The sequence below is a fragment of the Myotis myotis genome, unplaced genomic scaffold (genome assembly GCF_014108235.1).
Source record: "Myotis myotis isolate mMyoMyo1 unplaced genomic scaffold, mMyoMyo1.p scaffold_m19_p_9, whole genome shotgun sequence".
Taxonomy (NCBI): domain Eukaryota; kingdom Metazoa; phylum Chordata; class Mammalia; order Chiroptera; family Vespertilionidae; genus Myotis; species Myotis myotis.
In genome coordinates this window covers 65,329,353-65,473,531 of record NW_023416401.1, presented here as the reverse complement: position 1 = coordinate 65,473,531, position 144,179 = coordinate 65,329,353, and the positions used below count along the sequence as shown (strand labels likewise).

Below are 144,179 nucleotides of genomic sequence, written 5' to 3'. Positions count from 1 at the left end.
GCTCCCTGGGGGTCCTGGGAACCTTGAAATCTGGGCACAACAATTATCACCAGCATTTTTTAAGGTATATTTCTATTGATTTCAGAGAGGAAGGGAGAGAGGGATAGAAACATCAATGAGAGGAGAGAGAATCATTGATCGGCTGCCTCCTGCACGCCCCCTACTGGGGACTGAGCCCACAACCCAGGCATGTGCCCTTGACAGGAATTGAACCTGGGACCCTTCAGTCTGCAGACCAATGCTCTATCCACTGAGCCAAACTGGCTAGGGCCCCTGTTTCTTAAATAGCTTTTAAAACCACCTTTCTCTTTCCAGTCCCATCACCACTGCAATAATTTTCTAACTGGTTTCTCTGAAGTATCTTGCTCTGACCAGGAATCAAACCATGACCTGATTCATAGGTCGATGCTCAATCACCGAGCCACACTGGCCAGGCTCCCACCAGTATTTCTATCAACGGCTTAGATGTGACATTCCCAGGTCATTTGTCCAGTCGTTGTGTAGATAAGTCAGTGGAATAAAACTAATGAACCAGAAAAATGGTTCTCAAGGGCCACACTGCACCAGCATTCCCTGATGGCTTCTTAAAGTGCAGATCGCTGGATCCCACCCCCAGGATGTCTGATTCAGTAGATCTTGGGTGAACCCTGGGAATTATCGTTCCTAACACATTCCTGAGTGATGCTGAAACTGGTCCAGGGACCACACTTTGAGAACCACTAAACTAGAGATATTGGAAAGCTTTGCCTCTGCGGGACCAGTGCCAGATAAAGGGCACAGGCAGTCAGCAGCAATCCCTAACGCCCAGACACATCTTCAAAATCGCTCCAACTTTATACAGCTTTTATACAGAAAAGTATTTCTTCCTTTCATGGGGAAAAAGAGACCTTTCAGGTTATAAAAAACAGAGACCCACTCAGGTTCCCTCAGGTGACTCGGTTTTTATAAGGAGAAATAGGGAGTAAGGAAGCTCAAGAAATACTAACAGGAGCCACTCCGCTAGGCCTTATGTAGCTGTGCTTAACAACTTATGGAGCAAATGAATCACCTAGAGATCTTGTGAATAGGAGGTCAAGGATAAGGCCCAATATCCTGTGTTTCTAACGAGCTCCCAGAGGCTGCTGTTGTTTCTGGCCCACAGAGTGACAAGGTTGCGGAGAATGGAGCCGCTTTCATCCCCGTGCAGACACGGCAGCTGAGCTGGTTATCCCCTGGCAGCTCCGAGGACCCTCTAGCAACCCGGGAAGTCTTCCAAGCTCAGACTCAACACCTCCACTTCTACTTTCCTCTGTAGCTTCTCTCCTACTCCCCCATGTCCCTGCCAGTGGTTCCTCCTGCCTTGAGTGTGTGCTCACTACCTCCTCTCCAATTTGGTGCCTCTCAAGTACCTGCTGATACTGTTTCTATACCTTACATTCTAATTCCCCAAGAGAGAAGATCTGATTGGGTCAGAACACAGCCTTTTCTGCATAGAATGCTCCTGTTGGGCAGAGTTCTTCCACTTCAAAGGCCAGAGCGTACCTACCTGTGGGTCAGAGGTGCCAGTCACTGGCCTCATTAGTAGGGGCCTGGGGTACAAAGAATGATTACTGTGAAGCATAGTAATCCCTCCTTTGGAAAACTGCTGTTTGAACTACTCTGTTATTCTTAGTCTCTTATTCTGTAGGTCAACTCTGTTATTTTTAGATAGTCTCTTATTCTGTAAAATATAACTTTGTTTTTTAGCTTGTATAATAGAAAGGATAAACTTAATTGTCTGACCTTGCAAGCTAGCCATCTAACATAAGGGACTGATACGCCAATACTGATGCCAGATGTAGATATGTACCCAAAGTTACATATGTCTATATAGATATGATATGTACTCAAGGTTTCAGGTGTCTGTATAGATATGATACATACTCAAGGTTACAGCTGTCTACAAAAATAACTTACACAAAGAACTAGAAGGATATAAAAAGGAAATACTCTTTACTGTGTTTGTTCAGAATTTGACAGAGGTAATCTGCTCTGAACCTGTGCGCAATAAAGATGACTCCTAACTAATTGGCTCATTAAGGCATCTTGTCCAGCTCGCTGATTTGCGATACAACATCAGCCTTAACTGCACATTAGAATTACCTACCCAAAAGGAGGAGACATTTAAAGAAATATCCAGCCCAAAGCTAATACCATGGAAATTCTATTGGTCTAAGAAAGGGGGGCCAGGCATTGGTATTGTCTATGAACTCCCTGGGTATTTCTAAATACCTGCCAGTGTTGAGAGTCTCTGACTATATTATGTCCCTAAGCCTGCTGTAACCAAGTAACCACACTCTGGCTTAAAAGAGCAGAAATGTATTCTCTCACAGTTCTGGGAGCTAGAAGATTTAAATCAAGGTCTTGACAAGGCCAGGCTCCCTCTGAAGCCTCTAGGGAAGGATCCTTCCTTGCCTAATCCAGCTTCTGGTAGCCCCAGGCATTCCTTGGCTTGTGGCAGCACCACTCCAACCACTGCCTCTATCTTCACATGACTGTCTACAGTCCAGTGATGGCGAACCTTTTGAGCTCGGCGTGTCAGCATTTTGAAAAACCCTAACTTAACTCTGGTGCCGTGTCACATAAAGAAATTTTTTGATATTTGCAACCATAGTAAAACAAAGATGTATATTTTTTATATTTATTTTATATATTTAAATGCCATTTAACAAAGAAAAATCAACCAAAAAAATGAGTTCGCATGTCAAAGGTTCGCCATCACTGGTCTACACTCTGTGTGTGTCTATATCCAAATTTCTCTCTTCTTATAAGAACACCAGTTATGCCCTAGCTGATTTGGCTCAATGGATAAAGCCTCAGCCTGCAGACTGAAGGGTCCCAGGTTCGATTCCAGCCAAGGGCACATGCCTGGGTTGTGGGCTTGATCCCCATAGGGGGCATGCAGGAGGCAGCCAATCAATGATTCTCTCTCATCATTGATGTTTCTATCTCTCTCTCCCTCTACCTTCCTCTCTAAAATCAATAAAATATATATTTTTTTAAAAAGAGCACCAGTTATATTGGATGATGGGCCACTCTAATTACTTAATCTTAACTTGATTATGTCAGTAAAGATTCTATTTCCAAATGAGGTTACATTCCCAAGTATCAGAAGTTAGGACTTCAACATATCTTTTGGGGGACAATATAACACTGACTCCTGTATAGGAGCCTTTCAAAAGGGGGTTACAGCTTAGGCAGACAGGCTGAGAGTGTTGTTAGGGGGACAGTACAGGTGACTATCCCCTTGCATGGCCTGTCCTCCCCATACCCCTCCCACTCACCCAAAACAAAGCTACCTTGGAAATTAATAGTTTCTGTTTTTCCACCCAGTCTTGAGAGAGTCCACATTGACCTCAACACTCAAGGAAACAAAACCCATACCCTTGATGTCTGCATTTGGAAGGTGGTTACTCGCTAATTTATTCTCAGACCTGTTTACAAAATAGCAGAGAGAGGCATTTTACTATCATGTAATCAGCATCACAAACCTTGTAAAAAAAATCACAACTCTTCAAAATACCAAAGTGGATCAAGCTAACACAATATGTTCATGCCTAGCAAAATCCAGCTGTTTTATCAAGTCTTGCTCCATAAATGCTGGGTTTGACAATTTTGCAGGAATTATGAGCTCTCTCTATTAATATAAACATATAAAAAATGAGAGCTTCTTCAACTGTCACTGACTTTTTTTGCATATTGACATTTAAGAGATTTGTAAATTATCTGAGAAGTGTAAAACTGTTCCAATATTCCCTGAGAACTGCATGAATAATCCTTCAAATGTAAATACAATTGCTGCCTCCCACTCTTACTACTCATCAGATATGTAAGTACTGGCCCAGCGCTCATTCCAAAAGCCTTAGAGTGATTTGGGTTGAGAGTCGCCGGAGCCACAAGACGTCCCAGTTGCCACAGAAATCACAGTTTCAGGACAGAAGCAACTTTTAGCTGTGGCACTGGCCAAACGACACACTCCAAATGTTTAACGGTCACTAAGCAACCTGGTCTGGTGTACTCGGAAATCGCCTTTCCGGAGACCTGGGAACAGGGTGGTTAGCCGAGCACGCCCTGCAGTCAGCCAGACCTGGGCCCAGTCCCAGCTTAGCTTGTGCAGCCTTGGTGTCCTCACTGGAAAGTGAGAATCATACTACCTCCCTCATTGTATTCTTCTGAGGATGAACCAAAACAACACGCTAAAGTGCTTAGCACAGAGGCTGCCACACAACAGAGACTCAAAAGATATTGTGTGACCAGAGAACTGGGTGTATCCAGTTAGGGGTCAAAAGGAGTTTCATGAAAGAGGAATTATTTAAACTGAACCTTGAAGGAAATGGGTAGAGGGTTTGGTGGCAAGTGCATTCTGGAGAGAGGAAACAGCATAAGCAAAGGCCCAGATTACAGAAAGCAGAAACAACAACATGAACCCAAAGAAGGAAGATTTTAAAAAAACAAAACAGAGAAAAGGTGCAAAAATACTGCTGAAGAATTTCTCAGCATTGAGTAAATACTCTCAGCATATTAAAATATTCTGACAAGAGTGTTGGGGTTCAGCCCCAGCAGGTCCAGGGGTTCCCAAAGGTGTGAGCGGAGTCAGCGAAGGAGGAATGGCATGGAGACAGCGTTCAGTTTATCAGCAGCCTAGCCAGGTTTTCCAGCCAGGTTCTAGCCAGGTTCTCCAGCCAGGTTCTAGCTAGGTTCTCCAGCCAGGTTCTCTCTTTATTCTCCTGTTATATCTGTATTTATACCACTTGATTTTAATCCTATCCATTCTATTCCAAAGGTTAGGGTGTTTGTTATCTCCATTCCAAAGTCACTACTCTATTGTTCTGTTAAGCTACAAGGAAGTAACTGAAGGAGATTATCCTAAGTAAAGATTATGTAACTTAAGCGTGATTGTTCGTAGCTAAGGTGATTAACTACTTGCCTGGTACTTAGTTAAGGGGGTTTACTGATTTATTCCCTTCCTTAATCCTGTTAATCCCTAACTCCAGGGGAAAATCCCCACCTGGGGAAATAACCTTTCTCGGAGAGGTGACTTTGGTTTAAACACATAGCGCTAAGAAGGGGAGCAAGCATATTAAGAACAGTATGCCATATACGCCAGGTCCCTTGAAACATATGCTGTGCAGATGTTTCTTCCCTGCAGCGACTGTGTCAAGCAGCAAGGATGGACCAGTTTCCGGCATAAGAGTTCAGTCTAGTATTTTTTTAAATTCATACATGCACATATGGTGAAACTTCGAAACAAAAGGATACCTGAGTGGTGGATCGCTTGGCTTGTGTGTCAATGAAGGATGAAGAATGGGCTGGCTGTGAGCATGTCCACAGCAATCAGTCATCAACACTGGGAAGGTATTTGTAGCCCTGGGCTCCTTCTCGTGCTTATTAAAAAGAAAAAAAGGGGAGAAACCAAGATGGCGGCATAGGTAAACACCGGAGATTTCTGCCTCGCACAACCACTTCAAAAATATAACTAAAAGACGGAACGGACATCATCCAGAACCACAGGAAGGCTGGCTGAGTGGAAATTCCACAACTAGAAGGAAAGAGCAAAGCACACCAAGACTCAGAGGAGGCGCAGTGCGGAAGTGAAATACTCAGGTGCGGAGTGCGCGCGTGCGGAGCGGGCTGGCGGCGGAGGGCCCGGTTGTCTGTTTCAATCGGGAGGGAGTCTCAAGCCCTGAGCTCCAGATCTGGGCGAGTATCTAGGGACCCAGACTCAAACGGGAGAAGCGGGACTGTCTGGCATCGGTCGGAACTCGAGGGAAGCTTTCTCTCCGAGGTTTGCAGCAGTTGCTGGGACACTGAGAGGCAGAGCCTCTGGGGACGGGACTGAGAGCAGTCATAACTGCTCTCTCCGCCCCGCCCTGTAGATCCCCTGGGACCCGCCCCGCCCAAGACTTGCACAGAGGCATTTGCGGGATAGCCTCAGGCAAAGGCTATATTAGCACCTCCCTAGAGGACAGAAGTTCTCCCACTGCAGACACAGCTGATTCTCACAGCCAGTTGGCCTGGAGGTCAAATCCCTCCCAGTGTTACCTAGCTACAACAAGACTGCGCACAATGACCACAAGGGGGTGCACCAAGAGTGTCTACCTCAGGTAATTGGGACACTTAGCACAGAAAGCCACTCTATCAACACAGCGAAGCATAAAAAATGCCAAGACAAAGAAACAGGACACAAATGACAGAACTGGAGGAAAGCAGGCTGCTGGATATAGAATTCAAAACCACACATTTGAGGTCTTTCAAGAGTCTTCTAGAGACTGCCAATAAACTGAATGAGATGTACAAGAAATCTAATGAGACCCTCCATGTTGTGATAAAGAACCAACTAGAAATTAAGCATACACTGACTGAAATAAAGAATATTATACAGACTCCCAACAGCAGACCAGAGGAGCGCAAGAATCAAGTCAAAGATTTGAAATGCGAAGAAGCAAAAAACACCCAACAGGAAAAGCAAAATGAAAAAAGAATCCGAAAATACGAATATAGTGTAAGGAGCCTCTGGGACAGCTTCAAGCGTACCAACATCAGAATTATAGGGGTGCCAGAAGATGAGAGAGAGCAAGATATTGAAAACCTATTTGAAGAAATAATGACAGAAAACTTCCCCTACCTGGTGAAAGAAATAGACTTACAACTCCAGGAAGCGCAGAGAACCCCAAACAAACAGAATCCAAAGAGGACCACACCAAGACACATCATAATTAAAATGCCAAGAGCAAAAGACAAAAAAAGAATCTTAAAATCAGCAAGAGAAAGAAACTCAGTTACCTACAAGGGAATACCCATACGACTGTCAGCTGATTTCTCAACAGAAACTTTGCAGGCCAGGAGGGGGTGGCAAGAAATATTCAAAGTGATGAATGCCAAGAACCTACAACCAAGATTACTTTACCCAGCAAAACTATCACTCAGAATAGAAGGTCAGATAAAGAGCTTCACAGATAAGGAAAAGCTAAAGGAGTTCATCACCACCAAACCAGTATTATATGAAATGCTGAAAGGTATCCTTTAAGAAGAGGAAGAAGAAGAAAAAGGTAAAGATACAAATTATGAACAACAAATACGCATCTAACAACAAGTGAATCTAAGAATCAAGTGAATAAATAATCTGATGAACAGAATGAACTGGTGATTATAATAGAATCAGAGACATAGAAAGGGAATGGACTGACTATTCTTGGGGGGGGAAGGGGTGTGGGAGATGTGGGAAGAGACTGGACAAAAATCGTGCACCTATGGATGAGGACAGTGGGTGTGGAGTGAGGGTGGAGGGTGGGGTGGGAACTGGGAGGAGGGGAGTTATGGGGGGGAAAAAGAGGAACAAATGTAATAATCTGAACAATAAAGATTTAATTAAAAATTAATTAAATAAATAATTAAATAAATAAAAGAAAAAGAAAAAAAATTTTTTTTTAAAGATAGAGACAAAACCCAAAATCAGTCAGAGTGGAAAGCAGGTTTGCTACAAAGGACAGACGTTTGTCTTTAGCTACTTGGCTGCAGAAGTCACATGAGTAACACATATCTTCCGAGTGTTGAAGAAAAATAACTTTAAAACAAATTGTACAAATGGCTCGATCCTTGAGCATTTGATTCTTTGCCAATTCTTGATGTTTTTCCTTTCCTGTCAGAGAAAGAAATCGGTAGCATACTATCATTTTTATTTTAAAACCACATCCAAAGGCTACAATAGGCTGTGAAGAATGCTTTATAGCTAAATTCAACCAAAGAGTAGATACAAATCCATTCACAGCTCACTCCCAGGTGGAAACACTTGACTCTCCAGCCTCAGGGACCGCGTTCCTGTTGACTTCCAGCCAACAAAGTGCTGGATGTGGTCTTCAGGGAGAATCCTCCAGAATGCCTGTCTCCGTTCCATCCATGTCCAGTGGTTCTCAGCCTTCTGGCCCTTTAAATACAGCTCCTCATGTTGTGACCCAACCATAAAATTATTTTCGTTGCTACTTCATAACTGTAATGTTGCAACTGTTACGAATCGTAATGTAAATATCTGATATGCAGGATGGTCTTAGGCGACCCCTGTGAAAGGGTCGTTCGACTGCCAAAGGGGTCGGGACCCACAGGTTGAGAACCGCTGAATGCAGATCCGTCTGAAAGAGCCGCCAAACATTGGCTGCCATTCCCAGTAGGCACTGTGATTCGGGAATTTCTGAATTTAGAAAGCCTAGGAAAATAAATCCATGCGATACGGTGACACAACTTTTCTAACCTTGAGCTTTGACAAAAGTGCAGAAAATACCATCTCACTGATATGAAACAATGATTTCATTTCTTTTTTTAAAACATGCTTTCGTGTTTTTTAACATTGTGTTGAATTGTTTCTTCCTAATGTGCCTATAGTCAGTGATCCTTTTCAATGACAGCACCCAAGAAACAATTCAAAAATGGCAAAATGGAAAACTACAGACCTGAAGAATGAAGTCCACAGTCTTTAACGTACCAGGAAGTGAGACTGCCTGTGGTCTGTTCCTTGTCCACCTCTTCAGGGTTACCTTTCACCGTGACCCCCTGCCTCACCCTACTCTCCAGCCTCCGGATGGCCGGTGGTTTCCAGAATGCTCCATGCTCACACCTCCGTACCAATGGCCACCAGCCTGAACTGTCTTCTCCTCTCCTACCCATTGTCTGCCCTCCCCTGGGTTACCAGCTCATCATCCAAAACCAGCTCAGAGTCACCTCCCCTACCTGGTCTTGCTAACATGCAAAACCTGATGATTTTCTTTTCTTGTCAGAGGAAGAAAGAGCACACTGTTATCTGCATTTTAAACCCACATCCAAATGTTACAATAGAATATGAAGAATATTCTGGAACTGAATTCAGAACTGGAGCCCTAGCCGGTTTGGCTCAGTGGGTAGAGTGTCCGGCCCTTACACTAAAGGGTCCTGTCGAGGGCACATACCCTGGTTGCAGGCTCAATCCCCAGCCCTGGTTGGGGCATGTGCGGGAGGCAACCAATCAATGTGCCTCTCTCACATCGATGTTTTTCTCACACTCTCTGTCTCTCCCCCTCTCTTCCACTCTCTCTAAAAATCAATTAAAAAATATCCTCGGGTAGGAATGAACAAACAAAACAAAAAAAGTGAAAAAAACGGATTCTGTCAGTTCAAGGCCACTGCTGTTCAGACTAGGAGCTGTGGGCACCAATGGGTGGTAGCTGCCCAGTTTTGGAAAGTCTCCGTGAGACCCTACAATGTACAGGGAGAGGAAAAATTCTCCAATCAGGGCTCAGAGGCCCAACTGGCACTTCCCTTGGAAGGAACTGTGGGAGACAGGAACATTTTAAATTCTCAATTTCAGGTCTTTCTTTAAGAGTAATGTTTAAAAGTGGTACATGCCGAGTCAACAGGAATACATGAGCCTGGAGTCCATCCCACATGGAGACAGCCAGAATTTCATAGAACAGTATCCATTTCCTGTTTCCCAAGTGCATCTGGGATGAGTAATTTTGGAAGTGGAGTGGTGATGAGTGATAATGACAGTTCCCTGTTCCCTGTGGCTGCCTCAGGGAACACACAGTGAGCCAAGACGGTATGAAACCAGAACCCTCCAGCGAGGGCAGCAGAAGGAAGAGTAGGGCACTTTCTGTGGCTAAATTGATTTCAAAAGCCAAACTGAGCTCTTAGACCTGCTGGTGAGCAGGTGGCAGGGAAGTCCTGGCTTTCAGCAGAAAGATGCCCCTGGGCAGAACAGGCACGTGTCCTGGGCCCTCCCCACCCCAGCCTCCCCAGGGACTCGTGTCCAAGGATTTCCTGGCCCACAGTACAACATAACCTCAGAGGTTTTTGCTCTCGTTCTTGTTTGTTGGCCTAAAAGCAAACTCGAAAAATTCAGACCGTGATAGAGAATGAAAGTTTGTCATTTCAGTTTTTGTGCAAATGTCCAAAATGTTTTCTCCCATCTTTTTTATCTTGAAAGTTTAAACCTACTAGAATACAAACATCCATATACCATTTACCCAGAATCACCAGTCGTTAGCATCATGTCGCATATGCTTGTTTTCTACTGAAACTAATTGAAAACAAGTTGCAGATATTATGACAGTTAACCCTGAAATATTTGTTTGTCTCTTCTAAGAGTAGTCTCCTACACAACAACAATACCATTAGCACACCTTAGAAAGTTATTTTCAGTTTAATGACATCTAATACACAGTCCATATCTAAATTTTCCAAGACTGTCCCATCAATATCCTTATAGCTTTGAAACCGGACAATGAATGGGTCTAGGCTGCCTGTTAAGCAGAGACAAGGCTGAATCCTTTATGAGTGTTTTACTCTCCAATATTGTCAGCAGCATGGGGAGAGCAGCAGGACAGCCACAAAAATCTGCTCTAACCTCCTCCCCCATAAGCCAGCTGCTTATATTGAGTGGAAGTACAAAGATTACATAGGGAAGTAAGTAAAAGGCATGGGGAAGTAGACAAAAGGAGTAAGAATGGGTATAATGGTTACAGATTATAGGCAATGTGGGCTGGGAGTTGCAAAGGGCGGGGTGCCTCCAGGACTCCATTGTTTTAACAACAAGGCTGTTAATCTTTCCATGATGATAGGCAGTTCTCAGATAAGGAGAATGGGTCACATTTTGAGGTTAATTCCCAGGTTCTAGGACATCCAACTCCCAGCCAGGACAGAAGGTGCTTTCTTTAATCAGAACAAAACAATCACGGAGCATGATTAATATTTCTTATAACTATAGCTAGTCCCGCTATTCTTTTTTTCCCTCCTGCCCCTAACAGCTTCTTTTTCCATCTAGAATCAGCATCATGGATCTAGGATCACACACTGCATTTGATTTTCATGACTCTCATTTTCTTCCATCGAGGAGCATTCTCCTGCCACTTTTTGTCTTGCAGAATATTGACATTTTGAAGTGTCCAAAACATTTATTTGATACAATGCCCTTCACCTGCATGTGTGCAGCTTTTTCCTCATAACAAGATTCAGCTTATGCATTTTTGGCACAACCACAGAAATGAAGTTCTGCCCATCTCAGTGACATCAGAGGTCACCTGCTGTCATCTCATCCCAGAATGCTAACATTGACCCCTGGACCTCTGGGTAACTGTGTTGTAAAGCTACCTTTCCTCCTTTAAAATAACAAGTAGCCTGAGGGCTGATCCCAGGCCACACTCCAGACCAATGAAGTCAGAATCCCTAGGAGCAGACCCTAGGGATCAGTGTATTTTTTAACTCCTTTGGGTGATTTCAGTGTACAGCCACGCCTGAGAACCAGACCCACTGAACGTGCCTGTTTCTAAGTGTATCAGCAGATGTAAGTCATTCTTCAGTCTGGGTGACGGAGGAGAATACGCTCACTAGCACACGTTCTGTGACAGCCTTTACAGAACCATCAGAAGGCATGTTCATTCATCTCCAGTTTCTGCTCCTAACGATTTCATAGTCTCGGTAGGGTAGTGCAAAATGAGTTCTCTGACACCCACGCTACACAATTATCCAGTCACGCTTAATAAAGCTTTCTCTTCGTGAGCATCTCCCAAACTCTGGAAAGTTATCAAAATGCCCCAGAAGGTGTCCAGCTATTTAATTAGAGGATTAACTCTGTAATGGTTTTCTCAATGGCCTTCTTTGCTCTGAGGATCTCCTTTTCCGTCTCTGCCCACCTGGCAGAAAACACTTTTAAATCTCGTTAGAAGACTATTCTTGCTTCTCTGAGTTCCTTGGCCCCTACATCCTAACAATTTTATGGCTCGGCCACGGGATTGCTAAACCATGCACACAGAAAGCCATTGCATCTACACTGTGCCTTTCCCATAAGGGTCCTCTGTTGCTGAGAGATTTGTCGACGTTTTATAACCTGGCTCCTACAAATCCTCTTCAGCTTTTAAGCCAAGATCTCTAGAATGAGCCAAACTGTTATCTCCCTAGGCTTTTAAAACCTTAAGTCACGTCACACGTACAGCATAAGACATGTTGTATAACTCAATATTCTCCAAACAAGAAGATAACACACCAGAATGATGGGGTTAGAAGAGATACAGAAACTCCACAGACCTGCTGCCCGAGCCGGGGCTAATCAACCCAATTATACCCACATTGTAAATGTGACCATCCCTGTCTCCTGCCACGATTGGCCCATCCAGCCCAGAGTTGGTATCGATTGCCTTGAATTGAATCAAGTTGGGGTTATTTGGAGCAGAAAATAGGCAGCAAAATCTGAAACAGAAAATGTAGGAACAATCCCAATATTCTAAGGTCAATTATAAATATGTTGACCTCCAACTACAAGAGAAGAAAATGCCTTGTCATTTCACAAAGGCCAGTGGAATGACCTTTAGAAATGTGTGTCCAGCTATATTGGGTGTAAAGGGAGGGCGAGGAGCTGGGCAAGGACCATCAGTGGCAGCTGAGGTCAAAGGAAATTTCATGTCACCAGAAGGGCAGAGAGGTGAAGCTGAGTGAATGATGGCCCAGCAGGAGAGGCTGCTCTGCAGGGAGACAGGGGAACCCGGGGAGTCTTGTCAAACATGGGAGAGGGCGGGGAGTAGGGAGGAAAAACACATACAGAAGAAACGAGCCGCTTTCCTGAAATACATATGGGTTTTTATGTCTAACATGGGAACAAGATTAACAATTACAAACAGATTTCAGAAAACCATGAGCCAGTTTATGGGAGTGGGTTCAAAGAAAGTTCAAAAAGGAAAAATCGGGTCGCTTTCTCTGAGCCATATATCCTGGTTCAGTGGGGACCAGAAGACATACTGGAGGCTTCGTCTCATGCCTGCTCCCTCCCCAGACACAATCCCAAACCATTCCAGGTGTCTAGAATGAGAACCTGAAGAACATCTATTCCTTTCTGTAATAAACCATTTGTTTCTCGGTGGTTAAGTCTCAAAAAATTATCTCATACTTCACTGTCATTTAATGATACAAGTCGAGGCCAGATGATCTCTATTTTATTTTTCCTTAGCACATTTATCAACTTTAATCGTGTTCTCTATGCTTACAAGCTTAAGTTGCTTCATGGGACATGCCAGCACAAAACTGGTTAGCCCCCTGTAACCGGATCTGCCTGAAAGAAGTTGGGTAGAAAGTCCTAGAGCTGTTTTTGTTCCTGGTGTGGGGAGTCTCCCCACCCACATGCTTGGGGAGGCCATGTGGTTCTGCCTGCTCACATCCCAGCCACGGCTGAGTGACGGCTGAGTGGACCAGCAGTGGACAGGGCTGCCATGCACCGTTGTGTGGGTTGTGTCCTGTACAAGGAAAAGGGTGGGTGGGCTGCATCTGCTTTCTCCAAATTACACAAATGCACCCTGTGGGCTAGGGCCACCTGGGCAGATGCCCAATCCATGCTGAGTGGGTTAAGTCCTCTTTCTCTTCTAAGCATGTAGGATTCCTGGGCTTTGAAAGTGAGAACTGAGATGGTGCTGGATCTGAGACAGAGAGAGAGAGAGACAAACAGACACACAGAGAGAGGAGGATGCAGAAAACCAGGCAGAGCCCCCAAAGTGTGGAGACACAAGCCTGTGATGATCCTGCAGCTGAGATTCTGTTCCCTAAGAGCTCTGACTTGGGTTTCATGACATGTGTCTGGCTCTCTGCTCCTGGCTACCCTCTCAGCATGGGCTGGTTCAAGTTGCAACCAGTGATGCTTGACTGAGGCAAAGGCCTGTGAGAAGTTGCTCCTCAGATGTCTTTGAGTTGAATCATCTGAGTCCTATGTCCAGTCAGAATAACTTTCCCTAATATTTCTCTATAGATGGAGTGACTGTTGATTTACATGCACTATCATTTAAAAAATAAAAAGGGGGAATTTGCCGGAAGCTGCTCCATCCTTGCTGCTTGACACAGTCGCTGCAGGGAAGAAACATCTGCACAGCATATGTTTCAAGGGACCTGGCGTATATGACATACTGTTCTTAATATGTTTGCTCCCCTTCTTGGCCCTATGTGTTTAAACCAAAGTCACCTCTCTGAGAAAGGTTGTTTCCCCAGGTAGGGATTTTTCCCTGAAGTTAGGGAGGGAATAAAACCCCTTAACTAAGTGCCAGGAGGGTAGTTAATCACTTTAACTACGAACAATCATGCGTAAGCTACATAATCTTTACTCCCTGGAATGGAGATAAGAAACGCCCTAACCTTTGGAATAGAAATTGATAGAATTACAATCAACTGGTATAAATACAGATGTAACAAAACAATAATACACAGAACCTGGCTAGAGAACCTGACTAGGCTGCTGATCAACTGAATGCTGTCTTCGTGTCATTCCTTCTTCGCCGACTCCGTCCACACCTTTGGGAACCCTTGACCTGCTGGGGCTGGACCCCAACAGGGAAGCACATCAGAGCCACCAGCACTGACAGCCAAGCCACACAGCAGCTCAGCGTTGGACCAGGATCACCCAGCGTGAACGTCTGTGTCCCTGAGGAGGCTTTAATCTCATTGCTAACCCTGGGCCTATAAAAGGAGGAGCCTTGGGAAGCCCATCAGAGCTCATCGCTAACTGCCAAGCCCCACAGCAGCTCAGCGTTGGGCCAGGCTCATCCAGCGTGAACGTCTGTGTCCGTGAGGAGAATGGCATCTCAAGACGAACCAACCAGGAATGGTCGCTGGGCAGGAAACTTCAAGCTTAGATCTCGCCGAGGACCCATCAACCAGGAGGGAGAGGAGGCAGAGAAGGTCGGCTTCCCCAGCCCTGGGCTCATCTCATTGAACAAGGGCAGCCACGGGCTTGGGAAGGCGGAGCTGCAAGGCATCTTTCAGTCTTTCTGCTCATGGCTGCAGCCAGACACGCACAGTAAGCAGAAGATGATTTTCCAACTGTCAGTGGAGCAGTTCCTGCTCAACAGGCCCAGCAGCGAGAGGGCCGCATGGCAGGAGAAGTGGGAGTCGAGTGGCAGAGACATGGAGGCGTTCATGGAGGGCCTGGGAGATGAGGGCCTAAGGCCCCCCAGCATGGTCCATGGCAGCATGGGGGAGCAGGAAGCCCTGTTCTCAGAGAACAAGCCCGTAGGACAGATCCTGGCCCATCTCCAGGAGCAGCGCTCAGCAGCAGCCACCACGGCGCTCACCCCGGGGACACCCTCCCCGACTCCCCCAGAGACACCCCGACCAGCAGCACCAGGAGATGCAGATGCAGATGGCGACAACCTTTCCAGTCCAGACCACCAACCCCCCTTTAGGCTCATCCTGGAGGAAGAGAGCCCTCAGGGGCCCGCAGAGAGCGAGGTGTCCGGGGAGAGTCCACGCAGCTCCAGTTCGGCAAGTCCGGGCGCCCCCACTGCCCAGGAAGAGCCTCCCCGGGAGGCGGGGGGCGCCCGGAAGCTGTACCGGTGCGACCAGTGTCCCCGGGTCTTCGAGTACCTCTCTCGGTTCCAGCTGCACCAGAGGAGGCACAACAACGAGAGGCCCTTCGTTTGCGCCACGTGCGGCAAAGGCTTCGTCCAGGCCTCGGACCTGCGCGTGCACGAGCTGATCCACGCGGAGGAGAAGCCCTTCCGCTGCGGCCGCTGCGGCCGCGCCTTCAGCCACCGGACCAACCTGCGGGCGCACGAGCGCATCCACACGGGCGCCAGGCCCTACGCGTGCGCTCAGTGCGGGAGGACCTACCGCCAGGCCTCCACCTTCCACCGCCACCTGCGGATGCACCGGAGGAAGGCCTCCCAATCTGGGGCCTCCACGCCCGCGGACACCACGCGCGCCAGCTCGTCTCTGAAGTGAGTCTCCTGTTTGGAACGGCAAAAAAACCTTTTTCTCTTTTTGGTGTTGGTTAAAAGGGAACATAAGACATTTAAATAAAAATTTCAAAAAAAAAAAAAAAATAGCTTCCGAGGAAGGGAAACGGGCCCCTGAGACCGGTTCCGGGCTGGCCGAGAAGACAGCCTGAATCTAGACCCGAATGGTGCCTTCTCCCCACTGACCATGCTGAGACTGTGGCCAGTTCATAACCCCCGGGACTCAGTTCTGTCACCTGCAAGTCTGGGGACACGGGAGACTAAGGCGGAGTCGCGACCGGAAAGCCCTTTTGATCTTAGCGACGGAGACTCTGAACAGCTCAGGACCGGTGTGCCAGTTTCATTCATAATAGTTTTTAAAGTGAGGCTAAAAGGGCTTAGAGAAAAAATCATAACTGGAGTAACCTATTGAGCTACCATCAGGCACAATGAGGGTACTGCTTTGGCATTTGAGGTAGATGTAAAGATGATAGACTTGTAGACTTACATTTAATTCTTTTATTCATTTTTAGTTTATTCTTATGTATAGGTGTTAGTTGGTAGTCTAGTTCTTCTTTTTTTGCTTGCACGTGTCCAATTTTTCCAACACCATTTATTGAAGAGACTGTCTTTACTCCATTGTATGCTCTTGCCTCCTGTCAAATATTAATTGATCATAAGGGCATGGGTTGATTTCTGGGCTCTCTGTTCTGTTCCTCTGATCTTATGTTCTTATGCCAGTACCAGGCTGTTTTGATTACAATGGACTTGTAGTATAGTTTGATATCAGGTATTGTGATCCCTCCAGCTTTGTCCTTTCTCAAGATTGCTGCAGCCACTCAGGTTCCATATAAGTTTTTGAAGTATTTGTTCTAGATCTGTGAAATATGCCGTTGGTATTTTAGTAGGAATGGTATTTAATTTATATATTGCTCTGAGTAGTATGGACATTTTAATAATGTTAATTCCTCAATCCATGAACGCAGCATATGCTTTCCACTTTTTTGTATCTTCCTCAATTTCTTTCTTCAGCATTCTATAATTTTCCAAGTACAGGTTTTATACCACTTTGGTTAAATTTATTCCTAGGTGCCTTATTTTTTCATTGTAATAGCAAATGGAATTCTTTTCTTAATTTCTCATTCTGACAGTTCATTATTGGTGTATAAAAATCCCACCAATTTCTGATTATTAAATTTTATATCCTGCTACCTTGCCAAATTCATTTATTAGATCTAGGAGTTTTGGGAGGAATCTTTAGGATTTTCTATGTATAATATTATGTGAGCTGTGAATAATGAGTTTTACTTTCTCCTTTCCAATTTGGATGCCATAGGCAGAAAGTGTGACTGGCAGGCACCTATCTGATTCTTCATCTCCCTCTGGACTGTCATCTTCCTGGTGCTGCCCTGGAGGCACCAGGAAACCTGAAAGGAAAAAATACTTTGCCTGGATCAAGTGAGCCAACCAGCGTGTCTTACAGAGCCGCCCCTCCCAGAACCCTGAGGAAGCCGGCTGGAGTGAATGAAAGAGAGGAGCCAGTGTCAGTGCACCTAGAACCATTGAATTATGCTCCACCTTTTCCAACTATAATTTATAAAGCTTAATTACATTTACTTTTAAAGTAATTAAAGAGCTTACCTAACAATGTGTCTACAAGGGTACATTTTTTTAAAATATGTTTTTATTGCCCTAACTGATTTGGCTCAGTGGAAAGAGCGTCAGCCTGCAGACTGAAGGGTCCCAGGTTCGATTCCAGTCAAGGGCATGTGCCTTGGTTGCGGGCACAACCCCAATGGGGGGTGTGCAGGAGGCAGCTGATTGATGTTTCTAACTCTCTATCCCTCTCCTTTCCTCTCTGTAAAAAAATCAATAAAACATATTTTTTAAAAATATGTTTTTATTGATTTCAGAGAGGAAGAGAGAGGGGAAGAGGGATTGAAACATCAATGATGAAAGAGAATCATTGATTGGCTGCTTCCTGCACACCCCCTACTGGGGATCCAACCTGCAACCCAGGTATATGCCCTGAACTGGAATCCATGCTCAACCCTTGAGCCATGTCAGCTGGGCAACAAGGGTGAATTTTTAAATTTATAATTAATTACTACAAGATAGACACACAGACCACAAAAAAAGTAACTTGAGGTAATGTTCTCAGGAACAGTGTCCTTCCCCACCATACTTTAAATGACTGAGAAGACACCCTGCATTCAGAACTGAGGACAGGTTGAGAGAACTGCATTCCTGAGAAATCATGCTTTTCAACATTGCCTTCTTTGATCTCAACAGACATTTGATTAATGATTAAACACAGTCCCGACAGTTACCTCTACCAAAGACCGCTTACTGCGAAAGTGAAAAATGGGCACACTTCAGAGGAGAAACCAAGATGGTGGCATAGGTTAACGCCGGAGTTTGCTGCCTTGAACAACCACTTCAAAAATACAACTAAAAGACGGAACGGACATCATCCAGGAAGGCTGGCTGAGTGGAAGTTCTACAACTAGGAGGAAAGAGAATAGCATACCGCGACTCAGAGGAGGCACAGTGCTGAAGTCAAATACTAAGGTGCGGAGTGCATGTGGAGCGGGCTGGCGGCTGAGGGCACGGTGTCTGTTTAAATTGGGAGGGAGTCCCAGACTCTGAGCTCCAGATCCAGGCGAGTCTCTAGGGACCCAGACTCAAACAGGAGAAGCGGGACTGTCTGGCTTTGGTCGGAACTCAAAGGCAGCTTTCTCTCCGAGGTTTGCAGCAGTTGCTGGGACTCTGAGAGGCAGAGCACCTGGGGACAGGACTGAGAGCAGCCATAACTGCTCTCTCCGCCCCGCCCTGTTGATCCCCTGGGACCCGCCCCGCCCAAGCCCTGCAAAGAGGCACTTGCCAGATAGCCTCAGGCAAAGGCTAGATTAGCACCTCCCTAGAGGACAGAAGCTCTCTCACTGCAGACACAGCTAATTCTCACAGCCACTTGGCCTGGAGGTCAAATCCCCCCTAGTATTAGCTACAACAATCAAGGCTTAACTACAACAAGACTGCGCACAAAGACCACTAGGGGGTGCACCAAGAAAACATTAAAAAATGTGGAGACAAAGAAACAGGACGCAAATGTCAGAAATGGAAGATATAGAGTTCAAAACCACACTTTTAAGGTCTTTCAATAATTTTCTAGAAACTGCCGATAAATGTAGTGAGATCCTCAAGAAATCTAATGAGACCCTCGATGTTGTGATAAAGAACCAACTAGAAATTAAGCATACACTGAAATAAAGAATATTATACAGACTCCCAACAGCAGACCAGAGGAGCGCAAGAATCAAGTCAAAGATTTGAAATGCGAAGAAGCAAAAAACACCCAACCGGAAAAGCAAAATGAAAAAAGAATCCGAAAATACGAAGATAGTGTAAGGAGCCTCTGGGACAGCTTCAAGCGTACCAACATCAGAATTATAAGGGTGCCAGAAGATGAGAGAGACCAAGATATTGAAAACCTATTTGAAGAAATAATGACAGAAAACTTCCCCCACCTGGTGAAAGAAATAGACTTACAGGTCCAGGAAGCGCAGAGAACCCCAAACAAAAGGAATCCAAAGAGGACCACACCAAGACACATCATCATTAAAATGCCAAGAGCAAAAGACAAAGAGAGAATCTTAAAAGCAGCAAGAGAAAGAAACTCAGTTACCTACAAGGGAATACCCATACGACTGTCAGCTAATTTCTCAACAGAAACTCTGCAGGCCAGAAGGGAGTGGGAAGAAATATTCAAAGTGATGAATACCAAGAACCTACAACCAAGATTACTTTACCCAGCAAAGCTATCACTCAGAATAGAAGGTCAGATAAAGAGCTTCACAGATAAGGAAAAGCTAAAGGAGTTCATCACCACCAAACCAGTATTATATGAAATGCTGAAAGGTATCCTTTAAGAAGAGGAAGAAGAAGAGAGAGGTAAAGATACAAATTATGAACAACAAATATGCATCTATCAACAAGTGAATCTAAGAATCAAGTGAATAAATAATCTGATGAACAGAATGAACTGGTGATTATAATAGAATCAGGGACATAGAAAGGGAATGGACTGACTATTCTTGGGGGGGAAAGGGATGTGGGAGATGCGGGAAGAGACTGGACAAAAATCGTGCAGCTATGGATGAGGACAGTGGGTGGGGAGTGAGGGCAGAGGGTGGGGCGGGAACTGGGAGGAGGGGAGTTATGGGGGGGCGGGGGGAAAGAGGAACAAATGTAATAATCTGAACAATAAAGATTTAATTTTTAAAAAAAGTGAAAAATGGTTAGACCACTATGAAGTTCAATGTGGCAATCTCTACAAAATTTTAAAATGCTTTTATGTCTTGAGCAATGCCACTTCTAGAAAATTGTCATTCAAATACATTTGCATATATACAAAAAGATGTTATGTATAGTTATTCATTGAAGAACTATTAATTTTATATTATAGCACTATGTATAGCACTATGTTTGCTAAAATTTGGGATATAATCCAATTCGTAATTTAACAGGCATATTTTGAAAATATTAAACCAAAGTGTCTAGCAACAGAAACATTTTTTAAAACCTGCAGTATATCCACACAAGGGGCCATTTACAATTATAAAAGAAAGAATGAAGAAGTGCTCCATACGTTGATATGGAATACTTGAAAGTTGCTAAGAAGTCAGATTTTAAAAGTTCTCACCACACACATACACATAATTATGCTTGGTGATGGATGTGTTGACTAACCTTATTATGGTAATCATTTCACAATATATACGTATATCAAGTCATCAAATTGTATACCTTAAACTTATGCAATGTTATATGTAATTGTATCTCAATAAAGTTGGGAAAATATTTTTTGAAAGGGGAGGAGGGCAGGGTTAATTCCACATAAGGTGGGATCACAGAATGTCACCACTCAAAGGATATCAGGAATTTTAAGTTGGTGCTCAAAGGAACTGCATTCATTTTGAGATATGCTGTCTTTGGCCAGCATAGGTTTTGTTGTTTTGTTTTAGCCAACAGAGTATAAATCTCAGAGATTCCAGACGCTCTGAGAAAATGGGAAGATCTGACAAAGCAGAGTCCATATTCCAAGCGTGCAATATTGGGATATATCAGTGGAGGGTTCAGTCTCCTGACACAACTCCCAGTTCAGATTCTGAAAACCCAGAGCTTCCCTCTGCGCTTTCCGGGGGGTGGGAGGTGGGGAGTGTGGAAGGGGGGTCATTAGAAATAGCAGCTCTTTATAGAGTTTAATCCCCTCGCTCATTGTGTAAGGAAATCAAGGACCAGGGAGGTCATGAAAATTGCCTAAAACCACAAAGCCTGTTGGAAGCCAATGAAGGACTCCGGAGTCTCCCAACAGATAGGCAGAAGTCCAGCGGGGATAGCCTTTGAATGGCCCAGGAATCTGGCCGTGGTGGACATCGCGGGGTTTTGGTGAGGTCTTCAGAGTCAGAGCTTTGAGCATTCACTCGACCCCCAGCTTCCCCGGAAGGGGCCTCCTCCTCCACCACCAGCCCACAAAGCTCTCTCTGGAGTCTACCCAGCACCAGCTCTCGGGCACGATGGACTGCACCCCGGACTCCTCTTGAAGGAGTCCCTGTGTAGCGGGAGCGGACTCTGGCACTGGGATCCTGCTGGAGACCAGACGCTCAGCTCCTGCACGGCCACTTCCCGCGGGGCGCGCGTGTGGGGCGCAGAGAGCCTTGCAGGTTGCTCCAGATCGCATCGGCTAAACCCTATGACACTAGGGTGGCAAAGCGCAGAAACCTCTGCGAGGGGCCGACACCGCGGACTGGGAACGCCCGCCAGCGCGGCCAGAGCTCCGTGCGTCCGGCTCCCAGGAGCGCACCAGGTGAGGGGGAGCCCAGCGCCCCTAGTCTGCCTCGGCTAAGAAGCGGGCGGGGACACCCGGGGCGGAGTTGAGCGCGAGGCGGGGCGGGGCGCTTCGGGCTGGGTCCGCGGTTCCAAGCGCGGCAGAGGCGGGCGCCAAATCCCGCTGCAGGACCAAGACCGCTATGGTCCCGGGGAGCACGCTGGGGCAATTAAGAAAGAGAGACCCCCCCCACACACACACACACACACGCCACGCTGCGCCTTTGCAAGTGCAAGTCCGCGTCCCCAGAGCGGGAACCGATCGGACCCGGCCGCGGAGCGCGCGGGAAGGAGGCACGGGAGCAGGTAAGTGCCGAGGCGGCGGACCAAAGCTCCATTGGTAGCCGACGCCCACTTTTTCTCGGAGGGATTGGGGCTGCTTTGCCTCCGGAACTTCCTCGGGATGCACCCGGAATGGCTCAAAGTGGAGGAGTTGGCGTGAGAAGAGACCGGGCAGAGGATGGTAAATGAGAATTGGGGGGGGGGGGGGGGCGGGTTGGGGGCGGCGGGCGGGGGTGAAGGATGCTAGCGGGCGAGCGCCAATTTACAGGGAATGGCGTGGGGAGGGATGCGCCTTCTTGGGGGAAATTCCCTCTCACCGTACCTATCCGCATCCGCAGTTTTCTTCTCGCCCCGAGGCCCCGCACGCTTTGCTTTTTGGAGCCCGGATTTCTGACTTGATTCTCGCCTCTGCCGAGGCGGCTCCTCTGGGGACCGCGCGGCCACGCTGGATGGTTAATCGGGAAGGAGAGGAGAGGGTTCCTGGGCGAGTTGGTCAAGGATGCATCCCGTGGAATGGGACGCTGGTCTGCCCGGTCCGGGTGCACCCCCTTCCTCTGGGGTCCCCGGACTGGAGAGGCGCGGAGCGTAGTGGCCAAGAGAGCGTGGTTCCTGCTTCTCCATCTGGGGCTGTACTGTCGGGCACTGGGCCTCCCGTAAGTCCTAGAGGCGACCGGGAGGAAGGACACCCCGTCTGCGAAAGCCACTGGGACTTGGACTTCACCTCCGGAAGGTTTTAGCTCTGGTATGCAGCGGATGGGAGTGCTCCCGCCGCCGGCCTTCCTCCCTTCCCGGGGCAGACCCCTGGCTCTACCCCTCCTCTCAGAGGGCGGGGCCATACCGCCTGTCCAGTTGGGTCCACTTCTTGCTACCAGCATCCGCGGCCCCCACACTTGGAGTTTTTCCAGGTGTGCTGAGGGGAAGGGGTGCAGGCGATTCACAGCTGGGCGACTGGGGCCCCCTTTTCGGGGGTTGGTGGTCCGCGTTCTTTTTCCGACCCCTCCGATGTCTTGAACTCGGTGACACTATCTCCTGAAGGCTCAGTACCTCAGAGATTTTATTTCCTCTCCCGTGGGCATCTCGAGGCTATAAAGGACAGCGCAGTTCTCAGGCCCTCCTGGGTCCTCGCTGACACTTGCCCGCCCCTAGCAGGGCTGTTTTCAGTTAGGCCCAGTCTTGGAGCAGCTGCCACTTTCTGAGGACACACACCTTGGTGACAGGCCATGGTGCTTCCCAGTCAGCGCTGATTCTGGGAGGGGAACTGGGGACAAAGGAGGGAGGGAAAGCAGACAAAGGATGTCTTTCTAAAGCTGGTTCCCAGAATGTAGCGGTTGAAGAATGCCCTCCCGCCCACAGCCTCCTCCACCTGTGGATCCTGGTTAGGATCCTCATTCATTCATTCAACAGATTCCTATGGGTCCCCCACTATGTGCCAGGCCCTGGGCTGGGCAGCAGGAGTTTGGTTTACAAGATTGGCACGCAGCGAGCATAAATCACTACCCCAAGATGACTCAGTCTGTCTACATGAAGATAGATTTGGTCATTTCCAAGTCCGTGTCTTGGCCAGGAAAGAGGGAACAGTGCCCTGCTGTAGAGGAAAGACCCTGTTGTATCCCAGTCCTTCGGCTTCATGTCCCTGGCTAACGGACGGCACCACAATGTGACTGCCATAGATGCCTGGGCCAGCTGCCTGGAGCAGCCCTGGAGAACTTCCAGGACCCCTGGTGACTGGGCAGTCAAAGGGGTCCCTGCTCCTGGGGAGGGAGGGAGGCCAAGAGACACATTCTTCTTGCATGTCTCTGGAGAGTCCAGCCCATCCTATGCCCGGTCCCTCCTGACAGCCCAACACAGTGGAAGATTTCCCAGTTTCTAGATTTCATGTCTCCTCTCCCCTGTACCCTGGGTAGCTCTGTCTGTGGGTGGGCACCAGGTCTAGTTGGCATTACCTGGGTGGCTCTGTGGGGATGCTACCACATGTTCGCTGTATGTTGTGCACTGGTTGTGTCTCCTTCCAGGATCCAGGATGGCATGTTGACTCTCCCAAAGATGTGGGCAGGGTGCTAGGCTCACCAGCTTCGTGAGAGCAGAGATCTGGACCCTGAGCTCAGCGTACTCAGATCCTGAGACTTCCACCCACCACTCCACCTGCAAGCTTCATCATGGCCACACAGAATGTAAACACTAGTTTTGCACCCAACTTCAACCCATCCCAAGACCATGTCTCCTCCTTTCCCTTCAACTTCAGTTACGTTGATTATGACCTCCCTCTGGATGAAGATGAGGACATGACCAAGACTCGGACCTTCTTCGCAGCCAAGATAGTCATCGGTATCGCACTGGCTGGCATCATGCTGGTTTGCGGCATTGGCAACTTTGTCTTCATTGCTGCTCTCGCCCGCTATAAGAAGCTACGGAACCTCACCAATCTGCTCATTGCTAACCTGGCCATCTCTGACTTCCTGGTGGCCATAGTCTGCTGCCCCTTCGAGATGGACTACTATGTGGTGCGGCAGCTCTCCTGGAAGCACGGCCATGTGCTCTGTGCCTCTGTCAACTACCTGCGTACAGTATCACTCTACGTCTCCACGAATGCTCTGCTGGCCATCGCTATTGACAGGTGAGGATGTTGGGCAGGGGTAAAGATGGGGGCTGGACCAGGCTGCCCCTTTCCTCACTTCAGCTCTGACTGTTCACATTGCTTCATATGTGAATGCTCGCTGAGCTATCACGAGGCAAGAGGAGATCTGGTTTTTCCAGTTGTGGCTCACGTTCTCCCAAATGGGAGCCCCCCAGCTCTGGACTATGCCCCCGGATACCACAGCTGCTTCAGATGTATGCATGTTACATGACCATGAGTTGTATCAAACACAAAGCAAAAGCAAAAAGTTTAGGCAACTTAATACTTAGAAGCCACATGAGAGTTAACCAGGGCAGCTTCCAGTCAAAATAGATTGTACCCAGTTATTCTGTACCACTCCCCAGATCAAGATATAGAACATTTCCATCACCTAGAAAACTTCCTGATGCCCCTCACCTGGCAATCCTCCCACCACACACAATCCTGTTATTTAACTTCATAAAAATGGGATCATACAGGATGTACTCTTGTTTCTGGTGACTATAAAATCAACAACAGGGCTTGTTTGCAGAAAAGGAAGGAAAAGCTTCCTTTGCTTTTTTGTATACATTTACATGCTCATTTGCATATATTTGCATGAGATGTTCTGGAAGTCCTTGCTCTGTTATAGATTTGTAAAGTAAAATTTCTAATAGCAGCTTATGATAAATCAGACACATGTTTTATTTCTGCCAAGTGTTGTAGGCCAGCAGGGGCTGTTTGAGGGGAGTAGTTGGTGTCACATTCTCTTGGTCCACCATTGTGAGCTGTGCTGAGACTCGTCTTGATAATGTGTTTTTAATCATCTTTTTTCCCCTTTGTCTCCTTTCAGTCCTTTTATTTTTTCTCTAGTTCTCAGTGCTATTTAGGTTTGTTGTCCTTTTTATCAACTAGTTGATTATTGTTTATGATAATAAAATGCACATACATAAGAGGCATCTGTTTTTATAACAAAACTAGAGGCCTGATGCACAGATTCGTGCACTGATGGGGGGCGTGGCCTGCAGGGATCAGCCTGCTGTGGGAGCACCGCTCATCCTGGTCAGCCGAGCGGCTGTGGACCTGCCCTCTGAGCAGCTGCTCCTGCTGTGGGAGCGCTGCTCATCCCCCTCAGCCCAGCGGCTGTTCCCGCTGCGTGAGTGCACTGACCACCAGGGGGCAGCTCTTGCATTGAGCATCTGCCCCTTGGTGGTCAGTGCCTGTCATAGCGACTGGTTGACCAGTTGTTCTGGTGGTTCTGCTATTTGGTTGCTGGGCTTTTATATATAGATTCCTGCAGGAAAAACAATTTTGTTATTGCAATTCTGGGGTTCTCCAGCCCTAAAACCAATGTTTATGAAATGCACCCACCAACCAACTGCAAAATTCCCCCAGGCTATCATTTAATACAGTGAAACAAAGATTCCTGGGCCCTACCCCAACCCTGCTGAATGGGAATTCCTGGGCTAGGTCTACATTTCTATCTAATTCCCTGAGTGATTCTGATGTTTACTCAAGTGAAAATTATTACTTTCCTCATCCCCTTTGTCCCACTGAAATCTTTTTGTCTTCATAATCTAGGGTATGTTTTTAATGTAACAGGAGTTTCTTAAGAAGCAACCAGGTAAATGTGCCTGTTCTATTATGTATAAATATCAGAAGGACCACCTACTGCCAAAAAGAATGTGGTTCATGTGTAGAGGGCCTGGAAGAGATGCTATGTCAAGTCATAGAAATCCTAGAAGGAGTGTTGACCTCAAGAAACACATCCAAGCAAATAGATGGTAACAAACACCTTGCTTTAGGGTGTCAAGGTGACGTCACCCACCTTCTCATCTGAGCTTGAGAAAGCCCAAGGAGGTGGGTGTAGAAGTTTTGTATCAGAAACCTGGATTCTGGTCCCAGTACCAAGTGAGCATGGACAAGTCATTTACTTCTCATCAGATTCCATAGATTCCACCTCAGGCCCACCCTACTCTCCTGCTCAGTAATGCAGGATGATACCAGCAGGAGAGGAGAGAGAAAGCCCTAGTCCACTGCCTTGAAAGGGGTCCCACCTCTCTAAAGCATGAGATATTTGTAAAGAAGGGTTTTCAAAGTATTGTATTCTTGGGCAAAATGGCAAGGTTGAAAGCCAAGGTGGTATCAATAGGACATAATAATAATAGGCCATATGTACTTACTGAACACCTAGTACATGCCAAGCATTTTGCTAACATTATTGTATTTAATGCTCGCAGCAGCCCTGCAAGGTGGTTGTCATTTTTTTCCCATGTTGCAGTTGAGGAAATACATCTCAGAGAGACTGAATGATTCACTCCATTCCCCAAAGCCAATCAAAGGAAAAGCTGGGATTGATTCCATCTGTTTGACCCAAGTTCTATGTTGTTTCCTCTACACCACTCACTTCGCCAAATGCCAAATGATGTTGCTAATAAGACAAGCTGTTGAAGCTGGAGAAACAGGTGCATGGGCTCTCATGGAGACACTGTGCCCGCTTTTGTGTGTTTGGGGTTAGTAAGAAACTAATAAATGTTCTCAAGTACATATTATTATTGATGGCTTCCCTCCCCCACCAGATATCTCGCTATCGTTCACCCCTTGAAACCACGGATGAATTACCAAACGGCCTCCTTCCTCATCGCTTTGGTCTGGATGGTGTCCATTCTCATCGCCATCCCATCTGCCTACTTCGCAACCGAAAAGGTCCTCGTTATCGTCAAAAACCAGAAAAAGACCTTCTGCGGCCAGATCTGGCCAGTGGACCAGCAGCTCTACTACAAGTCCTACTTCCTCTTCATCTTCGGGGTCGAGTTTGTGGGCCCCGTGGTCACCATGACCCTGTGCTACGCCCGGATCTCGCAGGAACTCTGGTTCAAGGCCGTCCCCGGTTTCCAGACGGAGCAGATCCGGAAGCGGCTGCGCGGTCGCCGGAAGACGGTCCTGGTGCTCGTGTGTATCCTCACCGCCTACGTGCTGTGCTGGGCGCCCTTCTACGGCCTCGCCATCGTGCGTGACTTCTTCCCCGCCGTGTTTGTTAAGGAGAAGCACTTCCTCACGGTCTTCTACGTCGTGGAGTGCATCGCCATGAGCAACAGCATGATCAACACCGTGTGCTTCGTGACGGTCAAGAACAACACCATGAAGTACGTCAAGAGGATGATGCGGCTCCGCTGGCGCCCCTCCCACCACGGGAGCAAGTCCAGCGCAGAGCTCGACCTCAAAACCAGCGGCGTGCCGGCCACGGAGGAGGTGGACTGTATCAGGCTGAAGTGACCCCCTGGTTTCTCACAATTGAACATCCAAAAGCCAGTACTTCGAGGAAAACTTGTGGATAGCCAAGTTCATGGGCTGCGTGCGGAAAGGGCAGCTGTGTTCATGCCTCTCTGCCCTCAAGCAACCGGATGCTTCTCAGTCATAACATGGAAGGAGACCCTACATGAATCACAGCAGCTGACCTTGACTGACACCTGCTCAGCACCTACTGTATGCACAAGCACGCCAATAACTGACATTGAACATCTGTGTGCTAGCCACACCCACGAGATTAGACTGCAGTGATCGGCAAACTCATTAGTCAACAGAGCCAAATATCAACAGTACTTCTTCAAAATAGACCCGACTTCTGCGCATGGGCCACAAAGTTTCAATCGCACTGTACCTGCGCGCCCGCACGTGGTATTTTGTGGAAGAGCCACACTCAAGGGGCCAAAGATCCGCATGTGGCTCACGAGCCGCAGTTTGCCGACCACTGGACTAGAGCAGCAGGAGCTGACCTTTGTTGATCACCTACCCTGTGCAAAAACAATATTTAAATAACAAAACAAGCCCAGCCGACGTGGCTCAGTGGTTGAGCATCCACCTATGAATCAGGAGGTCACAGTTCAATTCCCTGTCGGGGCCTATGTCTGGGTTGCCGGCTCGTCCCTGTTGGGGGGGGGCGTGCAGGAGGCAGCCGATCAACGATTCTCTCTCATCATTGATGTTTCTATCTCTCCCTCTCCTTTCCTCTCCAGAATCGATAAAAGTCTATTTTAAAAAGAAATAAATAACAAAATGGCAGAAGCTATTGGAATCACCAAGTTATATCTGGATATATAGATGCTCAGACCACAAATGATTACCTGGACTCACTCTCCATCTCCCCGCATTCTGCATCTCATCAGTGCAGGAATGTCAACAAAATAAGGCACCTAGACTTGGTGGAAACGTAAAAATAAGTTTGTCAGAGAATGGGGCTTACAGCCTCTTCAGAAGAGAGTTCGTGCCATCACATTGAGCTTTTCCACTCAGCTCTTACTACCTCCGTAGGACATTCTCTAGGATCCTGGCTTCCAGAAAGAATTTTCCCTGTAGCCAGCCCATTGGTTATCTACTGGGGTGTAATTTCAAAGGAAAGAACCAAAACATATTTCCCACTGATACTTGAAAGCTCATCATCGTTTTGTGTGAAGACAATCCTGAAACAAGGACCACATCCAGTTCCAGTTCCTGATACTGTAAAGTATTTCAGAGCTCTAGTGTCAGGGAGGAAGGGGACAGAGAAAAGGGTAGAATTGGCCACTGGCAATGAACATAATCTGTGTGGCTGTTTTGCTAAAGCCTAGACCGCTTTTGTAAAATAAATCCTCTTTTACAAAATGAGCTATACTTGGAAAGTGCTTTTCAACCATATGAATAATATGAATAGATCGCCCGGCCAGCGTAGCTCAGTGGTTGAGCACCGACCTATGAACCAGAAGGTCATGGTTCAACTCCCAGTCAGGGCACATGGGACAAGTGACATTGAACGGTGTGTCTGGACAAAGGAAACCATTCACTGTGGCTTATTATGGAGGAACACTCCTACTTTTTCATTCCAATTTGGAACAAAGTACCCTGAACTCTTCACAATGCAGCCTGTCTACACTGGGACAAAAAAGAAACCCCTGTCCTGGGTTGCAATCTGGAAGATTCAACTTCAGCGTCTTAGTGATCACTAGGCTTTCAGCATCCCATGGTCCTAGGAGTGTTGAAACCCTTCCCTGCATGTTTCACACCCCAACACTGCATAATCGGTGGTATTATTACACATCTGTGGTGATTGTGTGTATTTGTCCTAATTTCTTCCTGATTCATTTTGAGGCAAAGACTATACAAATGGTACCTGGTTTGGGATTGGCCCATTCCCATTTGGAAAACTGGGGAAAGTGTTATTTATTTGCTTGTGTGGTTTTGTAAAATTATTTTTTTGTTTCCTTACTAATTGGTGAAGTCTCCATCAACATTTTCTTCCATCACTACCCAGCAGACACCTGCAAGTCCAATCACTATACCCTCAGAAAATGGAAACTCATTTTCATTTTAGCCAAAGCCAAATGACTTGTAAGTTTTAATTTTACAAAATTACACATTGCACTCTAAAGCCAAGCAAATAATTATTTGGGGTTATCTGCATTTTTAAAAATCCTATCTAATAAAGAGGGAATGTGCTAATTGACCCTCACACTGTCGCAAAGATGGCGGCACCCACAGCCAATAAGGAGGGAATATGCTAGTTGACTGCCCCGCACTCAAAGATGGCAGCGCCCACAACCACAAGATGGCAGTGCCCAGTCCCCTCAGCCCTGCCAGGGCAGCAGGCTTGGCAAGGCTGGGCCCACCCCCAGGCAGGCCCGGCCGCTCAGTGTGCCTGCCTCCAGAGACCCTGAGTCCCCTCAGCCCCCCAGCCACCCAGGGCTGGTCCAAGGTGCAGGAAAGCCTCAGATGGCAGCTGCCCAGCCGTCCAGGGTCACCTGAGGCTTAGGTAACCAGGGCCAGCCAAAGCTTGCGCTGCCGGCAGTGGCAGCAGCAGAGGTGTGATGGAGCATCACCTTCCCCTGATTGTCAAGTCGTCTCCCACCTCTGAGGGCTCCTAGACTGTGAGAGGGGGCAGGCCAGGCTGAGGGACGCCCCCCCTCCATTGCATGAATTTTCATGCACCAGGCCTCTAGTATAATAATAATTGTATTTGTATTTATTACCGCCTTCCTGACTCTTCTTCTAATAAGATTCTTTAAGAGTAGACTATGTACAAAAAAAAAGTAGACTGTGTATGAATTGTGTCTGTTAATAAGAATTCATCCCTTTTTCCTTTGATCCAAAATGTACCATCCTTTCTTCATTTAAATGTAACTGAAATAATTTTTGTAAACATCAGTGTTTAGTTGTGATTTTCCAGTGAATAAGAGTGCTGTTATTATTAAATGAAATAATTAACAAATGGAATCTTAGCTGCAGTGTTTGAGCATTTTCCCCATTAATCTTTAATATATGTTATATATTTAGATATAAATGAAGTAATAGCCATCTAAACAGTTCAACACTGAAACAGAAAGGGAATTCTTGAAGGTATCTTAGAACAGTGGCAGCTCATATCAGCACCAGCCTCATCTCGGTACATCCTTCCAGTTTACAGCCCAGAAGTGTATCATGCATGCAAATAAGCAGAGAACAGCTACTCTGTGCCCATTTTACCCTTTCATTTTAAAATTACCTCATTTGTCTAATGAAAATTGCTGTTTGCATGGAAACTGTTCATTCATCTAATTGGTGTTAAGGTAATAAATTAATTACACTTGTGTTTAACCTTTTCTTCTCAAAACTAATTAATGGTAAGCCTAAGATACTAGTAATATGCTAAAGTATATAAACATTTATACATATTATTATATTTTGAAAATTTAATCTCATTTTGCAAAAAGGGTCCATTTTCTCAGTCAGAATAAAAGAAAAGATGTCTTTATGATGAAGCTATTAGAGATTTTTCTTTCAGCATCCAACATCTAAAATAAGTTGATTCTCAAGTTGAAGAAATCAAAAGATGGCTTTAAGCCCTTCTGGCATAAAAGTCAATTTCAGACTTACAAGGGAGAATGTGACATATGGGAGGTGATTAGAAAACTTAAAGTGAGTTTTATTTCTAGGAGGAAATGATAGCTTTGAAACTGATTTCTTCAATTTAGCTATTATTTCTCCACTGGGCTCAAGAAGATACACACACACACACACACACACACACACACACACACACCAATAGGACACCAGAACAGGAAAAGACTTAAGGGCATATAACTCAACTCATTTCTTTCTTAGGCGAGAAGATATGAATTCCAAATGAGGGAATCACTTACTTAATGATGCACAGCTAATCCTTGCTGGAACCATAACATTGGCCCAAATTCTCACTCTGGTTCAGTAAACTGAAGTCGGTAACTGCCTCCCTTTGAGTCCAAAGGAGGGGTCCCTCTCTAAGAATGCTTAAAGGGCCATTTAAGCTGTTTTTGACCTCATGGGAGAATATTCAACTGCACAAAAGATAGCTTCCCTCCCTCTGGCAAGCAGAGTGCATTCCATCTGAGTTAAGAGACTTCATAACCCAGACTCCAGGATTCCAGAGAAACGAGCGAGAATTATACCAGGACCAATCCAGTGTTTCTGCCTTTTTCCTGAATGAGAGATATGTCCCATTGGTGGAGGTCTAAACACATTTTATGTTAATGTAGAGGGAGCTATTTGAAAGTGATTCTGGAGCCATGTGGGATAGCATATTGTGATGAGAGGCAACACTATCCCCAGGAAAAGCAGGTGGTGGGAGAGGGGTTTGCTCACATTTAAAGACAAAGCAAGCCTGGGACCACAAAAGATACAGAGTGCATTCTTCACACACATTACTACTGCTGACCCCGAGTACAGGTCATTCTTCATGCCTCCCAAGAGCCAAATGAATTCCAAATGAGGGAATGTCTCTGGTCACTTGGTCAGCCTCTCGTGAGGTCCACCAACTAGTTGCACATTACCTCCTAGGGTTGCTTGAACCACTTACTCCTTTACAGATATTTAAAGGGCTCCAAAAACAGTACAGTTTATCCCAGAGATAAACTAGTATGGGGGAAAATGTGACACTTTCTTCAGATATAACAAACTGGTGAGGGGTGAGGCATTCATTGGAACTTAGAAAGAATGAGTAATCACTGAACAGGAAGGTAGCAGAGGGTTGCCTCCAAGAAGCAGGGAGGTCAGCCCCTGGAACAGAAACGCCATGTAGGCACAAGGTCCTTGTATGCCTTTGTTCGTATCCCTTTATGACCTGTGTCACAAGCTGGCATGAAAGAGGTCGCCTCCAGGAATCTCATTTAATGCTGACCTTGGGTTCCCTGCTCTGGATCCAGCTCCTAGGCAAGATCCTGACATAATCCTTTGACCAAACTCTGCTGCAGGGATGGTCCAGTGTGTGCAGTAAAGGGCCTCCCACCCACTCACCTGGCCTCTGTGCTGGCTGCTGTGGAGGAACAAAGATTATGAAGATGCAAGCCTGAATTTCAAGGTGACTCTCAAAATAATATATTTGAAATTGAGGCACTGTATGCACAAAAATGGAAGGAATTTAGAAGACAGATTCCTTTCAGCCATGGGGATCAGAGGTTTAGGATGGGATAGTTAGGCAGACCCTGGGAGATAGTTAATGGTGGAGAGAAGGTATCAGGCCTATGGAATCCAATAAGTAAACTCATAGAAGAGGGGAAATGAGATGGAATATAAGTGGGACAGCAAATCATTTGATCTGATGGGTACATAGAATGCAGAGTTTTTAGGGGAGGAACAGATTCAGGCAGCAGACTAAAGATCAGGGTGAAGAAAGAGGCAGGATGTGGTGGTGGATTGGAAGAGCCTGGAATTCAATCACACAGAATTGAGTTCAAATAGTAAGTCTAACTTAGCCATGTGAATTGGGAAAGATAACTTACCCAGGTCTTAGTTCCTCATATGTAAAATGGGAATAATAATACTTACATCATAGGAATTATATGGATCAAATATATAATCTTAGAAAAATGCCTAGAACATCATAAGCAGTCAACAGATACAAATTGTTATTTTTAGCATAATTAATTCTAGGAACAGAATTTCTCCTAGATGAATCCAGAACATTGTGTCATGTATAATGGATATAATATTTTGGGATTATCAAATCATTTTTATTTTCTGTGATCCCAAGTCTCTGGTATCGTGTACTCCCTATTTTACCTGGCCATCTCAAATCATAAGATGTCTTTCATAGTGTAGAGATGATGCCCTTTCACCCTCAAGACTGAGCCAGGCCGGAACCGGTTTGGCTCAGTGGATAGAGCGTCGGCCTGAGGACTGAAGGGTCCCGGGTTCGATTCCGGTCAAGGGCATGTACCTGGGTTGCGGGCACATCCCCAGTGGGAGATGTGCAGGAGGCAGCTCATCGATGTTTCTCTCTCATCGATGTTTCTAGCTCTCTGTCTCTCTCCCTTCCTCTCTGTAAAAAAATCAATAAAATATATTAAAAAAAAAAAAGACTGAGCCAGGATGTTTAATGACCCTCAAGAAGAAAACTATGGTGTAAGGAAAGTCCCTTCCATAAAGGAAGGAGAAAATAGACCCCCATCCCTTCCAGTCCCAATGGTGCTGGGAAAGAAAGAAGCAAAAGTTACTTGAAGACCAGAGGCACTTGTCCTTGCATTCTTTTCAGGGGCTAAATCTAGCCATTGGAGGTGGGGATACACTAGAAACATCAAAGGTATAAGGAAACCTAAGATCATGGAGGAGGGAGTCACCAATAAAACCTTCCCTGGGCTCACTGGGGGAGGACCCAAACCTCTAAGAAGAGCCTGTATATGGTCCAGAGACATGGTAAGCAGCAGTGGAGGAGACAGCAAGATAGAGGAGTCCAAGGCATTGCCTTGACACCCCTCAGCAGGCAGGAATCCATAAATTTTTGTTTCCCATAAATGGGTGGACAGAAGCCTGAGGTTGGGTCAGAGAGGCCATTATATGTGGGGCCTTTGCAACCAAGAACAAGTATTCAGAACCATAGACCACAAAAGACCAAATGGCACCCCTTATTTCTCAGAAGCCCATCCGGCAGTAGAGCCAGCAAGAATCCAGAATCCACGTAACAGTATGTGATTCTCAGTCTTCCTTCTGCCCTCCTCCAACATGAGGTCATGGGAAGCTCCACCATAATAGAAAGGAATATTGGGAACGAGCTGAAATGCAAAAAGATTTCATTTGTCAGAAAGTGGATGATTTAATATGAAGAGATTCTATTTACATTCAAAAAGACTATTTTTCATTGATAGCTGAGTTTAAGTTTGCTTCTCCACTTCCCAATGAGACAAAGTTTCAGGAAGCTTTGACCAAAGACAGAAAAAGTCAAGAAGCTATGTTTTTCTTGTATATTCAAGTGCAGTGTCAGCCAGCATTGCACATATAACAATGTTGAAGAGGCAGCAGAAGATTAGGGATGGGTGGGGGAGAAGAGAAGAAAAGAAGCCGTCACACTGGAAACACATGATAGGAATGGAAATGGTCACACAGGATCTAGATCCAGATCTTCTGAAATAGCACTCAAAACAATAAGCCAGTACAGGAAAGTATAGTTGATATTGACAGCTTTGATATTTGTGACTTTGTTCATAAGCAATGGCAAATATCATAAATCAATCATTTGTTATTTTGAGAGCTGGAAGTTTCTGTCTTGCACACCTCTAGGCCTTGCCAACCACGTGGCAGCCCCATGTCAATAGAACTTTCTTGCTCTTTACTCAACATTGTATATCCAGTTGCTCTCATGAAATAATCTAAGACCATATCTCTAATGGAAAAAAAGAAGCCCTTGCCCTCCCTGGTTTGGCTCAGTGGATAGAGCATCGGCCTGCGGACTAAAGGGTCCCGGGTTTGATTCTGATCAAGGGCACATGCCCAGGTTGTGGGCTTAATCCCCAGTAGGGAGCATGCTGGAGGCAGCTGATCAATGATTCTCTCTCATCACTGATGTTTCTATCTCTCTCCCCCTCTCCCTTCCTCTCAGAAATCAATTTTAAAAATATTTTTTTTAAAAAAGAAGCCCTCTAAATGAAATCCAATGACTCCCTGGTGTTGAAAGTGAAGATATTATTATGTGAGAAGTTCAGAATCCTCTAAGAAAATGATAGTTCTGAACCAAAGAGTAGAAGTTCAGATAAATTTAAAGAATATAATGATGTCCTTGATTATTCCAACCTATGGCATGAATGAATAGAATATAAGCTTTATACAGAAACAAGAAGTGATTCATGACACTTTCAGCAAATATTCTAGTCTGTGAAAAAATTACATTTTAAGGAAAATATTATATGCCTTTGTGCTAATCATACTATTGAGGATTCCCAAAGATCTAAAATGGATCCTTCAGGAATGTCAAGGCTTTATCTTTTCCATGTTTTAGTTTAACTTCTGAAACCACCTCTCAAGAGTGCCTTGTGGGAAAATGGAGAATTATAGACCAGATTAAATTTTAATTAGGTATATTGATCCATGGCTGTATTATCAATGTCAATTTAAAGCGTAGCTGAGTTATCTTCCACCTAAACTCACTTATCAAACCTCTCAGGCCATGAAAAAGTCAGAAAACACGTTGGAAGCCAAGTACTTGCTTTCTCATCCTTCACCTTCACAGGATCTGCTTTTATATAATAAATCCAGGATGACTTCTCCTTGGAAATTTAGGAATTCCTAAACCAGAGTGGTTCACCTACACCTCCCCATTACCAACTATCCTCTTAATATCTTGGCACCTTTTTTTAAGAAAAGAAAGAAGAGGTAGAATCAAGTAAGAAGGCACCTATATCATCACCTTCTTGGGTGCCAGGTTCTGTGAGACCTGACATGTGGAAGCACGTTGAAACCACTATGTCATTCATTTCATCATTTAATGTGGTTAGTTCCCTGCACCCCTACTCCACCTGGAAGTCCTTGATGAGAAGTGAATAGCTGTTGGAAGCACAAGGTGCTTACCTCCATGTTCGAAGTTTGCAGGGTATTTGTTTAAATAAAATTTTTTAATATATTTTTATTGATTTTAGAAAGGAAGGGAGAGAGACAGAAATATCAATGATGATAGAGAAACATTGATCAGCTGCCTCCTGCACATCTGCTACTCATACTACAAACCAGTGTCCTTTTCATGTTTTATGCAGTGTCATGTGGTGGGGGCTTTGCATTTTTATGCTTTTTGTTGGTGGTTTTTCTCCTTAAATGATAACTGAAGAGTTGTCCAGTGCTCCTAAATGCAAGAAGAAGAAGAAAACATGTGTTAGATAGTTTCGTTGAGGCATGAGTTATAGTGATGTTGGCCATGAATTTAGTGTTAATGAATCAACAACATATATTAACAGTGTGTCTTTAAATAGAAACACACATCAAACAAGATTATGTATTGATTGGCTAACAAAAATGTTGTGCCAGAGGCTCACAGAAACCTAACCCTGTACTTCCTCTAGGAGGAATCAGTAACTAGGTTTCACGGTGACTTTATACACCCTGACTACTGCGAATAATGAGAATTTACTATAACCTCCCAAGTTGAAACCTCACAAGACATATCTTGAAGTGCTAGTTGAATGAAACCATGGCGTTCAGGACTTGACTTGATCAACTTGACCCTTGTGGCAGCATCCGTGCTGCCCAGCCTCCTACACAAGTCTGCCACTTTGCTACAAATTGAAACCCCTTGGAAAGAAAGACCTGCAATGGGTGCACACACTTAGTTAACCCACAGCCCACACTTTCTGGGGGTCACATGTCTAGGGGAGCAGTCTTTTTTTTTTTCCTTATTAAAGACAACTGAACTTGAAAGCTGCAGCTCATCTGTTCTATAACATTATTATGGGATGGAAAGAAGAAAACCACAGTCTCCCCATCTCAGAGAGGAAAGGAGGGTAGCCCGTGGCTAAGACTTTAATTGGCGCAATGTGGCACTTCCAGAGCTTTTCTAAGTTGGCTTTGCAGAGCTGAGGGACGAGGTATTTAGAGGTAGTGCTGTTCCTTACTCCCAGGCGACCCAGGTGCACAGTCTGAAGACTGAAGTTGAGACAAAAGAAAGGAGTCAGTGACATAAGTCCACATAAAGGAGTCAGTCCACATAAAAATGTGAAGTTTAACTCCACTGAGGAGAGGTGGCTTTTAAAATTATGAGGTGTGAAGGAAAATGCTATTCTGTCTCCTTTTGGGTTTTAAATGTCTCTGACAATTATCACCTGTCTTTAGAGAGAGAGGAAAGAGGAGAGAGGGAGGAAGTGAGAGAGGGGGGAGGGGAGGAGTGAGAGAGACAGAGACAGAGAGACACAGAGAGAGAACACATCGTCACATGCCTTTCCACCTGTTTCAACAGCCACTCACTGTGAAATCTGGAGGGTGAAGAGGTGCGCCCGCAAACTATGCAGATGGGGAGAAGATCTCTAAGGAAGTCTTCATCCTGGGCTTTCTCTGTGGGAACGAGAATGACAATAGCCACCCCTCACTGCAGGTCACTCGCATCGATGCCGTCCTCAACAGCAGGGAAAGGTCTGCCAGGGAGAAGGGGCAGATCTTGGATGAGGCAGATTCCTTGGGTAAACAATGGAGTTTCTGTGCAACAGACTGAAGTATCTCAGAGGGAAAGGGGAGGGGGGAGATTAACCAATGAACATACATGCATATATCATAGCCCCTAGACAGACAATAGTGAGGGGGAAGGTCTGGGGAGGGAAAAGGAGTGGGGAGGAGGGGATCACTGGGTGGGGGGTGGGGGGGAACATCTGTAATACTTTCAACAATAAAGATAAATTTTAAAAAACAACAATGAAGTTTCTAAAGAAATGAGTGGGAATCCCACTATGACAATTAAAGAGGAGTTGGTGCTTTGTCGTTTTAAAGCAAAAATAAGATAATAATGTCTGCTGTCATCCCTTCCATTCAACTTGTACTAGAAGTAACCATAATAAGAAAACGGGGGGGGGGGGGGCAGGGGAGGAGGAATAAGAATTAGAAAAGAAGAATGCCACCCAGCTGGTGTGGCTCAGTGGTTGAGCATCGACCTATGAACCAGGAGGTCACAGTTCAATTCCCAGTCAGGGCACATGCCCAGGTTATGGGCTCATCCCCAGTGTGGGGCATTTAGGAGGCAGCCGGTCAATGATTCTCTCTCATCATTGATATTTCTATCTCTCTCTCTCTCTCCCTTCTTCTCTGAAATCAGTAATAAAAATATATTAAGAAAAAGAAAGATGAATGTCATTGCCGTTATCTGCAAAGGATACGATTGTCTGCACAGAAAACCCAAAAGAATCTAGTAAAAAGTAGTAGCACTAGCACTGGCTGTGCGCTAAGTGGTAGAGCATAGGCCAGTACACCAAAGGGTTGAGGGTTTAATTGCTGGCCAAGGGCACATACCTGGGTTGCAGATTTGATCCCCCACCCCCAGTGTGGAAGGCAACTAATTGATGTGTCTCTTTCACATCAATGTTTTTCTCTCTCTCTCTCTCTCTCACCTCCCTTCGTCCCTTCCATTCTCTCTAAAAAATCAACAGAAAGAATATCCTCTGATGAGGATTAACAACAACAACAAAAGTAGTAGAACTAATAAGGGAGTGCAGAAAGGTAGTTGTTATAAGATTCAGAAACAAAAATTAATAGTGAACTTGACAAGTTTATCTCAAAATTCAAGCTAAGGCAATTTTTTGAAGAAATTACTTATTCTACCAGAAAACAATCTATATAAATAAAAGCCTAAGCAACCATTATGGCCAAAAGAATGGAACAACCAGAACGACCAGTCGACTAGTCATTATGATGCACACTGACCACCAAGGGGCATATGCTCAATGCAGGAGCTGCCCCCTGGTGGTCAGTGCACTCCCACAGCCAACTCCAGTGGCCCCTCCCCTTAGCCGGCCCCTCTGATTGGCCCTGATTGGGGGGCCAACTGGCCAACCTTCTGGGGTCCCTCCCCCTGACTAGCCACCCCTCCATCCCCATAGGCCTCGATCGCTAGCCAGGCCAAGGGACCCCACCTGTACACGAATTCGTGCACCAGGCCTCTAGTATTTATTATAAAGCTATAGAAATTAAAAGAGGGGAATATTCAAATAGGCCAATTAAACAGAATATAAAGCCCCAGCTATCAATGCATATATATGTGAAAATTGGCAAAACCCAGTTTTCTCCAAATGTGGAAATCAAGGATCAAGAGCTAATTTAATCTTAGTTATGGAGAAATAAAATAAGACTTTTACACACTTGACTTTCTTTTTTTTTTTTTTTTTACTTGACTTTCTTTTTACTAAAAATTTACACCCCCTACATCCCCTTACACTCTATTGTGGAAGTGTTGAAAGGAATAAGAGAACAGGACCAAAAAGGGAAATGTGCTCCCCCACCACCCCTTCAGCCTTGTGCTAATGCCTGAAGAGAGGCAGCAACATCAGGTCATGGGGAAAGTAAAGTGCCCAGGTATTCCTGAGTCACCAGCAGCCAAGGGAGCAGAGGTGGGCATGGGAACAATGATGCCCTGGCTACTGCCAGGTGGATACACAAGGAAGGACTGAAGATAAACTCTACTGACACTAGGCTGGGAGGCTGGCCGCTGAATGTCTCTACCCAAGTAATATAATATATATTATTACCCATGTAATATAACCCCCATATATTACAACAGAATTCCTCTGCTACAGATAACAAGCTACAACTCACTTCCTAAACATATTCTTCAATGGCCCTTCCTGTGCCAGAGACCTTGCTTTCAAGTGCCTTTATCTTAATAATTCTTCCCTTCCCTTCCCAGCACTAAAGGGCAAGCCAAAGCTGCATAACTCATGAGCTATGATTCTGCCATTATGAGTTTATCACCAGCTGATTTGTGTCCATTTCTGCCTGCAACTTGTCTCATCCTTTTTTAGGCTCCTCTAAGACCATGAGAGGAGCCTTGGACCTCCTTACCTTCATCCACATTACCTACTCCCATTTCTCTGGCAGAACTTGCTCTCTCTCATGACTCTTAGCCTATTGTCTGACTCTGGTCTTTATACCTAGTTCAATCCCCATTGGATTAAAGCCTGCTAGAGGCAGAAGGATTCCCCAGAGTAAAGATGCAACCTTGCCCCCAAGGTGAGTATCTCCACGCCCAAAGACCCCTGCCTCCTTCCTTCACCAGAAGGATGTTTCCCAGGTTTCAGCACCAGCACAGATCAGTAAAAAAATGACCTGTAATTTAGACCCATGTGACCCAGCTTTACTATTGGGCTCGATCCCTGGGTCCTGCCCCCTATATCTCCTTCCCCCTCTAACTTGAAGCCCTGCTGCCTCAGAAAAGCAATCCCCCCTAAACTAGTATCCTTGGTGCCTTTACTCTTTCTCCATGTGCCAGTCAAGGTCTTAGTAGGAAATAATTCAACTCAGCTGGTTCAAAAGAGAAGACTCACGAAGGGACTATTTATGGAGGTGTGGGTGGGGCTAACGGAACCAACAACAGGTAACTGGGCTCCCAGACACCAGCAGCAGAGGGCAGCTTTACCACCCTTAGGACTGGAGAGCAAGGGAAGGAAATGGTGACATGGGAGCCTGGTGAGAGCTAGAGCTACTGTGGAGGGGGCATTCCTGGACAGAGGGCGCCACTGTCAAAGCAGAGGCAGGGGTAGATACCCTGACCTCTCCCTCCTGCTGCCTTCTAGTCTCAGGTGCCTTCTGTTGGTCAAACCCAATCAGAATCCAACTGGCATGTGATCCCAAAAATGCCATCCATAGGATCAGCTGCCAGGCACAGAGCAGGGCAGAAAAGGACAGAGAATAAATCGGGTGTACACATAAGACAAACAGCCTACACCTCTCATCCACACCCTTCATGTCTCCTGCAACGGTGGTAGCTTCAGCTCTATCACAGCCAGACTTGGACTCTCTTAGCCTCCTGACAGGGGGGTTTCTCTTAAGTCCATCACAAGGTGTTCACTTGGCAGTGGACATGGCATCATGGCTCCCACAATACTATTCCAACCACCCAGCTACCAGTGAGACCACAGCTCTGACTTTCGCCCACTCCTGGTGTCAGGAATTACTGTGAACTTACAAAGAAAGGACAGGAAGGCATGTCTCCCACCCTCTCAGGGGAGGGCAGGCAGGTGGGATGGAAGCAAAAGGGAGAAAGACCACAGGATTAAAAAGTCCAAGCCAGCCCTCCGTGGAGGGAAATGGCTCCTCCTCTCCTTCCAGGAGGTGCCAACAAAGAACAGACTCGCTCAGGCAGCCTGGGTAAGGGCTACAGCCAGGACCAGGTAACAATGCCCATTCCAAGTTCACACCCTTCATTCTGTCCAGACCTGGGACAGATTCCACCCCTGACTTGGACACTTAGAATCACCCTGCCCTGACAGTATGTTTCCCTACCTGCTTCCTATTCTTAGTTCCTTCTTCTCCTTTCTTTCTAGGTTTATTTATGTCATCCCATCACTATTCATTGTCACTTAGTCCTAATTTCATTTCCTTTGCCAAGTGTCAGTGACATTTTAAAATATGGTTACCATAACAACTCTTGTAAAAATCACAGGCTGGCTGCATTAGTTAGCAGTTGGCATGTCCCACCTTGGAACAACATTCTAGTAAAACAGAGGGTGTGGGCTTCTATTTTGTGGTAACACTGAGATTTAGGGACCAGAATCAACACAGTCACCACGAGCAGGCAGGCACACACATGAACTACCCTCTGAGGTAGGAAGCATGACTAGTCCCATTTTATAGGCGAAGAAACTAAGGCTCAGAGAGCCTGAATAATTTGCTCCAGTTCATGCTGCTGTTGAGGGTCAGAGGTGGGACCGGAACCCAGATCTGTCTGAGTCTAAAACGCATGCTCTTAACTAGTAAACCAAGAGTCCCCATGTAAATCCCTTCAAAGGTCCCCAGGTGAAGACACAACCAGGGGAGGCTGTCATGCAGACCTCCAGGAGGCTACTGGCATCCACCCTTCTTTCTTCATGAGTAGTCTTCTCTGATGATAATCCTGCTTCTGGGCAATGGCTGGTGAAGCTGATGCTCCCCTGATTATCTTCCGTCCTGAGAACCCGGAGTGTTAACGAGAATGTCCTATTTAAAACACTGGTTCAAACACTGGCTTGTCCACCTTCTCAATCAGAACAGATTCTGACCCTGAGACCGAAGTTCAAGTGTAAGTGATTGATTAAGAAGTAAGTTCCTTAATGAATTAGATAATTAATTCATTAGGGAGAAACCAATAAGAGAGTGGGAGAAGCAGGATATGGAAAGGAAAGAAGCCAAGTAGGGGCATTTCAGGTAGGGCCCCAGGCTTAGCCTGATCCCCTGGAGAGCTCAGAGGTATATATCACACCTCAGATTTTGTCCACCTTGGGAAGCCGAGCCTCTGTACTCCCATGCCTGCCCTTGGGAAGGAGCAGCTTGGGGAAAGGGCATAGAACTCCCTGAGCACTCTAGCTCTTTTGGGGGCAAGGTGGCTCCACTGCCCAGGACAATTTTCCAGAAGGTACAGGTGCCAGCATTCGCAGCAAAGGGCACAGCAGCTGGGCATGCATATGGAGAGCTGGGCAGAGGGATCCCCATGGATCTGGGCAGCACAACTGTGCCCACAACACACACCAGCTCCTCTCTAAAGCCAGTAGTGTTCTACTTCAGGTGACAGATATCTCGACCCTCCTGATGCTGTCGCTGTCTTCCAGGCAACTCTGAGGATGCACATTTTTGTTTTCCTGCCCTGACACAAGCTTTGTCCACCCCTCTCAGTTAGTTGTCTCTTTGTCCTGCCAATGTCCATGATCCTAGAGTGAGGGACAAAAGGAGCCTTTAAGGGATGCACTGTTCTCTCCTCCTATTGCAGTCCTTGTTCTGTGTAGATCTGCCCCGCCTCTTTACCCAATGATTCAGAACAAGACTGAACGAATGAACAGCCAGGACTGTCAGGAACGGCCTCCTCAATGAGGCGACCTGAGACCCCGGCTGCTCGGGCAGGAACTGGGCCCTGTCAACTCAATAGCCATTGTGTCTTTTGTTCCCTTTGGTCAGCCTGCTGTATTCCAGGAACAAAACAAAAAACTTGTCTTTTCTAGGGAGTGAGAAGGCCTAGGGACAGGGTCATTCCAAGAGAGGCCAACTGAGAGAGAAATGGGGCAGGGCCTCTAACTGCTCCTCATCCGCCCCGTCATTGTCAGTACAGGAGTCATTTCTACAAAATCAAAACCCACAGCAGTTAGCGTTTACCAAGCCATTTCCTGCAATATCTAGGGCAGTTCTGGGTCTCTCATCCATCCCTCAGTGTGTGTGCTCACACACACACACACACACACACACACACACACACACACACACACATAGCCCTGACTAGGTCCAGATTGGGCAAGGGACCAAATGCTCCTGTCTCGGTCACACTCTGAAGCTACATCCATGTGTGAAATTTGAATGACCTATAGAACCAACCCCCAGCTCTCTCATTTCCTAAATAAGGAAATCAGGCCTAGAGAAGCACACTGTCCTGTGCAAGGTCACTGAACCTGTTGGTGGCAGAACCTGGTCTAGAACCCAGCTCTGCTGATCCCCAGTCTAAGACCCTCACATTGGGCCACCAGCACCCCTCCCCACCATGAGGACTAGCTGTGGAGAGTCAACAGCAGGGCCCAGCAGGGTGAGGAGAAGGTCTGTAGGAGAAGAAGCTCTTGAAAACTTGAGAGATTGACTCTCCTGGTCTTTCTCAGGCCAGAGCTGTGCCCAGGTGGGGCTGCCAGGCTTACAAATTAAAATAGAGGATGTTCAGTGAAATTTAAATATCAGATAAACCATGAACAATGTTTCGGAATAATATTGCAACTCTATCAGGCAACCCTATTCCTGAGGTTTGCATGGGGAGTGGGAACCCATACTGCCAAGGACTGCCAAGAACCCTTCCTCACTTCCCTGGGGGCTTTCAAGCCCTCGGTGCTCTGACTCCAGCAAATTAGATGTGGATTCAGTGTTGGTCTGAAGTCAACAGAGCACTAGAGAGCAACTGGGAAAGTCAGAGAGTTATCAGTTAGAAAAGACAGATTCCAAAGCACTGAACCTGCTCCACCGCTTTGCTGTCTGAATTCCTCAGAGAGTGAGAAATACACTTGTCATGCTGAAATGTCTACCCATCAGGGATACCCCTTTAAGAATGATGCCAAGAAAATTACTCTAATAATAAGTACTAGTAGATCCTCCACACATGTTTCCTGAGTGAATGAATGAGCAAGCTAGGGCCAGAGTGGAGTGTCAGGAAACCCAGTCTCTAAGAGACAGTGTTCCCATCTTGAACTGATACTCCCTCTTCTCTCCCAGGCCAGGGCCATCTTTCAGGGCTCAGTGGAATACCCTCCTCCTCTAAGAGCGAAGCAAGTTCTTGGATGTCAGGGATCTGGTTCACTCATTTAGGACCCCCGGGGCCTACGTCAAAACTAGACACACCAGGTCTTTCTCTTGACGGTTTTTATCTCTCTTCTGCAAGTAAGAATCTTAGGGGAGGGTTTCAGCAAAATATTCATTAGTTTTCCAGGTATGTTTTTAATATGTTATACTTCAAAATGAGGGTAATGCGGAGGGGGTGTGTGTAGGATTTTTCTTTAGTGTGCTTTACTTTTTTACTTTTATCTTGGGTGTATTTGGCTTTAATGGGGTTTTTGTCATTTGTTACCCTGACTTCATCTGTTATTGTGTTTGGCTGGCACAAATGGCAGGGTGATTTAAGCTATGTATTCTCTGGTTAGGGAGGAGAAGTATAAATCTTTTGCTCTCAAGTGTCCTTGGTCAGAAAAGGTCTTGAGATTCACTTACTGGCTGTACGTTATTCAAATTGTTTGGCCTTATTTCATTTTCTTGTCTCAGTTTCCCTAGTCTGCTTGCCCAGGAACTTTCCTAACTTCTTACCATCCTGCTGCACCTCCATCCTGCCCTATCCATCAGGAGTGGATGGAGAAAGCCCCAGGGAAAGAGGTGCTTTCAGAAGCCATAGGATTAGCCTGCACTGATACAAGGATGCCAAGGGGATGCGTGGAGCCATCAAGTGTCTGCTACGGAGACTCAAGATGACTCAGTTCATTTTTAGAAAACAAAGGAAATTTCAGTTTTTCACTCCTGAGTTCTGTGGCCTTGAAATATGGTTTCACGGTCACATAAAGTTGAGCAGAAAATACAATTTCCACATACCCCCTGCCTCTGCCATTATCAACACCCTCACCAGAGCAGTGCATTTGTTACAATTGACGAACCAATATTGACACATCATTATTATCCAAAGTCCAAAGGTCACATTAGGGTCACTCTTGGTGTTGTGTATGCTATGGGTTTGAACAAATGTTTAATGACACGTATCCATCATTGCAGTATCATGCAGAACAGGTTCACTCCCCTGAGACCTCTCTGTGCTCCGACTATTCACCTCTTCCTCCCTCCAACCTCTGGCAACCACTGATCTTTTTACTGTCTCCATAGTTTTGCCTTTTCCCGATTGTCATATAGTTGGAATTAAACAGTATGTAGCTTTCAGATTGACTTCTTTCACTTAGTTTTTTTAAGTTTAAGTTTCCTCCATGTCTTTTTGTGACTTGATAGCTCATCATCTTTTAGGGCTGAATAATAGACCATTGTCTGGATGTACCACAGTTTATTTATCCACTCACCTACTCAGGGATATCTTGGTTGCTTCCAAATTTTGGCAATTATGAACAAAGCTTTTAAATATCCATGTGCATATTTTTTTTGAGACATAACTTTTCATCTCCTTTGGGTAAATGCAAGGAGCACAACTGCTGGGTTGTATGCTAAGACTGTGTTTAGCTTTATAAGAAACTGCCAAGCCATCTTCCAAAATGGCTGTACCATTTCGCATTCCCATCAGCAATGAATGAAAGTTCCTGTTGCTCCACATCCTTTCCAGCATCTGGTGTTAGTGTTCTGGATTTTTGACCATTCTAATAGATGTGTAGTTGCATTTTAATTAATTTTATAATAATTTTTAAAATTACATTTTAACGCAGTTACAATTCTAAAAGAAATATTTTTTGACATTAAATGTCCTCCCTAAGAAAAAGAGAAAGTGGGCTTCACATAGGAATTAAATGTAAGAAAGGCACCTTAATCCCAGCCAGCGTGACTCAGTGGTTGAATGTCAACCTATGAACCAGAAGGTCACGGTTCAACTCCAAGTCAGGGCACATGCCCAGGTTGTAGGCTCGATCCCTGGTAGGGGGCCTGCAGGAGACAGCCAATCAATGGTTCTTTCTCATCATTGATGTGTCTAGCTCTTTCTTCCTCTCCCTTCATCTTTGAAATCAATAATATATATTGATTTCATATAGATAGATAGATAGATAGATAGATAGATAGATAGATAGATAGATGATAGAATATTTTTAAAGACACCTTCAGCCTGAGAGGTCAATGGAAAGGGGCAGGAAGCAGCCCCTCCTTCCACAGCAGCTGGCTCCATCTTTGGCCTCACTCCCCCTTCGTCCTCTCCTCTGTCCTTCCCTCCTCCCACTGCCGCTCAGAGGCTAGTGGTTGTAGAATGCATACCCTGTGCCCCACTCAACAGACTTTCGCTGTCATGATTACATTTTACCCCAGAACATCCCAAAATGTTTGAAAACACCTTTAAATAGAAACTGAATGTATTTTAAGTGGAACTGGGAAAGGGGGTGGCTCTATAAGGAGCCTGTGGAGACAGATGCCATGGGGATCGAGGGGGGGTAGACAATTTAGCAACTCCATCTCATTCCAGAAGCCTCTGCTGCTGGTGGGCAACATCAAGTCACCGAAACTGCTGAACCCGATCCACTAGGAAGTGAGCAGTGTTCACACAATCGTGTGCTGCCAAGGGAGTTTTCCTGGCTCATGAACCCCAAAAGCCCGTAAAATTCAGTGTGGGGTCAGTGGGGCTAATTCACCAGCTCCCCAAAGGGATTGGGTGTGAGTGTGCACAGTATGGGGAATGGGAGCAAGCTCAGATCAATCTTCAACTTGTTAACACTCTCAACTTTAAAAATGAGTGTAGCCCTAAGCAGTTTGGCTCAGTGGACAGAGCATCAGTCTGTGGGCTAGAGTGTCTTGGGTTGGATTCTGGTCAGGGTACATGCTGGGGTTGCAGGCTCAATCCTCAGTAGGGGGGCGTGCAGGAGGCAACCAATCAAGATTCTCTCTCATCATTGATGTTTCTCTCTCCCTCTCCCTTCCTCTCTGAAATCAATAAAAATATATTTTAAAACTAAATCTACACTAATAAAAGACAAAGATGCTAATTGACCATACCTTCACTATGTCCCCAAGCCACGCCACCAGCCAATCAGAGCGACTATAAGCAAATTAACCCAACCAAGATGGCGGCCGGCAGCCACAGAGCTGGAGCAAGCAGGAGGCTTGGTTGCCCAGGCAATGGAGGAAGCCAAGCTTCCTGCCTGCGCTGAGCTGGCTGAAGCCTCCGCTCATGACAACAAAGTTTCAATTATAGAAGCTAAATAAATCCCAGATACCTGCTTCCAGCCTGCCTCCACTGGGAGCTTGGGTGGCTGGGGGCCGTGGCCAGCCTGCAAACAGCCATCAGCCCCTCACCCAGGCTGGCTAGGCATCCCAGCGGGGACCCCCACCCTGAAAGGGCTGTGGCCAGCCTGCAAACAGCCATCAGTGACTCACCCAGGCTGACCACACCCTCATGAGGTGAGGGTCCCGGCTGGGGGGCTTGGCCAGCCTGAAAACAGCCATCAGCCCCTCACCCAGACTGGCCAGGCACTCCTATATAATAAAAGAGTAATATGCAAATTGACCCTAACAGCAGAATGACTGGGAATGACTGGTCACTATGACACACACTGACCACCAGGGGGCAGATGCTCAATGCAGGAGCTGCCCCCTGGTGGTCAGTGCGCTCCCACAGAGGGAGCTCTGCTCAGCCACAAGCCAGGCTGACGGCTGCCAGTACAGTGGTGGTGGTAGAAGCCACTCCCACCTCCTCAGCAGCGCTAAGGATGTCTGACTACAGCTTAGGCCTGCTCCCCGCTGGCAAGTGGACATCCCCTGAGGGCTGCCAGGCTGCCAGAGGAATGTCTGACTGCTAGCTTAGGCCCAATCCCCTGGGGAGCAGGCCTAAGCCAGCAGGTGGTCATCCCCCGAGGGGTCCCAGACTGCGAGAGGGCACAGGCCGGGCTGAGGGACCTCCCCGCACCGGGCCTCTAGTAAATAAATAAATAAATAAATAAATAAATAAATAAATAAATAATGACTGTAAAGAGACTCAAGGATAGCCCTAGTCAGTTTTGCTCAGTGGATAGAGCATCAGCCCATGGACTGAAGGGTCCAGGGTTCGATTCCAGTTAAGGTCATTTACCTTGATTGCAGGCTTGATCCCTGGGTCTGATTGGGTGCCTGCAGGAGGCAACCAATCAGTGAGTCTCTCTCAAATCGATGTTTCTCTCCCTCTCTGTCTCTCCCCCTTCCTTCCACTCTCTCTAAAAATTAATGAGAAAATATCCTCAGGTGAGGATTAACAAAAAAAAAGAGAGATTCAAGGATATATACATGGATGTGATTATACAAACAGACTCATATACAGTAGAGGGTTCCTCAGCAATTACTTTATGGAAATAGGATCACACTATACATGCATTTCTACATCTAGCTTTTCTCATTCACTGCTTAGGAAAATATCTCCAAGTTGTCTGTACAACTCTGACATGCTCCCTTTACTGAGTGCTTAGTGCTCCATAGTGTGACTATGCCACGTGCAAGCATGCCTCCACTTGTGGCATTTTTATCCCCGATTCTCTTTTGGCACAACAAACAAGGTTGTAATAAGCATCTCTACACTAATCCTTTTGTACAAACTGGTGGTTTTAGTTCACGGGATAGATTTCCAGAAAGGGGGTACTGGCGCAAAGGTAGATACATTTTAAAAAACTTTTGTATCATTTTATTCAAGCATAACGGTAAAGTACACAATTCTTAAGTGCAAGGCTCAATGAATTTTTAAAGAGTACATTCGTATGTTTTTAAATTGTGACAGCTATTGCCAGATTGCTGTTTATAATTTACAGTTCCACCACAATGAGTGTGAGAGATGCCCTCACATCTCTGCCAGGGAGTTTTCTTCCCAACTGGTTGGGTATAAAGTGATACTCACTTTAATGTTTATAAATGAAATTGCATAGTATATAAATTCTCAAGTTTGGGTATTTGCACTTGGCATACATTTCTGGGACTTTGTTCTGGTTGTTGCATGAGTGGTCATCTGTGCTGAGGAGTTAGTGCTCCACGGTATGGACACACCGCGGCTTGTTTAACATTTCACCCACTGAAGGCTTCCCAGGCTGTCTCCAGTGTGGGTCTGTTACAAATAGAGCTGCTGTGAACATTTGTGTCCAGGTCCTTGTGTGAACCTGTTTTCATTTCTCTGAGACAAATGCCCAGGGGTGCAATTGCTGGGTCATATCGTAGTTGCCTATTTACATTTCAAGAAACTGCCAAACTTTTTCAGAGTGGTTGTGACATTTTACATTCCCAGTAACAATGACGGCGTGGTCTAATTTTTCTGAATGCTCGCCAGTATTGGGTGTTATCACAGTTTATTGAAGCATTCTGATAGGTGTACAGTGATATCACATTGTGGCTTACGCATCATGTAGGAGTGGGAATCCCAGCTGACCTGGGTTCATGCAGCTCCGCCCCCAGCCAGCCTGCCCACTCAGCCCGGCACTCACACAGGCCCCAGCCAGGCCAGGGACACACTCTGCTCCCTACAGCACAGGGGCCAGGATTGCAGGTGCCTGTGTTGTCTCTCCTGGGGACTGGGGGCTGCTGTCCTTCCTTAACACCTTCTTTATCCTGCACATTAGAGATGAGGTGGATCAGCCTGGTTACGTTTCCAGCACCAGAGCTCCAAGAGTAAATGAAGTGGAAATCTCAAAGACGTGTTACATGTTACTCTTCAACATGTTATTGAGGACTCGAGATCACTGTTGAGCTTATTCATGCCACAAATATTTGTTGGGGTCTTTTATACAAAACGGAGGCACTGGTATTAAGAGTGGTGTAATATGATGGTTAAGATAACATTGGAATGCCAATGGAGGCCATATTGCTTAGGTGAAAGCCTCGATGCTCACCTTCTAGCATATGGCCTTGGACAAAGTACCTAGCCTCTCAGTGCCTCAGTTTCCTCATGGCTCATGGGATTGCTACAAGGACTAAACTGGGATAATTCTTATAAAGAGCTTAGTGCAGTGCCTGGCACAGAGTAGGACTCAATAAACTGTTACGATGACCACTTCGGGGTGCTCAATCTATGCAACACACAGTTCTAGCAGATTTACTTAAATTAAGTCTTTTCATTCTCACAGTGGCCCCATGGAGTAGATGCCAAATTTTTGTTCAAAACCGAACTGGATCCTGTAGAGGTTCTACTGTGTGCTGGATATTGTATTGGGTGATGCAAAGAGTGGGAATAAGACATCCTCAGTGTGACACGTTTGTGGAAGAAACAGAAAGAGCAAATCTGTGATCATCCTAAGTGAGGGTAAGTGGAAGTGACAGCATCGAGCACAATGTCTATGATGAGGCCAAGGAGCTATTTATCAACCATCCTATCACTTTCTTACGCTATGACCCCCAAACACATCTTCAGTTTCCGTGGCCCCTGCTTCTGTTTCTGGCCCTTCTATTATGTTCCGTCAGTCTAATTTTCTCTCCTGTGGCCACATCGCACTGCCTGCGGGACTCCAACCTTCTCATAGGTCTCGATGTCTAGCCGAGCAGGACCTCACCACCACCTTGTTCTTCTGTCAAGAGTGTTGTGGCTCTTCTTGGCTCTTTACTCTTCCATATAAATTTTCAAAACAGCTTGTTGGGTTCCAGAATAACTTTATTAGAACTTTTTCCAGAATTACATTGTTTTGATAGCTCAATTCTGGGCAAATTGACATCTTGATGACATTGCATCTCCCTAGTCATAAATATGGGATTTTTCTGCATTTATTTAGATATTCATTCAGATCTTTCAATAAAATATTATTTTTTTTCAAAATGTTTGGCTTTGACAAGTGAAAAGACTCCTTATGCTACTTTCCAATGTGCTCATATAGTTCACATTGGTTTTCATTAGTAATTGGCTTTTGCTATAGGACTTCAAGAAGAGCTGTTCAGTGAAGTTCTCATCAGCGAAGAGCAAAGGCTGCCCCGCACGCGCGGGGCCTCTTCTGGATGAGCCAGGTCGCAGCCACCAGAACCCCAGGAGCCGGTCCTAGGAGCCCGTCTGGGCTGGGAGAGAGAAGTGGGGCCGCCCGGCTTCCGTGCAGCACCACTGGGCGTCCCAGAGGCCCCCATCGATCAGCCTTGCTGACTGCATCTCCGCATGGGGACTTGGGCTCCGTGACTCATCCCCCCCATCACCCCTGCCCCCAGGTAGCCGGGGAGAGGTCACAGACACACACCCCGCCCCCGGCCTGGGCACCGCTGGAGGTTGGTCATTGCCACCCACCCCCAGTTCCCTCATTCCCAGGATGTTTTTAATGAGTTATTTTTCTCGTTCACTTGTTTAAAGGGAAAAGAAATGCTAACTGCTTAGGCAGTGCTCCGGATTTAAATAGGTTTTCAAAACTGATATTCTTTCACTTTTCCAACAGGCACTTCAACTCCATGTGTGTGGCACTATGCTGGAGGCTACCAGGGAGCAGGTGGGAAATATACTGTAGTTGGTCCGTGTTCTAGAATTTTCAATGTCTCCATAGAGACAAGTCATTACTGAGTCATTCTGAAGTCCACAGCCCAGGGCTTCAAGCATACCCACCATTGATTTCAATTTGTTCTTCCCATTTGGCCCAAGGCAAAGAGATGACAGTGCCTGACAAGATGGGTCCTCTTTATCCCCACAATGTACTTTCAAAAAATGTTGCCACCTGCAACCCTCGTTATGGGACCAATGGTTTCCCTTCTTCAGTCATCCTCACCTTCATGGGAAAGGATCTGAGGGCTTCCTCAATTCAATTCACTCGGCTGAGTTTCTTGTATTATAAAGTATTCCTAGCATAAGCCTTTATCCCTAATTGGAGAACAAAAGATTTTGCTTGCTGCTAAAGGGATTTTGTGTCAGTATTTGAGGAAATAGTTTTTGGAGGAGGGGGCTTAACAAAGGGGAAGAGAGAACTTAAAATCTAGTGGCCATGTACAGCCCTGAGGAGATAAGTTGCCCCATTTTTACTCTGATCTCTCTCTCTCTGTCTCTCTCTCTCTCTCTCTCTCTCTCTCTCTCTCTCTATATATATATATATATATATATATATATATATATATATATGCCTAAGCGACCGTCGCAAGCGAAACAACCAAATGGACGACCGAACGAGCTGTGTGGGGCGACCAGGCCAGCAGGGGAATTAGTGAGGGGCGACCAAACAACTGAGCACCAGGCTGTGTGGGGCGACCAGGCCAGCAGGGGAATTAGTGAGGGACGACCAAATGACTGAGCAGCAGGCTGTGTGGGGCGACCAGGCCAGCAGGGGAATTAGTGAGGGACGACCAAATGACTGAGCAGCAGGCTGTGTGGGGCGACCAGGCCAGCAGGGGAATTAGTGAGGGACGACCAAATGACTGAGCAGCAGGTTGCGTGGAGCAACCAGGACAGCAGGGGGGCGGGCAGTTAGGGGTGACCAGGATGGCAGTGGGGGGCAGTGAGGGGCAACCAGGCTGTGGGGGGGAGGGCAGTTGAGGGTGACCAGACCAGCATGGGGGGCAGTAAGGGGCAACCAGGCCATTACGGGGGGTAGTTAGGGGTGATCAGGCAGGCAGGCAGGTGAGCAGTTAGGAGCCAGTGGTCCCAGATTGTGAGAGGAATGTCCGATCCTCGGGCCTAAACCGTCAATTGGACATCCCCTGAGGCGTCCTGGATTGGAGAGGGTGTAGCCTGGGCTGAGGAGACCCCCCCCCCTCCCCCGCATGAATTTTGTGCACCTGGCCTCTAGTCTATAATAATAAAAGCATAATATGCTAATTAGACCGGACTGCCAAACAGCGGAATGACTGTCCGGACGAAGCCAGGCCTGCGAGGGCTGGAGCCCCTTGCATGAATTTTGTGCATCGGGCCTCTAGTAAATAAGCCTAGAGCATGGGATAAGGAAAGAGGGGTGTATATACTCTGCCTGCAACTTCCCAGAGGAAAAATAATTTGAAACTATGATATATGATTAAACTGACAAAAACTGTGTTGCATATGCCTTTTGTAGGCAGCTACCTGCATCATTCAGATTATGCCATCTCTGCATCCCTCACCAACTTCTTCATGTTGACACATGTGCAGTTCTTTCTCTGTGATGAGGTTCACACACCTCATATTTCCCTTCAGTCACTAGACATTTTATCCATGTTTGGTTGTGGTTTCTTTTCGTTTTCTTTCTTTTTTTTCAGAGAGGAAGAGAGAGGGAAAGAAAGATAGAAACATCAATGGTGAGAGAGAATCATTGCTCTGCTGCCTCCTGCATGCCCCCTACTGGAGACCAAGCCGCAACCCAGGCATGTGCCATGACAGAGAATCAAACTGTGACCTCCTGGTTCATAGGTCAATGCTCAACTACTGAGCCACGCTGGCCAGGCTGGCTGTGGTTTTTTTATAAGTGGCTGTCCAATAGAGTAACCATTAGCACATTAATTAATTTAAATTAAACACAATTTAAAATTTAGCCAGACTTCAAGTGCTCAGTAGCTACATGTGACTAGCAGCTGCTGTAGAAACTATACTCCAGCACAGATATAGAACATTTCCTTCATACAGAAAGCTCTGCTGTGCAATGTTCTTCATAATTGAAAATTTTTAAAAATCTAATTAGAAAAAATCTCTTTTTTTTCCCTCCCTGACTTTTCCCTCCTTTCTTCCTCCTCCCTCCTTCCCTTTTTATCACAGCCTTTTCTTACATCTGGTTCAGAATTCCTGGAAGAGACTGGACCGGATTCTCCAGAGACTATGAGTGTGAAGAAACTCCTGACCATGACAGCAATGGCCACAAACTTGATACACAAGTACCTCACCAGTGAAAAGATTTGCACTGCAATCAAAAGAAATGTCAAGAAAATGAATTAAATAAGTAATATTTAATATTTTATGAATGTATTCATTAATAGGACAATCATTTATTATAATGAACTAGAGGCCTGGTGCACGAATTCATGCCCGGGTGGGGTCCCTCATCCTGGCCTCTGCCCTCTCTCAATCTGGGACCCTCAGGGGATGTTAGACTGCTGGTTTTGGCCTGATCCCCGCAGACCAGGTGAAACTGGCAGGACAACATCCTCCAAGGAATGCAGCAGTGCGTTAAGTGGCAGGCGGCCGGGAAGAAGCCTGAGCTAGGGCCGGGCACCCCTCTTGTGCATCCTAGTCCTGCTTCACTTGCAGCGCTGCTGTTGGAAGCGCTGCCGTGGAGGCAAGAGAGGCTCCCACCGCCACAGCAGCGCTCTCCAGACATGAGCCTCGCTTCTAGCTGAGCAGCACTCCCACTGTGCTCACTGACCACCAGGGAGCAGCTCCTGCATTGAGCATCTGCCCCCTGATGTTCAGTGCGCGTCATAGCAACCAGTTGACCGGTCATCACGGCCACTTAGGCTTTTGTATATATACAGTAGGGGCCCAGTGCACGAAATTTGTGCATGGGTGCAGTCCCTAGGCTTGGCCAGCAATCAAAGTGTGGGTGTCTGGCGTGGAAGAGCAGGTCCCAGCTCACTCCCGGGCCCTGGGCAGCACCTAGATCCCCGGGCCCCCACGCGCCCCCTCTGCCTGAGTCACGGCGCCCAAGTCTCCATGCGGAGATGCAGTGAGCGCAGCTGGATGCCGCAGGCCGGGGCACAGCGTGGGCTTCTGGGCCACCCAGAGGTGCCACACAGAAGCCGGGTGGGCAGCGTGCTCTCTACCAGCCAGCCTCACAGACCGGCTCCTGTGTGAACCCACAGAGAGCCCGACCGGCCCCTGAGATCCTGGTGGCTGCAGCCCAGCTCACCCAGAGGCCGCATGGGTGTGGGGTAGGCTCCTTGTAGGTGCCTGGATCCTGAGTGTGGGGGCTTCCCTGGCACGTGAGCCCTGGAGTCCCAGGGGAGGATGGCAGGGGGAATGAGAGCAAGCTCAGCAGATACCCCCACATTCTCACTGCACCTCCGTCCCCATCACCCCCACCCCCAGGTAGCTGGCAAGAAGTCGCAACCCCCGGCCCGGGTACCACTGGATGTTGGTTGCTGCCACCCACCCCTAGTTCCCCGTCCTAGCCGGGGGCCCTGCCCCAATCGGGCGATCAGAACCTGCCAGCTGCTGGTCACTGTCTGTGGGGTGATAGGTCAGGGCCGGGGGGGTTGGGAGACCCACCCAGCTCCCTCAGCGCCCGGGAGCCAGGCAGCAGCCCCACCCCCAACACCGCCGCTGGTCACTGTCTGCGAGGCAATCTGCGGGGTGATTGGGCTCGCTCACACCAACATTGGCCTGGCACTGCCTGCTCACCTGCTCCACCATCCCGCCATTGTCCTGCTCTCATTGGGGCCCATCAGGGCCGGCAGCGCCTCCACTGCCGCCCACTGCCAGCATCAAGTCACCGACACCCACCATGTTCCGCACCACCCTCTGGTGGTCAGCAAACGTCATAGCGAGTGGTCGAACTCTCAGTCGAGGGGACAATTTGCATATTAGGCTATTATTATATAGGCTAGTTCTGTTCTCATTCTTAACATTTTGTCAGATTTGCTTCATGTAACTTTTTGCCAAAGTATTTATAACACGTTACAGAAAATGACATTTTACCTCATATACTTTCTTATGCATCTCTAATAATGAGGACTTTTCCTCCATAACCATTATAACATTATGATACCTAACAAAATAAACAGTGATTCCTTTATATCACCTAGTACCCACTCCATATTCAGATTTCCCCCACTGTCACCAAAATGTCTTTTGCAGTTGGTCCATCTGAGCTAAGATCACAGAGGACCACACATTGACTGCATTTGTTATTCGGTCTCTCCTAATCTGAAGGCAGCTGGATAGCTCTGAGTTCAGGAATGTGTCTGGACAAACTCGTGCTAGTCTGGGGAGGCAGAGAAGAGGGACATAGAAGTCTGTGTTCGTGGCTGAGAGTGCAGGGACCTGTAATAGTCCTGCATGTCATGAACTCCCAGACTGATGAGGTGTTCCTGGCTCTAGTGCAGAACTATGTCTGTATGTCTGGAGCCAGAGACACAGGCTTCCAGAAGGTCTAGGAACCCTCACTCTGTCAGTCGTTGTCATCTGACGCTGTAGCTCTAGTAGGAGAAGATTTAGGAATCCTCGATCAGATATCATCTGATGTTGTAGCTCTGGGCGAAGACAATGCACAAGTTTCACCTCTTTGTGGCTTGGTTAATGCTCCTAATCTCATTGCAGTGAGTTCTGACCATGCCAACTTCCCTCCCCATCCATGAGATAAGTGAACCTTGTTGAATTACCCATCCGTGCTTGTTTCTTGGCTTTCTGCCGATCTGAGCCCTCTCATGTCATATTTCAATTCTTTTCATTGTCACAGTCTTTCCAGAGCAGGCTCCCAAATTTGAAACATTTGTCTTGTTTTTAAAAAAAACAACTGTGTAATTTATCTTTAAGTTAGAAGCTCTTTTACAAACTTTGCCACCAAACAACCAATAAACTCTTGTGTAGTCTATTTTCCTGCTCATCCTTTTAAAAATGCCCTTAGGCAGCCCTGACCAGTGTGGCTAAGTTGGTTGAGCGTCATCTCATATACCAAAGGGTTACAGGTTCATATAGGCCTAACCAATGGACACAGACAACAAGGGGGTGAGGACATGAGTGGGGGGAATGGGAGGTAATGTGGGGATAAGGACACATATATAATAACTTAATCAATAAAAAATTAAAAACAAAAAAACAACAACAAAAACAAAGGGTTACAGGTTCAATTCCTGGACAGATCACATACTAAGTTGCAGTTGATCCCTGGTTGGAGTGCATATAGGAGGCAACGGATCGATGTTTCTCTCTCTCTCTTCCTCTCTCTCTAAAATCAATAAAAACATATCCTCAGGAGAATTAAAAGGGGGGGGGGGTCAGACATCCTTTTTAAAATGTCCTTATGCACTGAGCATACATCAATGAAGCATTCTGGCTTTCCCCTCTCTGCTGCAGCACCTAGCTTCGGAAACAATGGTGGGTGCATTTTCAATGGGATGCTCAATACCCTCACCCCAAAACCCTTTCTTTCCCCTCTCAAGTCAAAGCGGATGATTCTTGGTGGCTACAGATTTTTTATTTTTATTTTCATTAAACACTGGTTTTATTCAAATCATCAGTTCAACTTCTTTCATGGCTCATTATAAATAGCTCTTGTGCCTGGCTGGCGTGGCTCAGTGATTGAGTATTGACCTATGAACCACGGTTCGATTCCCGGTCAGGGCACATGCCCGGGTTGCAGCTCAACCCTCCATGGGCATCATCAATGATGTTTCTATCTCTCCTTCTACCTCTCTGAAACCAATAAAAAAAATTTTTAAGTAGCTCTTGCATTTTATTTCTGACAGAGTCTAACAAGAACTGTAAGGGGAACATAATAGGAACATCCATCTGTACTTTTGTCAAACTATTGCAAATTTCCCAACTGTGTAACTTGCTTTAATATTTTCGACCTTTAGAAATGTTTTCTAGGTATCTTCCACATATTTTCTGGCCAACGACTGCATTTTAATTTTGCTACCATATTTTTCCATATATTCTTTCAATGGTCTTTACCCCAATAGGATGAGACAATGGCATGCAGTGTTTTATCTTTTACCCTTAAATAGGAAATACCAAAGAAGACATCCTAAGTATTTGTCACTAAGTTTAATGAGATTTTGTCAAGTTTTGGATCAGGTTTCCCATGACTTCAAAAGCAAAACAATGAAGCTCTAGCCCAAGCATGTCAAACTCAAAGGCTAACACGGGCCAAATAAACAAGGTTTAAGTTGATGTGGGCCACAAAAAAACAAAAGCTTCAATTTTCATAGAAACATGGGTTTATTTTGATAGAGACATGCTGAATACAAAGGGCTGAAATGAATGAGTAATCGTTAACATAAAATAATAGAACATTTTAATAAAAATTAATGTTTTTTCTTGAACATTAACTTACCAGACACTGAATAACTGCACAAATTAATAAGTATAAAGCAAAAAAACCTATTTTTCTTGTTCTCCAAAAGCGAAATATTTCCTGTTTCACACACCAAACAAGTCAATACAAGACTAATGATGTGGCAATTGGCTGCTAAAATATTCACTGCCAGTATTAGTGGAGAAAAATGGTGCACCTGCATGCGTGAGGCGTGTAAGGGAAATGAATGCAACACGATTATAGTAATCAGTCATTAGAGAATGTCGTAGTTTGTTATTAATAATTATGTATAACAGGATATTGTAAAAATTAAGTTATGAAAATTTTATTAAAATGTTTCTTACATACAGTTGTATTGGCTGGGCCACAAAAATATTCGTTATGGGCCACATGCAGCCTGCGGGCCATGAGAATGACATGCTTGCCCTAGCCGGTTTGGCTCAGTGGATAGAGTGTCAGCCCATAGACTGAAAAGGCCCAGGTTCGATTCCGGTTAAGGGCACATACCTTAGTTGCAGGTTCCCCGGCCCTAGTTGAGGTGCATGCAGGAGGCAACCAATCGATGTGTCTCTCTCACATTGATGGTTCTCTCTGTCTCTCCCTCTCCCTTACACTCTCTCTTAAAAATCAATGGAAAAATATCCTCGGGTGAGGATTAACAGCAGCAGCAGCAACAACAACAACAACAAACAATGAAAAAGTGCAGGGTTTCGGATTAGGGCCCACCTACTTCAGTAGGACCTCATCATAATCATATCTACAACAAGCCTGTTTCAAAGTACACTCATCTCCTAGGTTCCAGGGGTGAGAACTTCAACATATCTTTTGGGGGACACAGTTCAACCTATCACAGAGCTCTAAATAATTGTTGGAGGAATGACTACAGGCCCTCCCAGCAGCAACATCCTATGTGTCTATACATGAGATGGACGATGTAAAATGCTACCAAAGCAAGAAGCTTACAACATACGAGCACAGTGGTTATACTCTGTGGCCATCGGTGTGGACAGTGTTGGCTGGAGATGTTCTGACCTCTGGCTCTCCCTTCACATTTGCCTTCATTTGGACCCAACAGACTGGGTTTTGGCTACTGTTAAATCAAAATGTGTAATTTCGGCCTCTAGCCATAGAGTGCTCTGTTCCAGGGTATTCTTGCCACCTGCAGAAATAATTAATGTTTATAATAAGAGCCCACTGCACAGTCAGGGGATATCTTCTGAATCATCAGGAAACAACTAGATTATCTTCTGAAGAATGTTCCGGTTAAGTGCACGTGAGTGATTTCTTTGAAATTCACAATCTCAGGGTAAGTCCCTTAAAAGCAGAGGCTGAGCCCTAGCGGGTTTGGCTCAGTGGATAGAGTGTCAGCCTGCGGACTGAAGGGTCCCGGGTTCAATTCTGGTCAAGGGCACGTACCACAGTTGCAGGCTCGAGGGGCACGTACAGGAGGCAACCAGTCAATGTGTCTTTCTCACATCGATGTTTCTCTCTGAATGTCTCTCCCCCTCCCTTCCACTCTCTCTAAAAATCAATGGAAAAAATATCCTCAGGTGAGGACTAACAACAACAACAAAAGCAGAGGCTGAGACAGGATTTGGGTGCACATTTTTTGTGGGTGTGTGACTACCAGGAGGAGGGAAGTGAGAGAAGCAGAAGAGGGTAGAGGAAGAAGCTGAACAAAGATGTGGGCACAGCTGGAGTCTAGCATCAGCCTGGTTGACAGGAAGCTCTGAAGCGTGAACTGCACCACCTGGTTGGTCCTACCTTAGGCAAGGGGCTGGCCCTCTTTACCCTCATAGCAGTCAGTCATTAGCCGTGGGCTGCCCGAGGAGAGAGGGCATAAGTTCCCCAGCAAGGAAGCTCCTGGACAAGGAAAATTCTGCACAGAAGGGGGCAACTCTGAGCCATTAGCCACTAATACTCAGAGGCGTAGGATGGATACATGGCTGATAAAGGGGAGCTGGCATCTGCAGTGGGTGAAGTGTGATGGAAGAGAAAGGAGGTATGCCTGCTGAAGTCACTGCTATGGGCTGAACTGTGTCTCCCCAACCATCACCAAATTCACATGTTGAAGTCTGAAACCCGCATACCTCAGAATATGACTATTTGACAGAGTCATTAAAGAAGTAATTAAGGTTAAATGAGATCACTGGGTGAGGTTTAATCCAATACAACCGGGGTCCTTATGAGAGGAGATTAGGACACAGATCCAGAGGGAAGGCCATGTGAAGACACGGGGAGAAGATGGCCACCTACAAGCCAAGGAGAGAGGCCTTGCAATAAATCAACCCTGCTGACACTTTGGTCTTGAACTTCTAGCCTCCAGAACAGAGAGAAAATACACTTCTGCTGTTCAAGCCACCCAGTCTGTTGTACTTTATGGCAATCTGATAGTCTAATATGACACACTTAATGGTCACCTATATTCGTTAGCTCTCCAAGGCCAGGATGTTTGGTTAGCCTGGAAACTTCATCTTGTAATCCTGCTAGAAAACTTTGACTATAGTGTTTTGTTATCCCCACTGTCCAGAGACCACTAATAAAAACAAATCCAGCTGCCGAAACCGGTTTGGCTCAGTGGATAGAGCGTCGGCCTGCGGACTGAAGGGTCCCAGGTTCGATTCCGGTCAAGGGCATGTACCTGGGTTGCGGGCACATCCCCGGTGGGAGATGTGCAGGAGGCAGCTGATCGATGTTTCTCTCTCGTCGATGTTTCTGACTCTCTATCTCTCTCCCTTCCTCTCTGTAAAAAATCAATAAAATATATTTTAAAAAAAACAAAAAAAACAAATCCAACTAATGCTCTACATCTGTGGAAACATGCTTACATTCGGGCATCTCATTAGTGTATTTCACATGCCCCTATGGGGTGGTTTATACAGTCGGGAAGCAGACTTTGTTTTGCTAAGAATTATAAATGTGAGAGTTCCTGCATTAGGGGGTTAGAATAACAGTAGGAGAGAAAAGCTATTAGACGAGGCGGGCTTATTATCTTTTGTTTATAGAACATCTTCACTCTGTAATGGTGTCCGGGGATATTAAAGTGTCTGATGAAAAAAAGACTTTATAACAACACAGTGTTTCTCAGAGTTTCATAGGTGGTTGGATTACAATAAAGTACTCAAATAGTTATTGATTTCTGCTATGCTGTGTGCGGAAAAACATATGTTGCTCTAATTTTACCATCTTCTTCTAAACAATTGGCAATGAGTTGCCGTTTGGTAAGGAACTGCTGCAGGTTTGGGTACAGGTTACTGTTCATGGAAATAAAGCTAATTCTTAATTACCCTTTTCATAATGGGAACAAAGGAGTGAGAAGACTGAAATTCCCATAGGTATCATTTCAATTTCCTTCCTCTGCCTTCCCCAGACCCTTAAATCAAATAGCACTGTTGGCTCCCGGAGTTCCTTCCGTATTTGTGTCCTCTGTCGTTGACTAGTGGAAATACCTATGAAGAGGTGAGGTGGCAGGCTCCAGAGGAGACAGGAGAGAAAGGGGAAATGCATATCACAAACTAGATAATTCGGTGCTCATCCCAGCCTAAGTCTGAGCTTCCAGCTTGATTAGGGCCAGTGGCTCAATGACTCTGGCATTCAGCCCTCAGAAGCGTCTCCCTACTCTTCAGTCCCGTCCATGGGCTCTTTCTGAAGCTCTCCATCTGAGCAGCTGCTCACCATTACCCAGACGTAACCCCTGCAACTGCCCAGAACCGTCTCCCTTCACTCAGGGGGTATTTGGGAGACCATTTTGCTCCCCAGGGAACATCTGACAGTGTGTGGAGCCATTATCGGCCGTCACTACTGTGGTGTGGTGTGATTTACTACTAGTAACCAGTGTACAGAGGGCAGGGGTGCTGCTAAGTACAAGGCACAGGACAGGCCCCCTACACACAAAACAAAGAATTATCTGGACCAAAATGTCAATAGAGCTGAAGATGAAAAACCCTGTTCCAACTGTTCTTCTTGAAAAACTCCCTGCACCAGCATTTTATCCCACCTCGACCTACATTCGCCTGTGCATCTACCCATCCAGTCTATAAATACTCGCCAAGCACCTTATCTGTGCTTGAAACTATACCATTTGCTGTTACACATCAGATAAAATGGTAAGGTTTTAAACTATAGATTGGTCACTAATGAAAGCACTAATTCGGAGAGTAGATTCGCTTGTAGATATGGAGGCAGTGCTGTGTGTGATGGATGGGCCGGGCTAGTGGGATGGCTGCTCAATGGTGTTGGCTGGGCTCCCTCCTGCACTGCAGGGAGCGCACGTCTGCCAGATGGCTGGCTGTCGCCTGGGACAATAACGGCCCCGTTTTCAGAGCGGGTGTTGCTCATCCTTGAGGGAGCTCATTCGCTTAGTGGTGGTGTAGGGTTCCCAAGAGCACCGTGAAAGGGAGAGCTTCGTTGTGCAAGCACTTTCCGAGGCTGTTTGCAATGCCAGGCAAGTCATATGGCCACGCCCAATTTCAGGAGTTGAGAAATAAACTCCGCCTCTTAATGGGAGGAGCTACAGAGTCACATTGCTAAGGGGCAGGCTCCAGGGAGAAGAAAAATTGGAGCTATTTTTTTTTATATATATCTTATTGACATTTTACAGAGAGGAAGGGAGAGGAATAGAGAGTTAGAAACATCGATGAGAGAGAAACATCAATCAGCTGCCTCCTGCACACCCTCCTACTGGGGATGTGCCCGCAACCAAGGTACATGCCCTTGACTGGAATTGAACCTGGGACCTTTCAGTCTGCAGGCCAACGCTCTATTCACTGAACCAAACCAGTCAGGGCTGGAGCTATTTTTTTTTTTTTTTTTTTTTTCCAGAGAGGAGAGAGACCGAAATAGAATCATCAATGATGAGAGAGAATCACTGATTGGCTGCCTGATGCAGTCCCCACACTGGGGATTAAGCCAGCAATCTGGGCATGTGCCCTGACAGGGAATCAAACTGTGACTTCCTGGTTCACAGGTTGATGCTCAACCACTGAGCCACACTGGCCAGGCTGGAGCTATTTTTGCAATCAATCCACAGAAAGTCACTCATTAATCTTTCTGGTTCCTCTTCAAGACCAAATACTGGATTATCCCCATTGGTTTGGTTAAAAACCATTTCTCACTTTCACCATACTTACACCTTACCCCAATCCCATGTTGGTCAACCAAGAAAGTTTGGGTTTTTGTTACTGTTGTTGTTTTACTTTATAAATGTAAAACTTGAGGCTCAGTAAGATAGGTATAGCCCAAGGCCAAAAGCTAGTAAGTGACAGAAGTAGTCCTTAATAATGACCATCATGTGTGAGTGATGACCATCATGTGTGAGCTGTCAGGTACTGGGCTATGAACTTTCTTAATTCTCAAAACAACCCTCTCATGGAAACTATTTTACAGATGGGTAAGGTGAATCTCAGAGAGGTTAACTAACTTTCTCAAAGTCACACAGCACATAGGGCTGAGACTCTAACCTAGGACTCAAATCCAGATTTTCCCAATTTCAAGAAGCCTCTCAATGTAACAGGGTTGTTGTAAAAGCAGGCTGAGCTCTTGCTGGAGCAGTAGGTGGCCCCATCTTTGTAATTAGGTAGGACAATGCTGTAGTTAGCGGAAGCCCTCTCTGAACTGAAAGCAATTTTCTCCACCATCTAAGCTGATACACAGGATTATGAAGAGCAATGTCCACCACACCATGGCCAGTGATGTGGTCTGACAGGACTTCCTGAGCAACACTGCTGTTTCTTCATGGGGATGGAGGCTCAGGGCGAGGAGCCCGGGTCTCAGGGTGAGGAGTCCGGGTCTAAGGTCTGCTGACCTTTTTATCTTTTTAAATATATTTTTATTGATTTCAGAGAGGAGGGGAGAAGAGAGATAGAAACATCAATGACAAGAGAGAGAATCATTGATCAGCTGCCTCCTACACACCCCCTCCTGGGAATCGAGCCCGCAATCTGGGCATGTGGAGTCAAACCATGACCTCCTGGTTCATAGGTCAATGCTCAAACACTGAGCCACACTGTTCAGACTCTGCTGACCTTTTAAGAACAGCTCAGCCTTTGACCGGTATGGATCTTAGGTGAAATATGCAGTATGATCAGCTGCATCTGGGGTTAAGGGAGAAGCAGCTGGGAAAAGGAGTTGTTTTGCTATCCATGTCAACACTCATAGAAAGAGTAGGAAAGAGAATATTCTTTTTTCTCAATATAGCTTTCTATTTACAAAAAGATTATGATCACCCTGGCTGGTTTGGCTCAGTGGATATAGCATCAGCCTGGGATTGAAGGATCCCAGGTTCGATTCCAGTCAAGGGCATGTACCTTGGTTACGGGCACATCCCCAGTGGGGTGTGTGCAGGAGGCAGCTGATCGATGTTTCTCTCTCATCGATGTTTCTGCCTCTCTATCCCTCTCCCTTCCTCTCTGTAAAAAATCAATAAAATATATTTTTTAAAAAAGAATATGATCGATGTAAAACACTGTGAAATAGTATCTTTCCAAAAATTCCAATCACCCCTACTTCCAACGTGCCTGTTATGAATATGCTCATGTCTGCACTCCCTGTGTTTTTGTACATGATTTATGTGTGTATGTAATTTATATGTATGTATAATACAAGCATGTGTCATGTGTATGGGAGTAATTTACAAAGGAATTTATATCTGCCTATATAATTTATCAAAATAAGGACTTCCTTTCTCTTTGCAGTCTGCAATCTATTGTCAGCGTTTACCCCTCCCATCAGAGTCAATATTCTCTAGAGCATGACTGTAAGAGCTGTGACATAATCCATCATGCTGTCGTACCTTGGTCATCTAGCTGGATCCCAGGGTTGGTTGGGTGTTTAGGTGGACAGACTTGCAGGGTGAGGGTGGTGGGGGTGGAGGGTGCGTTCCCCTTATCATTGAGGCAAAAAGTTGTTCTGGGGTGGCCAAATGGAGATGAGGACTAAGGAGGAAGGCAAAGCCTCTCTGGTTTCTTCCCCCTCCCCACACCTTCTCCTCCAACGGGCACAGGGTCTCACTGTCCTTGAGTTAACTAGAGTTGCTTGGGGAAACAGAGTAATGGCCACACATTACAGCTCCCAAGGCCCCCTGGAGTGTGATTTTGTGTGGGATTGTGGAGTGCATTATTTATTATTTTTATTTTGTTAATCCTCACCCGAGGGTATTTTTTCCATTGATTTTCAGATAGAGAGTAGAGGGAAAGGAAGGAGGGGGGGGAGGGAGAGAGAGAGAGAGAGAGAGAGAGAGAGAGAGAAGAGAAACATCAATGTGAGAGAGACACATCTATTGGTTGCCTCTTGCGTGCACCCCAACCAGGGCTTATGTAAACTGCAACCCAGGTACATGCCCTTGACCTGGAATTGAACCCTCAACCCTTGGGGGAGGGGGGGGGGGCGGGACCAATGCTCTAACCACTGAATATAACCAGCCAGGGCTGCATAATTTATTTTCCAATCTACCTGACCTCCAAGCAGGCAGTTCAGCGTTTCCACTGTCTGTCCATGCTGCTAATCTAGTTAAGGACAGGAAGACTCATATTTGTATGCTAGTCAAGAAAAAGTATAGCTTCAAGTGTACACTTGAGGCTGATTGGCAATCTGAGGCTAAATGCCCATTTTTAAAATAATAAGATCTAGAGTTCTTGTCCTTTCTCTTTTAGGGAAGGGACACTATTTTCTTGTACAATCTGTCTGTATCTCTGCTTGTCATTCATGTGGTCAACAGAGTGTGTCTCACCCCGAACGCTCTGTGAATAAACCACGCTTTCCAGCTGTGGCTGTAAGCCTTCTTAATATACTGTGAACTCACTTTATCCCATAGTATCAGATGGAATGAGGAAAACACATTTTAACTGCTTGCACTTTGAGCAGCAGCTCAAACTCAGAGAAGCAAGCACAAGGTGCAGGGTGAGACCGGCTGTTTTGTTTAGCCAAGCGTCTTGGTAGGTGGGGTTGGTAGAGAAGGTAAAGACTATAGTGGGCATAGCGTAGGTGAGAGAGCTGAGGATAAAGACCAGTTAACTCACTCTGCAGAATAATTTGACAGTTGCCCGCTGGCGCCTGGAAAAAAAAGCAGTGGAGATTGTGGAAGAGGAAGTGAGACAAAAGGGGTCCTAGCAAAATGGTGGAAGAAAGGGCTCATAGATGGGACCTAACAACACACTGCAGATATAAGTCAGTTTTTTCTAAACTCACTTTCCTACTTAGTGCGTCCATTTACTCATATGGCAACTTTGTGCAAATGAGGAAAAGATGCATTCTCTATACCCAGTCTAGATGTATCCACACTGGGTACAACTCCTTGCTGGATGTAGGACCAGGTGAGCAGAGCTGTTCTGCATGTCGGCCCCATCACACAGCTTCCTTGTGTAACAGATAATCTGTGCCAGACTATCTGGCAGGCTGAGCCACATGAGCCAGGTGTTAATAAATGAAAGCTGGCCAATTATCTCCATGCCATCTGCATGAATGAATTCCTGGAAGAGATCTGCCACCCCCAGCACAGATTTTCTGCAGGAGTCGCATAGGCTAGTACCAGCTGGCTGTTTAAGAGAAGCCAACACTCTAACCACTGAGTCACACCAGCCAGGGCTGCATTATTTTTTTTCAAATCTACCTCACCTCCAAGCTGGCTGTTTACTAGCCTGGCCAACATGGCTTAGTGGTTGAGCGTCAACCTATAAACCAGGAGATCACAATTCGATTCCTGGTGAGGGCACATGCCCAGGTTGTGGGCTCAATCCCCAGTATGGGGCATGCAGGAGGCAGCAAATCAATGATTCTCTCTCATCATTGATGTTTCTATCTCTCTCCCCCTTCCTCTCCGAAATCAATAAAAATATATACTTGAATGAAATATTAGTGAAATATTTTGGAGATGGGACTATCATGAAAATTCTTTTACTATTGTTCGTAAGTTGTGAGAATTAGGCAACAATGGCATCCTCTGAGTCATGCTTAGAGACAGCCTGCGTGCCTAATCCGTCACCGCCTCAGATCCAGGGGCCCCTGTCTTTCCCAAAAGCTATTGTAGCAGATTATGTCAGTGCCCCACCCATATCCCCTCGGCCCCTACCATTCTGCAGGCTGTGTCTTTCTATAGCTTGCCACTCATTGCTTAAGAGCTACCTCTGGCTACAAAACTGTCCTCTGGCCCAATGGGCAGGGTGCGCTGGAGGATTTGATGCCTCCAGCTGCTTTCCTCAACCGCTGGCAAAGCAGGTGGGAGGAACTTCGTCACCTCTTGGTGATGACAACTCTGAGAAATGTGCCCTTCCTAGTCTCCCAAGTTTCTGCAAGGGATTAAGCCCCAGTTGCCCCCAGAAACAACCTGGTCATTAATACACACTTCTCTGTCCCACCTCTTCACAGCATTGCAGGTCTGTCCTGAACTCACTTCCAAATAAACTTCTTTTCCTCAGGGTCTGCTTCTAGAGAAGCCCAACCAAACCGAAGCAGCGGTTTAAAGGACTTAATGAAGTTGATTTTTTCTTCAAGTCTAGTTCTTCAGACTCCAGTGTAGACAGGAAGTAGTTTTCACAGAGGAATTTAACGTATGCAAATGACATTCAAATCAATCCCACTCAGTGGGCAGACTAAGAACTATTGTTATTTCTGCAAACCTAATTAAGCTAACGCCCACTGAAGCCAGAAAAAGAGAGACTGTCAAAACAAAGATAACAGAAACAAACGCAGCAAGGCCAGCAGCACAGCCCTGGCCAGTGCTGTCGGCTCCCAGGTGAATAAGACTTTGCTGAGAAGTTCTGATTTCCAAAACGGGGAGAGGGAAATGGGGAGATGTTTCCCCTCTGAAGCACCCAGTTATGTTCCCACTCCCTGGAATCTCGCCACATCTCCTAACAACCTCTGTCCTATACCAAGTAATGAGATTCCTACAAGGAAGCAATGGCATCCTATCCACCTGTTGGGCAAGGCTCACATCTAAGGCTTGTTCTTGATTCCTCTTTTCCTCATCACCCCATATCCAGTTCATCAGCAAACTCCACTGCTCCTACTTCTAAAATATATCGCATGCCTCTCCCGCGCAGCCCACCCAGCTCGTCCAAGCTGCCATCAGCACCCACACATGGATGCTGCAGTAGCCTCTTACCTGGGGTCAGTTTTGGTAATTTGTGTCTTTCTAGAAATTCATTCATTTCATTCATCCACCTGGAATTGATTTTCTTGTTACGATGTGAGGCAGGTTTTTCACACTGATATTCAATTTATGCGGCACATTTATTGAAAGACCAACCTTTCCCCACTGTAATATCACCTTTATCATAAATCAAGTGACCAGACACGGTAGGTCTGTTTCCCCACTCTTAATTCTTTCACTTTATTTACCAGTTTCAAGATTACTTCCTGTGTTGCTAGTTGGTTCATCTTTCTGCAGCTGGTGTTTAATACCAATGGTACAGTTTACTTAGAAAAAGCAGTATAAATGCTTGATTCTTCCTCTTTGTTTACTAGTTTTAGAAATAGACATGGCTTACTAACTTCCTCCAATGGTGATCAGTTGAGTTTTTAAGTATCATCATGAATTCCTGTATTTAAATGTAAATGATACATTGCAATCAACTGCAGTTATTATCTTTATTGATGTTCAAAATATCCCATCTTGGGGAGCTTCTTTTTGGCTCTGAGGCATTTCAATATGACCCTACTGTATTTTGTAACTCTCTTGCTCTCTCATGTGTTTGCAACAATAGATAACAAACAGGTAGAAAGCCCTTGGTCAGATGAAAATCCCACAGGTTGACTGTTGACTACGAGAATTCAGTGTGGGCAGCCGCTTATGGACAACTGATATGTCAAGGGCAGGGAAGGCCAAAGTCGAGAGGAACTCCACACCCCCAATGGGACCATCTCGGGGGTGATGAAAAGGCCAAGCACACAGACCGGGAAGAAAAGGGGGCAGGAGACACCGGAAGTAATAATAGCTAGTACTTATGAAATTTTACTTTGTTCCAGAAGCCCATCTAAGCTCTTTATAAGTACCCACTCATTCAGTCCTCCCAACAATATCACAGGGTGGGCACTGCTGTCATCCTCACTTTACAGATAAGGAAACAAACTCAGAGAGGCTAAACCACTTGCCAAAGCCACAAGGCTACACAGCCAGTAATGAGAGTAGGAGTTGAAGTCAGCTGCTCTCCCAGTCAAAATGGAAAGAGGACAAACCATTCCTCCTTCCTGAATGTGTTAAGGATAGCTGTGGAGGACAATTCCAGCATCAGGTGGGGATCTGGACGATGCCATGAAATAAATGCTCAGCAGCATCTCCGTATGACTTTTAGTTCCAACTTCAGTGCACAAGGGAGATAAACACAGTCGCAGTTATAACTTCCCTTTCCCTCTCTTCCTTCAGTGTCCAGCCCTGCCTTGGTGCCAGCACCTTTTCCTGCATCCCCCAGAAATTCACCTCTCTGACCAAGGTGATAATATGACAAATAAAAGTCTCAAGTGCAGTGGTTCTCAACCTTCCTAATGCTGCGACCCTTTAATACAGTTCTTCATGTTGTGGTGACCCCCAACCATAAAATTATTTTCATTGCTACTTCATAACTGTAATTTTGCTACTGTTATGAATCGTAATGTAAATATCTGTATGCAGGATGTATTTTCATTGTTACAAATTGAACATAATTAAAGCATAGTGATTAATCACAAAAACAATATGTAATTATATATGTGTTTTCCGATGGTCTTAGGCGACCCCTGTGAAAGGGTCGTTCTGCCCCCAAAGGGGTTGCGACCCACAGGTTGTGAACCGCTGCTCCAGTGAGTGATTAGTAGGTGCTAGGTGCTGGACAAGTATTTTGCATATGTTTTCAATTATCTCCATTTTGTAGAAAAGGAGGCTGAGCGGCTGTTTTGTTCAGTCACAAAACCAATGAGTGTTGAGTCAGGCTTCCGCCCAGAAGCATCACCAAAGTCCTGCACTTGTGACCCACTGCTGCCCTCTGCTGGGCATGTGGCAGCACTGCCAGATTGCGCTAAGCACCGTGTTTGTTACCTAGGCCTCCAAGCTCTTGCTGGTTGAGCAAATCCATTGGGCGGGGCGGGGATGGGTGGAAGCAGGTGGAGGGAGTTCTGGTCTAAAACCCACTGCAGAGCCTCTCAGATTGCACTAGTCAAAATCATATCGATACGGAATTTTTGGACTGGAACCCAGATTCTTTGTCCGCCAGAATCGAAGAATGAATCCGCGGACAGAAAGTGGCATAGCAAAGGTGGAGATTTATTGAAGAATAAGTACAGACTCCCACATGGGGAGGGGGAAAGGGTCCCACTGAGTTCCCTTTCCCTATGGCTTATAAAGGCTGCAGTTCCTGATGCCTTGATATCCCCTCTGATTGGTCACTATTTCCTTAGACTGGTTACTATAGTAACTCCTGGGCTCAAAGGTTGAACCTCACAGGGGACATGTGAGGTTCTCCCCCCTCCTTCCTTATTGTTTTCTATTCCCTTCTGGCTTTCTTCCTCTCCTTCTGGATGAAGGGCTTCCTTCTCTTTATTCTGTAAATATAGACCTTTGGCTGTTCCCAGCTCCCCCATTCAATGGAAATATACCTTCTGCTGCTCTGCAGCCCTGTGCTTCCTCCATGGTCCCCCTAATTCCCAAAATTTCTAATATTTCCTAAACCTGTCCTATTTCACCCCTAAAATTCCTGTTTCAATATGTATTATTTTTCTACAAAAAAAAACACTATTAGTATAATTGGTGAAACTTGAGTAAAGTTACTTAACAGTAAAGGGGCATCAAGTCTACAACTTTCAAACCATTCAGAAAAAAATGTGTGTGTGCAGAAACAGATAATAATTAAACAAATGTAGTAAAATGTTAACATTTGAGGATTTCAGTGACGTATGTAGGGAATTCTTTATACGTTCTTACTTCTTACAACTTTCTGTAAGGCTGAAACCATTTCAAACAAAAGGTAAGTGATCGTGCCTTCAGGAAGCCGCCCACTATGGTGCACCTGGGATTTTCTCTGGTGGCCAGTGGAGTCCATAGGAGGCTGCAAATCATTCTCCCCCGCTCCTCTCCTTGGCTCCTCTTCATGATGAAAACCACAACAGAAAGGGGAGGTAGGGAGCATAGGGACCCTTGAGACACGGGAGGAAGGCGCTACCTCTTGGGCAGTAGCTATGAGGGGTCTTCAGTTCCCTGAAGGGCCTGTGGATGTCCCCTCCAAGGCACACACATATTCATAACTACAAGCAATGACAGGGCACCCCAAAAGGATAAGCCTGGTGTGTCCAGACACTGATCAGCATAGTGAAGGGGCTGGAAGGCATTTCCTGTGAGGAAAAGAGAGTAAGGTGGGGAGCTTGGGAGAAGGCGAGGTGGCCAGGGGAGGAGCTAGTTGGGGTCACATGAGAAACATCACATTTGTCCGTCTGTGAGATGGAAGAAGGCAGGCGAGCACTGCACGGAGGTGCGGGAGGCACACGTCATTCTACACCGGGGCTCCTGGTGTGGAACATCGTTCCTGCAGGTGTGTCCATTTGCCCAAACATCACCTCGGCAGCAAGCCCATCCCTGATCACCATTTATAAAAAGGCAACCTCTCCCAGCAGCATTCCGTTCCCCTCTCCTGGCTACATGTTCTCCATCTAACATGCTTTTCACATGTTTGCCCCCATCTCCTAAAATGAGCTCCATGAGGGTAGGGGCTGTTGCTGCATTTCCAGTGTCCAGTTGGGGACAAGCCCAAAGCAAGAACTCCACAGTGTTTGTTAAACGCGTGAAGACAGCCAAGGATCTGCGGTGGAAGGTCGCCAGATGCAGATGGCCCACGGGTGCCTAGGGAAGGTGGGTCCTGACGCCACCGACAGGGGCCTCCTCAGAGCAAGCGTATGGACCTCATCTCCTGCCAAGTCAGCACTCCCCCTTAGGAAGCACATGGGATCTAGAATGTAATAGATGTTTATTTGTGTAACTGGAACATTCAGGAGGAGAACCTTCAGCAGGTGAACTGGAGACCGGGGGCCCCACCAAGTCCCCGGCACCGCACAGGCCCTGGGCTCCTGGTGCAAGAGAACACGGCAGCCTGGAAAATGACTAATGTTGGGTTCCTCATCAACCTTGGAAACTCATGGCTTTGAGTCCAATTTTGTTGGATTTAGAAAAGTAAACACCTGGAGATTCTGTGGACCAGAAAGGCCAAAACCCTTGTCCCAAAGGCAAACAATCTGGAGGTCCAAGCATTAGCCTGGGCGGGGCTGGCCGATGGCTCGCAGGACTTCAGACTCAGGGCTCCTCCAGCCACACCAGGACCCACAGTCTCGCCAGGAAAGCCAAGTCCTGGGGTGGGGAGCACATGGGCCTCCCAGAGCAGGTGCTGCTGTGGTGTGACTGAAGGTGAGCAGGAGTTAGGCAGCCAAGGGGAGCCGGGGAAGGCGGGGGAGGAAACCAGGAAGAGGAAGCAGCACATGTGATGGCCAGACCAGAGCACCTGGAACAAGGAAGGAACGCACACCAACGTGTCTGTGAGGGCACCCCGAGCCCGGGGGTCGGATGGGCCGGCCCGGGGAACCTCGTGCACAAGGCTGAACTGTGACGAGGCCATGGGAAGGCTCTAGTGGAGAAAGCTTGCCCAGCGGTACAGTACGGAGAGGAGTAGCAGAGGTGGCCAGGCTGGCGGTCAGAATAAAGGTGGGAGGGCAGGCCTGGCTACGGATGAGCTCACTCCTGGTGATGGGCTTACAGACTTGGGGTGGGGTAAAGTACACTGAGTGGGGCAGGTGTAGGTAAAGGGCCAGGTTTGGATTTGTTTATGCAAAGCCCATGAAGAGGCCTTGTAGGTACGTGGGAACTGGGAACTTGGACCTGAAATCGTGGGTGTGGAAATCGGAGCCCTGAGCGTGGGTGAGAACAGCCAGGAGAGTTCCAGGGCCAGGCTGGAGAAGAGACGCTCAGAAAGGTGGCTGCGGAGGAGCAGCCACGGAGCAGGAGGAAAGCCAGGAGAGCAGGAGGCCAAGGCCCAGGGCAGAGCGCATCTCCAATGGCTGGCAGCACCCTGGGAAGGGACGCTGGTTCCACACAACCAACCCCCCATCTCCCGCCAAGTCAGCACTCCCCCTTAGAAAGCACACGGAATCTAGAATTTAATAGATGTTTATTTGTGTAACTGGAACATTCAGGTGTATAAATAAGGTACTTGCCAATGTACAGTCCATCATGTCTGACACTGCAGTGGGGAAGAGTCTACATGTATGGTCCAACACTGGTCAGAGGGTGCAGAGACGACGGCTGTGTCACAAGCACACGGATCTGGTAAAGTGCCACTTCAGGTAAAGGGCAGAGCAGCTAGAAAATGCTCTGAGCTCCCTTTCTGGCCTGGTGTTCCTTGGCACGGAGCAAGTAGACCCAGGACAGGAACCTAACAGAGGTGAGATGTAAGCGTCCCAGTAGTCAAGGTCGGAGACAGCAATGCGGATGGTATCAGCAAACACCATTTCACTTGGGACAGAATCAGCAGAAGGCTCAACCCAGCGGGCCCTCTGAGCTCTACGTCCAGGGAAAGCTGCAAAGGCTCGGCCCTGCCCAATGCGGGGAGGCTCCTGCAGGGGCCCTGTCAAGGGGCCTTTGTCCCAGTTGGGAGCCTTTTTCTCTACAGATAAAAAACCACCTGGGTCTATTAGCTGTAACGATGAGGGAGCAAGCGCCAGCCCAGAAGGACGAGAGGGCAAGCCCACTGTCAGTCCCTCCCAGCAGCTGCTATGAACCACCACAACACGTTCTCCTGATTCCTTCATGACCACGGCTTCATGGATTAACTGAAGGGGAGAGGCCATGAACACAGTGGCCTTTGGATCTGATCTTCATTCCCCACTAACACCCAGGAAACAGTTCACAGTCCAGCTGGTCGTTCCGAGCTCTTACTATTCCAGTGGCTTGAGAATTTCATAGGTCCTCTTTGTCAACACCATTTCTTCAAAGTGAAGAATCCTCCACCTCACACACACACACTCCCCAACTCCCCATCTCCTTCCAGAAAATGAAATTAAATATTTCCCACTCAGTCGACTGCCTGTTCTCCCTTCATTCATGAATCACCCACGTGGTCCTTTGCTAACCTACAATCCCACAGGAGTACCCCACATCATCTGCCCTCAGTGGTCACCTGCTTCTCCCCTGTTAATACTTTTAAGAAAGCATGAAACACAAGGCCCCGACTTGTTAGGCTGTCAGGGTGTGGGCAGAGCTTCTAGGCTTCCTGTCTGTACTCTAATCCGCTACAGAGGTGGCTTCTTTCTCCACTCTCTTTGGTTGGAGCTGTCCACTCGTACAGGGCGCTGCTGCAGGCTCCCGGCTGTGTGTGCAGAGCAAGGCCCTTGGCCAGAGGGGGAAATGGGTCCTGAGCGAGTCACAGAGAGGCCCTCACCGCCCCTGGAGTTGAGGCACCACCGGCAAGAGGAAAGTCCAGACCAGGGGCAGCAGGAAGTGGGCAAGACCGCAGGCACACCATTCCCGCTAAGTACGAATTTCAAAGCACCCTCACTCCTCATTCCTTTCGTCAGGCTGGCCTTCTAAAGGAAGCACAGCACCCAGCTACCGTGGGTGGGTGTTAAAGTCGGGCTGCTTCTCCCAGGACAGTGCGGCCACTTTCCTGCATGCAGGGAAGGTGGCAGCGTAGTGGCCGAGGACTCAGTCTCTGGCATTACAGCAACTTGGGTTCAAATTACCAGCTGAGCGCAACAAAAATAACTACCACTGATTGAGCACTTCCTATGTGCCAGGCACGGTGCTAAAAGCTTACGTGCATTAGTTCATAAAATCCTCACACTAATCCCACAAGGGAGGCGCTGTTATCAGACCCAACTGGGCCAGAGGTGCACTTAGCAACCTCCCAGACCCAGGTCGGTTTGAACCCAACACCTGTCTTCCTAACCGCTGCGCTCAGCCTGCCCCGCGGCCTCAGTGATGGTTCGTTCCAGCTGCTCCCTGAGCCCCTGCTGCAGACAGCACAGTGAGAGTCTGCCAGGGCTTACTGTCTTGTGAGGTGTCCACGACAGTCACCTGGACACCCCGACTTCGGAAGAACAGGAACCCTGGGTACAAGTGACATCGCCACTCCCTCACCCCACCCTTTTCTCTGCACATAATCACAAGGTGGACACAGATGTGTTACCCCAAAAAAACAAAAGGCAGTGGTGACACAGGAAGAAGTTCCAGCAATGACTATATATTGGCAGCGAAAATCACTCCCTTACAAAACTGACCTTAAGCAGGCTTCTTAGGGAGCAAGGCCACTGTGCAGTTTTCTGAGCAGTGGTGCTCTTTGCCCTGAGTCATTCACATCCTCCCCCACCCACCCGTCCACACCAGGGATGTTCCTGGGCCTGCCAGGACTCACTGACAGTCTGAAGATCTGAACTCAAGGATCCACTCAAACTGGCCTCCAGCCAACTCAGCAACGAGCTGAAACTCAAATCACAGGTTTGCTTAATCTCCCTTAAAACATACCTTTGGAATCTTCTTGCATAATGTAAGTCAATTTACAGGATAAGAGGCCCGGTGGGAAAAGATACATACCATTGAAGTGGTTTCAAAGTCTACTTGTGTAAAGTTAAAAGTTGCATTTCACCCCTTCTGAAAGAGACACTAGTTTCAAACATACATTACAGAACTGTACAACTCTAAATGTTTTAAATATAGTTACACTGTAGATACTAAAATGTTCAGGATGTAAAACTGGCCCCCCAAAAAATCAAAAAACATAAATAAGGCCCAGGCTGCCTTAAAAGGTTTTACTTGCAGGAGTGAAATGTGTGTATGTCTGTGATGCTGAGGTGACACGCGCACACAAAGGGAAAGACTTGGGTGTCCTGTGAGCAGTGACAAGGAGAACTCACCAGGTTCCTCAAAAAAAGTAAAAATGGAACTGCCATTGGACCCAGCGATCCCACTTCTGAGAATATATCCTAAGAATCCTGAAACACCAATGCACCCCTATGTTCCTAGCAGCATTGCTTAAAATAGCTAAGATCTGGAAACAGCCCGAGTGCCCATCAGTAGATGAGTGGATACAAAACTGTGGTACATTTACACCGTGGAATACTTTGTAGCAGTAAAAAAGAAGTAACTCTACCCTTTGCAACAGCATGGACAGAACTGAAGAGCATTATGCTAAGTTAAATAAGCCAGAAAGAGAAAGACAAGTATCACATCAAGTATCACATGATCTCACTCATATGTGGAATCTAATGAACAAAATAAACTGAAGAACAAAATAGGACCAGAGACATGGAAGCATGGAACAGACTGACAGATCTCAGAGGGAAGGGGGAGTGGGGGGACGGCAAGAGATTAACCAAAGAACTTACTAATATATGCATATATGCATAACCCATAGACATAGACAATAGTGTGGGGAAGGGCGGGGGCAGGGGGGAGGGGAGAAATGGGAGGGGGGAGGGCACATCTGTAATACTCTCAACAATTAAAACCTCAGCAGGGAGGGTGCCCAGGCTCAGCCCGCTGCAGAAGAGCTCTGGTTGCTGCTGTAACGCCCTTGTTCACCAGCTCCTTTATATCACTTTTTATGAACTAACAGCAACTTAAGCTCCCACCTGTCACAGGTCAGGCGTCCTAAGCTAACTCCTAAAATTTCAGATGCACTAATGCCACTTTCACAAAGGCAAGTGGGGCTGGGACAATCTACTCCTTGTCCTGGTGGGCAGATGCTACGATGGAGACTGGAGTCTACCAGGTGACCCTCTCTCCCCTCTGGCCCTCAACTTCCTCACCAGCAAGGTGCTCACGGCTCTCATCGAGGTACCTCGGAAGGTCGTTATGAGAATGTATAGGATTCAAACTGGAAAACAAAACAAAAATCTCTAAACCAGGCACAGCATTTGGCACAGCATTTATGAATACAAAGCAAGTGGGGAACATAAAGCCATGCATGGGAGTAAGAAACTGAATTTGCAACGAGGGAGGGCACAGTTTCAGTTGCATTTTATTTCTCACACACACACAAAATGGATCTGAAGTTGTTCCATTAAGATCTGCACAGATATGTGTTAAAATAGTCTCTTGAATCTTATCTTTTTTTTTTTTTTTTTTTTAAATATATTTTATTGATTTTTTACAGAGAGGAAGGGAGAGAGATAGAGAGCCAGAAACATCGATGGGAGAGAAACATCGATCAGCCGCCTCCTGCACATCTCCTGCTGGGGATGTGCCCGCAACCCAGGTACATGCCCCCGACCGGAATCGAACCTGGGACCCCCCAGTCCGCAGGCCGACGCTCTATCCACTGAGCCAAACCGGTTCCGGCTTGAATCTTATCTTAATGATGAAATATCACCAATACATGGGAGGGGAAAAATGTTGTGCTACATAGACACTGCTTTCCAGACTGCCCCCCGGTCCCCGGAAACTCCTCCTGTCTCACCAGAGAGAATGTGGAGAACTCCAGAAACAAAAACCCCAGCTGACCCCGTGACATTCTTGCTGGCAGCTCTGGTGAGTAACCACCTTCAGCTTTCCAGGACCCGCAGGACCTCCAACGCCCTACCAGCAACCACTTCCACAAAGAAACGTGCCAGGAACTCTGATCCCAAGGCAGCCCTGCTCACGAGTGACTCGACTGCTGCTGGGCTCCCACTGAGATGCCTGCTCCCAAGGACCCCACCGTGCCCACAGGGGGCAGCACGAAACAGTGAGGTGCCTTTCTGTCCCAGTTCAGGAGACCAAGTTCGTTCTTCAATAAGAAAACCAGGCTCATTCCTAATCACCGCCTTAATTCATTGCTGAGACACTGCCTCATCTGAAGGATAAATATTTAGAAAAGACTAGCAAACAATTGCTTTGAGGGGCCCAGACATCACTCATTACCCACAGCTGCCTCTGCTGACATGATCTTACTCAGCCAGGATCATGGAAGACTGGAGTTAGAAGAGCTCAGAAAACAAGAACCCAGAGAGGGATTCGTCATGAACCACCCACGGTCCACAGCCAGGACGAAAGTCCAGGCAAGACAAAAACACATGTTGTTTTTAAGGAGGACTCGGACCTGAAGAAGAGGAGCCACGTGCTGAAATGGAAGTGAAGGTTCAGAGAGAGGCCACGCCAATGCTGCATGCGTGTGGACGGTCGTGCAGTGACTGTGAGCTGAAACATCGAGCGGTCTGCCCCAGGATCTGGGCCGTGTGTAAGCTCGGGGAGGCAGGAAGGCCGATTTAAACAGAAACAAAACAGACTAGCACCACGCCAGGTGCTACAGCGAGCCGCCATGCTCATTTGGCAACGAGAACAACCGTGGCACAGAACAACTGAACACACTGGGGCACCGAGTTCTCTCTCCTGTACCCCCTTCCCAAAGTCAACCTCGTCCCTATAATAAGAAGGGAAACAAAGTAAATCACAGTCGTTGTTTTTTAAAAAATAAGGTTCCCCAGTAAAATACAAACTACATTTAACTGGTCACATTATATAAAAAGTGTGCATTTAATCTTCAGAATAGTCAAACCTCTAATTGGGTTGGGTTTTCCAGAGTTTTAAGCAGGACTTTGTGATTTCAGTGAAGAAGTCTTGGCAATTGAAATCACTCTAAGAAATAAGTGATTTTTAAAACACATACACAATACACATTTGCCTCTGGAGCAATATATATACAATACAGCAGCTACGTGGGTGGTCAGTCAGGCAAAGGGGCACAAACGAGAAACCTTCTGCTCCCTGCCTAACGGGCAAGCCCCAGAGAGGACTCAGCAGCAGCCAGTCCACAGCACAAATATGAACACCATCGTCCCTGAAAAGACAGTGAGTGGACTGCCCCCTAGGAGCCATGTGAGCCTAAACATGGGGGAAGGGGCTCGGCTACAGTACATGCTACTGTATACACTTGAAATATTACAGTGTGGTGTTTTCTACCAGACTGTTATAAATAATGTTTCGTGCTCTCTCTCGAGAAAACTTCAGTCTGTGATGAAGTAAGGTGAACGCATATCATAAAGCAGAGCTCAGGTTCCACAGGATTTCATGTGGACAGAATGGATCTGAGAATAAGCCTTTGTCCCTCCAGCCCATGGCAGGCAGACCCCTGGAGCTCCAGGCAGGATTACAGAGTAGCTCGGGTGAAAGCTCTCCTGGCAAAGACATCCAAGCCGTGCACCTCCCCTCTGCTGGGGAGAAGGGGTAGTACAGGTATGGGGGACGCTGACGGGGTCAGAACACATGAACAGCCACTCCCTGATCGAGCCCAATTCAACTGATGAGACCAGAAGTACCTGGGCAAAACTGTCTTCCAGGTTTTTAAAACTTCTGTTTAAAAAACCCAAATAGTTTCACCCCCATGACTTCTTTCCAACTCAAAGCTACAGTTTACTCACAACCCAAATCATAAGCACATAGACTGTATATACAGAATTTTTTTTAAAAACCCACAGATAAAAAAACACTCTTTCAAAAAAGTTAAAAAAAAAAAAAAAAGACAGTGAGTTGAAGCCTTGTCATCATTTCAGTCACACCAGCTGGGCTGGCCTTGGTGTCCGCTCCCTCGCTCAGTCCTGCTCTCTCAGCCCTGCGTGGCCCCTACTAGTCCTCCGTGGCATCTGTCAGCATCCCCTTGTCGATCAGGTGAGACTTGAGTGTGCTGAAGATGTGGAGCTGCTGTTCTGGCCGCAAGGTCATGAACTGCTGAATCAGCTTGCTTGGGTTCGGGCCCCTGGAAGAGAATGTGATGAAATGCACTGATGGGGGCCCAGCAACTTCTAGAGCTGATTATCCAAGAGGCTGCTTCAACCTCTGGATTCTCTACTAAAGGGGCAGAGGGGCTCGAGAATCCATAAGTAAATAGTAGCAATGGAAAACTGCATTTATATTTGGAATGCTTTTCACTAAAACTGAGATATAGCTAAAATTCTAGACTTTCGCCGTATTTAAAAATCCACCAACTTGGTGCAGAGGGAAAGGCATGTACCTGATAAAACTGGCGATGTACACATTGACAAAGGTGGCCATCAGATACTGGCAGTCAAAGCGATCCATGATGCCTCCGTGGCCAGGAATAGTATTGGCAAAGTCCTGTTAGAGGCAGAAGAACTGGTGAGTCTCGCTCAGCCAAGATCAAACCCTGGCCTATGGTCCCACCTCAATGTCCAGCTACTGCCCTGAGTAGCTGAGAGAAACAAAGTGAGAAGTAAGCATTGACTCAAATGCTGAGGCTATCATAGGACACAATCTTATGTTATAAAATGTTGTTTTTAAGAAAGAGGTAAGATATTAACAAATAAATGGAAAATCCAACTATTGAATTTTCCCGGAAACAATGTCTTTTTATGTAAGCTACCTAAATTCTGTGCATGGGTGAAAGCACACATTAATAGCCTAGTAGTCTGAAGAGGTTGTAGTTGATGGGGTGGGGCAGGGGGAGGAAGGCAGAAGACAGGTTAAGAGGGCCTGGCTGGTAGACAATGAGAGGAACAGAGGGTTTTCCTACTTTGATTTTGAAGGCTCGTTTGAATCCACTTGCAAAGAATCCTCCAAAGGGGCCGATGAGTGAGGCAAAGGTGGAGAGGGCAATACTGTGAATCTGGAAAGGGTACATCCGGACGATTTTCTGAGAAGAATAAATGAAGTAAAAGTCAAGATGCCTACAGGCCAGCCTTATTAGATGTTAACATAAGTAACTCTTTATGCAATTAACTATATCCCCCCCATCCTTCCAATAAACATTAGTAAGAAGACTGATTTTTTAAAAATCTCTAATGTCTGCTTAATAGAAGACATTAAGATATTCTGCATTTAATTTTTTGATATATTGTTTTGGTTGAAGTATATGAAGAAAATCCAGCCTTACACAGATATGTAGTTGAAAAGAGGAAGAGTATTTTGGCACTATCTTTTCAGATAATTATGGGTATTCTTTGATACTACACCAGAATTTGTTAAGTGGTAGTTCCTTACAAATTTGGTGCAATGTGAAACCTGAAATTCTATCAATGACCTTTTATACTCTTAAATTAAAATCCACTGGTCTATCTGGTACTCTGAATGGGTCTTTTACCCATGCCTGACTGTGTGATTCCATGCACTGGCCATTTAGAAAATACCCTTTACTGGGTTATGTCAACGTTCCAAATGCAGGCACATTTAGCTATACAGTGTCAAAACATTACATATTAAAGCTACCACAGATCTTATCAGAAAACCCTTTAAGTATTAGGATGCTGTCAAACTCATAGAAGGCACACACTTTCTAAAATTCTACACTCACATGAAAGCCACATTTTTATCAGCGTTAATAATTACTGTCAGCTGTTTTCCTCGAAGTGACAGGCTCATTTCATTCATTTTCAAGAAAAATGTCTGTCAACTATCCAGTCTAAAACACTATAGTTTGTCAGTTCTTTTCAAGTAAAAATTGTTTCTATGAAAAAGCAGCTAGGTTCCTAGCTGGTTTGGCTCAGTGGGTAGAGCATCGGCCTGGGGACTTAAGGGTCCCAGGTTCGATTCTGGTCAAGGCCACATGCCTGGGTTGTGGGCTTGATCCCCAGTAGGGGGCATGCAGGAAGCAGCCAGCCAATGATTCTCTCTCATCATTTATGCTTCTATCTCTCTTTCCCTCTCCCTCTCCCTTCCTCTCTGAAATCAATAAAAATATATTGACTCTCCAGGGAACCCAGTTGGGCCAGGCCCAGGGATAATAGCACTGAGAGGCGGCAGAGTAGTCCTCAGTCCCACAGTAGCCACGAACCCGCCCCCCAGGCTGCAGCCTGCAGGCGGCTGGAGGAAGCAGCAGGGAGTGAGGAGAAGGAACCTGGGGCGAGAAGGCGACAATAGCAGCCTGGGTTCTTGCCCGTCGGCCCAGAGTTCGCAGCAGAAGCAGCTGCTCATCCTGGTCAGTCAAGCGGCACTCCTACTGTGGTAACTCCTGCATTGAGTGTCTGGCCCCTAGTGGCCAGTGTACGTCATAGCGACTGGCCGACTGGTCATTCTGTTCATTCGCCATTCGGTTGCTGGGCTTTTATTATATAGGATAGTTGTGACCTCAGAGACCCCCTGAAGGGATCTTAGGGTCCTCTAGAAATCCCCAAAGCAAACTTTGAGAATCACTGGTCCTAATGATTTGAAGTAGGAAGAAAAGTCTCCTCCTGTCCTCACCGTAAACAGACTTAACAATTCTCCTTCATCCTGGGGTCACAGCTTTGGGGAAGGGAAGGTGGCTTTTCTGAGCGGTGGAGAGAGGGCTCTCTCTTGCAGTCACTACCCACTGAGGTTAGTTCCCTCCACGGAAGTGGCACATACCCAGCCAATGACCGACTGGATCACCTCAGGAATGTTGTACTCATGTAAGCGAAACAGGTCCGAGGGCTCACAGTCCACAGTGAAGCTGTTGGTGTCATTGTTGTACTCCACAGGGCAGACAAAGCATCTGTACCCAGACATCACATAGGACAGCTGAGGATGAAGAACAGAGAGACAGGCAAAGGAGACAAGTTCGGCCACCCTGCCTGGGCAGCAGACACCTGGTTTGGCCATGTCCCTTACAGTCAGTGCCTAGCACCCTCTAACTGCAAGCCACGCGCTGAATAAGAGGTTTCGGTTTCACCACATGTGTATTTTACCTGAACTGTTGAGGATGCACACATGCATACTTGCTCAAACATTCCTATGCTGACTGGATCCAGGAAAGACCTGAGGAATGTGGACGAAGGAACGCAACGAAGGAACTATAAGAAATTTCTACCCACGTGGGGAGCTACAGTCCATTTTCTCAGAATCTCTTAACTTGGGAGAACCAAGATGGCGGCATAGGTTAACGCCGGAGTTTGCTGCTTTGAACAACTACTTCAAAAGTGAAACCAAAAAACGGAAGGGACAGCACCCAGAACCACAGGAACGCCGGCTGAGTGGAAGTCCTACAACTAGGAGGAAAGAGAAATGCATACGGACACCCAGAGGAGGCGCAGTGCTGAAGTCAAATTCTGAGGTGCGGAGTGCGCGGAGCCGGCTGGCGGCGGAGGGCGCGGTTGGCGTTTTCAATCGGGAGGGAGTCGCAGACTCTGAGCTCCAGATCCGGGCGAGTCTTTAGGGACCCAGACTCAAACGGGAGAAACGGGACTGTCTGGCTTCGGTCAGAGCGAGTGCAGCTTTCTCTCTGAGCTTTGCAGCGGGTGCTAGGACTCAGAGAGGCAGAGCCCCTGGGGACAGGACTGAGAGCCGCCATAACTGCTCTCTCCGGCCCACCCTGTTGATCCTGTGCGACCCGCCCCGCCCAAGCCCTGCACAGAGGCATTTGCCGGATAGCCTCAGGCAAAGGCTAGATTAGCACCTCCCTAGAGGACAGAAGTTCTCTCACTGCTGACACAGCTGATTCTCATAGCCACTTGGCCTGGAGGTCAAACCCTCCCTGGAATTAGCTACAACAATCAAGATTTAACTATAAGACTGCGAACAAAGACCACTAGGGGGTGCACCAAGGAAGCATAACAAAATGCGGAGACAAAGAAACAGGACAAAATTGTCAATGGAAGATATAGAGTTCAGAACCACACTTTTAAGGTCTCTCAAGAACTGTTTAGAAGCCGCCGATAAACTTAATGAGATCTACAAGAAAACTAATGAGACCCTCGATCGTATATTGGGGAACCAACTAGAAATTAAGCATACACGGACTGAAATAACGAATATTATACAGACTCCCGACAGCAGACCAGAGGAGCGCAAGAATCAAGTCAATGATTTGAAATGCGAGGAAGAAAAAAACACCCAACCGGAAAAGCAAAATGAAAAAAGAATCCAAAAATGCGAGGATAGTGTAAGGAGCCTCTGGGACAGCTTCAAGCATACCAACATCAGAATTATAGGGGTGCCAGAAGATGAGAGAGAGCAAGATATTGAAAACCTATTTGAAGAAATAATGACAGAAAACTTCCCCCACCTGGTGAAAGAAATGGACTTACAGGTCCAAGAAGCGCGGAGAACCCCAAACAAAAGGAATCCAAAGAGGACCACACCAAGACACATCATAATTAAAATGCCAAGAGCAAAAGATAAAGAGAGAATCTTAAAAACAGCAAGAGAAAGAAACTCAGTTACCTACAAGGGAATACCCATACGACTGTCAGCTGATTTCTCAACAGAAACTTTGCAGGCCAGAAGGGAGTGGCAAGAAATATTCAAAGTGATGAATACCAAGAACCTACAACCAAGATTACTTTATCCAGCAAAGCTATCATTCAGAATTGAAGGTCAGATAAAGAGCTTCACAGATAAGGAAAAGCTAAAGGAGTTCATCACCACCAAACCAGGATTATATGAAATGCTGAAAGGTATCCTTTAAGAAGAGGAAGAGGAAGAAAAAGGTAAAGATACAAATTATGAACAACAAATATGCATCTATCAACAAGTGAATCTAAGAATCAAGTGAATAAATAATCTGATGAACAGAATGAACTGTTGATTATAATAGAATCAGGGACATAGAAAGGGAATGGACTGACTATTCCTGGGGGGGAAAGGGGTGTGGGAGATTCGGGAAGAGACTGGACAAAAATTGTGCACCTATGGATGAGGACAGTGGGTGGGGAGTGAGGGCGGAGGGTGGGGCGGGAACTGGGAGGAGGGGAGTTATGGGGGGGAAAAAAAAGAGGAACAAATGTAATAATCTGAACAATAAAGATTTAATTAAAAAAAAAAAAATTAAAAAAAAAAAGAATCTCTTAACTTGGTGCTCACTAGAGGCAGGAGGTGGGGGAACTGTATAGGGAGAGGCAGGCAGCCAGGAGGAAGAAAACTGAAGAGCAATAAGGTAAGGAAGCTGACACTGAAGGACAGATGGACAACACACAAAGGGGAGAATGGTCTGGGTCAGAGCAGGGAATGGTGCTCTTAAAAGGGCTGGGAGATCACCCACTATGAGCAGGGCACACAAAGGAGAAAATCTGAGCTGGAGTGGCATATTTCACCCCACCCCTACTCTCCGGTGCCAATCACCCAGACCTTGACATATCAAATGCCTGGACAAGAGCGCCACCTGCTGAGTGTTGCATGCATGGGCAAGAGAGAAGTACAGGTGCACATGGCCCCTGCTCCTAGACTACCAAGTCCCTGCTTGAAAACTGGCAGATGAAGATTAGCTGGTGCCACCTGTGCCAGTTACAGAGTGTGCCATCTGGTGCCCCTCTTCAGAGCAAGGTCCCCATCGAGTAGGACAGAGTCGTTGGCCTTGGGAGACATGCTCTCTAGCCCTGGATAAGCTTCAAAGACGGGTATGAGGCTTCTGTCACTGCCCCACCTAACAGGAAGCCACCACCTACCAGAAGGCCAAACAGCACAGTAGCAAAAAAGCCCCCAATGAAGCCTTCCCAGGTCTTCTTCGGTGACAGCTGTGGACAGAGAACAAGTTCTTAGCAAAGGGCATTTTGATATATTTGGCTTTGGGACAATGAATACTTGTTAAAACTCTGTTAACCACCTCACCTTCTAAAATACCTCCATGCTTGGTTTCCTTGTTCCCTGCCTGATTCCCCTCAGTTTTCTTTCTTCAATTGGTCATTCAAATCATTTAATTATATTATAGAACAGTATACTAATTAAATAGCAATACTCAAGTTCATATCAAACCCCAAAAATATGCTTATATAGTTTATAAAATATTTTATTTTTTGCTGGAATAAACAAATATTTATGTGCAAAAATATGAACTTGGACCCTAATTTCACATCACATATAAAAATTAACTCAATCAGCCCTGGCTGGCTTGGATAGGGCATCAGCCTGCAGACTGAAGGGTCCCGGGTTCGGTTCAGGCTGAGGGCACATGCCTGGGTTGAGGGCTTGATCCCTGTGGGGCATGCAGGAGGCAGCCAATCAATGATTCTCTCTCATCATTGATGTTTCTATCTCTCTCTCCTTCTCCCTTCCTCTCTGAAATCAATAAAGAAATATTTTTTAAAAATTAACTCAATCAGAGGGAAGACAGGGGAGGGGGGGAGAGGGAGATAAGAGGTCAACCAAAGGACTTATATGCATGCATATAAGGATAACCAATGGACACAGACAATAGAGGGGTGAGGGCCTGTGCTGGGGGGCAGGAGCAAGCTGGGAGAAGTCAATGGGGGGAAAAAGGAGACATATGTAATACTTCCAACAATAAAGAATTTTAAAATAATAAAAAAATAAAAGTAATTAAGAAAAATATTAACTCAAAATAGATCATTACTCATAAAACAGTATAACTTTTAAAATTTATATTTGACTCTATTCCTCCTTAGGCACCAAGTATTTTAGTCTTTATTCATTTTTTTTCTTTCTATAATCTTTTTTTTTTTTTTTAATATATTTTATTGATTTTTTACAGAGAGAAAGGGCGAGAGATAGAGAGTCAGAAACATCGATGAGAGAGAAACATCGATCAGCTGCCTCATGCACATCTCCCACTGGGGATGTGCCTGCAACCCAGGTACATGCCCTTGACCGGAATCGAACCTGGGACCCTTCAGTCTGCAGGCCGACGCTCTATCCACTGAGCCAAACCGGTTTTGGCATCTTTCTATAATCTTTTCCTGAGTTTAAGCAACTCTCATTCTCTCTTTTCTGTCCATTTCTCTTAGTTCTTGAATTTTTGATATTTGAATTTTCTTTTTAGCTTTTTTTTTTTTTTTTTTTCTTGTGGGTAACTGTTGGTGTTTCCCTTTGTTTTTTTCTTTAAAAAAAAATGTAGTACCACTTTTCTCCAGGATGACATGAAGACATACACACCAGCTAGATCTCTGTTTCCCAAGCTGAGAGCATCACCCTTCCCTTATGGTGATATTTCATGTTAGGGTGATCCATTTACCTTGATGAGTGGGGTCCGACCAAAGAAGAATCCAAACATATAGGCCATGATGTCATTACAGATCACGCAAGAAATGGGGACAATAAACCTAGGAAATAAACCAAAGGATCAGCACTACCAAGATAATAATACCTCAAAAGTCCACAAAATAATACCATTCATAAACTCCAGTACCAAACAAAATAACTCAGAGTACTTGTTACCCATTAAGACATAACTTTTTTAAAGAGATTTTTAAATTATTATTGGAGAGAGAGAGAGAGAGAGAGAGAGAGAGAGATGTGTGTGTGAGAGAGAAACATCGATCCGCTGCCTCCTGCACGCACCCAACAGGATGGAACCCACCACCTGGGTATGTGCCCTGACTGGGAATCAAACCCACCACCTTTTGATGTACAGGAGATGCCCCAACCAACTGAGCCACCCGGCCAGGACAGAAATAACTTTAAAAAAAAATAAAATACCAAACAAGCCCTTCCTACTACCTGGCACATAGCAGACATTCAAATGTTTACTGAATGACTACTGAATAAATAAAAGTGGCATTCTATAAAATGTCATTTATTCTTTTGTCATTATAAAGTAATTATCTACACAATAAAACAAATTTAAACTGTAAAGGAAAGAAAAAAAATAAAAGTTTTCCTTGTTTCTCCCATCCTATCTCCATTCCCCAAAGTAGCCGCTTATAAACATTTCTGGTTTTTCTTCTCTAGTAGTTGCCTCCATAATTCTAATAAGTAATATATTTTATGTCATAATTTACTTTTTTTTTTTTTTACTGTGTATTACTAGGAGCTCTATCTAGTAAGCCCGACCTTTCCCTAGGACAGTGATGGCGAACCTTTTGAGCTCGGCGTGTCAGCATTTTGAAAAACCCTAACTTAACTCTGGTGCCGTGTCACATATAGAAATTTTTTGATATTTGCAACCATAGTAAAACAAAGATTTATATTTTTGATATTTATTTTATATATTTAAATGCCATTTAACAAAGAAAAATCAACCAAAAAAATGAGTTTGTGTGTCACCTCTGACACGCGTGTCATAGGTTCGCCATCACTGCCCTGGGACTACCCTGAGGGTAAAACCACATCCACACACACCTAGGTTTCTTCTCTGCCTCCCCCTGCTGGTCTGGTCTTCCCCATCATGAAACCAGTTGTGGGGGAGAGTAGGGCACAATTTCCACATTTGTGCCATCACCCTCCTCTCCTCACTCTCCCCTCTCTAACAGTCACTTTTTTTAAATTTTCTCTATTACAGACTTATGCATAAATCTCAATTTCCTGGCCCATCAACTATAAGCAACATTTTTGGACTTCCTGCTTGTTAAGGAGAGAATTAGAGCATCTGTATCCCCCCAAACCCCCACAACATTGACTTTGTGGAGGCTTCTAGCACATACTCTCTGCTCTGCAGCTATAATTAAGTCTTATAGGTTGAGTCTGAAAACCAATAACTAGAGATTTTAATAACTGTATTACTCACTATAGAAACAAATGGTATATCTGGCCTTAAAGATAGGACTTAGCATGTGCCACTGTTAAGAAACACCTAACAGAAACTGAAAGAAAGGGAAGGAGCTGTATGCCCTAACCATAATACCTATAACAGTGATGGCGAACCTATGACACGCGTGTCAGAGGTGACACACAAACTCATTTTTTTGGTTGATTTTTCTTTGTTAAATGGCATTTAAATATATAAAATAAATATCAAAAATATAAATCTTTGTTTTACTATGGTTGCAAATATCAAAAAATTTCTATATGTGACACGGCACCAGAGTTAAGTTAGGGTTTTTCAAAATGCTGACACGCCGAGCTCAAAAGGTTCGCAATCACTGTCCTATAACATTTATATAAGCTAGTTTCTGTTCTAAGCACTTTACGTGTATTTAGTAATTTATTCCTCAGGAGGTAGGGAATACTATACCCTCATTCTGAAATTTAGAAACAAAAGCGCAAGCTGGGGGTCTTACCCACAATACCTTAGTACCTCTCTTATATACCCTAGGCTAGGCCACCCACACCTCTTCACTAAGACCATCCAGCTTCTTCCACCAGCCTGCTAATTTGTATCAATGCTGACAGATTTCCTGTTGAAACTGTGGAAGGCTGTTGGACAGGCATGAGCAGAGCAAGGACAGTGGGCCAGAGACAGATGGTCATCAGGGCAGAAAGCCCTGGGTGCCCAGCAACAGACAAAACTGGGAAAACAAGATCCTCGCCCCCAGGGTAACCTTTCCTCCCCTAGTATCACTGGTCACGTGGTCACTTCAGACCTCCTAACCTTTCTTATAGCTGGTAGGTAATGTGGTTCGGACCTTTCCTCCCCTGGCCTGTTGCTAGTCCTGTGGTAGCCCTTAAGCATTAAGACTCCAGAACAATGAAGTTTTGACCCAAACCAAATACATCTAGGTTTCAGTTGTGTTTCAACTCCAGGCACAGAAAAGCAACAAAACCAAACAAATGATGCCACGATGACCTCAGGACCAGCTGCACTGAATAATGACCCCCCTGGCCTGGCACTGATCAATCGGTAGGGACCCTTACCCTGAAGGACACACCTGGAAAGCTGATGAATGAATATTCTACTGAGATCTTCCCCTGAGATCTCCCCTCAAATCCCCACCTCAAAAGCCTTTAGGACAGAGGACCCAGCATGCTCTTCCTCCCCTTTCTCCCCAGGCTTGTTGCCTTTTCCCTTCTTTCTCCTCAGCTCCAAGGGCCCTTCTTTTGCCTCTGTAACTTGTTTCCAGAGCCCATTTCTTCTACCACTCACTTCTACTTCAGTGACTTTCTAAATAAACTTTCTCTCATAGTTGAGGTCTTGGCTCTGAATTATTTCTTGGCCAGAACTCAAGGATCAAGGTCACTGAATCTGACTCCACCAGTCTAACACCTGGTGCCGTTCTCACCACCACCAAAAAACTACTGCATTTCTGGAATAAAATCTATTAAGTAACAGTACAGTCATGTGCAGTTTAACTATGGAGATACCACTCTGAGAAATACAGTGTTAGATGATTGCATCCTTATACCAACGTCATAGAGTGCACTTACACAAACCTAGACGGTGTAGCCTGCCATACACCTAGGCTATAGCCTATTGCTCTATAGGGGAGGAAAAATAATTTTCCCTCTACCCTTCTGGGCTTTTGGCTGACACATCCCTGTAATAATAGGAGAAAAACAAAAATTTAAAAATATGTATACCAGGAAAACTGAGTAACTGGCCAAAATGGCTGAAACAACTACATGAAATAGCATCTTCAGCTGAAGACAAAAGAAGACACTAGGGATGGGGGGAGTCGGGTATAGGCTATCAGGGAGAGCAAAATAAACAAGAGTAAGGTGTTATGCAGATTTAAGCCCATTTGTTCTCTTCTGCCTCAATAACAGTTAGTAGGAACAATGTTATCCCCTCCTCCTGGAACAGCAGGGACCCTTACAAATGGAGATTTCCCCCCCACAAATGTAAATGTATTTTACAAAAGGTAACTTCTACTTGGTTTTCAGAGCTTATCCCAAGTCTGATATTTCTTAAAATTAACCAGCCTAAAATAATCCTATGCCAAGTAGAGATATTTGGGGTTGACACACTCTGTTCCCCGATACCTCGTAGGCTACAAATCTGTACAGTATGCTACTGTGCTGAATACTGTAGGCAATTATAACACAATGGTAAGTATCTGTAATGCATCTCACTACGACTTCACTAGGCAATAGGAATTTTTCAGCTCCATTGGAGCCATCAGTGTATGCATTCATCATTGATCAAAACGTTCTTAAGCAGCACATGACTGTTCAAATTCTTTTGACATGTTGCCAGATTCCATTTGCTAACAGTTTATTTTGAATAGTTTATCTATAATAATAAAAGAAATCAGTTTATCATTCTTGTTTCTCCCTCCACATGCTTATCAGCTTTAGTATTAAGGGCTAGATAAAACTAAGTTTTATCTAGTTATTTTCTATAGTTATTGATCTATTCAAATTTTCTTCTTCATGACATTTAGTAGTTGACATTTTGTCAGAAAGTCATAAAAATTTCTTCTAAGATTTCAAATTGGTGCCATACAGTTGCATTATCTTTGATTCTTTAAATATCCCTGTCCCTCTTCATCTAGAACCGTGGTTCTCAAAGTGTAGGTCCTAACCAGCAAAACCAGCATCACCTGGGAATGCCTAGAAATTCAAATTCTCAGGCCCCACCCCAGATGTACTAAAGCAGAAACCCAAGAGGTGGGGCTCAGCAACCTGTGTTGTAACCAGCGCAAGGGGAGAACCATTGGCTTAGAAGGTAAGGCACCTGTACATGAGAATCACCTATTAAATAAAAGGGAAAATTCTTTCACTCTCATCACTCACCAGATCATTCCCTCAAACAGGTTGTGGATAACGAGATGTGACTGGGTGACAACAATCAGTAGCGTTACATGGGTCCAGCCAAACTGCAAAAGAAGAAAAAGAGTCAACTTTACCTGTCGGTTTACCTTGAAAGGAACTTCAAATAAATAACAGGCAGTGACAAATAGGAAATTGCTAAGAAACAGGTAGGAAAGATATTTGCTTCTGCACCTCTTATTAGAAGGGAAAAGGCACAAAACAGGCCTCTGGGAGAAATTGTGTCCCCCCAGCTACTGTCCCCATCACGTCAGGACCACATGGCTCACTAGAGAGTACGTCCTCTGTGCCCTGAAAGCCTGGGTACTTCTAAGTATTTGTTGAGTGCCTGGGGCACTCAGAGAAGGAATATGTTCAAATTGAGAAAGTGATGTAAGATATCCGTGAACAGTGCCCGAGGCACTGAGGCAGGATGGTAAGAAAGCAGGAAATTCCTTGGCAAGTGGAATGAGGGAAATTGAGACAAGTAGTTCAACAAGGCTGAGCAATGTTAAACACGGCCCGCTAATAAATCCCAAGATCTCATTTTCCCTAACCGAGGACACTTAGGAGCAAATGGCTACACTTCTCCTCCCCAAGGAAAGAAAGAATAGCTTAAATCACACTAGTCAAGGAGAGAGATAACAGAGATCCAGACAGTGCCATTAGGGGCAGCCAAACCCAAAAACAGATGAAGTCAGGAGAATAAATAGCAAAACAAACAAACAAAAATGAGAGCCAGACAAATCCAAGATAAAAAATAAAGCAGTGAAGCTGGCCAGAGAATGAACCCAAACTCCCTATATCAGGGGTCCTCAAACTTTTTAAACAGGGGGCCAGTTCACTGTCCCTCAGACCGTTGGAGGGCCGGACTATAGTTTAAAAAAAAGCTATGAACAAATTCCTATGCGCACTGCACATATCTTATTTTGAAGTAAAAAAACAAAACGGGAACAAATACAGTATTTGTATTTGCATGTGGCCCGCAGGCCGTAGTCTGAGGACCCCTGCCCTATATGCTCATTTCGATGCATCGTATATTAAAGAACACACCTGGAGAATTGTTGACTATTCTGTTGAGACCCTCCATGAGACCTCCCAAAATTCCTGCCTCAGGAAACAGATAAAAACACTTAAGACAAAGGACTCGGTGTGCACTCTCCCTTGAGCATGCTTGTGCCTCTTCTTTCCTGAGGTGTACACTTTTGCTTTCTTTCTTCTAAGCTCTAAAGGTCCCCCAGGAGACTTGCAACCAGGGGAATGGCGGGCAGTGGCAGCTTATCCAGGGCTAACCCCCTGAACCTATTTCCAAGGGCCCTCCTTTTGCCTCTGTAACTTGTTTCCTGAGTCCACGCAGCCCAGCACGGCTCACTTCTGCCACTTCTGTTACTGTAATTTCCTTTATTGTGTCTAGGCAACTTCTGTTGCTGCCTTTTCTATCTTAAGCCCTTCCTTTGTTTCACTCTCCCCAGCTTTAATAAACATACTCTCAAAATCACCTTGACTAAAATCGTGAAATCTTTCTCACATGAAGTCAAGAACCCAAACATTCCAGATTGTGCCAGGGCAGACCTGGCTTGGTCCTGGTCTCTTTCTAGTAACCTTACCTGGAGCCCACCTTCTTCAGGACCTAGTGGAGAAATTGGTTAAATTAACTGGTGTAAATTAAGTAACAGTGATTGGGTCTACTAGTAAGTGGATGTACAGTTGCCAAACTTAATCAGGCCCTCTTCTTTCGTGCTCTGGGTTCCAGATACATACAGAACAGACTGCACTTGAGCTTTGATTTCTTAAGGAAAAGATGAAACGCCTGTTGAGTTTTTATAGAATTTCATTTAAGCCAAGCCTTCTGACATACACACACACATACTTCCCTTACCATGTAGAACTGAAGACGGTAATGCTTCTTGACCAAACTCAATACAAACATGCAGAATCCTGGTTTGAGGAGGGAGGAGAAAGAGCAAAATTAATCACACTCTGCATTTACCTTTGTCCTAGTCATTTCCTTTAGCTGTGTACGTGACTGTGATTGTGATCCTTTGGCTAATTTCCTGGCAGCACCTAATCAGTGCACAATCCCAAACCCCGGGAAGGGGAAGGGGGAAGAAGACACAAACTGATTCTTCAGATAGCAATCAGAAGGGGAAAAATGACTCCTTCAAGACAATCAAAGGAAGGCACTATCTTTAAATCTTGTAGACTACTAAGTTCAGGTTGTTGTTCACCAGATAAGAATATTTTGATCCTCGAGCAGGCACCAGCAAAGAAGTCAGGCCAGATGCCTGATTTTATAACTAAAATTTTATTGAAACAAAGCTATATCCATTTGTTTACATATTGTCTATGGTTACTTTTGTGTTATAAGGGCAGATTGGAGAGTTGCAACAGAGACGCTGGGCCCCCAAAATCTGAAATATTGATTATCTGGACTTTTAAGAAAAAGTTTTTTACCCCTGTCCCAGTGAAGAGGTCTGGTGAACAGAGGATCCATCAGGTATGGAGTAGAAGCCACCCTTGTCTTTGATGCATATGGTGGCAAAAAATATCTGCAGCCTCCACCCACTTTTCCAGGAAGGAAAAGGACTTCCCATAAGTGTGCTAGGCCCCTCAAAAGCAGTTCTGCCCAGAAGAGAGCACATCGCTGCTCCAGACACCGCTGACCTCCCGCTGGGGGACTGCTTTTAGGTTCTGAGACATATCCTCAATGTCTGCAGACTCCTTAGCAGTGAATTTTGTATCTTAATACCCAGGTGTCATTCAGAGCTGATTAAAAATAGGTCAGACAAATTTAGGCCAGAACAACTTTCTCAGGTGCCTCAAACCAGCATTAAAGGCAACTATGAAAATCACTAGCACTAACAGCATGAGAGTTCAGTCTGAACTGAGTTTAGATTGACCAGTACTTCACTGTCTGCCAAGTTTTAATGTATCCGATTTAATCCTCAGGAAGTCCACAGTTTCAGCTCTAGATTTAAAGAGAGCTCACTGAAACTCAGAATGACTAAGCTTCCAGGCTCTCTGAGGTCAGTCTTTGAAAATCCAAATCAGTAAAATTTCTACCACTCTGCATGTCTGTCCTTCAAGGTGTTCTCCTAAGAAGACGCTCCTAAAGATAGCTGACTGTTTCTATCTTTTTTTCTGGGGGGGGGGGGGGGGGGGGGGGGGGTGGCTGACTTTTAAGTTATTAAAACAGGTGGCTTTTCTGTATACAATTTTAACTTTATGTCCTATTAGAATTTTGTTTATGCAAAAACATAAGCATGAATGTATAAAAATAGTGTATTCTTTTGTAACCTGCCTTCTAGATTCCCTCTCAAATAATGGAATACTTTTATATTTCCATATTTTAATATTTCAATAAATCCAAGCGGTTCATGTTGGGGGAGAAGAAAAGGTGGTTTTGTTTTGGTTACACTGCAGAATCTCTGCCGATAGGAGTTAGGACAGGACCATGCTGTGCTGTCTTCCAACAGAGGCTGCAGCAGGGACACGGGGCACCGACTGCAGTCCCCACACCCACAAAGCCGCTCAGTCCCACTTCTCTTACTGAAGCGCTGTTACAGCTCACTAAGGCAGAGCCCTCAGCTCTGCTCCCCTGCACGATCAGAGTTAACATCCTCAAAGCTTTACATTAACCAAGAAACTCCCCATTTCCTACTCAGCGGACACACAAAACAAGAACTCGTGAGCCATTCAATGCATACCTATCAGGTAGAGAGTAAAGGAAATGAACCGGTGGTATTTGCTGAGAATCCTCAAAGGCTCCTCTCTCTGGACCAGAGTGAAGAAATAATCCGTCACTGTTTCACCGTAGAAGAAATAATTTACACACAGTAAGAAGTACCTGTAAGTGAAGACAGGTCACTGCGGTGGGGAGCACTTACAGCCTATCCTTACAGGGAGGCTGTCAAGGAACCAGAGGAGAGGACCAGAAGAGCAGTCCCCCCACTCTCAGGACAACCCTGTTCTCAGTGACACTGTAGGTGAGAAGCTTGTCTAGAAACTTATGGCAGCTTTCATTCATCCTCCATTTATCACAAACCTGGGACTCAGTTTTTGCCCCTTTTGTAGAGTCTCTATACCTAACCTGAGAACGCTCAACCCCTAAGATAATGCTCCAAAACACGCCTCATCCTGGATCCCGGTCTTATTGCCACTCTTCCCAACAGGAACCCTGCGTGCCTATCAGGTTGCCACCTATCTGCTTTGCTCCTGTCTTTTCCCTGCCTGGCCATCCTCTTCACTTATCTCTCTTTATCACTGTTCAAACACCATTTTCTTCATAAAACCCTGCCAGACCTAACATGATATCTGCCCCCACGGCACTTACTTCTATAACATGTCAGCCACTCTGCTTTCTTCTGAGGAAGATTCCAGGTTGCTAATAGCTACTAAAGACTCCTTCAAGACCAGCCATATCGTCTGGCCTATGAAATACTCGGGTCTCAAAGGTGCTATGCAAGTCTGTGGCCATCACTCCTCTCCCACCCACCACCACTGTAAATATCTACCACAAAACACTTATCATCCAAATCTGTTATGGGTCCCTAAGGGGCTGGAGAGCTTACCAGCTGAGGGTCCTGAACCAAGGTAGTTCATAGGAGTGGTAGACATTGTAGCCAATAGTGATAATCTCCTGGAAACACTTTATCTGAACACACATCACCTGCAGGACACACAAGAATTAGACCACCTGATATGATCTTTAGAAACAGAAACCAACAGGTCATGGGCCTTTAAGAAAAACCACTGTATTTAAGAAAAATGTCAGTCCCTCAGTGATTCAGCTCTTTTCTCTCTCACACCATCGAACACGGCAAGGTAGCCTTTTGTGTCACACAGAATAGATCCAATTTCTCACAATAAATACATGCTCCTGAAGTTTCAATTAACTTTTTACTCCGTAACCTTCCAGGACTCAACAGTTTCTTCCCCTTTTGACTTCGCATACAAATACTCAAAAAGCCCCAGCATCTATGCCCCTCAGTCAATTGTAAGTCATCTGACCCTGTCCATGACAATGGGACGAAGAGAGAAGCACGGTGGGCTGGGATTTCTTATGAAAGGCCTAAGCCAATGAGTGAGGCCCCAGGAAAATAAACAAAACCAAGAATCACAGTCAGGTCAGGGGTCACAGTATAATCAAACAGTTGAAATAATAAAATCAAATTTTAAGCCGAACCGGTTTGGCTCAGTGGATAGAGCGTCGGCCTGCGGACTCAAGGGTCCCAGGTTTGATTCCGGTCAAGGGCATGTACCTTGGTTGCGCGCACATCCTCACTGGGGGGCGTGCAGGAGGCAGCTGATCGATGTTTCTCTCTCATCAATGTTTCTAACTCTCTATCCCTCTCCCTTCTTCCCTGTAAAAAATCAATAAAATATATATTTTTTAAAAAAAAATAATAAATAAATAAATAAAATTTTAAAATGAAGAGGCATCTTCTGGCCGTAGTTCAGTGGTTGAGCGTCAACCTATGAACCAGGAGGTCACGGTTCAATTTCCGGTCAGGGCACATGCCGAGGTTGCAGGTACAATTCCCAGTGTGGGGCATGCAGGAGGCAGCCGATCAATGATTCTCACTTCTCTCTCTCCCTTCCTCTAAAATCAATAAAAATATATTTTTTAAAAAAAATAAATAAAATGAAATGAAGAGGCATCTTTAACCATATACAACTGGCCTAGGCCCATGTCCCTGCACTTGGCTGCTAAAAAGTAAGAAGCCACAGATATTTTAAGAAAGAAATATTCTGTGAAGCCTGGACCCCAAATGAGTCCCAGAACTAACCCAGCACCTGGCTCTTCAGATGGCTGATTCTGCACGACAAACTGAAGGTAGAACTAAAACAGTATGCAAATGGCACTTACAATCATCATTAAAACCATTGGTCCCAGGTAAATGATGATGAAGAAAAATGCAATCATGGCCAAAGTCAGGATGCCTCTCACCCACCAGTTCTTCCATCTAAGTTAGAGAGGAGGGAAGGAGAAAGCACGTTAGAAGCCCAGAAATAACTGAAACACAAACTCAAGGGGATGGCTCTTCCTGGGAGGAGAGGGCCTGAGGTTAGCCTTCCAGGAGCACCTCCTTCACCCGGGTGACAAACTAGCCACGTGCTGTGGGAGCAGCGCCGCTAGAGACAATGCCTCACCCACACCAAACTCAGCTAGTGCTCCAAGGGCTACACCTAAGTTATGTCTTAACGAAGGAATCGGGCAAAAAATTCCAAAGGAAACGTGGTGCCCTCTACTTCTGAATCTACTTGGACAGCTTCTATGGCTGCCTCTATCCACAAAAACACACAACTATAAACATTTTCCTGCGGCAGAATCTTACATCGCTCTGCGCCTGCATCGCTGTGGTGATAACAACATTAAACAGTGATAGTAACAGGTATCACAAATACGCACCTGGCACCTTTATAAGGACTTTACATATATTAATTCACTCAGCCCTCAACACTTCTAGTTCTTATAGACGAGGAACTGGGTAACAGGCCATACGACTGTGAAGTGGTTAAGCTGGGACTGAACCCTGGGAGCTGGCTCCAGAACCCATGTCCTGAACCACTGCACAATACCACCTTTCAAAGGGCACGTGTGTGGGAGGCACCACAGAAACACTTTTAGACAATGTTTTGGGGTCTTATAGTTGGTATTTTCAACCTACCCACATAGCTGGTGTTGGAGGGATCAGAGTCTCAGGGACCAGAATTTCAACTCTGGATTCACCCAAGTTAAGACATTTCTCAATTCTTCCAGGAGAATTTTTAAATGTCCACAAGGACGTGCAGGGGGAAAGGGAAAACTAAACTTTTTTGAACTACAAACTTGGACTCCTCTGTGAAAAGCAGTCCACCCATCAGTCAAACCCCAGGGACCATTTCTCCACATGTGCTGTGCCAGCAACATTGCCCATCACCACCTCACTGTCCACCCTTTTGTCCTCCTCGGACTGCCCCTCCCAGCCCAGCCTAGAGCACCTTTCAAATGCCAGACCCCTCCAGGCGGTGCTCGCAGTTGCTGTTAAGATGACTAATGCTCAATGAAGCCTTGGGCAGAGGCAGGGGAGACCATGGCAACACCAGTGGACAGAAGTGGACTCCCACAAGATTGTGGGCTCTCTGAGGGGCCTGGGTCTTCCATGGCACTTGGACAGGCAACAAGGCTTCCAACAAGCACCCGCATCAAGCCAGGTTACCTTGAAGACAAGTTGGAAAGGGCCCTATTGAGGACCTCTGGGGTATCGTCTGCGGAGGTTACTAGGGGAGCAGCTTCCGCACGGTTCTCACTGTCAGATGCAGTCTCTCCATCTGCCTTTACTTCTGGTTCTGACTCCTACACAGCAGAAAAAAAGAGGAGGAAAAGGTGAAAAATGTAGGCTACTAAGAAGTACATACCTGTCATAGGAGATCTGTGGGCAAAGACCCAAATTGGGCCTGAAGACCTGGCATTGTCAGGTGACATAACAGATGGGACTCACAGCAATCCTGACACAGTGCTGACATGTGCCAAGGTGGCCCGCTCTCTACTGCAAGAGCGACCTGCACCTGCACCTCAGGATGATGGGCAACAGCCACAGTCTACACAATGCCCATTGCCTGACAAAGAATAGTCCAGAAGAGGGAGAGAGGGGCTCCTTCACACCCAAAGAATGCAAAGGGCGGCTGTGACTAGACTTCATCTGGACCTCATTCTTGATCCTACTACTCAGAGCTTTTATTTCTTAAGGGAATTTAGCATAGCTGCTGTGAGAAGAGGTGGGTGAGAAATCAAATCACAAAGAATTAGACAGTAACAACAATATTACTTAGTATCTGCATAGCCCTTCACAGTTTTTAGAGCGTTTCCCATGCCTGTGAACCTCAGAGCAGTTCTGGGAGGAAAGGAAGAAACAAAAAGGTCCCTATTTACAAATGAAGACCCGGACTCTGAGGAGCTCCTTGGCTGGCACCAAATCTCCTGTTAGCCCAGGTCTTCTGAATTAAGTTTGTTCATCCCACTAGATTTCCTTTTATTCAAGCATCTTGGAGTCCATTTTATTTTTTCAGTAAGAAATTCAAAATGAAATAAACTAGAAATGGCAAAAGGATGTTTTACCACATCTTTAAAGATTCCTTGCCGAAACCGGTTTGGCTCAGTGGATAGAGGGTCGGCCTGCGGACTGAGGGGTCCCAGGTTCGATTCCGGTCAGGGGCATGTACCTGGGTTGTGGGCACTTCCCCAGTGGGGGATGTGCAGGAGGCAGCTGATCGATGTTTCTAGCTCTCTATCTCTCTCCCTTCCTCTCTGTAAAAAATCAATAAAATATATTTTAAAAAAAAAAAGATTCCATTATGTATGTGTGCAAACATATTTAAGTTTGAATTAGGGAAATTTGAATTTCCCAAACTAGTAAATATATGAAATTGAGAACCGTTTTTATGTTTACTGGCCATCTGGATGTCTTCTTTTGTGAAGTATCTGTCAAGTCACTGGCTAGTTTCCTACTGAGTTTTCTGCCTTCCGTTCATTGATTTGTAGGAATATTTTATACATCCCAGATTTAAGTATTGCGTCACTAATACGTTCTCCCAGCCTTCTCTAAACCCAGCCCCACCCCAGTCATTCCCTCTAACATTCAGACATTCTCCCTCTCGGCACTGGCCACAATGAGGGCTTACAAGGCAATCTTTGCAACTGTCTATTGCTCTCTAAAGATGGGAACCAAGACACTTTGTTCTCATGACATCCTCATGCCTGGCACACAGGGAAATACTTAGTAATGGAAGGGAGGATGGAAGGAGGAAGCAGGAAGTTAATTCCAGGTATGGTAAAGAGATACCCAGAGCCTACCCTCAGGGAAACAGCTATTTCTAAATTAAATTGCAACTGTGATAACACCACAAAAGAGAAGGCCTTTAGTCTGAGATTGCTCATACAAGAGACACTGGCTTTGGTAAAGGACCTATAGAGATGGTCTCATTACTCAGATTTGAGGGAAAGAGCAATCTACAGCTTCTGATGACTCCTTACTCTGCCACAGCTGAGCCAGGATCCTTACCTAATATTACTGATTGTTACGGATGGAGTGCAGCTGATAATCTATATATATAAAAGCCAAGCGACCAGAACGACCAGAAAGACCCGTTGCTATGACATGCACTGTGGCAGCCAACTGGCCCAATTGAGGCCCCAATTGGCTGCCCCCCAACCTCCCGCACCCCCCCAGCCCTGCCCCCAATCAGCCCCCCAACCCCTATCGGGGGCAGGGCCTGCCGGCCAACCACCCATGACCCCTCCCCACAGTTGGCCCCAGCCCAATCGGCCCCCATCAGGGCGGGCTGGCCAGACCCCACCGTGCATGAATTCCTGCACCAGGCCTCTAGTGTTAAGATAAAGAATGGAAAGCCCTGACCAGTGTTGCTCAGTTGGTTGGGCATCCTCCCACGCACAGAAAGTCACACAAATGCCTCTGGACTTCAGTGTCCTCTCCTTATAAAACAGGCCCAGCCTGGCTGGTGGCACAGTGGTTGAGCATCAACCTATGAACCAGGAGGTCACAGTTCAATTCCCGGCCTGGGTTGTGGGCTGGATCCCCAGTGTGGGGTGTGCAGGAGACAGCCAATGAATGATTCTCTCTCATCACTGATGTTTCTATCTCTCCCTCTCCCTTCTTCTATGAAATCAATAAAAATATATTTTTTAAAAATAAGAGGTCCAAAAAGGGCCCTCCTTACCTGTGGGGGTTCACTGAAGAGAAACAACCAAACTCCCACCCAGGACTGTGTCCCATTCTACCACCCTGAGAAGCTCTGAAACACAGCAGCACCTCCCAAATTATCTGTTTCCAGTGGGACTGAATGAAGACCAAGGCATTCAAAACAGCTTTCCATTCTTTATCTTTTTTTTTTTTTAAAGAGAGAAAGAAAGGGAAAAGGAGAGGGAGAGAGAAACCTCGATGTCATGTGATCGGCTACCTCCTGCACATGCCCAGGGTGCAGATAGAGCCTACAACCTGGCATTTGCCCTGAACTGGAAAATCAAACCAGCAACCTTTCGGTGCATGGGAGGACGCCCAATCGAGCCATTCTTTATCTTAACATTATCACTCACACCCCATCTGTAACAATCAGTAATATGAGGTAGGGATGCTGAGTGATTATCTAGATCTGACAGCTAAACCCAGGGGCTTCAACATGAGCACCTGGGCGTGGCCATGGAGGGCTCCCAACAGAGGCTCTCTGGGAGCATCTAGAAGCCACAGGGGCTGAGCTTGAGCACAGCAGGCAAGAAGGCATGCGTCTGTGTGCATCTCTCTCTCTCTCTCTCTCTCTCACTCTCACACACACACACACACACACACACACACACACACACACAAGCCCCAGCACAAGGTTATTTTTAACTTATCCATTCTGTTGTCAAGGAGACTCGCAAAGGCTGCTGGTTCCTTGGGGAGGAAGGGCAGGAAAGAGCCAGGACGAGCCCCTGCAGGGGAGGGGCAGGGAGCTCCGGCTCGGCATTGACTCCCTCGACCTTCCAGGCCCTTCCATAAATGTTAGCCCGGCATTGTTTCCTGCTGTATCATCACATGTGATTCCTCTCCCTCCTTGCTAGGATGGGGTGAGGCTAAAAGTAGAAGAGATCGAGAACTGCTATACAGACACTTACTATTGTTAAGAGGTCGGGGCCTGGGATGAACAACTAGGAAATTAAGTAAATGCCCTGAAGGAACAAGCCTGAAGGAGATTAACTTCCTAGGTTTTACTTGCAAGGTCTCAGGCCTCACCCCTGGCCACTGGAAAAAAGCCCTTTCCTGGAGGCTCCTTCTAAGCAGGAGACCAACACCTACACAGACAACAATTCTCCCACCAGCAGAAAGGCCAATTCTTGTGCAAGGGAGGGAAAGTGAACAGTCTCAGAAGACACGGATCGGGAGGGGGCAAGTCAGCCAGCTCTCTAGGCTTCTGACCCTGAGCCAACCACCCTGTCCCACCCAAGTGTCACAGGAGAGCAGGCCAAGGGGACAGAAACTTAAGAGAACCTGGAGAGGTCTGCAGTGTTCTAGCTCCTCCATACCCCATGGGTAAAGCCCTTGCACTTGGGCTGCTAATGCCCGAGTAAAGGAGGCCAAGTGCAGCTTCCATCGTGGACCCAGAAGGAAGCAAGGACCTGGAGCCCAAGTTTGCTTCCAGAAGAAAAGTGGAACATGCTGAGCCAAGAGTCAGGGGTGCCCAGCATGTTCACTGGTTTGTTCCTCCAGAGGATGGCAAGATAGGCAGATGGAAAGGAAGACTTTCTGCAGGAGGAAGCAGCAGCCAGGGCCCGGCTCTCATGCTCATTATACTAGGCACAGGCCTCCATTCTCTGGTCTTCCCAGTGAGGAAAGGATCCCTCATCTCGGACGTTTGTTGGGATGATCAAATACAACATCAATGAATGTCTATAAAAACTAAAAAGGGTCTGAATAGCAACACCCCATACACACCCCTCAATACCTTTACCACAGTGTACAGGACAGGAGCGCAAGAACCTTAAACACCCACCCAGACACCCTGGGTACCTTTCTCAAGGAGAGTGGAGTAGGGAAAGAATGGTGGCATCAGGCCTTGCTGAGACTCATGTGCTAACCAATTATATGAGCTCAGCATCTGCCTGACTTGCTTCCTCTTTCACACCTCCAATGGGCAGCCCCAACTCAAACCTGATCCTCTTCCCAAAATTACAGTGGAGGTGGGCGTCTGAAACACAAATACTAGTACCCTCTGAAGTGTGGGAAGAAATAGAACTTATTTCTATTTGTCTTGTTCGTATCTTCTTTCCTGTGGTGCTTTATAAAGGACCTATCAGTACATGTATACAACTTGGTAAGTTTGTGCAAGCTGTGACACACGTGGGTGTCTTGTTTCCCATTGCACTGAGAAGTATCTGGAACATAGCATGCACCCAAAGATTTGTTGAACTAATAAGATAATTAATCCTACTTGACCTGTCACGAACCAGTGTTCAGAATGCACTGAGAGTAAGACAAAACCCATTTGATTTCTAACTCATAGGCCAAGACCCACACCCTGGCCTCCACAGTGGCCCTCATAGCAGAACCAGACCAGTGCACACTCCCACACCTCCCCTGCTGGGTGGTGGGTCTGAGGGCCCCGCTCAAGTTCTCGGACCAGCACAGGGCAGCAAGGAGAGGCTGCCTTGCTACTTCAAGTTGTGTCAGCCCAGCCCCAACCCCCCAGCCCCTCCTTCCTTCCCTCCCTTTCTTTCTTCCTTCCTTCCTTCCTTCCTTCTTTCCTTCCTTCCTTCCTTCCTTCCTTCCTTCCTTCCTTCCTTCCTTCCTTCCTTCCTTCCTTCCTTCCTTCCCTCCCTCCCTCCCTCCCTCTTTTTCAACCCAACGATCCAGACCAGAGGCTAAGTGAAGTACACCCTGTCTCTCAGATTCTGTCTCAATCACCACCCATCCTCCGCCACTTCCTTAGCCATTTCCCAATGGGGCTGTGGTGCTGGCGTAAACAGGAAACAAAAGTGGTGCTTTAAAAGGAAGAGAAAAAAAGCTCCCTCTGAGGCCTCCTTCTTTCGGGGTCACTTAGATCCTACAGGGGAAGACAGAAGCACCGAGGGTGATGGATCATGGAGTCTCCTGTGTACCAAGGGCTCAGATAAGACCTGTCATCATTTTTGGAGAAACTCATGCTCCAAAGGCTTTTCATACCAGCCTTCCAGGGCCCTTCTCCCAATCACAGCTGCCCAGAAGCCAACACCAGCAGCCCCTGGGGCTCAGAATAGCACAGAAGCCTTCCTGCAGCAGAAGCAAGGGAAGGCACCAAAGGAGGGCAGGAGGGAGCAGCTGACTTTTCCTGGCCTGGGGAGGGGCCAGGCTAGGCCCAGAACAGCATTTGTAGAACTCGTTTACACTGTATTCTCAGGATGAGACATCCTCCCTCTTCTCATTCCCTCTCAATTCTCAGGCTTTCCTGTAGGCCTGCCTTGGACTCACAAAAGCAAACTGGGCAGCATCCCTTGAAGGCTCCCTTTTTGTCACTCGCTGATATCAGGGGCCCACCCTCCAACCTCTATTTCTCAAGACTCCACAGTGACACCCACAAGTGGCAACATCGACCTTGACCAAAAAAAGTGTGGCTGTGGCCAAGCTGGACAGGAGCCCTGGGCATTGTGTCAACTGGGCTCCAAGCAGATGGGACTCACCCCACCCCACACCCCATTTCTTTACCAGATGCCAACTTAGTTTTGTACCTTGCTAGAGAAAATATATTAACATTCTGTTCATGTTTGCCTAAAAGGAGCTAACAACTAGGGAAACAAAATAAGTGGTACCATACACTAGGGTTTTTCTTCTCTTTTTCATTTTCAAAGCAATTTCATTAAAGGTAATACAGTAAGTCCTCACTTACCAGGACTTGTCAATAGGTTCTTGGAACTGCGGTAAAAGGACACATAAAGAAACCAATTTTACCACAGGCTAATTAATATAAACCAGAGTTTAAGTTCCTACAGCATCTCATCAATGTCATAACAAAACCACGTTGAACAAAATGATGTTATTTGAGAACCTGCTGTACTCAATGCTCCCAACAACCCTGTCTTTTCTAATGGCACTGCATTCAAATTCATGTGTGTGTTTTTTACTGAGTGATTCCATACTTACACAAACTATGTTTTGCACTGTTTTACATGCAAATTACAACCCCTGTCCTGCAGGAAAGTCATCAGGCTGAGCCTAACCTTTCTGCTAAATATCTGCTTACATCTCCTTAGTCAAACCCTGTGGCAGCTGCCAGGGCAACTTGACTACTCCACTTACAGACACATTCCCAGGATAGAAATTGCAGGTTTATCCTTAATAAGAGTGTTAGAGACATGTGTGTGTGCATGTGTGAATGTGTGTTGTGTGTATGCGCGCACAGTGCTAGGAATAGCAAAGAAAATATTTCTAGCTTTTTCTAAGGCTAACTCCATTTGACAAGTTCAACTGTCTGGACAAAGGATAAAATAGGAGGACCCCTATTCTGAAAGTTTAGAATCACCCCCAATATGACTGTACCTTGTCCTCCAAAAGCCTCCTAATGTGATTTACAGAAAATGCGTTCAGCTACTCCAGATGAAATGCTGCACCTACAGTGCCTCCACAGATAACTGCACTCCACACCGAAGAGCTCCAGAGAAAGGACATGAAAAGACAAAAAGAGCACGTAGGAGATCCAGCTTTTGAAAAACCTAACTCTGGCTATGAACCATTTCACCTCCAGACAGTAAGAAGGTACTTTCCATAATCAATTCTAGGTTTCAAGTTCATCAAATGTAAGGACTACCTTATTCATATTACCTTGAATCTGGTAGAAGCTCAGAATGGCTTTTTTTTTTTTTTAACTCTGTGTATTTCTTTTTAATTGGGGGGGGGGAGAGATAGGGGGAGGGGGGAGGGGGAGAGAGAGGCAGACAGACAGACAGACAGACAGATGGAAAGAAACATCGATATGAGAGAGAAACATCAACCGGTGCCTCCTGTACCTACCCTGACCAGAGATCAAACCCAAAACCTGGATATGCGCCCTGTCTCGGAATCAAACCCACCACCTTTGGTGTACTGGTCTACACTCCAACCAACTGAGCCACACCGGCCAGGGCAAACTCATTGAATTGTAATTAAATTCATCAACCTTTATCTACAAGGCCTAGAACAGGGGTCCTCAAACTATGGCCCGCGGGCCACATGCAAATACAAATATTGTATTGGTTCCCGTTTTGTTTTTTTACTTCAAAATAAGATATGTGCAGTGTGCATAGGAATTTGTTCATAGTTTTTTTTTAAACTATAGTCCGGCCCTCCAACTCTCTGAGGGACAGTGAACTGGCCCCCTGTTTAAAAAGTCTGAGGACCCCTGGCCTAGAATAATGGGCACCATCATTATTAGTGTGGGGAAGACAACCCTGGAGCTACAGTTATACAGATGCAACTACAAAGTAAAAAGGCTATGATTTCAGCCCCTCCCGAAGGTTGAACTGATTGAGTGGAGGGGAGCCCCCAGGGAGCACCCATAAAACCCAGGATGGTAATGAGCTGTGTTTCCAGACAGCAACTAATGTGTTGCCAGGAATAATGAGTAAAGAGGCACAGTAAAAGCTTTTAGAATCCGAAATGGTTCAACCCTGCCCTACAAAATGTATAATGTCTGTGCACATTTTCACTCCTCTCCCCTGAATAATGGGAAATGCTCCCGGCAGAGTCACACATCTGCCCTTTGAGCTACATTAAAAATGAATATCAATCCTGTAAACACAAGATGGAGTGAAAAACTAGACAAAAAACAAAAAAGGCTGCATCTAACTTTCCGAAGAAGCAAGACACTCTGTCTCAGGGAGAAAAGTATCTCAGGCACGAGGAAAGGGGGGAGCAGTACCTCAGGCACGAGAAAAGGGGGGACCAGCATCTCAGGCACGAGGAAAGGGGGGACCAGTATCTCAGGCACGAGGAAAGGGGGGACCAGTACCTCAGGCACGAGGAAAGGGGGGAGCAGTACCTCAGGCACGAGGAAAGGGGGGACCAGTATCTCAGGCACGAGGAAAGGGGGGGAGCAGTATCTCAGGCACGAGGAAAGGGGGACCAGTATCTCAGGCACGAGGAAAGGGGGAGCAGTATCTCAGGCACGAGGAAAGGGGGAGCAGTGTCTCAGGCACGAGGAAAGGGGGACCAGTATCTCAGGCACGAGGAAAGGGGGGACCAGTATCTCAGGCACGAGGAAAGGGGGGACCAGTATCTCAGGCACGAGGAAAGGGGGGACCAGTGTCTCAGGCACGAGGAAAGGGGGACCAGTATCTCAGGCACGAGGAAAGGGGGGACCAGTACCTCAGGCACGAGGAAAGGGGGGACCAGTACCTCAGGCACGTGGAAAGGGGGGAGCAGTACCTCAGGCACGAGGAAAGGGGGGACCAGTACCTCAGGCACGAGGAAAGGGGGGAGCAGTACCTCAGGCACGAGGAAAGGGGGGACCAGTATCTCAGGCACGAGGAAAGGGGGGACCAGTATCTCAGGCACGAGGAAAGGGGGGAGCAGTATCTCAGGCACGAGGAAAGGGGGGACCAGTATCTCAGGCACGAGGAAAGGGGGGAGCAGTGTCTCAGGCACGAGGAAAGGGGGACCAGTATCTCAGGCACGAGGAAAGGGGGGAGCAGTGTCTCAGGCACGAGGAAAGGGGGACCAGTATCTCAGGCACGAGGAAAGGGGGACCAGTATCTCAGGCACGAGGAAAGGGGGGAGCAGTATCTCAGGCACGAGGAAAGGGGGAACCAGTATCTCAGGCACGAGGAAAGGGGGACCAGTATCTCAGGGACGAGTAAAAGAGGGAACTAGTACTGGGTGAACTTGGAAGAAATCATGTCACCTCTAGGCCTCGGGTTATTTCATTTATAAAACAGAAACAAATCCCATCTCAAGAGTATTGGAGAGATAAAACAAGATAAGGCTGTATTTTTGGAACTGTGGGTCGAGACCTATTGGTTTTTGAAATAAATTCAGTAGATCACAACTGACAAAAATTAGAATAAAATATGATGCCAGAAGTCAGGCTAGTAGCAGATACCACTGAGAGAGCAACTGATTAGAAGAAATTACTAGGGAGTCTTCCAGATACTGGTAATGTTTTATCTGATCTGGGGGCAGACTACAGAGATGTGCTTATTTTATGAAAACTCACCCCACTGTATAGTTATAATACAGACACATTTCTGTATGTAAATTACACTTCAATACAACTTGGCTTAAAAAAATAGAATGAGCCCTAGCCAGTTTGCTCAGTGGATAGAGCATTAGCCTGCAGACTGAAGGGTCCCCGGTTCAAGTCCAGTCAAGGGCATATGCCTGGGTTGTGGGCTCGATTCCCAGTAGGGGACCTGCAGGAGGTAGCCAATCAATGATTCTCTCTCATCCTTGATGTTTCTATCTTTCTCCCTCTTGCTTCCCCTCTGAAATCAATAAAAAAAAAATAAAAAGAAAAGAAAAAATAAAAGAATAAGAGTCAAACAGACCAGCCCTAGCCAGTGTGGTTCAGTTGGTTGGAGCATCGTCCTATGCACTGAAGGGTCACAGGTTCTATTCCCGGTCAGAGCACACACCCAGGTTTCGGGTTTGATCCCTGGAGCACAAACAGGAGGCAACCAATCGATGTTTCTCTCTCCCTCTCCCTTCCTCTCTCTCCAAAATCAATTTTTTTTAAAAAAATTAACAAAAAAGAAGCAAAGAACAGGAAACTGTTGAATGTATCACAGATAGTAAAAGTACTGCTTCATGAAACTTTTGCTTCAAAATGATTATATACGCAACCTTGTATAGGAATACAATGTTAAATATATTTGTTCCTCTGGATCAAAGTCCAAAAAAGCCTGAAAGGCCGGAGGCCACGCAGAGAAATATGTTGTAAACGAACTCACCATACAAATGTTGGTTGTTATAGGGATGGAGGCAGAAATAAGAAGAAGACATGACTCTGCTAACCTTTTACAGATGAAAAACTAAAACAGAAACACAGCACCGCCCTAGCCAGTTTGGTTCAGTGGATAGAGCGTTGGCCTGAGAACTGAAAGGTCCCAGGTTTGATTTCGGCCAAGGGCACATGCCCGGGTTGTGGGCTCAATCCCCAGTAGGGGGCTTGCAGGAGGCAGCCTATCAATGATTCTCTCTCATCATTGATGTTTCTATCTCTCTCTCCCTCTCCCTTCCTCTCTGAAATCAATAAAAGTATATTTTAAAAAAACAACAACACAGCACCTGTGTGGTACAAAGGCATTCTAATGGCATGCTTCTCCATTACCCTACGTATATCTGAGTCTTACCCACACCTAGGTTTCCTCAGTTAGAAGCCTTTTTCTTCCTCTCCATAATTCTCAGGAAGAGGGAGAAAATCAACCAATAAAGTAAACTTCTGCCTGAAGACTAACTCTTATGTAATCCAGTTCAAAGAAACTAATAATGAAACTAACTTCCAAACTAGTGATGAAACTAAAGACAAACAGGAAATGCTGTCTTTTAACCAAAAACCACAGCAATTAGCAATTAAAAGGCTACAGTCTGTGCAGCAAAAACAAATAAGTAAATAAATAAATGTTCAAAGTTATCAAACAACAAGTGGGATTTAGAGATGAAAGATTAAGAGGAAAAAATTGCAGTTCAATGATCTCATCACTTCCCTACTCCCAGTTACATTTCAGCACCAAGAAAGAAGTTCACCAAAAATGTGCTGAAATCAATGTCACCAGTGATATATATTTTTTTCTTTCTTTTTTCTTCTCATTATTTCCCCCTTTTCTCTCTTTTCTCTCAGATGTTTCTTTCTAATGAACTGACCATTACATTTCCTAAGTTCTGAAATGGCCAACAGACCGCAGAAAGACATTTATTTAGGCTCCTGCTTGAAACCAGCAACTTCGGCAAACTGGTGGCCTTGATTCAGGGCCAACACTGATGTATATTCCTTTATTGCATTTTAAATTTTAGTAAGTTTAATTTTGAATTTAGTAAATGTATTTATTTTAATACATTTTAGTAAGTCTTAATTCTGAATAAAACTTTTAATTTTGCTTATTTTTTTTTACTAACGTAGGAATAGTCATTTTTATGCTTAGCATTAAAATTTTTATGAATTTCAGTTTTAACTTGACATTCTATAGTGTGCCCAAACTTTGTGCATCTGAACCACTTAGTTTTTTTAATTTCATAGTCTTTTTAGCATAAACATTTTCTTAATCCTCACCTGAAGATATGTTTTTTTATTGATTTTTTTTTTTTAGGGAGAGATAGACAGACAGACAGACAGACATACGTTGATCGGCTGCCTCCCATAGTATTGAACTAGCAACCTAGGTACTAGTATGTGCCATGACTGGGAATCGAACCCGCAACCTTTTGGTGCATGGGACAACACTCCAACCAACTGAGCCACCCAGCCAGGGCTGTAACATAAACACTTTTAAACAAAATACTGAGGCCGAAACCGGTTTGGCTCAGTGGATAGAGCGTCGGCCTGTGGACTGAGGGGTCCCAGGTTCGGTTCCGGTCAAGGGCATGTGCCTGGGTTGCGGGCATATCCCCGGTGGGAGATGTGCAGGAGGCAGCTGATGGATGTTTCTCATCGATGTTTCTAACTCTCTGTCTCTCTCCCTTCCTCTCTGTAAAATATCAATAAAATATATTTTTAAAAAAAACAAAAAAAAAAACAAAAACAAAATACTGAGGATGATACTAAGCACATCATGTTAATGGAGCATGGTACTTTAACACTAAAAGTAAATACTGATACGTACTGACATGCCAATATTTTCTTTTTGCTCCTCAACTAAGCTCACAAATTCCTCCTGAAACCAGAGTCCTGGTTCTCAACGCCCAGCCAGTTACTAATCTTCACAGCTGCTTAGCACCACTCTCTTGACAACCTCAAGTGCAGGATACAGCCAAGACTGGCAATGACCAGGGGTTTATGACCACATCAACAGGAGAGCTGCGTCTTAGAACTCTGCCTCCTTTGTTCCCTGTGGGACAGTCAGTTTCACAACCCTGCCAGGAAACCCCATGACAGATCCGCATGCCTTTAGTGAATTGTGTAGAAGCTTCTGAAATCCGGGACAAGGAGCCCCACTCCAGAGAATGCACCTGCTGAAGACAGAGCAAGATACAGCATTTAACCAGGATTTGGACAGCCAATTTCCACAGAAGCCTGGATGACAAAATGCAGGGCAGAAGGGGATTCCACAGAGGAGCTGGGGCTAAGCTGGACCTCAGGATATAAGGGCTCTGAGCAATGCAGGCCTTACACTGCTGCAGCCTGCAGGGCCTGGGCCGAGATGCCCTTGCCTCCAGCTTACAGGCCCCAAGGAACTCAGTGGCCACTGTCACCACCTCCTCTCTCCAAAAACGGATGCAGAATGAGGTAAGAGGTCCCCCATCCCCATGGTTCATGGCCCTGCTAGCTAACCCTGAGAAGACCACAGGTCCTCCCATGTTAGGGGCTCTTTGGCTAAACTGTGGAAGCAATATCATTTGGAGACCAGGAGGTGAGGAAAGTGGAATGACTATGGCAAAAAGCATAGAGATTCAACTGAGATTCAACTCTCCTGGGTTCCAATTCTAACTTGAATTTCAGGCCTTTTTGCTCATTCCTGTAAATAGGAGCCAATACTCCTAATAATCCAGCAAGCCCCTTCTAGAAATGTATACAAGTGGCCAGCTGCGCACTGCGCGGGCCAGGTCTTATAATAACATCACAACCCTGCTGAGCAGTACCCCTGCCCCAAGGCTATCCTCTAGGCCAGTGGTTCTCAACCTTCCTAATGCCACGACCCTTTAATACAGTTCCTCATGTTGTGGTGACCCCCAACCATAAAATTATTTTCATTGCTACTTCATAACTGTAATTTTGCTACTGTTATGAATCGTAATGTAAATATCTGAGATGCAGGATGTATTTTCATTGTTACAAACTGAACATAATTAAAGCATAGTGATTAATCACAAAAACAATATGTAATTATAAATGTGTTTTCCGATGGTCTTAGGCGACCCCTGTGAAAGGGTCGTTCGATCCCCAAAGGGGTCGCTACCCACAGGTTGAGAACCGCTGCTCTAGGCTATTGCAGAGACATGTCTGTGAAAAATGGATAATTTTTAAAAATCCTTTAAGAACAATACCACAGTTTAGATCTCTCAACTTCTTTAACTATTAAAAAAACCATAAAATCAATAAGAAAGATTTGAACATGCCAATAGAAATATTAGCCAAAGAGAAAGACAACTTGCCAAATAACCTGTATACTTATTTAATGTCACAATAATCAATGACAAAAAATAAAAAGGCCATGAGAAATCATTTTTCTTACATCAGATTGAATGAGTAGATAAAAAGAATATTCACTGTGGGCCAGGGTGAGAGAAAACTAGTACACTCATATAGCACTCATGGAAATATACATTAGTACCACCTTTCTGAAAGGACATTTGGAGATATGTATTAAGAGGCTTTAAATGGTTCACATCTCCCTTGATCTAGTCATCCCATGCCTAGAAAATATCCTAAGTAAATATCTAAAGAAACATGTAATTTAGATGAGGATGTTCATTACAGTATTGTTTATAAAAAGAAACAGCCTGTATGTCCAACAACAGAAGCGTTTGCCATGATCCATTTAACAAAAATAGGGAGGAATACCAAGCAGCCGTTTTAAAACCTTAGGAATAAGATTAGTGGGAAATGATAAACATGTTAACAGCAACTACATTCTGGTAGTAAAATTAGGATACTTTCATGTCATCTCCACATTTTTCACAAAGCAAGTATTGCTTCCATAATTTTAAAAAGTACAAAATGACTATATCTAAGCCCCTCACTCCTCTGTACCGACACTGCTGTATATAAGTGTTATATGATTTCAAATCCACTTGTTTATGACAATGACAAAGACAAAGAAAAGTTGGTTTTAGAAGTAAAGTTGTTTTGATATAAGAATGCAAGGATGTCATCATTCTACATCTGTTGTCACTGATAAGCAATTAGCAACTCCTCTGGGGGCTTATCTGTAAGAACTACGGAGAAGCAACTACGCCAGGGGGTTACCTAGAAAATAAATACTGAGAGTTTGTGAGCACCATTAGAGAGTTTTGGTTTGGGCAAGGTGACTCTTCCTAACCTAACTCTCTAAGGAGCCTTGGGGTATTCGCCCCTTTCTAGGCAAGGCACTCCAAGAAGACAGTGGTGATAAACCTCACAGCTGGCTGGCCCTGTTAAAGAGATCAGCCTGCCTATCAACATTGGCATCTTCGTTCCCTAGCAACGTGCTCCAAATCAGCTCTAGGCTTGACCCCCTCACCCCCCACTCTCCTACATATTTTAACTCATATAAAAAGGTACACCTCATATTAAATTTGGACTTGATTCCTCTCACTTCCCCTTACCTGGAACAACAGTGTGTAAGTCTTTCATATGTTTAGAGTATGTTATTTCTTTATTTTACTTATTCTATACGCTATTGGCTTGTAAAATTATAATTCCGACAGCAAACCTGTGCTAAATAAATGGCTGGCAAAGACAACTCAGTCTCTGAGCATAACTTCTGCTGCCTCCCAAACAAAAAAACAGACACCTTTACTGCCCTTGAGGCCTTCCCATCACACTTGGGGGCCCCTGACTCATTCTCTGTCCATCCTTCCAGGCACATTTCTGCTCCTCCAGTTCAAATGTCCACCCCCAACAAGTCTCTTCTTCCACCCCTGCCCAGGCAGGGCTTAAATACCTCAGAATAACGAGTGAGCCCTGGAGTCACACAGATGAATATATACGGCAATTTGAGTCTTCAAAGCAACCAGAAGAACGAGTCCCCAAGGTCAGCTCCCACGACCACCTTACTTAATACTGGCATATCTTGTGTTTTGCACTGCACTTGATTGCACGTCACAGATGTGGTGTGTTTGTGTGCGTGTGTGCGTGTGTGTGTGTGTGTGTGTGTGTTTTGTTTGTTTGTTTGTTTTTTTAACAAATTGAAGGCAAAACCATTCACCAGCAAAAAAAAACAGAGCTCGCTTTATTGCAATGCTCGCTTTATTGCAGTGGTCTGGAACCAACCCACTGAGGTATGCCTGTACTGAACTCATCAAAGCTAAGAGAGATTAGTGGCCGATGAAGACTAGAAATTCTGCACCAAATTTCCTAAAAAGAAAGATTCCTGATACAATCTCAAACCATCCTAGTTTTCCATCCCCTTTTTGACCCCCCTAGATATTAAAAGTCTGTTTCCTCAACTTATTTTTTTATTCGTTGATTGATTTGAGAGAGAGGACAGGAGAGGGACAGAGTAAGGGATGGAGAAGAGGAAGGGAGGGAGGGAGACAGAGAGAGAGGAAGAGAGGAAGGAAGGAAGGAAGGAAGGAAGGAAGGAAGGAAGGAAGGAAGGAAGGAAGGAAGGAAGGAAGGAAGGAAGGAAGGAAAGGAGGGAGGGAGAGAGAAAGAGAGACAGAGAGAGAATCTGTTTGATTTATGCATTCATTGGTTGATTCTTACATGTGCCCTAAGCAGCGATCAATCCTGCAACCTTAGCGTATCAGGATGATGCTCTAACCAACTGAGCTACTCAGCCAGGAAAATGGGGGCTCATTTTAGTGTTTTGGATATTTTATGACAAATGAGAAATGTAAGAGTCATGTGTTAAAACACCAAACCCAATAATTGAGATAATTCTTCCTGAGATCTAGGAGATAAGATGTCCACCACAGCTGCCAGGACTCAAATGGAACCCTCTGGAACAATGAGATGTTTCACTTGTCTGGTGAAAAGTCCCAAGGAGAACAGATATCTCTGGAAAAAATAGTTCTTTGTCAAAAGTTCTCGAAATAGCTACTCCCCAGTGACACCTTTTCAACAGATGACTATGTGCAAATTGAAAAGTCTCTGTACAGAGAATTTTGTGGAATAGAAAGAAGATAGAAATGCCAACTACTCAAGAGAAAACTGAGTGTTTGGCTGACATCCCTGTGAGAAAACAAAGCTCATGTGGACCTTGCTCTCCCAAAATTAAATTACAGGAGATAATTTAAAACACAACACAAACTGGATTTTAGTGGGAGATTCTATTAAAAGTAGCCAAGCCAAGCCCTGCCAGCGTGCAATCAGTGGCTGAGTGTCAATCTATGAACCAGGAGGTCATGGTTCAATTCCCGGTCAGGACACAAGCCTGGGCTGCAGGCTCAATCCCCAGTAAGGGTTGTGCAGGAGGCAGCTGATCAATGATTCTCTCTCATCATTGATGTTTCTCTCTCTCCCTCTCCCTTCCTCTCTGAAATTAAAAAAATATATATATTTTTAAAACTACCCCATATCTACTCCTCATTCTACCTGACATCTCTGAGGTATCTGACATTGACATTTTCTTTCTTTTCAAAAACTTTTCTCTGGCTTTGGTAACACACCATACTCTCTTGACTCTCATTGGTCTCCTACCCTGCCTCCTCTTCTCGATCAGCCAACTTAAATAATATGTAGTCACATTGCCCTTCTTAATGTCAAGAGCAGAAGCACAGAATTCACGTGTCATCAAGAGGAACCACTTTTATCTGTCACCCACACATACACACACCAAAAAAAAACAACAACAACAAAAGTGCAGCAACCTCCTGCTTCTAATGTTGTAAGATCAGCTCAGTCTCTCAAAACTTCCTGTTGAAGAGGCAAAGACCATGCCTTTTGACCTTAATATCCTATTGAAATTAGTATAGTAAGAATTAAACCATGGCCTTAGACAGAAATAGTAGGGAACAGGGATCACTTGTGGATATGAGATTTCAACAAAGTAGACTGAAGAGCTAAGATGGATGAAATAGAACAGAGAAAATGCAGCCAAGAGTACATGCTTCAGGAAGGCTCCAGGGAAGTAGGAGCCCTCTGCTCTCTGATACCCGGGAGAAGCTCTGCATTGAGATCTGATAACTGGAATGGTGGATGAGGTTGAGGGAGTTCTGCTCCCCACCTACTCAACCTAAACTGAAGTCGATCAGACAATAACACATCTAAGCACACAGAGGTCTGTCAAATTGCCAGTGTCAAAATTTATGACAGAGACCTTAAACAAGACAGGAATCAGGAGGACCTGTAGGAGCTCCCACACTCTGTCAGTCAAGAAAGCATGATAGCCGAAACCGATTTGGCTCAGTGGATAGAGCGTCAGCCTGCGGAGTGAAAGGTCCCAGGTTCGATTCCGGTCAAGGGCATGTACCTGGGTTGCGGGCACATCCCCAATAGGAAATGTGCAAGAGGCGGCTGATCGATGTTTCTCTCGCATTGATGTTTCTAACTCTCTCTATCTCTCTCCCTTCCTCTCTTTAAAAAATCAATAAAATATATTTTTTTAAAAAAAAAAGAAAGCATGATAGGAAAACGTCTATGGTTGTAATAGCCCCTCCCTTTAACTTTCTTTCCCCCTCTTTAAAGAACCTCCTTCTTGGTCAGGAGCACTTGCACGACTTGCCATGGCTGCAAGTACTGGATTGCAATCCTTTAATTTGCCCGAAAAAATCCTTTTTGATAATAAAATACCTAGTAGACTTTTTTTTTTAATATATTTTATTGATTTTTTACAGAGAGGAAGGGAGAGGGATAGAGAGTTAGAAACATCGATCAGAGAGATACATCGATCAGCTGCCTCCTGCACACCCCCTACTGGGGATGTGCCAGCAACCAAGGTACATGCCCTTGACCAGAATCGATCCTGGGACCCTTCAGTCCGCAGGCCGACGCTCTATCCACTGAGCCAAACCAGTCAGGGCTGAAATACCTAGTAGATTTTTTGTTTAGGGTAGAGAGCAGTCAGGAGAGAGATGAGCCAAGACACTGCTGTGTGTGTCTCTCTCATTCTTCCTTGTCTGAATGGGAAAGTTTATTGGGTTATCTTGCCCCCGCTCCTACTGTCCTTCTCCCACAATTGTACTTGAAGGGAAGAGGGGTGACAAGTAACCTTTTTAGTGCATGGTCACCAAGCTCAATGAGGAGATTGCTGGATATCAAACCGTGAAAGCTTGCCAGTTCAGGAAGCTCTATGCCACCATCAAAATAAATGTGACTCAGCGAGTATGACAATCCACCACAGGATGTTAGATTTTGATGAAACTATACAAGAGTATTCCTAATATGGATCCCATCATTAGGGTAACCACATAATATATCCTCCAAATTGGGACAATTCAGGGCAAAAGAGTGTCACCCCACTCAACACCCACCTAGTCCACACCCATTACTATTGACTTCTTCAACCCTTCTCTTCCTTGGTGAGAAATACAATTCTTTAAAGCAATAGTTCTTGATTTTTTTTTTAATCTCAGGACTTTTTTATACTCTTTTATTTTAAATATAATTTTTATTGATTTCAGAAAGGAAAGGAGAGGGAAAACGAGATAGAAACATCAAAGACATGCCCGGCTGGTGTGGCTCCGTGGTTAAGCATCAACTTATGAACCAAGAGGTCGAGATTCAATTCCTGGTCAGGGCACATGCCCGGGTTTCCGAGCTCAACTCCCAGTGTGGGACATGCAGGAGGCAGCCAATCAATGATTCTCCATCATCATTGATGTTTTTCTCTCTCTCTCTCCCTCTCCCTTTCTCTCTCTTAAATCAATAAAAACTTTTTTAAAAAAAAAAAAGAGAGAGAGAAGACTATAAAGGACCAAATCTAAGAGACCTGAAAAAGGGGCTGAAATTATTTTTCCCTTGTAATTCACAGGGTGATTTCAGAGCTGCTAGAAAATACAAAGGACAGATGGACTAGAAGAGGCTGAGAACAAATTCTGAAGGGAGGAAGTTCAATTAGAAGGGTTTGCAGGCATCAATTCCTGAACTTGCAAGAGCAACAGATAAGGGAATCCAGATAACCTATGGCGTGGACTGGGTGAGGGAGCAGAAACACTGAGACTAACAGATTTCAAGCTGCAGCAACTCTAAGATCTGATTCTACTTATAGAGGAGATAGAAAGAGGAGGGTCAATGTCTAGAGTGAGAGAAGTCAAGGTTGAGACAAAGTAAGTTTACGCTGACTGAGGGCATGCACCTAAGAGTGTTCTGTAGACCACTGAAACCACAGAACTAGGAAGGCATAGATGTGGAGAACAGGCTCTGAGAGTCACCCACTGAGGGGGATCCAGGGTCCTCACATAAGAAACCCAGGAACAGACAATGTTACCAGTAAATCCCAGGTCTCAATGGCTCTTTCAAAAATAACAAAGTCTAGCTAGAGGTGGCTCAGTTGGCTGGAACATCATCCTCAACACCAAAAGACTGACAGTTCAATTCCTGATCAAGGCACATACCTAGGTTGCAGGTTCCATACCCAGTCTATGGGAGGCAGCCAATCGATGTTTCTCACATCAATGTTTCTCTCTCTCTCTCTCTCTCTCTCACTCTCGCTCTCGCTCTCGTTCTTCCTCTCTCCCTCCCTCCCTCCCTCCCTCTTAAAAAAGAAATCAATAAACATATCCTCGGGTGAGGATTTTTTTTAAAAAGCAAAGTCTTCACAGAGAAGCCCCAGCTGGCCCTGTGGTGATTCAATACAAAGGTAAACAAATCAAAAGGACATCTGCCCCTGGCTGGGAGGCTCAGTTGGCTGGAGCATCATCCCATTCACCAAAAGGTTGTGGGTTAGATTACAGTCAGGGCACATATCTAGGTTGCAGATTCAATCCCCAGTAGGGGAATGTACAGAAAGCAACCAATCAATGTTTCTTGCTCCCGTCAATGTTTCAGTCTCTCTCTCTCTCTCTCTCTCTCTCTCTCTCTCTCTCTCTCTATCTCTCAAATCAATTAAAAGTTGTGAGGTGTTTCTTTTTTTTTAGAAAAAGGGACATCTGATTTTGGAAGGACATGTCAGGTCCTCCCATCCGGACAACAACGGCTCATAAGCACCACAACCTGGAATGAGGGGCTGCATCTGGGGAGAACTAAGTAGGAAGGAAGGAGGTGTTCACAGTGCACTCTTTGCAACCTATCAAATTCTGAACCATGTATTACTCAGTCAAAATAACATAATAAAGTTTAACTTTCCTTAAAAGGTCACTCAACTTAGTGGGCCCTATGCCATCCCCACTGTTGGGGCAAACAGCATGAGAACAAAGATCAGGGACTGGCAGGATGAGCTGCCCAATGAGGATCAGGTCTGCCCTCGCTGACACAACACCGTACCACCATCCCAACCAGGCAATCATCACGTGGCAAGGTTTGGAAGGCAAAAACTCTGCCCAATGCCAGTAATAAGTATTTTTCCAACCAGACCCTAGCAAGTGTCAGGGTCTCTCTGTCTCCCTTCCAAACTAGAGGCAGCATGATACAGGAAAGGCTGTGCTTTCTCACTCCCAGCAGCCTCCAGTGCCAAGCAGAAAAGCCAGGGTGTTACAGCACATGGTACAGGTTGGAAGAGTACGCAAATCAGAAATATTGACACATTTTCCAAAATGGTTTAAAGGATGATTATTTGCACTGCAAAATTAGTTACAAGATTCATTTCAGAGGGTTCCCAGATGCATTCAAGTAATAGATTTCTTCAAATCAGTGGAGAAAAGAGGATTATTTGGAGCCAAAATTGGTATAAAATCCTGGACATTTTCCTCATGAACACAAACACCAGCCATCCCCAGACCCCCTGAGCTAACAGAGATTGCATCCAACACACTGGATTCTGGGAATGTCCTACGGAAAGGTGTGTTGAACACTGAATGATTATTGCTAGAACAAACAGTTCTGACACTAAGAGTCATCAACCAGAAAGCACTTATTCTGAGCAACCTCACACAGCTCAGTGAGGAGTCTGTACCACCCCGGGAGTTCCTTCCAAGGCTACCTCAGTGGCTGCTCTCAGAAACGGGCTTCAAAGTAGATAATCACCCGTCACCCAATAACTGGGAAAACTGGACCTAACCAACTGTTCTACAAAAGAACAAATTGTTTCTCACAATCTCCACATTGACTATCTGAGAGTATACATATATTTGACATTTTGAAAGATTTGTTTTGCTATTTTTTTTATTTTTGTAGCCACATAAGAAAACAGATGACATTTGGGCCTTTTTTCTTGTCTTTTTAGGCATTTTTTCTATCAAAGTCAATCAATGCAGAAGCCTTTAAAATCTGTAAACTAATTATGTGCCCTTGAAATGGTTAATTGTATGAAGCTTTTTAAATTATTTTTTTTTCTCATTATGAGGGAAAAAAGAGAGAATTTTAAAGGGTCATACAATTAACCATTCTGCAACTAACCAACTGTGTGACCTTAAGTAAGTAAACTCTCTGGGCTATGATATCCACTTCTATAAAATAACCTCTAGGATCCCTTCAAGTCCTAACATCTGATAAGAGCAATTTAACATTTTTAAAAGGCATGAATTATTCTAAGAAAAAAAATCACATATTTGTACGCACACACACATTTTAAACAAAATTAGCTTTAAAAAAACAATTATAGCCTTAGCTGGTTTGGATCAGTAGATAGCGCGTCGGCCTGCAGACTGAAAGGTCCCAGGTTCAATTCCAGTCAAAGGCACATGCCTGGGTTGTAGGCTCCATCCCCGGTGGGGGATGTGCAGGAGGCAGCCAATCAACGATTCTCTCTCATCACTGATGTTTCTATCCCTCTCTCTCCCTCTCCCCTCTTCTCTAAAATCAATAAAAAAAAAATAAAAACAATTTTAAATACTCATGAATTGGGAAGTAATTGAATTTTAAAATAAAATTATACTGTTGATCAACATAAATTAAGAAACTTAAAATGATGGGTATATGACAAATCAATCTTTCACCATTTTTCCCTATTTTTAAGTCTGAGAACCAAAGTTAAGATTCACTGATTTTTCAATACCAAAGTATTTCTCAATGAAGAAAAATTTTTAAAACAAAGCATTTCTCCTATATCTGAAGTAGTTATAGTTCTTAAAATAAGATCTTATTATTTTAGTAGTTCACTCTTATAAGTCTATCAGAAAACCACTTCTAATTATTCAACACTATGCTACAATATATTAGCTGATGCTATGAAGGAAAGATAATTGTATAAAACGATGTTCCTTCTACTGCTAAAGCTTGACTGTGATTCCGAGCACTGAAAACCTCAACAAGAAAATGAACTGAAAAGATATGTCACAGAAGGCCAAGCTCTGTCCATAACACTTTCCTTAAAAGGTGATGAATAGGAAAAGACTACTCCAAACATGTATAACTTAAAGATTTAATCATCTTCCAAGAGTGGAAGGTGAATATTAACGTTTTTTTCTGTAAAACTATGTTTCAGCCCTAACCGGTTTGGCTCAGTGGATAGAGCGTCGGCCTGCGGACTCAAGGGTCCCAGGTTCGATTACAGTCAAGGGCATGTACCTTGGTTGCAGGCACATCCCCAAGTAGGGAGTGTGCAAGGAGGCAGCTGATCGATGTTTCTCTCTCATCGATGTTTCTAACTCTCTATCCCTCTCCCTTCCTCTCTGTAAAAAATCAAAAAAACATTTAAAAAAAAACAAAAACTATATTTCAACCAGAAACAATAACTAAAATATTATTACAATGTGACTCTTCCTGCCCTACCTATGTAACATGCATACTCATTTAACCCACATGAATGGCCTCTGATGCACATGCTGTTTTATTGCCCCATTTTAGAGATGGACAAACTGAGGCTTTTATACAAGTGATTTGCTCAGTGATACATCTCTTAGGGTGCAGAACCCAGGCTCAAGATGGATCTGACTCTTAAGCCCAGCTTTAAACCACTGTCTTCAGTTAAAATTTACCAAACTCCCCCTTCTAAATGATGTCACTATTTCCTCCTGATACTGGTTCCATCAATCTAGACAGGAAGCCTGGAAAGGAGTAGAGCTCTAATTTAAATAACACTCCAGCATCTAAGTACAGCAGAAAACCGCAAATCTTCACTCTAAACTCTAAAACAAAGACTCCTGAAATGCCAACCCAATCATAAATTTTAAGATGCCAATCTTTTGGCCCATGCTTCATCCCCTTCTTTCCTAAACTACATTGTAAAAACATAGTTGGAAAGGAAAAGAATCAATCATTCCCGAAGTTTAAATTCCAAGTTTCTTAGTTTGGCAACAATACTGTGCTTTGGAACTTTAAAATTATAAGCATGGTTCCCAGAGAAAAACATTTCCTTTATTAGCAACAGGCTCTGAAAATTCCATTCTGATGCTAAATATAACAAAATATCTCTAACTTTTATAATAAACACATTCTCCAGATTATTTTGAAACTAAGGATTGTGTGCTTATTTTTAAGACAATTTTGCAAAAGCAGTTAAGCAACTGTAACATTTTAAAGAATCTTTCAAACTCGTTCCAGTTACTTTAATAAACTGATTTGATATTGTTTTCTGAATTCTTCTATGAAATAAGCAAGTTCCCATTTCACAATTCATTTCCCTGAAGAAATATCCTTTTTTAGTTATTTCTAATTTTCTTAAGTGCTAACAAGAATATGGGCAAGCCCTGGCCATGTAGCTCAGTTGGTTAAGAGCATCTTCATGATACTCTAAGGTTGCAGGTTCAATCACTGGTTGGGGCACATTCAGGAAGCAGCCAAAGAATGCATGTGTGAGTGGAACAGTTCCCTCTCTCTCTCTCTCTCTCTCTCTCTCTCTCTCTCTCTCTCTCTCTTTTAATTTTTTAAAAAGATTACCGATAAAACCAAAATCATGGAAGGTTTTACAACCTATGAAATAAAACAAATCAGTATTTTTCAAAACTCTACAATATACATTCAACAAAGGCAAATATAAGCAAGAAATTCAGACTGCTATGAGATCTTCCAATTATCTAATATAAGCAAGAAATTCAGGCAGTGATGGGATGAGGTACTGTTTGCCTTGTTCTGAGCTAATGGACTACATCCGGCTTTTAACAGAATACAGTAGCTGCTGTACTTTAGGAAGCAACATGCGCTTAGTGGACCTCACAACCCCAGGCATTCTGTCATTGTGTAAGTGGCTGAAGTGCAGTTGTAAAAATTAAGGCACATTTAGCTGGACAGCTCCTCGTGTCCTCCCTACCTAAAACATGGATAGGAAAGTATTTTCTTGTTAAGAGATCTTTGTGTGGGTTTTTGGGTTTTGTGAGTTTTTGTTTTTTACTTTATTGAATTTATTGGGGTACCATTGGGCAGCACTTTTTCTCTGGAAGATGGATCCAAGGAGTTTTGGGTGGGGAGGATAGGAACTTTGTTTCACCTTGTAATGGGGGGGGGGGGGGTATTTTTATCAGCAAGTATGTCTAATTATTACAAATAGCTTTTAAAAAATATAGCACACACACAAAAATATAGCATACTAGCTCTCATGCCTTCTTTTTTCTCCCTCTTCTCACACCTTCAAGGTCCACAAAGTGCCATTAATAAGTCTGACCCTGTCACCCTTAAACAGGGCTACATAGCCTCCAACTAGTATACAGGGTGGGAATAGAGTTCTTCCAGGCCCCACCAGGGTATTTAATAGGAAAATTAGAGATTTCAAAGTTGTCTCTGCAAGTAACTCGTAAACTTGCACAGAAGCCCTAAATTTTCTCCAAATTTTATTCTAAAAATCAATACTGAGAGTTCTCCTTGGATGATCCTCTGTCAAAAGCAACAAGAGTTGTTTAAACCCCTAAGCATCGTTTCACCTAAGACATCCCTCCTCCTAAAACTGCTCTGTTTGCACCCTATCACCAAATCTGCCTTCCTAATGTCTCCCTAATATTTCCCATTCCCTCCAGTTATCAAAACCTGCAAGCTACGTGTGTGGGTGCTGTTGGCCTGGTGTACTGCCACAGGGATTGCTGGAAACCGCTGCTCCTCAGCTCCAGCCAAGCGGTAATCAGGTGGGAACAAGATGGAGGATCTTCCAATTACCCAACATAAGCAAGAAATTCAGATCGTTATTGATGAGAGAGAGAGAGAGAGAGAATTTGTTGTTCCACTTATTTATGCATTCATTGGTTGATTCCTGTGTGGCCCTGGCGGGGGATAGAACTCGAGGGGACCACGCTCTAACCAACGGAGCTACCCCGCCGGGGCAAGTCTTCTTGTTTTAATTTAAAGGAACACCTGGACCAAAGAAAACATCCTCAGGTCACCACCCACTAGCAACCTCCAAGTTAACCATTCTCTTCCATCCTGGTGCAGGTTCCCTCGGTCCATTCTACACGCCGCTCCAACTCCAGTGCTCAAAACCAAGCACTGCTCGAGACACTACCGTGCAGTCCCAACCCATAGGCTGTCATTCAGCATCCACAGCATCACAACCACCACCACCACCACCACCACCCCCGCTTTACCTTCCTCAACTCCCCTTCACAAACCTTTCACTTCAACGAAAACAGTCTACTCCCCTCATCCCTCACACCCCCCAACCAGCTGCATCCCCGCCAAGATGGCCTCTTCTTCACCCTCCTGTACCCCATCAATGCCCACACTTAAAGCAGGGAGCAAGCCCCTCTATTGGGAGTATACTTTCCAACACCTGCTGACGGCGTGAGCCAAGAGACCTTAAAGCCCATGGATTTCACTTTCAAGGGATTTAAATGTCCTTAGAAGCAAATCCCAGGGCCTTGTCTTGATACCACCCCCCAAAATTTAGAGGGGTGCGCAAGAGCCTCAGTCGGGCACAGAGGAGCAGAGTCGCCTGCCAGAGAAGGCTTTAAGGGGGTCTCTGAAGTCTTCACCCCCAGAAAGACCTCAGGATGTGGGGGACTGGAGTGGCACCCCCAACCAGCCCTGGGAGGCAGGCGGCGGTGCGCAACCTCCCGCGCTCTCCTTCTTGCGCCGCGGAGATACCACCCCCAATCGGACCCCAGAGCCGCGTTCCGGGAACCCCGACTTGCTGACCCCCGACGCGCTCCTCGGGGATCCCGCAGCCAAGGACCCTCGCGCTGCCCAGGCCCGGGGCCGCCGGCCGCCGCCACAAAGAGTCAAAGAGCTGGACGACCCCTCTTGCGCGTGCCACCCGCCGACCTCCGGCAGGCGCCGCTGCCCTGACCGCGCCCAGCCGGATGCCGCCTTTACCTTCTCCACCGGCGGTGCGTCCGGATCACGGACCGCCCTAAGCCTCAGCTCGTTCATGCTGGAGACTCCGGGGCAACGTCGCCGAGGGCGAGCAGCGCAGCCGCCCGAGCCGGAAGCTCAGCGCGGGCGCGGGCGGGCGGGCGCGGAGTGCGCGCGGCTGAGCCCGCTCTGCCTCAGCAGCACACAGCTCCGCAACAGCTCACAGGCCCCAGAGCAGCCGGGCCGCCAGCCCTTGACCTCGGCCCCGCCCAGCGGCGCCACCGCCCTTTCACCGGGGCGGAGCACAGTGGGCCTCCTCCCGCCCCGCTTGCCCCGTTCGCTCCGCTCGCCAGGGCCGGGGAGCGAGCGCGCACGCGCACCGGGACATCCACCAATGGCGCGAACCCGCTGGGCAGTGAGGGCGGGGCGGAGTAGATAGGCGTGCATTGGACAGCAACGTGAGGGGGCGGGGAAAGGCGTGCGTTTCCGAGGAAGACTAGCCAATGAGAGCTCCCGCCAGGCCGCGGAGGGCGGTCGCTGGCACCCTAGGTCCTAGAGATAACAGGTTGCTGGAGGTGAGAGGCGGCAGCTCAGGGGCTGCATCTGGGCCAGCCTGCTGCTCTGGGCTTTGGGTCCTCTCCGTCCCGCTTGTAGACGCTCGTTGAGTCCTGCGTGAAAAGGCCTGGGGAGCCCACTGTGTAAGAGGTGGTCGTCACGCGATAAGGAGGTGAAACCCAAACTTCAGTCTGCATCGTTTTGCAAAGTTGTCTCTAGTACTTACTGAGCGTTAATTATGTGCTAGGCACTGAACCAGGTAATGGCTTAAGTCTGTCTCATTTAGTATGCACAAAGCTTGGCAGAGAAGATCTTCCGCGTTTTTTCAAATTTCTGTCTTCTGGGCCGATTTTGGACAGTAATACTGCCAACTTTGTTCACAGCCAAATCCCTTATGTACTTGACACAGCTTAAGTATTTGTTGAAAGGATTTAAATTTTCTCCTAAAGGAAAATTATTTAACCAAGGTTTCACAACGAGAAAGTGTCCACTAAGAATTGGAACACAGATCTGATTCTTTTACATATTTAGTTATTGATTTCAGAGAGGAAGGGAGAGTGAGAGAGAGGGAAACATCAATGATGAGAAAGAATCACTGATTGGCTGCTTCCTACACGCCCCCCACGGGGATTGAGCCAGCAACCCAGGCATGTGCTCTTGACTAGAATTGAATCTGGGACCCTTCAGTCCACAGGCCAATGCTCTATCCACTGAGCCAAACCGGCTAGGGCCAGATCTGATTCTTACCAAAGTCCATACTAACCTATGTTGCTTAAGCATCGCCTCCAGTGGTCCTCATTCGCTGCCTTGTGATGTAAAACAAGCATAAAATGAGGTCTATGTCCTTAAGCATATTGTAATTTAACAAGGAAAGAAGCTTGCGCACAAAAGAATTACAGTTTCGTATAAGAAATTTTGATCTGAACTGTGGGTTTTGGAGAAAATAGAGTTCTAGCCCTAACTGGTTTGGCTCAGTGGATAGAGCGTCAGCCTGCGGACTGAAGGGTCCCAGGTTTGATTCCGGTCAAGGGCATGTACCTTGGTTGCCGGCACACTCCCAGTAGGGGGTGTGTATGAGGCAGCTGATCAATGTTTCTCTCTCATCGATGTTTCTAACTCTCTATCCCTCTCCCTTCCCCTCTGTAAAAAGTCAATGAAATATATTTTTTTTAAAAGAAAATAGAATTCTAGATTTCTGTAAGAGTATATTTCCAAGTTCCTGTTAACAGTCCTTCACAGTGACAGTAAAATGGATGTGGAAGAACACTGAACACAGATTATGTGTTCTTTCATATTAACAACATTGCACAAATACTTGTTTGGGTTTATTTGGAGAAACAGACCACTCCCTTCAGTTTGTTATTTATCTCTGTAAATTATTTACATAAAGCTTTGCTTTTTGTGTTTTATTTTGTCTTTTGTTTTCATGTTATTTGTAAAAATAAATAATATGCTGATGCTAATTTTAAAACTCCTAATCTGTTGAGAACTGTGTGATCACCATTTTGACTCTTCAGTGGTCACTTCTTGAGTAAATTAAGCAAGATTTATTATCTGAAAAACCTAGAAGGACATGAACACAGAGAGTGCCACAAAGGTCATCAGAGCTCTTGAGACAGGTGAAGGTGCTGGTGTCTAGATCCTCACCTTTAGGGTACATAATTGTGAGAGGTCACACCTGAGTGAATAAACATCACCTCAGTCCTTCCAGAAGCTCAGCTGTTCCTTTTCAAAACCAACCTAGTACAAAGGAGGTTGGAGAACCAGTTCACTTAGACCAGAGGTTCATATGATTACTAAAGTAAATAACCCCCTACAGTTTGGCCTGAAGAAATTTCTCATCCATAACACTCGGCCCATCAGACTAACTGAACTCCCACACGTACATTCTTGAAGTCAGTGCTGTGGAAAAGAGGTGTCAGGTACTCAGACCTTTGGAAGTCATGCCAGTAGACCTTTAGGGCTTATCCATCAATTGTAGAAAGAAATAATAAGAATCTCCCCCACCTGCAGCCCAAAGAAGAATTTTGTTCCTTGACATTACCTTCCATCTCCTCCTCTATCCCTGATTTTTCTTTTTTTCCTCATATTAGCACTTTCTTTTAGGGTCATTTCTTCCAGGTTTGTGGCCTATCTTATATACAGCAATTTCATTGCACTTCTTGGTTAGTTCCATTATTTTGAGATGTTATTTTGATTAGTAGAACTAACTAGCATGAGAGTCTTCATCTCCCACAATGTGCAAGCTGACTGTGAGCTCAGCATGAGTGGGCAGCTGTTGCTATAATTATTATTTTATAATAAAAAATACCTTCCCCTTTCTTGGTATTTAAAAACTGCATTGGTGCAAGTGGCAAGAAAATTTATTCAGTTCCCTGAATAGTATTTGTCCTCTCTTAGAGGGGAAGAATTGTCAATAAGCAATTTATTGTTTAAGGAATCATCAATAAGTTTCCTCTGACAAACCTTTGGTCTTTTTCAAACAACTGGTCTACATGGTGGGGGCAGGTGGCTTTCAGCACAATTATTCATCTATCGACCACACATGCTGAAATAGTAATTTTCAGTCTTGATTATTCATTAGAATTAACTGGAGAGCTTCTCAAAAATACTAACAGAGGGCCCACCAACTGAGCTACATAACAATCTCTGGAAAGCACCGAAGAGGAAATAGATTTTTGTTGTTGTTAAAATCCCAAGGTGAGTTTAATTGCAGTCAGGATTGAGAATCACTCTAATACATAATATTACCTTATAAAGAAATTTGTCAGAATTTATATAAAATAGTTTCTTTTTCTCCCAATATTCATTAACACATTCTGAGCAGCAATGTATGGTTGATGAAAACACTGTAGAAAATGCAGAAAAGTACAATGAAAAGTATTAAAATCACTTGTGGTGCCATCAGCCACAGATAATTACTGTTAATATTTATATTCTTTTTTTAACTTTTTAATTGAATTTATTGAGGCAACATCTATAATAATAAAAGCGTAATATGCTAATTAGACCAGATGTCCTTCTGGGATGAAGCCGGGGCTGCACCCCCACAGCTGCAAGGGAGGGATCCAGGCAGCTGCGGCTGCGAAGGCCTACTCATGCACAAATTTCAGGCATTGGGCCTCTCGTCCTATATAATAAAACCCTAATATGCAAATCAACTGAACAGCAGAATGACTGATCACTATGATGTGCACTGACCACCAGGGGGCAGACGGTCAATGCAGGAGCTGCCCTCTGACGGTCATTGCATTCCCACAGGGAAGTGCTGCTCAGTCAGAAGCCGAGCTCACGGCTGGCGAGCACAGTGGCAGTGGCGGGAGCCTCTTCCGCCTCCGCTGCAGGGGGCAGTAAGGAGCGAGGGGTCCCAGACTGCAAGAGGGATGTCTGACTGCCGACTTAGGCCCGATCCCTCTGGGGGTCAGCAGGCAGACATCCCCCGAGGGGTCCCGGACTGCAAGAGGGCACAGGCCAGGCTGAGGGACCCCTCCCTCAAGTGCACAAATTTTGTGCACCAGGCCTCTAGTCTGTTTATAAAATTATATAGGTTTCAGATGTACAGTTCTATAATACATAATGTATTGTGTATTCACCACCCCAAGTCAAGTCTCCTTCCATCACCATTTACCCCCCATACCCTCTTCTATCTCCCCCATTCCCCAATATTTATATCCTTGCCTTTTCATTCTATTTTCTGTCCACTTACACCCAGATATAAGCATTTTAGAAAATTGGAATACTATTGTTTGTACTGTTTCATAACCTGACTTTTCTTTTTATCATTAAATGCCCTTTAAGAATGGTATTTGAGAGACATAGAAGTTCTCTCTTTAAGATGGAGAAAAACAATACTGAAAAGGAGAAACATAATTTGGTGTGATGGGAACCAGGAATTAAATTAAAAGTTTTCGTTAGGCCATATTTTATAAGAAAAGGTGTGTACAATTTTTGTATTTCTAATACCTGTCATGCAATTTTTTTTCCTCCCCAGATTAAAAAAAAAGAAGAAGAAGAATGGTATTTGAAAGGCTATATGAGGCCCTAGCCAGGTAGCTCAGTTGGTTAGAGCATTTTCCCCATATGACAAGGTTGCAGGTTCCCATCAGGGCATATACAAGGATCAACCAGCAAATGCATAAGTAAGTGGAACAACAAATCAATGTCTCTCCCTCTCCATTTCCCTCTCCCTCTCCATTCCTCTCTCTAAAAAAATCAATCAGTTTTTTTAAAAAGGTTATATTTCATTCATCTTGCAGATTTATTATAATTTACCTAAGAAAGAACATATTAGAACTCAAGGTTATTTCCAATTTTAGGGGAATTGTTCATAACTCTCTAAGAAACATTCTTAAACATGCCTCATCTTGGTAAGTACCTCTAATCACTTCTTTAGGAAAACAATCTTAGAGATTAACTTTCTGTGCCAAAGAATAAATAACATTCTAAGGCTTTCCATACACATTTCCAAATTACCGCCAGAAAAATTATGCCTATTTATACTCCTACTAGTGGCCTGGTGCATGAATTTGTGCACATTGAAAGGAAATTAATTAGAATTCCTGGGATGGTGCTGTGGCTTGAAGGGTGTCTGTGGAGTGAGTAGGGTTTCTCCGGCAGGTTGGGTCCCTTGGCCTGGCCTGTGGGGATCGGGCCAAAACCGGCTCTCCAACATCCCCCGAGGGGTCCCAGAATCCAAGAGGAGACTCTGCATAGTTGTGTAGTACAGGGTGTGGAACACAAACACAAGTGTGCAGTAAACCAGATTTGGGGCCAACAGTGCCCCAGGAACAACATAACCCATGGCCGAAGGTGGAATCGCGCAGCCCCAGGAGGAATCAGGCTCCCTCCTCTCTGGTTCCTGGGTACAAGTCACAGCAGCTCGGCAGCCCCTGGTGATCAGTGGGCGCCATAGGTACTGGATGGTCGCAGACGGTCATTTAGCCTTTTATATAGAGAGATCTTTAATGCATGAAAGTGCCCACTTTCTTGAATCCTTCCTAACAAGTGGGTGTTAGCACAACCTTTGTTAATTTGGTAGGTTAAAATTCTATCTCCCTTTAATTTATATTTCTTTATTAACATGGCCAACCATTTTTATTCATACATTTACTAAGAACACTGGAAGCCAGGCACCTCTGGTTTTTGTTTAGATGCTTTAATTCCCCTTTTCTCTTAGTCAGTTTGAATTGGGTTCTGTGTCATGGAAACCAAGTATATGAACCAACACAGTGCTCTGAGGCATACTGAAGTTTTAAAACTTACGTTGTATGGTGTTTTTTGCCTTATATGTTTAGAAGCCACAGCAAGATCTCATAATTACTTACTAAAATACTTTCCCAAATCTTTTTTAAAATTTATTGATTTGAGAGAGAAAAACATTGATTTCTTGTTCCAGTTATTTATGCATTTATTGATTGAGTCCTATATGTGTCCTAATCAAACCTGAAACACGTCCTAATCAAACCTGAAACATTGACGTATTGGGATGATTCTTTAACCAACTGAGCTACCCCCCACAGAGCGTACTTTTCCATTTCTTATTTGGTTTACATTTATTTAAATTTTTACCTGGAATTTATTTCAGTGAACAGTTACTAGGAAGAGTCTAGAAGTTTAATCAATTGTTTGGTCATAATTTACTTAATTCATTCTTTCTCTCACTAATTGGAATAGCACCACTTCCAGATGTTAAAGTGATTGTCTTAAAACACACATTGGATCATGTCAAAGACCTTCTTTTGATAACTTCCCTGTGCGTTTGCAGAGGGCTTGCAAAGTCCTATAAGATTTCACCCCTGCCTTTGTTTGCAAAATCATTTTGCACCACTCTCCCCATTGTTCAATGTGTTCCAGATACATCAAAGACTTTTGAGTTCCATTATGTCAATTATACCTCAATAAAACGGGAACACCGCCCCCCTTGCCCTAGTTGGTATGGCTCAGTGGATAGAGCGCTGGACTGTAGACTCAAGGGACCCTGGTTTGATTCCGGTCAAGGGCACATGCCTCCATTGCAGGCTCTATCCCCAGTAGGGAGCGTGCAGGAGGCGGCCAATCAATGATTCTCTCTCATCATTGATGTTTCTAACTCTCCCTCTCCCATCCTCTCTGAAATCAATAAAGATATATATTTTTAAATTCTGTGAAATAGATGCATCTAATAGAAATAACAGAGGAAGAGAATAGAGCAGAAAAGGTAATATTTGAAGCCATATGGTTGATATTATTCTGGACTTAATGAAATACATGAATCTTCTGATTCAGGACTCAAAATTCTCTGAATATGATTAGGTATAGCCAAATCCATCCTTGACACATAGTAGAAAAACTAAGGAATTCTACAGACCAAGATAAAATATCAAGTGCAACTAAAGAAAAATGCTGTAATGAAAGGGAAAAATAATGAAGCTGGGGGAAGAATATATATAATGGGGAATGATTAACATATAAAGTGCTCCTTTAAAAAAAAAAACAACAACACTGCACCTTGCTCATGACAATGAGGCAATAATTTTTTTCCCTTAACTGAATCAACCATTTTATTATTTTTTAAAATATGTTTTTATTGGTTTCAGAGAGGAAGGGAGAGGAAGAGATAGATAGAAACATCAATGATGAGAGGGATCATTGATTGGCTGCCTCCTGCACGTTGGACCGAGCCCGCCACCCAGGCATGTGCCCTTGACTGTAATCGAACCTGGGACTCTCCGGTCTGCAGGTTGACACTCTATCCACTGAGCCAAACCAGCGAGGACAAAAGTGCTCCTTTTAATCAATGTGAAAAAGACAGTTTAATGGAAAAACTATAAACTTGCAATGGTCAAGATATATATGAAAAATATCCATCCTGTAACACTTTTTATTTATTCATTTTGTGTAACACTTTTTAAATATGCAAATTGAAATGTTCACACAAATGAAAATTTCTATAGTTAGAAAAATCAGGGGAAATGAGCATGCTCATAGTCTTGGCTAGAATATAAATTGCGATCTTTAGAGGTCAATTTAGCAACAATAATCAAATATTTTATTTACAGATACATTTCCTAGGGCAAAGGAAACAGAGAAGATAAACAAATGGGACTACATCAAAATAGAAAGCTTCTGCACAGCAAAAGAAACCATCAACAAAACAAAAAGGGAGCCCACTGTATGGGAGAACATATTTGGCAGTGATACATCTGATAAAGGTTTAATATCCAAAAAATATAAGAAACTCATGCAGCTTAACAAAAGGAAGACAAACAATCCAATTAAAAAATGGGCGAAGGACCTAAATAGACACTTCTCCAAAGTGAACATGCAGATGGCCAAGAGACATATGAAAAAATGCTCAAAATCACCGGTCATCAGAGAAATGCAAAGTAAAATGACAATAAGGTATCACCTCACACCTGTCAGAATGGCTACCATCAACAAGTCAACAAATGACAAGTGCTGGCAGAGAGTGCACTGCTGGTGGGAATGCAGACTGGTGCAGCCACTAGGGAAAACAGTATGGTGTTTCCTCAAAAAATTAAATATGGCCCTAGCCGGTTTGGCTCAGTGGATAGAGCGTCGGCCTGTGGACTGAAGGGTCCCAGGTTTGATTCCAATCAAGGGCATGTACCTAGGTTGCAGGCACATCCCCAGTGGGGTGTGTGCAGGAGGCAGCTGATCGATGTTTCTCTCTCATCGATGTTTCTGACTCTCTACCCCTCTCCCTTCCTCTCTGTAAAAAAAATCAATTTTACAGAGAAGAAGGGAGAGGGGTAGAGAGTCAGAAACATCGATGAGATATATTATGATATATTAATAAATTAAAATATACTAATAAAATATATTTTAAAAATATATATATAAATATATATTTTTAAAAATATATATATTTTATTGATTTTTTTACAGAGAGGAAGGGAGAGGGGTACAGAGTCAGAAACATCGATGAGAGAGAAACATCGATCAGCTGCCTCCTACCCACACCCCACTGGGGATGTGCCTACAACCAAGGTACATGCCCTGATTGGAATCAAACCTGGGACCCTTCAGTCCACAGGCTGACACTCTATCCACTGAGCCAAACCAGCTAGGGTTAAAATATATATATTTTTAAATTAAATATGGAACTACCATTTGACCAAGTGATCCCACTCCTAGGAATATATCCTAAGAAACCTGAAACATTTAAACAATAAAGAATTTAAATAATAATAATAATAAAAGAAACCTAAAACACCAGTTAGAAAGAATGTATGCACCCCTATGTTCATAGCAGCACAATTTACAATAGCTAAGATCTGGAAACAGCCAAGTGCCCATCAGTAGTCATGTGGATAAAAAAGCTGTGGTATATCTACACAATGGAATACTATGCAGCCGTAAAAAACAAGGATCTCTTACCTTTTGAGACAGCATGAAGGGACCTGGAGAGTATGCTAAGTGAAATAAGCCAGTCAGAGAAAGACATGTATCAATGATCTCATTCTTATGTGGAATCTAACAAAATAAACTGATGAACAGAGTGGATCCAGATCCAGAGACATGGAAGCATGGAACAGAGTGTGGATTCTGGGAGGGAAGGCAGGGGAGGGTGGGTGAGTGGGAGGTAATCAACCAAAGACCTTGTATGCATATATGCATAACCGAGGACACAGGCAATCGGGTGGTGAAGGCCTGGGGGGTGGGGGCTGGAGGGAGTCAATGGGGGGAAAAGGGGACCTTTGTAATACTTTCAACAATAAGGATTAAAAAAACAACAACAATCGAATATTTAATGTGTATACTCTTCCACCCAGCAATGCTAGTTCAAGGAGTTGATCTTGAAAAACCACCTACGTGCCCAAAGGTGTTTGTAATTACAAGAAATTGGTAAATTTGTTTGCAAACCTAAGAGACAGATAAGCTTCATTTTATTGCAATTCGCTTTATTGCCTCCCACAGGTGTGGCAAACCCTCAACCTGCAAAAACATCACTCTTTACTGCCTTTCCGGCTTCATTCCCGTGGTATGGAAGGAACCGCAATTATCTCCGAGGTATGCCTGTGTTACTCCATCTTTTTAAAAGGTATTCATAAAAAACAACAACAACAAAAACATGTACGTGGCATAAAATTAAATATACTTTATTAAGTACAGTGCAGAAATGTTAACGGTATGAACCCAGTTTTGTTTTTCTAAACGTGTATTTATAGAAAAAGCAGCTTAGAAAGCTGTATACAGAAACGATTGTGACACGAGCTTGGTGTGTGCGTGGAGGGGTGTTAAAGAGAAGGTGGTGGGAGCTGAGGTCGTTTTGTTATCATAACTGCACTCCTTCACATCGTCTGACTTTTAGGACCACATCGCTTCTACGACAGCAAAAATAAAGTGCACACTTAAAGCAAATGTTTTCCTCAGGCTCCAGGGCGTCTTTCCCTCCCGTTGGGCTTGATTTGTTTCACTTTCACTCTCGGGGCTGGCAACTCTCTATCCCCGAAGCAGGGGGCTGAGGAGGCGACACAAAACCGGAGCGCGGGGATCCCGGGCCTGAGTCTCAGTGATGCCCGGACTAGTCCAGCGCTCAGACTCCGCAGTGACTAAAAGGCTGTCAATCCCACCGACGACGTTCCGCCCGCCCCCGAAGGCGCAGCGTTCCTATCCCTCCCTCCCGCCCTCATCCTCCAATGGGTGTCCAAGATGGGCGGGCTTAGCGCGAACTAGGCACTGGATTAGCCCTGGAACCTCCCGCCCACGTGTGGGCGGGGCAGCGTGGTGACGTACGATCACGGGACGCAGAGGCGGAGCGTGCACGCTCGCAGACCCGGCGGTATTAAACGGTTGCGAGCGGAGCGTTCCGGTGATCGTCCTAGGTCTCAGGCTCTCACCGCTGCGGCAGCCCGCTCGCTCTGTCAAGCCTAGGCCGGCTGCTCCTCCTCCTTCACTTCGCCTCTAGCCGCGTCGTTGCGACTCCGCCACCATGTTCGAAGCGCGCCTGGTCCAGGGCTCCATCCTGAAAAAGGTGCTGGAGGCGCTTAAGGACCTCATCAATGAGGCCTGCTGGGACATCAGCTCGAGCGGCGTGAACCTGCAGAGCATGGACTCGTCCCACGTCTCTTTGGTGCAGCTCACCCTGCGGTCCGAGGGCTTCGACACGTACCGCTGCGACCGCAACCTGGCCATGGGTGTGAACCTCACCAGGTGAGCCCGGGAGCGGTCGGGGAGCCGGGCCCCGGGCCCCTCGCTCCCATTCCCTCCCCCTCTTGGCGGGAGCTCCTCTCAGCTGGCCCTTCATTGGCTGTCGTGGGCCATCCCGCCCTCGCATTGGCCTGCTGGGCCTGGGGGCGGGACCCCGTGGAGCGCGCGCTTCCGAAAGCCCGCGCTGGCTGAGGCGGGAAGTCGCCCTTTCCGCGCCGGAGTCACAAAGCGGGCGGTGGCGGGAAAGTGACGGGCTTCCCCGGGCTGCTAGGAAGACACGCTTCTAGAGCCCTTTTGGTCCTTAGGTGCCGGTGGCCTTGACTGAGAAACCATGGTCACGGGTGACTTTTACTCATTTTTTAAGAGCTTTATTGTTGAAAGTATTACATATGTTTCCTTTTTTCCCCCCATTGTCCCCCCTGCTTCTAGCCCGCCCCCAGTCGTGGATGACTTTGACCGCTTTATCGTGTTCCCTACTTGCCTCCTTACTTAGGGACCATAACTTATTTCTGGTTTTTTATTACAAAGTTGTAGGGATCACCCTCTTGAACTTGAGAGATTTCTCCAGAGCAGTGGCTTTCAACTTTTTGATCACTATCTAGTATATATACGTGTTTAAAGTTTTAAACACTTATGAGAAATATTGACCCACTCTACGTGCTGTTGCGGGATTCTAGGGCAGGGAAAATGGGGAAAGTTAAAACAAGGCCAAACAGTGTGGGCAGTTTACAGCCAGCTTGTAAATAACAAGCCATTCTCTTCGCCCGCCAAGGGTACTTAGAGCAAATGGTTAAAAAGCTCCCTAATGAGAGAGTGCGGGGCGGGGGGCGGGTAGGGCAGTTTTATTCCCCAAGCAGAGAAGCCAGCTGCCAGGCGCTTCTCGTGAATTCTGAGGAGGCCACAACAAAGTGAAGGGGATCCTGGGGAATTCATCTCTGCCCAAATAGTCAGCGGAGGAGTTTTGAAACCTGTAGACAGGAGGGTAAAGACCCTACCTGGCTGGCTCTTCAGATGAGCGGAGAGCCCGTCTGCGCTTCGTCAGCCGGAGGTACTGGCCTGCTTTGCTTTTTCAATAAAGGTGCACGCGTTAATAAATTGGCTTTTTCACAGCACAGTCAAGGTCTCTCATAGAAATTCGTTTATATGAAAAGTCAAGAAGCGAGGTTGGGAACAGCCCCCTCCCACTGACTGAGGGGCTGTCATGTCTTTTAATAGCAGCATATTGTTTTTAATGGTCGTCGTGGTCCAGTAATTTACTCCGCCACTAAAAGGATCTGCAATTCAGAATATACTGCTTTTTCGTTTATATTCAGACGGGGAGGAGCTCCTTAACTCAAATTACTCTATCAACTCAATGCAAAAAAATCGGCCAAGAGACAGCTGGTATCTCAAAAAAATCGTTAGTCGTGACACTCGTAAGTCAAGGCCCCACTGTAGTTTGTTATTTAGGAGATAATCCAGACAGATGTCTTAGGGAGATGTCTTATCAGTATTTTTTTCTAAATATATTTTATTGATTTTTTACAGAGAGGAAGGGAGAGGGATAGAGAGAAACATCGATCAGCTGCCTCCTGCACACCTCCCACTGGGGATGTGCCCGCAACCAAGGTACATGCCCTTGACCGGAATGGAACCTGGGACCTACAGTCCGCAGGCCAGCGCTCTATCCGCTGAGCCAAACTGGTCAGGGCATCTTACCAGTATTTCTTCAAAGCCTGCAAACCATTCTTAGAGCAAGAGTTATGAAGAGTTCAAAGGGGCTTGTTTGAAGAGTGGGGGAGGACTTTCTATTAACTATCCCTGAGTTGTAAAAACAACAAAGAGGAGGGTTATACAGAAATGTAGCCTTGAAAGTAACTTGTCTTGTAGTTTGAACAGAGGGACTGTTTGAATCAGAGGAGCTAACAATCTTGAATTTTAATTTAATCTTGGATTTGAATTTCTCATAATTTACTTGTCTCCTTACTTGGGGACAATAGCTTATTCCTGGTCTTTTATTACCAAAGGAAAAAAAGAGGCCTTTCTTGTTCTTATACATCAATTTTATTTTATTTTATTTTTTTAAAATATATTTTATTGATTTTTTACAGAGAGGAAGGGAGAGGGATAGAGAGTCAGAAACATCGATGAGAGAGAAACATCAATCAGCTGCCTCCTGCACATCCCTGTACACCCCCGACTGGGGATGTGCCCGAAACCAAGGTACATGCCCTTGACCGGAATCGAACCTGGGACCTTTCAGTCCGCAGGCCGACGCTCTATCCACTGAGCCAAACCGGTTAGGGCTGTACATCAATTTTAAATCCTGTGTCTTCTCTGTTCTAGCATGTCCAAGATACTAAAATGTGCTGGCAACGAAGACATCATTACCCTAAGGGCTGAAGATAATGCGGACACCTTGGCACTAGTATTTGAAGCTCCAAGTAGGTTATACTCTTCTACTGCGTTATCCTGGAGAAAATTAAAATGCAGCATCAGTATTTTCAAAGCTGTGAGAAATCTAAAATAATGTTTTTTGAGGCTTACAAGATTTACTTCATCATAGTTAGAAGCTTACATGCTTTTCTTCAACAATGTTTGCTTTCTTTTGGTAGACCAAGAAAAGGTTTCAGACTATGAAATGAAGTTAATGGATTTGGATGTTGAACAACTTGGAATTCCAGTGAGTATCAGTTTCTGATTGAGTGTACTGTGCATGGATAGCTACCTAAGATATGTTAGTGTAATTTAAAGCCTACTTCCTAACAACTATATATCTGCTGGTGCATGTTCCAAAGTGGAGTTACAGTACTCTTAAAAAATGGATCATTGGTTGACTTCATTGTTGCTGAATGCGTATGAAGATTAGATTTTAGAACCAAGGGGCAAAAATTTATTAGATTAAGTTTATCAACATTAAAGGAGAGAAGTAGTGTTGGAATATCTAAACTTCTTTTGTCTGGAAAGCAGTAGTCACGCTTGCACCATCTTTGTTCTTATGCCATAGTCTAATGCCTCTTTTTTTAAAAAAAAAAAATGTATTTTTATTGATTTCAGAGAGGAGGGGGGAGGAAAGAGAAATAGAAAAATATCAGCGATGAGAATCATTGATCGGCTGTCTCCTGCATGCCCCACACGGGGGAATGAGCCCACAACCCAGGCATGTGCCCTGACCTGGAATGGAACCATGACCTCCTAGTTCATAGGTCCATGTTCAGCCACTGAGCCATGCAGGTCGGACTCAAATGTCCCCTTGATTTAGCCCTGAAGGGTGATTTGGGGAAGCGCTACTTTCCTGGACTTTACTGTTAAAAGGTTTAAGCTCTACTTTGTTTTCTTAGTATAATTATTCTTATTACGTACTTGTTTCAGATCTGCATTTCTTTTTTGAGTGGTTGGAGTGCTTTAAGTCACACAATAAGTTTCAAAGTAATTCTGAGTTCTTATTTGGATGCTGATTAGATGGTACCTACCAAATCTTTAATTCCCAGTAATTGATCTTTAAGGGTTTTTTGTTGTTTCATTTTGTTTTGTTTTATAGGAACAGGAGTATAGCTGTGTAGTAAAGATGCCTTCTGGTGAATTTGCGCGTATATGCCGAGATCTCAGTCATATTGGAGATGCTGTTGTAATTTCCTGTGCAAAAGATGGAGTGAAATTCTCTGCCAGTGGGGAACTTGGAAATGGAAATATTAAGTTGTCTCAAACAAGTAATGTCGATAAAGAAGAGGAAGCTGTAAGTAGTTTTAAAGTAAACAGAAAAAAAATACTTTGAAGAGAATTAGAACACTGCTTAATATTGGGTTAGTCTGATTGGGCTGCTATAACCAAATATCATAAACCTGATTGCTTATAAGCAATGGAATTTTATTTCCCACAGTTTTGGAGGCTGGCCCTTTTGGTATCTGGTGAGGACCTTCTTCTTGATTCATAGACCGCAGCCTTGTCACCTGGTGGAAGGGGCAAGGGAGCTTTCTAGGGTCTTTTCTTTTTACTGTTTCAGAGAGGTAGAAATCTCAATGATGAGACTCATTTGATTGGCTGTCTCCTGCACACCTTCTACTGGGGATCTAGCCTGTAACCCCGGGAACGTGTGCCCTGACTGGGAATCGAACCATGACCTCCTGTTTCATAGGTCGATACTCAACCACTGAACCACACCAGCTGGACTGGTGTCTCTTATAAGGACATAATCCTATTCATGAAGGCCCGACCTCAAATAGCATAACATTGGGGATTCAGTTTTAACATTAAAGGGGGAGGAGGGACATGACAAACATTCTCTCTATAGCAAGGTAAATATTTAAATTAAAGAAAACTCTAAAGAAAAATAGACAAAATTGCATTTTTACAGTTTGTAAAAAGTGGAAGATACTGTTGAAATCTGCAAGTGATTTATAAGTGCCATCTAATTTATAATTTGTAAGCAGGGAATGCAAATTCAGTGTTTGCTTTATAAATCACTGGATAATGTGTTGGTGTATCAAACCCACACATACTCTTAAGAATAGGATTGAGAAGCTAGGTGTCTAACCTTTAGGTTTCTGGAGGTATTTACTCTGCTTTTATCAAGTAATTCAGCACAGGACACCTCAACAGCAGGATCTAATTAGGGGTAAAAATCTAGCTGTTGGGCGCTCCTGTATAATCCACACTTAACCAGGAAATGTCCTTAAAATAAGGCTTTCTTGTAATCAAGTGTTTGGGTTTTTTTTTTTTTTTCGATTCTTAGAGTGTTATAAACTAAAATTTGCTAATTGTACTAAAATAAAACTTGCTAGCCTGTGAACATCAGTTAATTCTGTAAATCAAGAACAATTACAGGGCCTAATCTCAAGATTATTAGGATTAAATGTAACATTCAAAGTGCTTAACACAGTATCTGGCATATTGTAAGTTTATAGTAAAGATTAGGTATTTTCTTATCCCTTGCTTGAGTTGTCAGCCCACAGATTAAATGAAGGTAAACTCCATTTAAAGGTAAACTCTATTCTTTATTTTTAATATTGAATGCCCAACAATAAAGCTGACAATCCATAAGAAAATAAAAGGGTTGTTTTTTTACTAATTTATTTCAGATTTATTCTTTTATTTTTCTTTTTAATTGATTTTTAAAGGGAAGGGGCGCACCGATTTGTTGTTCCATTTATGTGTGCGTTCCTTGATTGACTCTTCTATGTGCCCTGCCCAGGGATTAAACCTGCAACCTTAGGACAGTTCTCTAACCAACTGAGCTGCCTAGCCAGGGCTCACATTTATCCTTAAATCTGTATAAAAACACTCCCACACTAAATGAACATATTATGTATACAACCTAGATAAGCTTATAACCATAATTTCAATGCACATCATGGTAATACACCTTCACATATTAAGTCTATTAAATAGCAAAACTGTAGGGACTAATTCCAACTTTGCTCTGTCTCCTAAATTACATTTCACTCCCCTTCCAACTTTGATTTTTAAAATTTTCTAACATTAGTTCATCCGTAAACATTTTAATATTACTTGGAGTATAAACATTAAACTTTACCACATACTATAAGAAAATTATTCAATATTAAGGAAATTTTGTGTTTCTATTTCCTTGGTCATGTTAGAACTGCTTGAATCAAAATTTTAAGAAGGTACATACATTGCATTGCAGTTGTTTTCGATCCATTGGTTTTCCGATTTGTTTATGCCTCTCCATTACAATTTCACTTGTTGAAGAAACTAGGTTATTTGTTATTGAGCTTCGCAGAGTCTGCATTTTGCCAGTTTCATTGTTTATGTCAATATGTTCCTCTACTTTGTATTTCCTATAAATTAGTAGCTACAGCTCTTGAGGCTTGATATTCACGGTTTCTTTGTTTTAGGGATGGGAGAGCAAAGAATACTTAATAGATGGTGATATGTACTTTTGGTAGGAGTCATGAGGTATCTGAATACCTTTGTGATTTTTAGCACCTATAAATAGTCATTGTCTAGATTCATTAAGTCATGTTTTGCAGAGTTGTAATATATTAATACATTTCATTCCTTTATTTATTAGCTGGTTTATTTTGTAGAGATACTTCCATAATGCTCTTATCACCTAATTGGGTTACCTGAGATTTGGTTCATATACAGAAAGACAAGCTAATACTTGGTTGTTTTGCTTTATTAACCTGTTTTCTAAGTTAGTTTCATAGTACCCTCCGATGTAATCAATAGAAGTTTTTTAATGTATATTATAAATGACTAGGTTGTAACTTTCTTGACATTTTTTTCAGTATGATGAATCATTTGCTTTTTCCCCTTAGGTTGCCATAGAGATGAATGAACCAGTCCAGCTAACTTTTGCACTGAGATATCTGAACTTCTTTACAAAAGCTACTCCACTGTCTCCTACAGTAACGCTCAGTATGTCTGCAGATGTACCCCTTGGTAAGATAATTTGTTAAATCTTGTTTTGTTTTGTTTTTTAAATATATTTTTATTGACTTTGGAGAGGAAGCGAGAGGGAGAGAGATAAAAACATCAATGATGAGAGAGAATCATTGATCGGCTGCCTCCTGCATGCCCCCCCTCTGGGGATCGAGCCTGCAACCGGGGCATGTGCCCTGACCGGAAATGGAACCAGGGACCCTTTGGTCCGCAGGCCGACACTCTATCCACTGGGGCAAACTGGCGAGGGCTAAATCTTGTTTTGTAGGTATGTATATGATACATCTCGGTAATTAACCCATGTTCCTGTCTTCTTTCAGTTGTAGAGTATAAAATTGCTGATATGGGACATTTAAAGTACTATCTGGCTCCCAAGATCGAGGATGAAGAAGGATCTTAGGCGGTTTTAAAATCCAAGAAAACAAAACTAAGCTCTTTGAGAACTGCTTCTGGGATTTCAACATGCTTTTAAAAGTCTCTTTTGTCACCAAATTTGTACCTGAGTACATATGTAGATAATGTTTTCTGTAAATAACCTGTTTTCCATTCTTTACAATTGAAAGCATAGTCTCAAGTCAAATCTGGTCTTATTAACCTAGAACTACTTCTGCCTTATATAGAAATAGTTGTTAGGATTTTTATAACAAAGGGTTTTGACTATTAATGCAGTTTTAATAATTGTGGGTTTTTTTTCAATTTAAATAAAAGTTGTTTGAATTTCAGATATCACAGGACAGTGCCTTCATTTGAACCTTGACTGTTGCAAGTATCCTAGGGAATTCATAATTAGTGCTACCATTTTTGTGTAAATGTTATATATTTTTTTCAATCTAGAGCAGCCAGATATAAATACATTAGTATAGCCATAAAAAGTACTCCAAATGCAGTAGGTGACAAGATATTTGTGAAGATTCAGTTGTCAAATTTATTTTTGTATTCTCACTTGAGCTCAAGAAGTGAATGGGAGAATAGAACAAATTCTGTATGTTTCATTATTTTGTCTTTTTTGTAAGCAAAAACTAACACTTTTTCAGAAACTTAATGCACTCAGTTATGTTGGTTTATAAGGCTAGTATTGTTACAAGGCAGTGTTTCTTTAGCCTAGGGAACCTTTTACAAGACTTAGAAGAGACTAGGTCTGTGATAGGGCCCAAGGAGTATGTTTGCAAAAAAATTTTTTCTCCAGTATAAATAGCTTTATTTGAGACTTAACTCCCGTAAAGGATGAAAATGGCTTATCTCTTATGGTGTTGGGTTCAACCGAGAAAGTGAAAAGGCCCAGCACTTGTGAAACAGGCTATTTAAACATTCCCAGTAATTGTGCTTACAAGGTCACAAATTGGCATCCTACACACTGAAAGCTGTTTTATTACAATCCTTTTTCCTTTATATTTTATGTTTGGATTAAATAACTGGTTTCTTTGTTGCACCTGGACTTGAGTTCTAGTGATTGGACTTCAGAACTCACTGTATTCAGTGGGTAACCATTACCTTATGTTGCCTGGGCGGAAGGAGATTGGCAGCAGAGGGGCCTGCTGGAGTTTTTGGAGTGATGAAACAGTTTATCTAGACAGGTGATGGTCCAAGACTGCATTTGTTAAACCTCATCCAGTTGTACTTTTATGTAAATTATACCTTAATAAAGCTGACATTTAAAAGCTTCATGTGCGGCAAAGTGTTTCTTGTGGGCAGACCTCTCTCTGACCTGGGCAAGGCCTGATGGCCTAGGAGAGGGAGACAAGTACAAGAGTGGGGCCACTGATAATAAAGACCATTATAAACTGATGATCAAAAATAGATACAGAGCCCTAACCGGTTTGGCTCAGGGGATAGAGAGCCTGGGCTGCAGACTGAAAGGTCCCAGGTTCAATTCTGGTCAAGGGCATGTACCTTGGTTGTGGGCACATGCCCAGTAG

The 144,179-nt window shown here is 45.1% G+C and overlaps 4 protein-coding genes and 1 non-coding gene across 6 annotated transcripts; 3 read left to right on the top strand and 2 right to left on the bottom strand.

The window, feature by feature from the left end:
• The first annotated feature begins 14,823 nt into the window (after positions 1 to 14,823).
• LOC118662468 (zinc finger and SCAN domain-containing protein 4-like) lies at positions 14,824 to 15,735 on the top strand. The gene has a single exon (XM_036320965.1). The coding sequence runs from the start codon at positions 14,824 to 14,826 to the stop codon at positions 15,733 to 15,735; it is 912 nt and encodes a 303-aa protein (XP_036176858.1).
• An 8,178-nt stretch (positions 15,736 to 23,913) lies between these two features.
• Positions 23,914 to 28,081, top strand: PROKR2 (prokineticin receptor 2). Its single transcript, XM_036323090.1, has 2 exons — positions 23,914 to 24,510; positions 27,069 to 28,081. The coding sequence occupies exons 1-2, from the start codon at positions 24,053 to 24,055 to the stop codon at positions 27,763 to 27,765; spliced, it is 1,155 nt and encodes a 384-aa protein (XP_036178983.1). The 5' UTR covers positions 23,914 to 24,052; the 3' UTR covers positions 27,766 to 28,081.
• A 50,742-nt stretch (positions 28,082 to 78,823) lies between these two features.
• On the bottom strand, positions 78,824 to 125,478 carry CDS2 (CDP-diacylglycerol synthase 2). Of its 2 annotated transcripts, XM_036321874.1 has the most exons (13): positions 125,191 to 125,474; positions 98,841 to 98,977; positions 97,508 to 97,604; positions 96,210 to 96,307; positions 95,346 to 95,485; positions 93,518 to 93,576; positions 91,624 to 91,706; positions 87,248 to 87,335; positions 85,725 to 85,793; positions 82,711 to 82,863; positions 80,903 to 81,022; positions 80,384 to 80,487; positions 78,824 to 80,128 (listed from the first exon to the last, which is right to left on the bottom strand). In XM_036321874.1, the coding sequence occupies exons 1-13, from the start codon at positions 125,245 to 125,247 to the stop codon at positions 79,999 to 80,001; spliced, it is 1,335 nt and encodes a 444-aa protein (XP_036177767.1). In that variant the 5' UTR covers positions 125,248 to 125,474; the 3' UTR covers positions 78,824 to 79,998. The 2 variants fall into 2 exon arrangements, with proteins under 2 accessions (XP_036177767.1, XP_036177768.1); XM_036321875.1 differs by lacking the exon at positions 82,711 to 82,863 and having other exon boundaries at positions 125,191 to 125,478.
• On the bottom strand, positions 109,958 to 110,094 carry LOC118663891. Its single transcript, XR_004970192.1, has one exon. It is a non-coding gene; the product is annotated as a small nucleolar RNA SNORA2/SNORA34 family (small nucleolar RNA).
• A 10,003-nt stretch (positions 125,479 to 135,481) lies between the features above and the next one.
• Positions 135,482 to 143,927, top strand: PCNA (proliferating cell nuclear antigen). The gene is made up of 6 exons (XM_036322524.1): positions 135,482 to 135,879; positions 138,202 to 138,299; positions 138,471 to 138,538; positions 139,397 to 139,591; positions 142,140 to 142,263; positions 142,584 to 143,927. Exons 1-6 carry the CDS (start codon positions 135,659 to 135,661, stop codon positions 142,661 to 142,663), a joined length of 786 nt encoding a protein of 261 aa, XP_036178417.1. The 5' UTR covers positions 135,482 to 135,658; the 3' UTR covers positions 142,664 to 143,927.
• Positions 143,928 to 144,179: the final 252 nt, after the last annotated feature.

Bases quoted from the DNA above. Each gene is read 5' to 3' on its own strand.
- LOC118662468 (XM_036320965.1), top strand. From the start codon at position 14,824: ATGATTTTCCAACTGTCAGTGGAGCAGTTCCTGCTCAACAGGCCCAGC.
- PROKR2 (XM_036323090.1), top strand. From the start codon at position 24,053: ATGGCCACACAGAATGTAAACACTAGTTTTGCACCCAACTTCAACCCA. The intron at 24,511-27,068 runs GTGAGGATGTTG...CTCCCCCACCAG, and splicing joins CTGGCCATCGCTATTGACAG to ATATCTCGCTATCGTTCACC.
- CDS2 (XM_036321874.1), bottom strand. From the start codon at position 125,247: ATGAACGAGCTGAGGCTTAGGGCGGTCCGTGATCCGGACGCACCGCCG. The intron at 96,308-97,507 runs GTAAGTGCCATT...TGTGTCCTGCAG, and splicing joins CAATGGTTTTAATGATGATT to GTGATGTGTGTTCAGATAAA. The intron at 93,577-95,345 runs GTATGCATTGAA...TCCTCAAACCAG, and splicing joins CTTTACTCTCTACCTGATAG to GATTCTGCATGTTTGTATTG.
- PCNA (XM_036322524.1), top strand. From the start codon at position 135,659: ATGTTCGAAGCGCGCCTGGTCCAGGGCTCCATCCTGAAAAAGGTGCTG. The intron at 135,880-138,201 runs GTGAGCCCGGGA...TCTCTGTTCTAG, and splicing joins ATGGGTGTGAACCTCACCAG to CATGTCCAAGATACTAAAAT. The intron at 138,300-138,470 runs GTAGGTTATACT...TTCTTTTGGTAG, and splicing joins ACTAGTATTTGAAGCTCCAA to ACCAAGAAAAGGTTTCAGAC.